The following is a 123,469-nucleotide window of genomic DNA, read 5'->3' as shown; positions in this document are numbered from 1 at the left end:
GCGCTGAAAAGCGTACGAGTGCGCGGCTTGAAAGATGGATGATCTAATGGACGGATGATTAATGTGACAAGACCAATGACGGATGCTGCCAGATTAAACAGGTGATTTGACAGATCGACGGAGGGCGAGGTGAATGGAGACGCAAAGTGTCAAAAAAAAAATAAGGGACGCTATTGGAAAGAAAAATGAAAGCAACCACCCTGCCCGCTCCCCCCCCCCCCCCCCCCCCCCCCATCTTCCCTACCTATCACCTCCTCGCTGAGACTTGCTGAGCCTGTAAAGTGGCTCAACCTGAAAGCCGAGGTGTTGACAGTCTCTCGGAGGTGATGAGAAAAAAACATCGAGACTTGCCCAAAAGCCTCTCTCTCCATCAGCGAAGGGGAGGACTTCCGATATTCTCCGCTTGACTGCATGGGCAGAAAAGAGCGACGGGTCGGACAAGGGAGGGCTGAAAATCACCCCCCCCCCCCCCCCCCACCACCCAAGGCTCTCTCAATAGAGCCGTCCGACTTTGAAAAGAGTAGATTCCCTCTCTCCTTGCCTCACCCCGTCACATCTATCAATGGCGCGAGTGAAAAGCCCGACGACGGAGCAATCCTCTCACGCACACACAAGGGAGGCGCTGACTAATACAGCTGTACTTCATAATTGCGTTGGATGGCTTCGGCCCTCAGAAGCCTTTTGTTCCGGGTCTTGCTGTGAGTGTTGACATGTTGCTATTTACGTCCCCGCTGTTGCCCGTTTTTTTTTTTTTTGCTGTCGCCGTAATTCACCGCCTTTTGTCACCCGAGGCAAACTTTCTTGTAAATTATGACAACAACAATCACTTGCGGGCGGTATTTGGAGCTTTGGACTCTGCAAATTGAAGCAAGCTGCAACTCATTTCATGACCCACAAAATGATCGAGCCGCAACCTCCTCTGTCATAAGGAAATGGCTTCTCGGAGCCAATAAAGAATCATCGTTTGCAAGTTAGGGGCCCAGACGTGTTTTGGAAATAAAAGCGTGACAGGATTGAAGCGCAGACTTAATTGAAGAGTTTTTTTTTTTACAATTGAGATGAAAAAGTGACATAATTGTAAACATGACGATCATTTGTAATAGTTTGAGGAAAATCCTTGTCAATGAATGCCGCAGCCGATGGATATCGCTTTCAATTTCCGCATTGGTCCCTGGAGATGTTTCACCAGACCTTTTCATTGCTGCTTGCCACCTTTAATCCTGTCTTGGGAAATCATCTCGGGGGGGGGGAACTCGCTCGCTCATGTGCTCGAATCCGATTCTAAAATAAATGGCTTGAAGGAGATGGGAGCAGCTCAGGAGCCAAAGCATACGCATATTCGGAAGTGTTTACTCAGAACTCAGAAAATTGATACAGAAAATTGATGGGTGAACAATTGCAAATTAATTTGGGTGTCTAAAACGTGATGATATATTTATATAAGTTGATTATTAGAACTACTAATTGCAGACAGGATTTTACATCAATTGTGATCTCTCTCAAAAACATCCAATAAAAAAAACTGAATGTCATGACACTCAACGAGGGAGAATTTATCACGCTGCTGTTTTTATTCGGCGATTACGTGCGAAAATGAGTGCATGTTATTGCATTATAAAATCCCTCCATATTTTACGAGTTGTTTGAGACATTAAAGCTGTCAAATGAACATTCGACAAGCCCTCAGGGTCCATCGCAGTTGTTTGCAACTTGCGAGTAGAAGAAAGAAAAATGACAATGTCTCACTTTAATGTGGCGTAGGTGAGCTAAAAAAAAAAACACTAAAGGAGACATCTGCTGGAAGCATAAACCGGTCGTCAATCAAATCTCAAAGAGTAACAACATAAACACGCTCAGCTCGCCGGTCTTGACACGGTTAAGCGGCATCTCACCATTCTCCCGTGATCTATGAAGCGATACAAACGCCGCTTCCGCACCAACAAATAAAAGTTTTACAACATGCTTGCGCTTTATGCTCCGTGTCTCTCCTCAGAAACCTTCGTTTCCCGTCAGAGCCGTTACCCTCGCTCACCTTTAACGTTTGTTTAGACAGACCGGAGATGACACGTCGTTTCGTATATCGAGCAAATCAAATGCTCGATATCCCTGCTGCTTTAGAGTGCCTCGATGTCTTGCATTAGAGTGCCCATTCACAGAGAGGAGACAGAATGAGGAGAGTGATTTTTATTTATTATTTTTTTAAGTCTGACTTGACAGCCAGCTTGTGCACCAGGGCTGCGTGCTTGCATGGTTGATTTGGAGTGCCTTGGTGTTGGCCATGAGTGCGTGCAGAGAAAGACAAGAGCGCAGAAGGGGTTTGGGGGGGTTTGCTTTTGTTTGTTGGTTTTAATTAAATCAAATTTGACGGTTTCAACGTGTGGACCAGCGTTAAGGGTTGGCATGGCCACTTTAGAGCGCCTCATCGTCAACTGTGGATGTGCAGGAGAAATGGGGAGCGGGGGAGGAAACTTCACTTTGCAGTTACTTTAACGTCCAAATGAGCACTCAACTAAACGGCAGCGCACACGCTCAGTGACGTGTCCAGCCGTGCGCTAACAGTGAAGCTTTGCGATCTGTCACTCGGCAGCTCGCAGCTGTGGGACTAAGAGTGATGAAAACCTAAAAAAGATACAGTGGATACTCTTGAACCAACAACCACAAATGGTGACGATACGCATCAGATCGGGTTTGTCCGTTCTTTGACACACCCGTCTGCTGACCCTTTAGTCATGCGCGCGCACACACACACACACCACGTTAAAGTCTCTTGTTCATTCATCTTCATTTCAACACACTCTGGCCGCCGTCAGCGCATATGCTCCCGACAATCACTTGGCACTGTGCACCCACCCGAGTCTACCATACACTTACGGACACACACCGACACCAACCAGCTCTCAGAGGGCGAGATCTGATTGCCGACACCGATATCAGGTCCCCTCCCGCTGTTTTTTTTTGCCGTCCATCTGGCTGCCTGATCTGAAGATAGAGTGAGGTCCTCGCAGTGGGAAACCTGTCTTTGTGCATTTCGGAAAGACTGAGGGCAGATCCAAAGTGACGTGGGAGGATAATATTAACCTCAAGTGAATCCTTTCGTGCTACTCGTTCGTTGGGATCACGGTGGTATTTGACAGATGAGGTGGTCATCTTTAGGCGGCTACCAGTTGAGGTTTGGACCACATTCAGGGAAGAAATCAGTGAGTGAGGTTGTTTTTTTTTCCCCCCTTCCACCAATTAATTTATGTGAAGCAAAGTATATTTATTTTCTTCGCCAAACGCTCTCATCTGTACGGGTTAAAAAAAAAAAAGTCAAACCGCTCTGATTTGACAGTGTTGACAACTTCCAAAGATCCTCGAAAAGTGATGACTGATGCTAGTCTACTAATTTCGCCCCTGATTCGCCACAACAGAGACAAATAAACCCCAAGCCTATGTTTGGCCAAGCAAATCAGCACTGTTGAGCGATTTAATCCCGTGGTTTATTGTGGTTCTTCCCTCCACGCATTCCGGTTTGAAGGCTCGAACATGAACAGGCACGTCAGGGAGGGAGCGGGGGGGGGGGGGGGACCCACAAACAAACACCCAGTTTCCACTGATCCTCTGTGTGTTTGTTTATCCCCATTTTTGTCTATATCCAAATCAACAAGACCTTTTTGCCTTTTTTTTTAAACCTCTAGAAAAGTCCAAATTGAACTACTGAACGTTCATTGAAAAGTTATATCGAACAGACGGGGGCTGTGTGAGCTGCCCAAGACCCCAGCTGTGACTTGGCTGTCAGTGAAACATTTGTACTGCTGGCTGAAGGGGGGGGGGGGGGGGGGGGGGATGCAGGGCAGGGTGCGGGGGGGGGTCGACAGGAAGGTTTAGGTGTTGTAATCAAACTCCCTCCCGTTCACCCCCCCACAGGCTCGTTACAGCAGTCAAATTCAGCCCTAATTGGCTTGACACATGGCAGCCAGGAACCCTGTCCGTCTGCTTAACCACAGGAGAGGGGATGACAGAGAGATACTTTGACTATTTAATTTGTACTAATATAAGACTAAATGCCGTTTTGTTTTTGAAACCTTCCTCAAATTCAGGCAACATGGCCGTGTCGTAAAGGAACACTCGCCAGCGACAACATTCGGAGTCGCCACTCATTCCAGCGTGTTGGAATGGAAAAGCTAGCGCATGAAGTTTCCGTTATGAAAGTACGACTTGGACATTGCGTCATTGCTCAAAGGTTTTTCTCCAATATTTAGTTTACCTCATTTAGACTCATGCACGGGACACATAAACGCCTCTCTGTTGGTGCATTTCAACACCATCGATCGTGTCATTGTTGTTTTTATTTTTCAGCAGAGTACGGTGCTCTCAAACCTTTATTGCAAAACGGACCGGTTTCATCGAAAGATAATTCTCGCTCTTCTCCACTACAACTCGCTTTTATTTGATGTTATTTTTTTTTGTACTCTCAGAGCAGAAGACAAATTTAAAGTGCAGACATCGTTTTTCAGTTCCATCTTGTGGCTTTCAAATCAATCTTTCAGACCATGCTCCAAAGTCAAGTTGCTGACTATTCTTTATTTCAATACCATATTTTTCGGACTACAAAATTTAATTAAAAAAAATAATTAAAATAAGTGCCTGGACTCGACACCTAAAATCCTCCTTCCATAATCAATTTTAAGCAAGGTAAGCTATTTTAATCGATAAAGAAAAAAACTTCTGTAGTTCGGGGGGGGGGGGGGGGGAGCATGTCCGTGCGCAAATAATTTTTTGTGTGTACACAGGAGCATGTTTGCAGAGAATCTGTGAATTTTGGTTTTGGATAATTTTGAAAGTGAACGGATAGGATTAGCACAGTACTAAAGACAATGAAGTGCAGCCAATAAACCTTGGTGATGCAATCATGTTTTTTTTTTCTATAATTGGAACTGTAAGTCTAAACATTCTCGTTTTTATCTCCTCCTCTATCTCTGCAAGCACTCTGCGGCTCCCCCGTAGCTCTCATTCGCTTGTTTCTGGATGAGGTTTATGGCTTGCAGTTCTTTGACCGGCGAACCGTTAACTGCCTCTCCTAATAGCAACAAGCTGATTCGGTGGGCACATATTCTAAACTGTCGTCTGAAGAGCATGCTCCTCCGCCGACAGGTGAGGAATGTTTCCACTCACCTCCCCGTCTCCCTGCTAGTGTCTCTCCACACACACACGTTTTCTCACCGAAGATGAAAATCTCGTGACAGCAGAAGACGGAAGATGAGAGGAGCAAGGAGAGCAGGAAATACCATCACTCATTGCTTGAGAGTTTCTTTTCGCCGCACGAGCCGCCTCAGGATTGAAAGCGCCTGGGAGCCCCGCAAGCCTCGGTGCCCTCAGCGGCTCTGCAGGGCCGCTCGCTTTTAATCACACCGGAGATGTATGACGCTTAAACGGGAGCTAATTGCATTTTCAGCTGTAATTTCTGCTAGCCTGACAAATAGTGAGAGCGCGTTGATCCATATTAACTTTTGAATTAGCCCGAGTCCTCGCGGTTGATTAGCCTACGTTTAGGTTTCTCGCCGTGACTCTCGCCCGCCCCCGCAGGGCATCGCGGGTAGCGAGCGGCTCGCGGAAGTGAAGGGATGGTGGGAAAACACGGAGGCCCCGGGGGGGGGGGTCAATGTGTCACCATCGCTCAGTGTCTTCTTCTGGTCATGCGGACAAACATGCGCACACATGAAAATGTCCCGGCCATCAGCTTGCGTATGACATCAGGTTTCTGACAAAAACAAGGTGGCTCAGTGGTCTCGGTGGAGCCGCAAGCTGAGAGTGTGTGCACGCGTGCGTGCATGTGTGTACGCAACCTCGTACCCCACAATGTAGCTTATCTCTCGCTTTGCCATTTATGCGAAGGCGACGTTCATGGCGGCTCGGCATCGGGGTGCCAAATGAACTCCTTGTGAGCGCGTCTGTGAAGGGGATCTGTGCGTGCTTCCACCGGTGGGAATGAAAAGCGGTGGTAACACAAAAGGAATCAATCACACTTGTTGCTGATTGAGGCTCAACTCTATACCCCCAACCCCCTCCCCCCCCCCCCCCCCCCCCCCCACTTTGCTCTCCATGAACAGCCTCCCCTCCATCTTCCCGCACTCCTCAGCTGGGAGTGATTAAGCTGAGCCGAGGGGGTGAGAGCGGGCGGAGGGGTTAGAGGAGGGGGGACAGGGGGCACTCACTCACGCGCTGAGTAATGGCTTCCAGAGACACCCCGCTGCACGGTTCTGTGCAGCACGAGGGCTAATCAGGAGTGACGGCTCGCCCCGTTTGGACAGTGTAAAGGTAGGACCGCTCCTGTCAGGCAAAGACACGGACAGCCCAAGTCGCCCCTTAACCCCCCCCCCCCCCACCCCCACCCCCACCCCTCTCCACAGGAACCCCACCAACAGGCCACCACTCAGACCCGCCACAACCATCTGACATAGATATGCTGGGTAAAAAGAAGAGGGAGGGGTGGGGGGGGGGAGCAAGGGTGAGTCAGAGGAAAGAGAATAATTCAAGCCGATTTGAGGCTGGGAAAGACAAAAGGGAGCCAAAAGAACCGGGCATGTTGCCACGGCCGTGTGCATATGGAAGACCCTATGAGCACGTTTATTGGTTACATGTCGGCGGTTCACTCAAAGCCTCCGCTTTTGTGTGACGTGACTTTGGCCGCGCGTCACTTTGGATTCCGATAATAAGGCCGATTGAAATGTTGGCTGTAAATGAACTCCACTGACCTCTGCTTCTGGGGGACATTTTCTTTTTCTTTTTATGAAGTTAGCATGCGTGCCAGTATCTATTCATATGATGAATATTGGAGTATAATATTTAAAGATATTTATGGAGCATCTTCCATACACAAGGCAACTCGACGTTCTTCACACAACCAATGACACAAACACAACAGCTCGAGACAATGCATTGAAAAACGTTGAAATGACCTCAATCAAAGTTAGTAGTCGGCCCCCCCTTTTGTCACTCTGCCTTTATTGGTGTTGTGCCTTTTGCAGAAATGAATTTTCTCTGGCTTGCAATGGGCTGAAATGGCCTCACATTTAGGCACCGCAGCGCTGCCTGTTGCTTTGGCATGTGCCCGTCAGTCATCCAATGTGATTTGAAACGGAACGACGCCACTAGCGTGGACTGAAATAATTGCTTTAAAAAAAAAAAACACGTATGATGTCGGCTTCGACATCATATGTGTGTTCCCTTAATGCCTCCTTCGTGCAGCCAGGGAGAAACCTATCATGTTCATTTTACGGTACACCTCTCAAGCCGCGCTGCTTGAGTTGACGCGTCGCCAGACTACTGTACGTTTGCGGCGCTCACAATGCAGTCTGCTGATTTGTGCTGTTTCCACGGCGATTGGTTTCCATCACCAGTGCGAAGGCTGAACCATCGACGGCGCTCCCTCCTTCCCACTTTTCATTTTTCAATTTCACTTTCATCAACCGCCGCCGCCTGTTTTTTTTTTTTTTCATTTTTGTGTTTCCAGACAGAAAGGGTGTGAAGTGTGAAATTAGAACGAGCGCGTGTGTAAATGATGGTCTTGAACGCAGAGCGCGCACGTACACGCGATTGAACACACAACATATAGACTCTTGCGTAAGCCATCAGACAAAAGTCATTACTTTCCAAGTGAGCGCGGGGTAAAATTAAATAGAAAGCGTTGTCGTGGCTGCAAATGACATAATTAAAATCCGAATGCGATTGTGTGGGTGTGTGTGGGGGGGGACCATTCATTCATTCATTTTGATGTGATTTCTGCACATAGGTAGCCACTATTATACATATCGTGCAAAAATGATGAAACGACATCACTCGAGTTGATTTAGTCCTTTTGGGGTTTATCCTCAAAGGTGCGCCTGTTCTATGTCACCCTTTGGCATACGCACATTAAAAACACACACAGATTATTCCCCCACCTGGGTTTCCCTGACAGACTGAGATGTTGGCACAGTGGAAGCCTGGAGAAGGAGGTCAGGGGCGCAAGGGCAGTCAGGTCCTTGAGACGTCCATCAAAATGACAAGTACCCCGGCCTTAAAAATCCCAGGCCCACCCCAAAACCTAGTTCCCCCCCCCTTTTTTTTTCTTTAAACACACACAGTCACACACACAGGCATCGAAATACCAGGCCTGAAAAGGAGCCCCGCAGCGTAGGAGAACAGCTCTCTGCAATTAGGACATTCTGCGGCCATGAAATCACTCCGAAAATTAGCTCCAGGAAGAGGGAGGTGGGAGCCCGGCTCCAAAAGACGGACACAAAGAAAAAAGAGGGCTGGGGTGGGGGGTGGGGGTGGGGGGTTGAGAGTGAAAGAAATGTTGAATTTTTAGGGAGGAAGAAAGTGTTCTGGATCTCCTCAGCAGTCAAACCGAGCGGCCGCGTGTGCCAGCGAGCTGAGAGGGAAAGAATTTAGCAACGGTCCCACATAATGACGGCTGTTAAGATTAACAATTAATCCTCTGGCCTCATGACATGTTAGATTTGGATCTGGGGAAATGGTGCTAAGAGATGAGAAACGCCTCCAACGAGGACTCACTTAGTTGAAATAAATTGGTCTTGTGTGTGTGTGTGTGGCTGGGCGTGCGTGTGTGCACCTCGGATGGCTGACGGTGTCCAGGCCCCCTCAGGTCCTGACAGGAGAAGGAACCAGGGTTCGATTCTCAGCTCGCGACCAAGGAGACCTGCTCTATGTTCTCCTTTTGAGTCGGGGGTATGGGGGGGGGGGGGGGGGCGCAGCTCTGTAGTGGCCCTGTCTCCTCCGGTTTACCCCGCCGTGAACTTCTGCCCACTGCAAAAAATATCATCTTCTTGCGATCAGCTGCTGGAAAACCCCGAGACAAAGAGCCCTGGATGAACATGAGTCAATGCCACCCGATTTTTTTTAGCACAAAGCTGGCCATTTGAGAAACTTTGAGAGACTTTTGGCTCACTCGCTCCTGGCAGTTGGTACTAAAGTGTGAATGAATGCAGACGTGGCTTGTTACGAGTAGGGAAGGTGCGGGAAGGAGCTCTTGAGAACTGGTGAATTAACCTCTAGCGGCTACTGCAGTGGACGGCTTATGATGTCATCGGGTTACAGGGTGGATGAAAGGGTTAAAGAAGTCTGGAACTAACAGTTCAAAAGTCCCATTTCGGAACACCCGCGTTTATCTTTTAGCGTCCGTCAGAGACATAACAAGACCCAGCTTCAGAAGATAAACACCCGGTTGCTAGGTAACCAGCGCAAAGCACCAGCTCCATAAACTAAATCGAAATACCGATCCCGATTTCTGTCCTGGTTCTTATCACGTCACAAGAAATCATCTCAAAGCGGCAGCCATGAGATTTTCCCCATGTTCCGTTTTTTTGGCCGTCTTGTTCCAAGGGCTTGGAAAGCTTGTCGTTTGTTGTGTCAACCGCATGTGTTTTTTGTTCAATCTTGACAGCAGAGCGAGGAATACAACGATCGGACGGGCCGCTGATCAAGCGGTTGCGGGAGCTCGCAAATTCTTTGGAAAGCAAACAACCCAAGCCGAGATGTGTTTTGGTGGTATCCACAACGGTAGACGATGGCAAATTGAGATCAGCTCAGCTCAACTCGCCGCTTCTTGAAACATAGTTGGCCGGAGAAGCGCCCGCCTTGATTAAAGGCTACTTGCCGGGGGTGATGGATGCGTTGGTGGACGACGTGTTTGCTTTTTTTCACGGCGCTGTTAGCCTGCGGGGACAGGTCAACTTTCGCTCGCCGTTAGCTTGATTGTGCGTGTTGTTTGTTCACGTCCACTGTCTAATTAGCCGCCGTTTCTTTCAGGTGTCCCTTCTCCTCTTTGCTCTTTAATCAGAGCTGAGCCCCCCTCCCCCCCAAAACATCCCCTCTCCCCCGTTCGGGGCGGAAGGAAACCACTGTTCTAAGAAGTTCCTGTCTGATATTGTGCAGCTGGCCTCGCTGCGGCCCCAGTGCCAATTGCTAATCTATTCATCGGAGGAAAAGGAAAAGTACCGTTCCCATTCTTGCTCTTTCTCAAACTGTAGGATCCTGTTTGAAATGGGAGGTGTGGACTTGTATGCGTTTGTGTTGAGCCTGGTGACTGACACCTCACTGATAGATGGGACAGAAATATATAAAGCCAAGTGAATTTTTGGGCGTACTTCGACTTCTCACATATCCTCTGACGCGGTGACGTCAGGATGAAGCGAACCGCTGCATGGCCAGCAAGAAGGGAACATGAGAATCTCAAAGGATTGGAGGGGGGGGGGGGAGCAGCTAAAGACGGCGACTTTGTGTTTTTAATAAACACAGTGTTGCAAAATGACCGGAAAAACTGCAATAAACCCCCGGAGAGAGGAAGCAGATGTCCCTCCCCAGCCTCATCTGCTTCACTCGGCTACACTGGTGTAGTCTTAAACACACCCCGGGGGGGGGGGGGTTCTTTGGGTCTTGTTCATCCAACAAATGCAATCGTTTCGGCGAAGGTCCATCCAATAGTTGAGATATGCAGGCACGTTGCTAAAAAAAAATCATGTGCTCTCATAAGATTTAGTAGCAAATTGTTGGAAAGTTGACGTATGATATCATTTCGTTCAGCAGGCTGCCGTGTCTCATTTCTTCGTCCAACATCGCAACGGGTGATTCATGAGATTGAGCTCGTTACATTCTGTGCAAGTTAAACGGCAGCTTTGTTCTATCCAAATTTTGGCTCCAACCTCACCCACACGTGGGAATTGTTTGCATCAGCGGTCATCTGGCGCGAGTGCGAGGTGCAATGAGTCGTTTAGCTAGGCGCGGCCGCTTTAGAGTGCCTCGTTGTAGGCCGTGAACAAGAAGGCGGACAAGCAAGGGGAAATAAAAAAAATATTCCCTGTCGTACATTGTTGGTTGACAGTCGAGCGGGGCGTGGCATTCAGTAGACACGCCCACAGCGTTGCCAAAGTGTATTTACGTCCCCAAGCAAACCAAAAATTTTGCTCAGAATGTTTTAAAGTATAAATAAGCGTTTGCTAGTTATGTTCATAACTACGCCTACATGCAATGTTTTGGAATAAACTCAAATTGGACATAAAAATCAATTCATGAAAAGAAAAAAAAAAGCCCAAAAACTTTTAGTATGATATGCGCGAGTGGATCAAATGAAATTCCACCAAATTCTCCAGAGGACAAGCTGGAAAACGAGTGCCGCCCAACAATGCCTTCAAGGGGAAATATGTCCCTTCACGGACAATTAATGTCTGTTCTGTTCACTGACAGCTCGCATTTTGTGCCATTTTTTGAACATGGCTGCAGGGAATCGCTTTAAATACTCCTGCATGCTTGAATGTCACATCATATTTACCAGTAGCGGCGTATTTCAAGCAGATTTTCTGGGAATGGCCTTTTAAGTGTTCTTGATGCAAATTTTTACCTCGCTCGTCTCGCTTGTTGGTCGTTCCTGCTTGACAAGCCGATTCTACATCCGTGACAATGAGACGGCAACAGTTGCCACATCTGGATTTCACGTTAGATGAATCGCCCAACCGGATTCCGTTATCATCTGAACAATTTGAATTCTCACATATGCCTTCAGCTGATGACATATGTTCCTCGTTTGCCAATTGCACCGAAATTGGGGGGGGGGGGGGGTATCCGTGCCACTATACAGCTGCCTCTATAGGGCATGTGTTCCATATGCGTATCTCAGCCATGTCAATCCGCCGCCCCCGTGCCGCATGCGGCAATGTGGAGGAGAGAGAAGAAGCCGATGTAAGCAGAAAGCGTCGTTGCCGTTGGGGTGACAGGGTGAGAGGTTAGAGAGTGAAGGTGGGGATGAGGCGGAGCCGGCCGGCCTTCGGATGACGGCTCCTTCCTTCATCCGCCGGCCAGCTGCCTCCGGCGGGGCTGGCGCGCGCATGCCAACATTCATGGCTAAACACACGCTCCGCATTAACCCACTCAACCTCTGTCCCCCCTCCACAAGCTCCAGTCACTTCTCCCTCTTTTCAACAGACTCGCCATTGTTTGATAACGGCATTATTCTCCCCTTTTTTCCAGATATGACCTGCGGGTATAGTTTGACATTTAACCAGCGTGGCGCTCTCAGCCCCCCTTTATTTCCCATCAGCCATTTTCTTCCCTCCCCTTGTGTTGCCAAGTGCCTCCAACGTGGAGGCACTTGAGTTTGAATTAATTCATGTAGTTTTTTTTTTTTTTTTTGCAGCGCGGCCATAAGGCCAATAGGATGGTGGGGCTTTCAGAAAGCTCCTTTGGGTACCGGGAAGAGGGAGTAAGTGGAACAGGGCCTGCGGGGCAGATGTTAAACACACGGTGGCTGGAGGAGAGGCCGCACAAGTCAGCGCTACTGTCAGAGTCTGGCGGGAGAACATGACCAAACATGGAAAAAAAAAAAAAGGAGGGAAAAGGAATTACACCAAAGTGCCATACCATATGGTGCTTTTCCATCGTCTAATGACGGCCAGTACAGAAAAATGGTGCCCCCCCCCCCCCAAACGGGCATCACAGCCGTCAGCAGTTTCGATAATCAACAGGGAGCACTCAGACGATACATTGCCACAGATATTTTTTTATATTGCCAAATCTCTCCTTCAAAAATACCCAATGACCCATTCAAACCAGGGGCGGCGCTGCGGGGTGACCAAGGGTGGCCAAGGCCCCTTTAGTCTGTGCAAGGCATATTCCGCAATGCTAGTTGCAGTTTCACTGCACTTCTTTCTGGATCCTACTCGTCACAACAACTGTGGTTTTACTCCGCTGTATATTTTCAAAAAAATTTTTTTTTTTTGCAGAATCACCAAACGGAATCGATCATTCTATTGCCAATGCACAAAAATGCTGCGCCGTAATCATTTGTCTCGAGCGCAGGGTTGCCGTTTCTCTGGCTGCCAGTGTGATGTAGGTCTCGGCCCTCAAGGTGATGTAAATGAGCGCGGGCGCTGATCCGCCAGCCTGATGGACACGTGTGCCGGCCCGTGAGCACTCGGCCGATCTGGCCTTCTCCTCCTCCTCCTCTGTCATCCCGCCGTCTACTCCCATGGTTTCCTCCCCACGGTTTATTATTGCGCTATAATCGCTTCCATCTGCCTCGCAAAGCAACCCTGTAGACCCAAATCAAGAACAAAAGATGAGTGAGTCAGGAAAGAAAGAAAAAAAAAAGGCAAGGGAGATTTTTCCCGCCAATACAAATAATTCCTCTTCCTTCTCGTCAGGGCCCTCGTCGGAGCGGAATCAAACTGCCAGCGGAGTCACTTTTCCCTTCCTGTCGGCGAAGTTATAATTTAGCATGACTTCGGCGCAGCCTCATGCACAATTAGGAATTCAGAAAGTCTGGGCAAGAAAGCGCGATTCACGTTGTATGACATTACTACCTACTTGCCGTCACTCTTCGGGACATCCTGCGCGTTTGAGCGCAGTCCGTGTGTTTTTTGGAAGGAACAGAACTCTTTTTAGAACTCTTTTTAGCCTTATTTTAATTCCTTCGCAACGCAAACAACCCCCATTTTTGTGCTCTAGTTTCAATCACACGGCAATGAGTGGCAGCGATCACGTGTTACGTTTGATGTTTACTTCTCGGCTCAGCAGCGGGTGGGGGCGGGTGGAGGGAATACCCACTTTGAAACCACACAGGACCGCTGCTCCTCTGATCTTGAATCAGATTAGTCCGCCGCCCCAATTACAGCCAATCAGAGCCAATTAAATCAAATTTGGCCCAATTATGGGTCATTAGAATGCCTCGGAGATCGATAGCTGGAGGGGAGATGGCGCAGCCGACTGTCACGTTTGAGAAAAACATGACAATTGGTCACTAAATCTCTGGTCGAGGCGTCGTCAAAAGCTTTCCTGCTGACATCAAGACAGCTAAACCTAAAAATAAACATCAGATGGTGCCTTTGCGGGATTCTTTTGTTGTTGTTGTTGGTTTTTTTTTTTGGTGGTGGGGGGATGGGGGGGCGTTGAACTAGTGGAAAAGCAAAATGACTGACCACAAATCTGCCGTATGTGCTCACCGCTGCCAGTCCAAGAGAACTTTTCTTGTTGCTTTTCTCTCTGACATGTTTGACGACTGTGATTGTTAGCCAGATAAGACAGGAGTGCATTGGGTAATGTTGTTTTCCCAATTGCGGATTAATTTCAACAGTAATGTTTTTTGAAATGTAAAATGCTGAGCTCACGTATATCCTTTTTTTTTTTTTTTGCCTGCATGCTGTATGTTTTCGCAATAGTTCAGGCACTCTCAACGAGTGCTACGGAATGTCTCTGGCTCGTGTTATTGTACGGCCTTGAGTTACTGACTGCCAGCGAGTTGATGTTTGACTTGGGTTGATGCGAGCTATTCACATACAAATTTCCCTCTTTTCTGACACTGCGCAGACGCGGCGAAATGTGCAAAACAAAGCAGGTTTTCAGTTTAAATTCAAGTCGACACCCTGGAGCCTCGCGGCCTCCCCGTCGCGTTTGTCCGTCAAATCGTGGGGTTTCTGTCAGTCAAAAGGTCATCCCCCTGACCGCGTCACGTCCCGCTTTCTTGTTGCCAATTCTCTTTTTCACTTGATGGTATCGCTGTGTGATTAAAATCCTCGCTCGGATTTTTGGCCGACAGAGAATGATTGGGTCTGTTTTGCCCTCCGTTAAAATATAACTCGAGTGCGGAGCACAGTCGGCTGTTTTTGTCCGTTGTGAAGATTGGAGTAATTACTTAGAGATGTTGGAATAAAAGCTTCCTTCTGCTCCAACCAGTCGGCGAGCGAACTCAAATTGCACGAGGAAACGCAACGGGCCTCATCGCTGCCTTATGTATCTGTTAGTGTCTGGGGGCGGGAGTGTTTCAAAGGAAACGCGGAGGATAAATAAATAGTCTGGCAGAATTGTAGAAGGCCTCGCGCTAATTGCCTAGCTAAGATTGACTCTGCCCGGGTTTATTTGTCCTTGTCACCGAGATAAACATCACGGTAACCCTTCAAGAAGAAAAATGACTGCTACACATGAGAGGACCCGCGCATGCGAGCAGAAAGCCAGTCGCACACATCACCGTGTACAAAACCGGCGCTCTCTCTGCCCGTGCCCACGGCTGGACAAATATTTTCGCCACATGCCATGAATATTTGAAGCGATATTTTCCCCAGAGCGTATTGACGACGTCATGGGATCCAATCTGAGACGTGTGCCAAGCAAAGCCGTTTGCAATGCTTTATTTAGATTTCAAATATTTTGGCAATGCTACTTAAGGCAAGAAAAATTGAATTGAAAATGAATTTTCTTCTTCAAAAGGTACAATTGATGTTTGACCTCTGACGAGAGCAGGGATAGGCAACCCAAAATATTGAAAGAGCCATATAGGACCCAAAAAACCAACAAAAAAACGAATGTCTGGAGCCGCAAAAAAAAAATTAAAGCCTTCTATAAAACTTACAATGAAGGAAACACATACTGTATGTATGTAGGCGACTGGACTGTCTCAGAATTGTTTATGTTGTTCATTCCTTTGTTGTGTGTTCACAAACGCCCCCATAGAATTTATTTTGTAATTTCCTCGCTTGATTTTTTTTTGTTTTGGTGCATTATTTTCACTTTTCTTAGTGTCAGTGAAGTGATCGTTAACTTCCGTTTTTCGGAGGCTGCCTTTAAACGCCTCTCGAGTCGAACGAGAAGAGAGAAGGCAACAACAAACAACACCACATCTCTCCTTTTTCAGAGCTGCAACATGTATCTATATCTATTTGAGCTATATTAGCCTACTATCAAAATCTTTTTCCATTTTTAAACATTTTTTTAAATAAAGCTCCAGGGAACCACTAGATGTTGCTAAAGAGCCGCATGCAGCTCTGGAGCCGCGTGTTGCCGACCCCCGGACTAGAGTGTGCAGGTGCACCAGATATTGTGGTCAGTGATATCTGTGCTTGACCAAGTTAACCCCCCCCCACCCCCCGGCCCCCATCCAATGCATGCAGACGCATTCCTTCATGCCTTCCCTGGCCCCTGCAATGAAGAGACCCCTTCAAGGGCTGTCAGTCAGCAATGGTCACCATGGAAAGGGACTCAAGCTCTTAACAAAGGCCCTTAAGAGTTTCTCACAAGGCAAAAAGGAAAGGCACACATAGCGACACAACAAAGGAGGAGACAGACAACAGACAGCGAGAGACTTGGACATCGGCGTTAGGCGAGCTGGAGATTGACTGACTGAGCGGGTGTGACGCCTCTTAGATGAAGACGGATTGAAAGGATGTGATGGACAAATGAGACAGAAACATAGTGAGATTCAAAAAAAATTTAAAAAGGGTTTGGTCGAAGTGTCGGGGGGGAAAAGGGACAACGGGATCCAGGTTTTCTTTCATTGTCACATTAAAGCTGCACCCACTCGAGCATCGAAATGCAGCAAAAAATGAAGAAGGGGGTTACCATGTTGGAGACTTACTCCAGTTTTGAAAAGCCAATTCAGGGAGTGACGGTGCTTGGCGGTTGCAATTGAAAAAAAAACAACCCCAGAAGGGATCGTGGGACAGTGGTTAGAGAGGTTAGGGGGTCAGTGGGTGCAAAGAGTTCCGGGGGTCTGTGGCTCCAGGGTCACATGGATGTGTGGGCCTCGGGGCAGTGTGCCAGGCTGAAAGGCGCTTGGGTGGGCCGTGTGACGGCAAACGGGGCACAGAGCGTTGGCGAGAGAACAGTTGCTTGATCCAACTGTCCCAATGAGTCTGTCAGTAATGCATTTGGCCTTCTGGGGCAAAGATACTTCTAGAAGTGTCCAGGAAAAAACAAAAAAGAGATCTGTCTCGATCTTCCAACTGAGCAGCCAAGTGACCTACCTAACTTCCTTACTGTCTATCCCATCTCATGACTTGTTCTACCGACCGACATGCCAATATAATGTATCTTTTTTTTTTTAACTATATTAACAATGGAACTGTTTCTTTCACAAATCAGATCTCAAATTTGTCTCAGAGAAGCAAACTCACTGGATCTTGAAGACGGCATTAGTTTTTTCTTTCTGTGATTGGTCGTTCGACTAGCAAAACCTGCCCCGTGTCGTTCTGCAATACTTTGAATCCTCTGACATATATCCTAGTTCAAATCGATGAGATTTGGTCATAGTTTTAGCTAAATATTGATTCTGCACTGCTCCTGGTGATGTACGTGGCTATGTTGGGTGCTGATGCAGTGTTTTTAACCACAAAATGTAATCCGGGTCATGGCACCAATTTTAAAAGTTCAGAGTAAATTTTTGGCGGTACTTTCATCTCTAATGCTCGCAATATTATACAGTATAAACAATACGGTCACTCCCGGAAGACTGTGTCTTCTCACTCAAACTATTTAATGGATGCCAGACAGATTGGAACGTGACACTTTGACAGATTGGAACACGCCACTTTCTGCCAAATTCGGAAGAATATTCTCCAAAACAATCAGACAAGTCCCCACTACCACATCACTGACACCCACCGCTAAAAACGAGTGACTATCTTGCATTCATACATTTACCCTGATCCTCCATGATTCATTCGTCTACTCTCGACAAAGCGCTGTAGTGATTGCTGAGGAACTAACAAGGTCCTACTTCCGCATTTGCACTAAAAAGCAAACTCAAGTTAAGAGACCCTTCAGAACCGAGACGAAAGCTGGAAAAGAGGGTGAGAAGACAAGCAAGAGCCAAAGAGAGACAGAAGAAGAAGAAAGGGGTTGACGAGAAGAGAATGCAGAGTGGGGGGGGGGGGGGACGGGGGGTTAAAAGAGATTACTTTCAGGTTGAGAGACGCCCTTTCTGGCTGCTGACTGGCTGTCACTCAGTGCCTGGCTCCAAGGCGGAGGGACGGCTGGCTCTCATTGGTGTCATTCAGCCGTCAGTCGGCGTGACAGGCAGACCATAGGGCCCCATGTCGTGGTGCGGAAACTGTCTGTCAGCCAGGCCAGCAGCTGCGCATGACATCATCCCGGATCAGGTTTGCAACACGCAAAGATAAACTGTACGCGTGACAAAGAACACACACGCTTTTGTGTTAAATTTGGACATTCGGATCTCGGGAACAACATGGCGCCGACACCTCCCGCGACGTGAGCATACGCACGATCTGCCATACTTGAGTCCCTGTCGATCGCAACGGTTGCCCAACGTCGGCGGCTGTCCTCCCCTCCACTTTGCTCTCCAAAAGACACCCCCCCTCACTGGCAGCACGACAACACTCGGACATCTGCGCGCCGGCGCACACGACACACCTGACAGCTGGACGGTTAGAGACGGGAGAAGACGGGAAAGCGGACTCTGACTCGTACCTTCGATGGAATTAATTAAGTACGCGACAAAATAGGGAGGAGATAAACACACAAATAAATCCTGACTGGCTTCGGAGCACACAAATTGTTCTCGTGGACGGCCGGGCAACCAGACAGCACCCATCTGTTCTGGGCTAATTTAACATGCTCACTAAGACAAAGGAGACAAAGCCCCGTCTTGTGAACGTTGATAAAGTGACTGTCAAGCGAGAAACATTCCGAGCTCTTCTTTGTACAGTTCGCTCATCTGTCAATATCGCTGCATGCATGAGTAGTGCCGGAATTTAATTGGAACTGCAATGATCTGTTGAGATCCTGCACGGGGAAATGCCTTTGAATGTGGTAACAACAAATTTATAATCAATCGCCACTACGTGGACTACAGTACGAAGTTCCTATCCGTTCATTTTACTAAAGCGCTTGTCCTCATTGGGGTGACGCACGCAAGACTATGTGAAAGTCCGCTTAAAAGTCTCCAGTGGCTGGAATTCTTTCATCCCCCCACCGGGTCTTTTACTTGTCGTGACAACGAGGCACTCGAAAGCGTGTGGCTCTTCTGGTTCCATTTTACCTCCATGCGTTATCACGATACGTTGCAGTGTTGTCGTCCAGATAGACGAATGCATGAGCGGCGCTTTGATTGTAACTTCGCGGTGGAACGAAGACGCACTCCGCAGCCTCCAGTTAAGGTCGAATAGTTGGTTAAGTATTGATGTCGAAGGTTTTATGACAATGCCGACTCAAGGTTGCAATACAAGATCGGAATCTTTTGACCGCGTGCAAAGTCTCCAAATGCCGACAGCTGTCTTCAGTCTTGCGTCAATCAAGGACAATGGAAATTCCTCTCTCAAGACTAATACCGGAAGGTTAATAATAGACGTGATAAGATCACACGCGGCGTTTGCGTGCATGCGAATCGGATCGGAAGATTGCGCTTGCGTGTAGGGTTGCAAATTCTCCCGAAGATGACGACTTGAAGGATTTCGAAGAGAGCATTGTACAACGTCTTTATCTTGGCTTCCACTTTTATGAGCCTTTCGTTCACGATTGATATGAGAGCCAAGAATTTTATTTCTTTATTTTGTGTGCGTCTGTTAGTCTTTTTTTAGGAAGAAGAAAAAAAAATAATAAAGCCCCTTGATGTTGCGTTATATTGTTTGGAACGCTCCCCCACCAAAAATCAGCAGTTTTGAACTCCGCCGAAGCATTCTGTCTAACGTCATGCTCAAGCCATACGCGAGTAGAATCAAGAGGTGATTTGTCCATCACCATCTGTGCGATATACGATCCAACAAGGCTGACAAAAATCGAAGGAGCCGCCATGAAATTTTGCATCAGCAACATGGACTTGTAAGCCCGTTCAAATTTTTAGCAGTCCCAAGGATCCGGTTCTTGAATCTTGCCTCGACGGCTTTGATGATGTTGTCCAGAAAGTCAAAGGCAGTCACTCGGAGCACTCCGTCCTGAATTTTAAAGCTCAGAGGATCACAAAGCGATGCTCAGGACAAGGTGTGACATGGTGTTGTTTGTTTGGTCCCACTCGTGGATCACAACGATAGAAACGCGAAAAGAATCGATTTTTATCGACAATGTCAGAAAAAGGGAGCTTATTTTTACACATTACACGAGAGTCGGCTTTTTGTATCTAGACATGCTGTCAGTCTGTGTTTGCGCGCTCAGTGACTCGACCAAGCAGATGGGAAATGGGAACCCTTGAACCATGTCGTCGTGACAACTATTAAGACATATGACGTCTCATATCGTCTCTTTCCCGCATGTGTCTTCTAAGCTCTGATGACTCTCCGTGTCCGCCTCGACCGGCCTGACTCGGATTCTCTGCGCTGGGGGTCAAAAGGCGACTTCAGAAGTCGCCGGGAAGATAACTTAAACAATTACGCTCGCAAGTAACACATCAAAACCTCAAATGCTCAACGCAGGTTGAGCTCATTTATTTTCAGCGGCTTTCCGAATCGGCCGGTTTGTCTTTTTTTTTGGGGGAGGGGGGTGGATCTGAACCAGAAAACGTCGTCCAGATTTAAACATTTGTCGAAACAACACAGCTTATCCGCATCTTTATTTACACAGGTGATGTTGGAAGGGAGGGGGGAAAAGAAATGTTTATTGTTCCCGGGTTACTCCGCGGATCACACAACTCAAAGTCAGGCATGCGGATACGCTTTGTAGAGAACACGCCGCTTTGCTTGATGCGTTGCCCGCTGACGTTTTTGTCCATTTGCAAAAGCCCGGCCGGGGTTCTGTTTGCCGCACCGTGACAATCCTCGGATTCCTCAAATGACTTGCGCGAATGTTCCGAGGATTCCGCGTGGGTTGCTCAGAGACCGGTCGGTGCGCCAACAGATGCATCTCTTTCAGACCACATGAGTTGCTAAGATTGATTGATTATTATTTCTTAATGCCGTGCTCTGATTTATTGGCTGAATCAGGTCACGGCTCGTTGGCCACTGATTGTGTTAATAAAAATGATATAGTGCATGGAGAACATGGGTAATTTCCCAAGAAATGTAAAGTATTACACCTGACAGATGCAAAGATTCTTCTGCATTTTTGGGCATCATTTGTGTGCTTTTTTTTTTTAACGGACCGTTTTTGATATTTTAGGAGGACTTGATACCAGGAATACCTGATTGAAAATATGCAAAGAAGCAGAAATCATTACAAAGGCGGTCATAGTTTCTGGCATGTGCATTGTGTGCGGTGAGGGCATGAAGTGGCAAAGCACCCAAAATGTAAAAAAAAAAATGTTTTAAAAACATGAAATTGTTTTCGATCATGTAATGCAGGGGTGCCCATTAGGTAGATCCTGATCTACCGGTAGATCCAAGACAGGTCCCAAGTAGATCCGAGGAGTGTCGAGAAGAAAAAAAACAAACAACCATTTGTGTGTCTTTGTACATGTTAGTAATATATTTTTTGTGTTAATATACACTGCACACTAATCAGTCTCATTTTCACAAAAAAAATTGACAAATAAAATAAAGCAGGTAAATCTTAAATTTGTGTGTGTGTGTGTGTGTGTGCGTGCGCGCGCCGGTAAGGGTAGATCCCGTGAGGTTAGTTGATCAAAAAGTAGATCTTCGATCCAAAAAGTTGGAATTAGTGGCCTTATTCCAAGATTTTTTTTCTTTTTCTTTTCTTTTCAAGATTGGTGGGGATCTCACACAAGGTACCTTTGGACCTGCCTCCAGGTCTATCTGCGGAAAAAAATAATAATAATTGTGCTTGCATGACAAATAACTATGAGCCCAAATGCACTCTCTTGCTCATCGGCTCTTCACCCAGCCAGGAACCAAAAAAAAAAAAGCTTACAAGAAAAGAAACGCAAGAAAAAAAACAAGAGACACCAAGAGGCGGTCTCTGAAGCAGACTGGCACATGGGAGTCCGTCTCCTCGCCTCGGCCTTAAATCTGCCTCGGGTGGGCCCTGAACGTCCCCCTTGTGCCAAATGAGCAACTTTTAAAGCATGCCCCCCAAGGCGTGGTCATCAACGACACCCAAACAGCAAAAGCTGTCAAGTCATGAGCCAACGCACTAAAACATGAGTGCAGCCGAACTGTTGGCTTTTATAGCCTACAACTCCCAGTCACAAGCCCCTCTAATGCCCCATTTAACAAGCTGAAAATCCTCCATTTATTCGCCCTCCGTCTCCTTTCAGGAGTTCCTCGATTACCATTTACAAGGGAGGAAATACACTTCGTGTTGGGCGTGAATGTTGCGAACGCACTGCTGCGGCGGTTGTTGGATTCACGGCGTTTTATAGGCGCGCGTAGGCCTCTTCTCACCAGACTTTTATTCTGCGCAGCAAGTTTGCTCATCAAGTGGCACTTAAAAGGCGACGCGGGATTGACAACGAGTACCTTACGGGAGCGATCGATCAAGCTATCCGGCCGGTACATTAGGTACACCTCTTCAATCTAACAAGTATGTTGCCTTTGTCTACAAATCACCTCAATTTTGGCGCCGTCGGCGGGAAATATTTACGATCGTCGTTTGCGGTAGACTCGGAAAAGGGTTTGGTGCCGGAACTGAGGTGGACATGACAACTCCCCGGAAAACAGATACAGCTGTTGGGGTGGAGAGGTCCTGGGAGGATAAGGGGTCAACCTCCCGTCATGAGCGCAGCGGAGTGGGATGAAGTCTTCATCGGCGTTACACTCTGCCGGTCACAGTTTGAGGAAAGCGGCGCCACGTTGCCCGGCATCAACGGTGTCACTCACGCGGCGCCGAAAAGAGACTAAGAGTGCTCCATCATGGGTATTAGCTACGGGGATCAAGTCACTTGAAATAACAACCAGGATGAGTGTCCTCTTGCAGCCGATCGTGTCTTAGAAAAAAAAAAAAATCAATTTCAAATTGGTTTATTTCACACCTTCCGGCGGTCGTATTAAAATGTAGACTTTTGAGGCCTCGTTTTTAATTTTTTGTTTTTTTAAACGCGTTTATTAAGCATCCCCGGGAGTCAAAGCATAAAACAGTAACTAATTTGTATGAGGTAGAGACACCGGACGCAAACTTGCTGCAATTGGAGAACAGGTTTCGTTTGCTTGCTTGATGGTGTTTGGAAAGTTTCCCACCTTGAGACATTTGGACTGGAAACATGCAGGCGGCATTCAGCGTCTCAGCAAACCAACTGTCTCTGAGCGAGGAACTCGCTCCGAGAGCCAAATTGACACCGCACCCCCATTTTTTTTCCCACATAACACCATCTGCTTTCTCCTACAGTCAAGCATAGCAAATCAGGGGTCATCGCCATTCATACGCATGCTTGCTAAATCCCGTCCCACAACATGCACGTAAAACTTGTTGCTTTGATTGTGACCTCCATCGATCAACCGCAAGACTTTTCAAACATTTAACTTCTGCAACCACCTTTTTTTTTTAATTGGCCAATATTAAAGTCATGTTTAACCCTTTCAGGGACATCGGTCACTAGACAGGACAGCTATTCATGCGTTATTTTCTCTTCTATGAAGTAATCTTCCTCTCACAGTTGTGCGTCGACCTCTACAATGGACACTTATGTGTGTTCCCATCCACTGCCATTATTATTATTTTTTTTTTCCGTGCCTAAAGACTAATAAAGACAACATGTACAACATGTTATTAACACTGTTTTAAATTGACTTTAGGTGTTGAATTTAGGGATGCTTCAGCACCTCCCCAAAATGGTTGCAATGTAGCAAGGAAATTCATAGATAAAGACAAAGCAGAGGAACTGGCTAACGTAAAGACAAATCCGTCACAGACGTAGGCTTGCAAAAACACTTCCTCTGGACCGTTATTCCAAAGTTTATAACTCTCTAAGATCACTACACTTGATGCTGTTGGTAACTTGAGAGCCGCTTCGAACGCGGTGGGCCTCTGTAATCCTGCCGCCAGAGGTGGTTGGGTAGCGATCACTGCCACTGGTTTCGAGCAACCCGAGCCATCTGGGTAGGTTAAGGGGCTAAGACCGTCTGTGCCTGTTCCAGTGGCAGCTGAGTGGACTGAGATGTGACCGCTGCTGGTGGCAACGCACAAAATCCCACCCGCTCCTTATGGTGGGCAGAATGCCTCTGTAAACATCTGTCAGCCATTGCCCTCCCCCCACCCCCTCACTCCCCACCTCCTCAGACCTCGGCAATTCAGCATGCCCTTTGACTTCCAGCTGAAAGAGCAACTGTGAATTTGGACTAAAAATGAGCAGAGTTCATTCCTGTGACAGCTACGGCTCTTTAGCTTACGGTTGAGACAACCAGACACTCACGTATTTATGCAGCACTTCTCACAGACACGGACTCACGTGCTTAAAATAGGGAAGTAGAAATGTTACACAGCAGTGGCGGTCCGTGTTTCTGGTACCTTCAGTTGGAACGATTTAATCTCAACAAACAAAACCCAGCGCATTTCAAGACAACAAACATCAATGAAACTGATGATGAGTTTAGTTTGAATTTGGTTTTCCACAGCCACTCTGCGTCTCCCCCCAGGATCCAGACTGTAGCGCCATATACCGGAGGACATAGAGCAGAGACCATCATCCCATTCCTGCCCCCCCCACGCCCCCCCCCCCCCCCCGGAGCCTCGGGTTTCCCCCTGCACCCTTCCCTCACCCCTCCCCCTGCTCGCAGCAAGCCTCCGCAGGCCTTCTCTCCACATCAATTACATAGCCTATCCCCCCGTAGCGCTCGCCCCCCTCCCTCCTTGACCCCGGGGGAGTGGGAGGGGGGTGAGGGAGTCAGTGAGGTTAGAGGTTGTTCTCCCCGCAGCTCGCCCAGGCATCTCTCAGAAGTCTGCGGCTCCCGAGCGCTGCGCTCCCTGCGTCGGGGGCTACGAGCCTCCAAAAAATCCTCCAAAGGACACATTTGGGCATTTGCATACAACACATGCTGTTATTTCCATCGTGCTTTGCCAGTGAAAGGAAGTAAATTATCACCCGACAGTCAGCCCACACTACTGTATCGTCCGCGGCGACGTGGTGATTCACGACGCCGCTAGCAAACGTAACAAGCCAAGTAAAGCACAAGTAACTCAAATTCACGACTTCAGTAAGTTTATACCTTCCATCACCGCCGTATTATTATCGAATGTAAATCTTGACATCAGTCTATCTTTGCCAGGAATCCCCTCAAGCATCTTGTATTTCGCAGCTCGGCTACAGCCAATAACTCTCCATTACAACTCCCAGAAGTGTTGAAACGTTTTTTTTTTTTTTTGATGATTTTGTTTCTGCTGCATTTATCGGATTTATGTCGGTCAGCAATTTTTGTTGTTGTTTTTTTAATCGTTACAAAGCAGAAAGCAACTCGCCCTGCTATCATTTGCACACAATCACGTCGCGTATTAAACTGGTGGAGAATGTTAACTGTGCAGGAGGCAGTTCCCCACCAGATGGTGTCATTTCTCATTCTGCATTTGATATTTAATACAGAGGACCGATTCAAATGGGACAATAATGTGTCTAAACAAATTCATTAATTCTTACCTCGTTGTCCATTCAAACATAGTGTGGCTGGCATACTCCATTTTTTTTAATTGGCCTCTCTGTAGTTTTGAGTGAGCCCTATGAACTCTGCCTAGCAACAACTGGCACAGTGGACATGACCGGGGTGGGGGATGGTAGGGGGGAATCAAACTGCTATGCCTGCTAAATAGTTACAATTTTATTTCAGCTGTGACGTTTTATAACCAATCAGATTATTTTTGCCGTCATAACGATTTGTTAGCCAGACACCGGTGTAATTAAAGAAGCAGATATTTGTAAATGCTGAAAGAATAGAACATGCTGTCAACCAGGTTAAGCAACCACTGTTTTTTATTTTTATTTTTATTTTTTTTTAATGACTCAGCGCTCGACCTCACAGTGGCTCAACTGTATTTCTGTCATGGTCCCGAGACCTAGCCGTGTCAATAGGAGACACATTATCTCTAATGGCATGAGGGAGACGAGGGGAAGAGAGGCCGAGAGACACCGACAGTGTAGGCGAACGCTATCTCTATTGATTAACTAAAGAGGACCTTCACTCCACCCTCTCATGTCCAGACATCCAGGGTAATAAGGACCACTCTTCTTCACTTGCTACTCATCTTCTCCCCCTCGCCCGAGGTAGAAAACCTTTTAATCAGCTCCCAGAGGGATGCATGGATATGATATGGGGGAATAAGGAGGGACAGGGCGAGGAAGTCCATTAGTAGCGGTCACAATAGCCACAGTTTGGACTGAAAAAGGTTTCCTCAAACAGCAGTGACATGCCTCCGCCTGATTAATACGCACGATGGCCACATGCAACCTACCGCGCTTATTTTGGGCCTCTCCCTTCCTCATTGAAGCACCATTTTCAAATAGACATTCATAAAAGCCCATCAGTATTTATGTGTGCACAGTCGTAACGTTCCAAATCACCAGCACGCATTGGTGCATAGCTTTTTTTTTTCAGTAACGGACATTTTCTTGTGTTTATGAAGGGCCTTTCTGTTTTCTTTTCCGAGAAGGGATGCCTGCCAGTTTCGGCAAGCCAGACCGACTTTATCAAGGCGGCCATCTCAGACGCTGACATCAAATCCAGTCCTGCCTCTTGAGCTCAAAGAAAAGGGGGGAGGATGGGGTGTGAAGGATCTTGTCAGCGCCTCTTTCACTTCGGCCTCGCTGTGGCCTCTTGTTTCTTCTGAAATGTGTGGAGGGTACATGGAGGAATACGAAAAAAATGTATAGAAGTTAAAAATGCAACATTTTATAGTTTCCAGTTATGCTTGGAGAAATTAAACAGCATCATCACGGAGCATCGTGAAGAAATCCACATCCAAGTCAAATGTCCTGCTGCAAAGCACGGTGATTCACTAACTGCTGAACAGTGGCGACACCTAGTGGTTGAGTCTTAATCTACAAAATTACAGCGACGATAAATTCTCTTTACTAAACGGTGGATAAATTATGGGAAAGTATGTGGTAGTAAAACAGATATGCTAGATCGGGGACTTATTAAATAATATAGCCGCATTTCCTCCGAGACTTTGCCGCCGGGAAGAAAAAATTGCTGGGTGTTATTATTATTAAAACACGCCACGATTGGAAAGGGAGATTTAGAAAAAGAAATTAATTTTGATTCACAGACGACAAGCCAACTGTCAAACCACATACCTCCACTGTGCGGCGCCAGAGAATACCCGAATAAGGAGCGTGACCGAGCCCTTTCTGATTGGCTGATGCAATGTGTGGGAGTTGATGTGATGAACCAATAGAGAGGCCGGGTGTCGATGCCCGCGGATGATTGGCTAAAGCTACCTGTCAATCAAACAGCGACTGGGTCTGGAGGGAGAGAGGCAACCAGTCTGATGTTTTCCTCTCTGGAGGGCAGAGCTCCTCTCTGTGAAAAAAAACACGCTCACACACACTCACACATACATTCTCTTTCTCTCTCACGCGCACACACGTATAAAAAATAAACAAACAAAAAAAAAACCATGCATATTTACTTCGATATTTAAAATATATTATAGATTTTATTTCTCTACTGATGCTGACTCCACAAAATTTTGAAAATACTCAACGGTGAATCAACCATTTAAAAATAATTGTGATCAAATTGAATGGCCCTCTTATTTTATTACCTTCATTTGTTTTTGTTGTTAAATGTGAGAAACAATAAACTCGTTCTAAAATATTGTTAATATTTTAGAATTCTTAAACACGACATGATACCCAATGACAATGTTTTTTTTCTTCGTGTTATTTGGAATTATGTCATAAGAAAGTAGTTTTAATTAAAAACCCTGGCTAAATGTTTGCATAAAATATACATATATGTAGGTTACCAGAACTAAATTCTAAATTTACAAAGCATCTGGAAGAGTGAAGTAATCGTTTAATCTAATTTAAGCAGACTCCAATCAATGCCAGTAGTGCCTGCTCAGACGTTTAGTGTGACTATTAAATCAAGTCGGCTACCAATCAATAGACTCGTCGTCAAATTGAATAGGTTTCATGCACTGTCTATTCAGCGTGGAAAACCGACTCATTCCAAAGACTGATAAATATGGATACAATTTTTTTAAAAGTACAAACTTCAAACACATTACTGGCGTAATCAAAGATCGGTTGATTTGAAATAAAACTTTAAATGTGCAAAAAAAAACCTTGGAAAAAAACAATTATTCAGCAAATATTCCCATTATTCAAGGTTGGGAAATAGTGCCGATGAAACTCGTTTGCGGTTCCCTCAGTTTCCCCGTGACCCTTCCATTATAATGCGCATGCGTGAAAATTATTCTACGTCACACGATATTCCGCCAATCAACTCGGAATTTTGAGCAACGTGTGGCCATGATTTAAGAGCCGCCTTGTCGCTGCAATAAATCTGTCAGAACTTCACAAAGACGATTTAACTGTATTTCACATCGTTATGAAAATGCTTGTGGATTAATTAGGTGACTGTTAAAATTGTGCCCGATCAACTGGAGTAGATCATTTTCCACGTGGTGTTTTCCCTTTTTTTAAGCAGTTATTTGGAGGATTACGAGACGATGATTTTCGTGGGACGGTGATTTCGACGATTACTTTTTAGGGACAAATACTTTCAAACTTTTTAAGGGACTGGTGACATGCATGAATAGGTTGCTACTTTTGTATCAGTCTGACATCTTTCAGTGTATGTTGACTTTTGCCATTATTGGTTAATGTGTTGGTGGTGGGTCAGTACACGTGGTTTATAAATAGGATTTCTGCAATCAAACATTGATTTAGTAATAAAGGACAAAGAAGCCAAAACTGAGAAAGACTGTTATTACTATGTGATCAGACTTGAAAAGTAATGTCAAATTAGTGCTGCCATGTTTGAACAGCAGGTGTCGCAGTTGAACGAAAGAAATACACATTTTGTAGCCTGCAACAGAGGCAGAAAGTTGTAGCTGGAAGCCAGCTTGTCCAAAGATGATCAAACAATAAAGTGCATACATTTTACTTTGTTGTTTATGAGTTCAGTTCGTTAGTTAATGTTTATGATGACATTTTGTCACAAATTAGAGTTTTATGATCGGCCAGTTTGCAAAACGCAATACAATACAATACATCCTGATATATATAGCACTTTCACAACAATTGCAGCTGTAAAAAAAAAACGCTTTACAAAATAGTTAACATAAAGTAAATCATAAACACAACACATAACATAAAATGCACAGTCGTGCAATCGTAACCACTTATGCTTTGTTGTTTAAAGCAATTCTCGATGAAAGAGGATAGAATCAAAGTGTCCTTTCACCAGTGGATCAGAGATGCAATGTAATATGGGGCAGTTAAATTATCAAGCCACATACTAAAAAGTGCTACAGTAGTGATAAAACTACTCATAGGCAATGTTCAGAATCACTCCCTCCATCAGTGGTACTCAAGCCGTTTTAACCAAATTCCACTGAAAAAACATTGAGCTCTCCAAGTAGAATCAAAATGATTATGACATTAAAATATCATGGCCAATACCAATAGCAGCATGGTAGGTTTAAGGTTCCATTAAAGAAGAGACATAGGTTTTATTCCTGAAATGTACGTGACACATTCATCTAATGAATTGGTAATGGGTTTAATGAGTAGTAAGGGTTATTCATCCACTCAAGAGTTTGAAAGGCAACACATGGAAATTGTGCCACTCACAACTTGGATGAAGCTTTTTACGTCTTTGCCGTTCTCCACTTATGTCTCCAACGTTGTGCAAGAAGTGTATTTCAGAGAGCCCCTGCCATTTGGCAGAGTTTCAGAGACCCCCTGCCGGTACTCGAGCTTCCTCCCATCTTCCAAAAACATTAGTTTTAGGTTTTGACTAATTGTCCGTAGGTGTGACTGTGTGACTGGATGTTGTCACACCTGTACCAGAATGTGGATGTAGAATGCAGACGGGGATTAGTGAATTTGTAGAGGAAAAAATAAAATTAGTTACATAAGTTGTTTTGATGCCGCCTGTAAATAAGTTTACCGAGTTCTTGCTGTAATTCTAACGTTTACCAGTAGGCTAAACATAGAACAAAAGCAGGTCAGTAGTGCGATCTGTCCCAGCCAGACACATGACTCCAGTTAGTGAAACCAAACTATACCGTTGCCAAACTGTCAGAGAAATGGGAGTAGCCCGCGAGACTTAGGAAATGAATCGTTAACTGAATTAGATATTTAGAGATATAGAATATTCGTCATTAAAATAAACCGCTGTACTTTTCTGAGGCGGCATAAATGTATTTTTTGTGATTTAATAAAATCTAAATATTTGTCGTTTTCGGTTGCAGGGGAGGGCGGATTAGTTGTCAAGGAGGAAATGTCATTGGGTAAATCTGTGACAGACGGCCACATTACCCAATCAGCTCTTGCTATAGTCAAGTCTATAACCCAATCTCCTTAGTTATGCAAATTTTGTCGAAGTTTTTTTTTCTGTGGAGCACTCTTTGGTTATCCGCATTGAGCTTAATCGACAGCGCACTTTATGTTAACATTAATGACGTCTTTGGGCTTTGAACATTAAAACGACAAGCGGTCTACTACAAGGGATTGAAAGGAAGCGTGTTTCGCTATGTTTGTTCCAAGGGGTTTACGGTAATTGGTCATAAAGCTGGTAGCTTAGTACCTAGCATAGCGTTTGCTAACCAACGAGTTCGCCGGTACAGGCGGACCTCTTTGTCTGACAGGGGAAGGCGTGCTCATTGTTCAGGCTTTTCCCTTTGTCCGCTCGGGGGGAAAAAAGAGGAACTGTTGAAGCCAGCATTACATATTTATTCGCAGCGCCAACGTATTTAGAAAATGCAAGTCGCGAAAAAATACTTCACAGAAGGCCTGATTCAGTTGACCATCCTGCTCAGTTTGATTGGAGTTCGCGTGGACATCGACAGCTACTTGAGCGGCTACTACTCGCCTCTGATTGAAATTAACTTGGGTCCCAGCTCAGCCTACACCCAGACGCCCTTCCATAACTTAAGAGACACTCTCGGGGGATACACCGTGCACCCCAAATGCCCCGAATTGGACTACTTTTTTGCAAGTCGCCGGCTTCTGGAGGAGGTTCGGACTCTGGGCTCTCCGCGGTTCCCCACGCAGCTGAACGCATGGCTGGTGCACCAAGTGTCGCCCGTTGACAAGTCTGACGGTGGACAGCCTTCAACTAGCAGCAGCGCAGACACCGAGCCGGACCCAGAAAGCTACCAAGCCAGCGATGACAGGAACCAAGAGCTTCAGCGATCATCCCCACCTGGGCCTTGTGTCAGCAGGGTTATAACAGAGGCAAGTATGTCGTGTGATGTTGCATAAAGCTCAGCAAAGTAAGAAAGTGATGAAGTAGATGAGACGAGAAGTAGAAATGGATACTTGTGTGAACTGAGTTAAAGCTGTTGTGTAAAAGCAGAAAATAGTCAACTAAAAGTACGGGCTGTGGAACGTACACGAGTAAAAAAATATACCTGTATACAGTATCATACAGTGAATACCTATCTTATCGATTTACTATAAAGCAATACAATTATTACTTTTGTCACTGACGAGTGCCATCTCTGAGCCAAAGAACTATGTTGAAGTGATTTGAGTTTCCTTCGTGGCAGAAGTTGTTGTTTTGCTCCCCATCTTGTGGCATCTACAGGCAAATATAACTTTCTGGGAAGCAATTACTTGTGAAATATCACAAAAATTTCCACCCAGGCCTTCTGATAGCAGGGTTTTATAAGAATTAAGTGTGAGTATTTAACTTGCATAAACCATGACAAAAAAAATTAAAGTACTGTACTCACTCTCTACTGAAATAGAAGGACAGAGTAAAAGTAGAACACAGCATACTCAGAAATTTATTGCGTAAAAAATGACGCACGGTATGTTATGCTTTTCGGAACCCCGACTTATTTGCGGTTCTCTATCGGCAGAGTCGCCTTTTTTGTACCTCTTAGATATAAAGCAATAAAAAGTATTACTTTTGCGCCAGCCAATGAACCTCTCCGGGGCGGGGGTGGGGGCGGGGGGACGGTGTCAATTGCGGATTTTCACAATTTGCAGAGCACCATCTGATCCCCATGTTTATAACTTTGTACCATGAAAAACAACTCGGAGATCATGCCCGCAGTTGACGTTACCCCTCTCGACTTACAGTACATATTTCGAACGCGTCAACATCCACAGCGATAACAAAAACAAACAAGCCCATTCTGACAAAGTAAGGAGTTGAAAGTACAGAATACTGTTTTCAGATGATGGGAGTAAAAGTTAACCAAACGGGGAGCGTGTGGAGGGGTGGGGGGATTCAGAAAAAAATATTCAAGTGCAGATACCTGAAACATCAAATTTTGTTGCACTTCCACCAATGAACCCCATGCCACCTTCACATCCCAAACTACATTTAAATCGGCGATCTTTGCGGTTAAACAAGCAGGGCATGCTATTCTGAGCATGTGAAGTCAGCAGAATGTTAAACAAGGACGTCCGTCCAAGTGTGTTGAAATGGGGACCCGGAACAATAGAGTTGAATGTTCGTAGCGTGAGGCTTGTCTGAGAAGTGGATTATTTTGAAGAGCTGACGGCACCTAACTGGTCGAGCTAGCTAGTGATGTCATCTTTTCTGCAAGTAAGCAAGTGCTTGCCATGCTCGATTGAACACAAGCCCTGCAACACTGTCATATACTCTAAAATGCGTCACCAAATGTCAGTAGCGGTGGTTCGACCCACTCATGTGCCCTCGTGTCATTTTTTCCAAAAATCATCTCTCGATGCCCGTGACAAGAAGAACAATGAAATCCTCTTCCACAGGATTGCAAAACTGGCCTGACTTGAACCCCACTGAAAAAATAGTGTGCTATTGTCAAGAGGAAGCTGAGCAAACAGAAACTCCGAAATGCACACGATCCCGATGGCCGGCGTCAACGCAACTTGGCCCGCAATAACACCCGACCTGTCCTAAAGGCTGAGCCCATTTCAAAGAAGGCCCAACAAAGGTCACAAGACTTCGATACGCTTTTCAGAAGGCAAACAGATTGAAAGGAATGGACTTTCCCTTTCCATTTCACTCCCAATTTGCTTGGAATATAACACGAGTGGATTCATTGACATCACCCGGACGGTTCTAGCGAGCTTGCCGGCAATTCTCCATCAAATAAGCAAGTTCTTGTCAAGCGCCAGAATTAAATGAACACAACCCGCTTAAATCTCAACGCTGCTCTCCCAGATGTCATTTTGCGTCACATGCCATGTCAGGAACATTTCCCGGGCTTTGATATGAACGGAAAACGCCTTGTGGGTTTGTTCCGTCTTGGGAGCACTTGATGCGTCCGCCAGTTGGGTAATCATATCTCCTTTCTCCAGACCTAAACGGCCAGCTGTGGCTCTTGAGAGGTGGAGAAAGTGGGGCGAAGACCTGCGCCCTGCCCATATATGAATATTGCCCCCTCCCCGCCCACACCTTTGATATTTGAAAGCATTAAAAGTGCTCAGACATAGCTTGGAGAGCGGTCAAATCATATTTTCACCCCTATAATTTACTGTACAGTCACATCAATTACAACAAACGAGACCTTATCTCGTCACAGCAGAAAATAATAGTCGGTGATAACAAGAATATTATGCGCTCTGCTGACTTGGATTGTTGAAACTGCTACATAGTTGTCCGAAAACTTTTAATCATCACTTTCATGCACACAAGCACTTGCTTACAGAATTCAAATTTGTCCCAAAGGGCCCTCGTGCAGTTTTTGTTTTTTTTCCTTGTAAAAGTTAAGTTCGGTTTCAGTTCCATCTGGTGTTTGAACAGCTGCTCATGAAAACAAACGTCTCGGTCTCATCTTTCCTTTAATTTGCAAGAATAAAAAAAAACAAAAATGACAGAACAAATTTTTCAACCAAAATGCAGAGCTTACAGCGCTTGTGTTTTGAATCATTTTAATCCTTTTTCGAAAACTTCATTCCTCACCATCTGTCTGCGTGTGTCCTGCCAGGAGGACGAGGACGAGGAGGAGGAGGAGGATGATGTCATTAAACAAGAGGCGGAATCTGCTCCTGTCACTCAGCTGGCACTCAGTTCCACTTTGGAACAAGAGGTATGGATGGGATGGCCCTTGTTGGTTCGGCCCCAATTATTTGTCAACAAACGCTGTTGGACTTAGGAACACCTTACGTTCCAGAATTGTTATTTTGACGTGATCTGTCAAATTTCCCTTGCCGCCTCCGCGATTATGTTCAAGAAGTGTGACCACTCCTTTTTTTTTTCCCCCTCAGTCCAATGAAAACTAAATTAGCATGCAAATCATTGACTGATTAATGCCGCATGAACACGTTTTTGTCACATTCTTATTTCCTAATTATGGAGGTAATATCACAATACTCAAAGGCGTATGTTCTTCTTTGGCTGTGAAATCAACTTATAGTGTCGTTCAGTTGCAACTTTTTTTTCCTTGCGGTGAACTGCGCCACAACGCACGCCACACATTTTTCAAATGATTGTTATCTATTCATTTGGTGTTGTAGCCGTAGAGTCAACTTTAACTTTATGGCTGACATTGCCTAGCAAATTAAAAACAAAAACAACAACAACAAAACAAAAAACTGGATTGGCCGAGACGAGATCCAAAAGACAAAACAAAAAGGCTCGCAGCAGCGACAGTGCAACTGTCAAAATCGAGCATGAAATCCTGCCAAGCATGTTTAACCTTGATTTGTGATCCGCCTGCAGTGTGCGCTCGATGGCATCGCTTCACTGTCTCAGTCACCGCGTGGCCCGCCGCCCACGACCGACTTTGACCAGCACTGGAGCCGTTTCCTCTCGATGCCCGTCGCTAACCTCGACGTAAGTTGTCATGTCACGGTCAGATCATGGGTTTTTTTGTTTTGTTTTTTTGCAAAAGCCTAAATTGGGCTGCCTTTGTAGGACTTGGACTCTCTCGTTACCGAGCGCCTGTCAGACCTGGACATAGACAGCAGCAGCGACATCAACCTGGACGCCGCTTTGCTGGACGCCATGGTAACCAGCGGCGGCGCATTTGACGGCAGGCAGCAGAGGCCGTTATTCCGACAGGAATCCAGCGGCTCCGCCTGCTCGGACGCTTCGGCGGGAATGGCCCTGGGGCTGGCCGCGCTCCCGTTCGCCTCGGTGTGTAGCTTAAGTGACGGCGCGTCGTTGCAAAGCGCGCCGGGCGACTGCTTGGATGAGGCCGTCTTTGACCAGATCAATCAATTGGGGTTGGAGGGCTTGGAAAACATGGACTCCTCGCCGCTGATGGATTCTTTGGGAAACATAAACCCAGACATCCTTGAGGATTTGGACTCCGACTCTGGTCTCTCCCTGGAGAGCAGCTCTGGAGGTGCGGTCTCCCCAGGTGGGTTCTTCTTTCATACCCTTTTGAGTGCATTCTCATTGCCTCATTTTAACCCATCGGTACTTTTCGAGAGATTTTTACCAGCTATCGAACCGTCTTGTTAGGTGCTTTTCGTACTCGTTTTTGTTAGTAGCACCAAAACTGAAGTGTCCCGCCCGAGATTTGTCCTTTGAGCTAATCAACCAAATCATCTTGGCTCGCTCAGGCTCATCCGAGATGTCATCGTCGTCCAGCTCGTGCGAAGATGAATGCGGAGCGACGGGTTACAGCAGCGAGGTGGATTCCCTCCCCTTCAAGGGTGTTTTGGACCGTGCCACCGCGTGGCCCCGGGTGGATCTCAGCGAGCGCGTGTGGCACGACCACAGCTACTCGTCTTCGGCCTTTTTGAACCTGCCACCGGTCACCCTCCCCCACAAAGGCATCAAGGAGGAGCCTTCGAGCGAAGACGAGGGGCCCACTTTCGAGCAGCGGGAGATGAGTCGCGACGAGCTACGCGCCCGCGCCATGTGCATCCCGTTTTCCGTCCTGGAGATCGTCAACATGCCCGTGGAGGAGTTCCTGGAGATCGTCGACGGGCACGGCTTCTCCCCCGAACAGGTGACGCTTCTCCGGGACATCCGGCGGCGGGGCAAGAACAAGCTGGCGGCGCAGAACTGCCGCAAGCGCAAACTGGATGCCATCACGGGGCTCCAGGAGGAGGTGGAGCGGCTCCACGCCCAGAGGGACCGGTTGCTGAGGGAGAAACAAATCACGGCCAAGACCATGGGGGCCGTGGGGCAGCAGATACAGCAGCTCACCAGAGACGTCCTGGCTCGCCTGACGGATGATTCGGGACGGCCCCTGAACCCGGACCGATTCACCCTGCAGTGCGGGGCCAACGGGAGGGTGGTGGTTCAGCCCGTGAGAAGGCCGGCCGTCTCCGCGTCGTCCAGCAATAAAACGGACAAGAGGAAGAAGGGGAAAAAGCAATGACGCGGTATTTCTTTGTTCAACCTCAAGCGGAACTTTCTTGCCTTTCTCCGGCTGCGGGATTGCCTTACCAAGGTCTGCGCGCGCGCGTGTCAAACCACTGCTGTTGGGGAGTGTTATCAAGCTGCCAAAAAAGGAGAAACTCATCATCAAAAAAAAAAAAAGATAAAAATGACTCCTGGGGGGGGGGGGTAAATGTAGCTTATACACTGGACATCCTAAGCTTATTTCAGATGAACACGTTGGAAGGAAAGTTTGTATGCGACTCCCAAGTGATGCAAACCACTCGCTTAGCGTGCCTGCAAATATCAAAATGGATCACAAATGAATGCTGGCCAGTCTCAGCTTACGTGTCAGCATGGCCGGCCAGCCGAGATTACGGGGACGTCTTGTTTGAAATGCATCCTCTCAGCGTCGCTGCGACTCCCAGCAGGTGTTTCAAGGCTGTATTTATTAAACCATTTTGAAGTGCGAGAAATGCTTTCACACGCATCAAAAGCTGACAAATGGCAGCAGGTTTTTTTTTTCTATAATTGCAACCATATCGTGGAAAGAGAAATGGCAAATGACATATCTGATGTTTACAGACTTCTTTCGGATTTTTGCAAGTGTGTGCTGTATTCGAGTTTGAAATAAGATGAGAGATTGTGTTGCTTATGTCTTGATGACATCAACGGAATACCAATGATTAAACTGACAAGGCCTTAAGTTGCATTGGATAGTTTGCGATGTGCATGATCCACAATTTGAAATCATCATTAATTGGTTTAAAGCACCATTTGTACTCATTTGAGAGATTTGCCAGCATTATTTTCTACCTTTCCACCTGAGTTCATTTTAAAACTTGAGGGGGGGGGGGGGGGGAAACGTTGAAAAATATATTAAGTGCGCTTAACTATCACTCCGGTCATTGGTAAAATGTCACTGATCCTAAACTATCCCCTTGAAGATACAATCACATTTTATGTTTGGGACCGTTTGAAAAGTATTTAGTGAAGGTTGCTGTGTTCAAAAAGAAGATCAATAGATTGGCATCCACAATTTAGTTGATTCTTTCTTTGGTTCTCACATTTTCCATTTTTATCTGCTTTAACCAAGTGTTTACTTTTTAATTTGACTTGGTATAAAAATGTTCTCCCCCTCTTCTCTCCATCATTGCTGGCCAGATGTCTTTGATTGCATGGTGTTGTTGGATGTGCTAGTCTGTTTTCTTCTTGGGGGGACTTCAAGATGGTTTCTGACATGATTCTGATTAAAAATATAAACAATGCATGTCTCTTTCTTGTTAACACTTTCCTACATTGTCAATGCTAAGTGTTTGAGTCACACCAAATCAAAATGAACTGCTTCAGGGACCTTAGTGGTTCTGTCACAATACAGCTGTTGAATTTTGAAGTTTTGTTTTTAGGTGATCTAACAATACTGTAATAATACAGCTTTTAATGTTAACAATGCTTCAACTATTGCCATAATCCAATAAATAGTATTACTAAATCTTCATTTAAAAAAAACCTACGTAATATATACGCTTTTGGACTGCGGAACGATTCAAGGACAGTTTGTTTATGAAAGTGGAACGATTCGATAAACTGTAATAGGGCTCAATTCCAGAGGGTATGAATGAATTCATGACGTCATCTCACATACATTGGACCTGTCACTTATGTAAATGTACCATTTCCTTCCTTAATAGAGAGCTCCAATAAAAGTGCAATTCCATATTTATCTCCACATATTTCAAAGTGAAACTATTCGGTTTTATCTGATAAGCTGGCATATTTTTTTTAAAAATGATATATATATATATATATATATATATATATATATAAACCTGTTTTTGTTAGACCCCTACCTAAAAAAATCAAGCATTCATATTCAGCACTATATACCATTTTGTCTACCTTTCTAACTTGCTTTGTGGTTCTCGCTGCGAGTTGATAAGTATTAAAAATCTATCAACAAATTCATGTCACAATCTTGTTCAGTGTGCCTCGTCTTCAACCCTTCAAATACCGTTAACCGTATTCCTTGGGCCACTATGTCATGAAATTACTGTACATGTACCTGTACACTAGAGCTTACTGATAAAATACAAACTGCTCTGGATGGATGGTTGAATATATAGTGGATAAACATGAAGGGGAATTACAACATTAATATTAGTTCAAGTGGTATTCATCGAATTCCGTCACTGGACCCACGTTTGTGGAGAAAAAAAACACTACCATTTGGTTCCCGGAAGTGAAAATAACGAAGAGCAACGCGCCTTTTCCGTCCAGGCTTCCGTAGGAGGCCAGAAGCTAGCTTGCTTGGCGCCTGTGCGAGTTGGAATAAAGAAGCTGACCGCGTGTTCACCGTCCATCGCCGAATTGTTTTTAGGTGAGTCGAAAACGTGCGTTTTCACGGAGGCAACGACTGCGCCGTAATTACTGCACCGCTCCTTTTTAAAACGCTCCTTTCTTTGAGCTAATAGGCTCACTCTCCGTGTGTCTCGCGCGCGCGTGTGTATGTTCTAACCGTCCAAGTTATCCCTTGCGTGGACGTTTCCAGTCGTTGGTTAACGGAACTTGAGGATTAATTCAGCCGCTTCAAAAGTCAAACTGGGCGTCCGTGGAGCCTTTTAACATCCGCACCAAGTTATTGTCGGCTTTATTCCGTTTCTACGACAAATCATAGGTCGAGTGCGCCACCGCATCCCCCAACGATAAACAGTAATCTGCGCCGACTTGGGGTCTTTAACCACGATCCAACAGTTACCTGGAGAACATCGTTCTTACAGAAACTTGCTCTATGTCGCGCAAAACGTGTCCCGTAGCTTAGTGTGATGCAGGCTTCCAGTATCTCAGGGTTCTGTAGGTTAAGCTGGTCTAGACCCAACAAAATTACTCTGGTGCGTCAGCTTGATTTTAAGTGTGTGAATACTTTTTATGAACACTTGAAATCTTACTGTTTATTATCTCTTTTTAATAGAGGACAGCATGGGCAAGAAGCAGAATACCAAGAGTAGGAGGGATTCTCAGGGGGGGCAGGGCACACAAGAGGAACCTGAGGAATTTGTGGTGGAAAAAGTTCTGGACCAGCGTATTGTGAATGGGAAGGTGGAGTTCTTCCTCAAGTGGAAAGGATTTACAGAGTGAGTTGCCTCGGGACAGATCCCCCGATACCCCCCTCCATGCTGTGTTCAAAGGGCTTCCCCGTTATGGGGTCTGTCCATTTAATTCTGTCGTTGCATGAGGACCCTGCACATTTGCATCCAATCCGGTGTGAAGTAGTCTTATGGGGTACCGGTCTGATCTTGCTTGTTATTTTTATTGTTTAAAAAAAAAACTTCAATTTTGCTCATTCAGAGCTGACAACACCTGGGAACCAGAGGAGAACTTGGATTGTCCGGAGCTCATCAACGCTTTTCTCGAAGCCCAGAAGAACATAAAGGAGAAGTCGGCTTCTCTGAAGAGAAAGGCGCCCGCGGACGAAACCGAGATGGATGCGAAGAAAAAAGATGCCGTAAGTAGTTCCGAATTCACGCTTTTGCGATTGTTTCGCCGCGCAACACGAAACGAACGACACTTTGCTACAATGTAATCATTTACTGTCGCACAGCCACTCATTCGTTTAGAAATCACCATGTACAAATTATGTCCAAATTAGCTTTCTTTTTTTCCCCCCACTCTAGTGTCATGTGACACATTAGCTTATTACAAGGTCTCAGGTGTGTTTGGGGAGCATGTCTATGTTGTGCTGTCACTCCCAAACGACTACCCGGTAATTGCATCTCCCCAAAGACGCCTCGTTTTGGGTGCCACTCCATAGCGGGAATTGCTATGATTCATAAGGCGTGACGCTTCGGTCTGCTCTGTGACATCGTAGCAACAGCCGCGGCATGAAGTCAACAAACAAGAAGCACAAATATCTTTGAAAGCTTGCCCCCCCCCCCCCCCACACACCCCACGTACATACGCGATAATAATAATAATATATTTTATTTATAAGCGCCTTTCAAGAAACCCAAGGACACTTTACAAAAACAATCTGCTAATACTATCCCCATTTTACAGCCCGAGAAGCCCAGAGGCTTTGCGAGGAAACTCGATCCAGAAAGAATCATCGGTGCGACGGACAGCAGCGGGGAGTTGATGTTCTTGATGAAATGGTAAGACGTTTATTAAGTACCCGCCCAAAAGACATGGAACAAGTTAACAGTAGCAATTTCTCATCACGTGTTTCTGCAAGAATAAAATAAATAAAGGGATGGGTACGGTTGCTCTAACCGGTCCGGGCAAAGAAATGCTACTAGTGATTTTAAAAAAAAAATCTTGAGGTAGTTCCATTCATTTTTCACTGCAGGAAAGACTCTGACGAAGCCGACCTCGTCCCGGCCCGCGAGGCCAACACCAAGTGCCCTCAAGTGGTCATCGCCTTCTACGAGGAGAGGCTAACATGGCACTCGTGTCCAGAGGATGAAGCTCAGTAGTCGCTGCCAGCGGGGGCCGCCTTGCACCTCCTTTAACCACCCACGCCCCCCTTTTTTCCTCAGGACTGACTCTCCTTCGTTGGCCCGGCCTTCTAGTTTTAGCTGTTGTAGGATTTTTTTGGGAAGAAGGGGTGAGGGTTGTTTAGTCCATCTTCAAAACGGACCGTCGGAGATGGCAATTGTTCCGCACGATCGATATGTCCGCAAAAGTGTTCCATTTTAAAGATGCGTTGTTGGCGGCAGTTGCCGCTTGTTCCCAGAATTGCTTTTGGTTGCGCGTAACGTATGGTGTCCGCATGCCGTTTGCTTTCGCCATCTCGCGGGCAAGTTTTGTCTGTCGTCATTTTCCTTCTGTTGTTTTGTCACCATAGTGTTGTTGTTTTTTTTGTGTAAATATTGCTTTGACTCCCAATAAAGTTTTTTTACCAAATTTCCACTCGAAATTTAATTCTGTCACAATTGGCCACCCCGTTTCAATATTGATCATATTCTAAAGTCTCTAAAATGATACTTCTTACTACACATTTGCCACTAATCATTCTTTGAGCCAACATCGAACATTAAGGACAAGGGTGGGGGAATATCTCGCTTCTCCCGCTCTGTTTCCAGGGTTGGTCATGGTCCTGTTTCAAATTCCTCTGTGCCCAACTTTTAAGGTCCGCTAATTATGGTTAGTCCCCCATAATTCATACGATGTGGTGACAAGATATATCATTTAATGAGATAAGTTCATGTCGAGGTTTGGACAAATCTAAAGGCAGCTCTGTCATCTCTTCCATGCACATTTCTTGGGGACATGAAGCTGTATGTGAACGCAGATATACCGAACCGTGATGGTCATTTATTGAATCATTCAGTTTTATGCTGCAATAATCAAGGTTGACTTCTAGTGACTTTTTTTTTCAGCAGCATGAAGCTTCACTCTTTGGAATATATGTGGTTTATCCAAATGCATGAAAGGATCCCAATACTGCACATACGTCAGTACCATCATGCAGTTGAGTAAACATTTTAGAAATTGCACCAATGACTGGAAAAGCCATGACTGCACCCACCACAAAGACCCTAGCTAGGACTGTCTGCACATTTTACAAGCTGGTGTTCGTGAATTACTTGACTTTACTGCTGAGCTTCCACCCAGTGTTGGTGTCCTTTACATTTTTTTAAAATTCATGTGGTATATGTGTGAATATGCAAGCGTTAATGACATATTGATTCAAGTCATATTGCTTATTTAAGGGTCTTCAGGGATTTTGAAGGACCATTTTCCCATCACTATCGTGCAAAATATTTAACTTAATTTGAGGCTCAGAGTGATGTTTCACTACCTGAAATGTACGCATTTTCACATTTTTTACCCCCCACTGGTATACTTTAATCTAGAACGTAAGGTTTGCTACCTCTTGGTTATGTAAACTTGATTCAATCAAACCATTATAGTAATACTGTTTATTCACATTAATTTGCTCCAACTTGTCGTATCGCATGACTTTAAATGTTTTTACTCGCATTGTTTATGTGCATGTTTGTGAGGCCACGGTCCCCGCCCCCCTGGGCTGACCAGGTGTTAATCATTTAACTATTAACTAATCCCCCTAGCCGTGTGCGGCATGAATAACAGGTGAGCCTTTTTTTTTGTTTTTACTAATATCAACACTATCGTAGTCATACTACTTTTTTAAAGCTCGTATCCAGCGTTGCTCATCTTTTTTTCCTTCTTGTTTTTATATCTTGTGCCAGGAGAAGGCGCGAGCGAGGAAGTTGGCGAGGTTGCCATGAGTGTTTGATTTAGTTCACCAGAGGCTGAACACGCACAGTGGAGCTCTGTCAAGCACAACAAGAGAAAGGTAAGGCACACAATGGAAACACTTGAGTAAATCTATCAACCTTTTATGTGTCGGTTTGTAAAAATGTCCATATTCAAACCAGATTTAATTCGACTTTTCTTTCTTTTGATGGCAAGTGTTCCCAGTATTTTCTCAGGAGTAAAAAAAAGACACATTTCACATTCAGTCTATTTGAAATGTTATTCCAAAAAAAAAGATGCAACCTAACAATGCAATTGTATACAATTGTTTGATAAAAGTATCCTTAAACACGATGTAGACGAGGTACTGAAACATGGTTGTAGCCCACCACAGTTTAATTGGCCAATGTAGCAAATCACGTACGTCGACATGTTTCTTGATCAAATCTGTGCCAAAATTGCAAGTTGTCTTCACTATTAAATAACTGGGACGTTGCTGGCATTTTTGTTTTGTTCCTTAACTAATTTTTAAAATGAGTTGAACCGACCGCTTTTATTGACTGCCGTTCTCCAAGCTAGTTAACCATCATTGTTGGGTTTAAGTAACACTATTATGAGGTGATGCCGTTTATCTATGGCTTCCCACTTGTAACGGCCTTCTGAGGGAAACCATAAGTACAATGTGGTCCGTTTGTCGATTGTGTCAAGTTGGAAGGTAAACGTTGAAGTATTGGGGAAATAATCAAGATTCCCGAAAGAGGCACAACAATTGTTTTGTCCGGCCTAGGAGCTCACGTGACGGTGAGCAGAATGCATTTTGGTCCACAGCCTTATCTGCACTCATTGATTGACCTTACCCCGGCTCAAGTCTCGAATGATTTTGCTCATTAGTGTCGGGAAAACAACAAAAACCGTCACATGAAATATATGCTAACGTATCACGTTTTGACGCCAATTAATGCGCACAGTATTAAAAAAAAAACAATCTTGGAGGGAATGAATTTTTCCTCCGAACTGTTGCACTTTAATAGATGCATTTATTCTGCTGGTTGGCCCGCATTCGTGCTGATTGCGTGCAAAAGAGGCTTTATTGTTTCTAATCCTGTTTTGGTGTTGTGTGCTAAAATCCACCTCCTGTGCTCTTTTATTCGCTTTTCTGCTTATATCAGCTGAACGGCGCGGCACTTCCTGAGTCTTTAAGTTGTGCAAGTACCTTAGCTGTACCAACACACCTGTCACACTTTGGAATTGTTGAATGCAAACGAGCAGCGTGACCGAAGCTGAAGTCAGATTGGGAAAACATATCTGGAAACATATCTTTGAATTCCAAAGGCGCATGCTCACGGAAGGATTCTTGAGATTCTTTGCAGCTCGGCCATCTTGATGTTGTTGACATCTTCAACACGGGTTGGAGTGTGGTGGGGGTGTGGGGGGGGGGATCTACATGTAAGCACATTGCTTCAACCAGGTGATGTCATTCTTGACCAGGAACTGTCGGATGCTCTTTCATGCAACAACTGTTAGAATTGGGTTTTGATTATATTTGATTATTTTTTAAGGCCAGCAAAGAAGGTGATTATGACGTTCGCCGGATGGTTGAGAAAAGCATTGTTGCTGCAGCTTACCCCCCGCTGTGTTGTTGCCTTGTAGGTTCCTACCATGGACAGTATGTTTGACCACCTCGCCAAAACCGTAAGCGCCCAAAATGTTAGCGTGCTACTATTCAATGATTCTCGTCACATCCCCTCCAAGCCTTTGTTTTGTCCCCCCCCACCTCCCCTTCCAGGAGTTTATCAGCGTCTTTGTTGGCAACCCGAGGCTCCACAAACAAGGCCCCTGGCGCGCGCACGTCGACTACGAAATCTGCCTTCACGTGAGTTGCGTGGCGTCCTCGCTCAACATCTCGTTGTCGGCTTCCCCCCCCCCCCCCCCTCTCATGTCGTTGGTCTCTCGCAGACGAACAGCATGTGTTTTCGCAAGAAGGCCTCGACGGTCAGGCGACGTTACAGAGAATTTGTTTGGCTGCGACGTTCCCTGGAGCAAAACGCTCTGATCATGTACGTCCTCGCGTCGCCCCGTTCGATTGAAATGCGGGAATAATGAAGCGCGCGCGCGTTCCCGTCGTCCTCCCAGAGAAATCCCCAAGTTGCCCCCGTGGAATCCTTTCTTCAGCTTGAGGAACGTCGAGCAGGTCCGACAAAGGATGAAGGGCCTGCAGGAGTTTTTAGCGACGTGAGTTTCTCTAAACCGAATGAAGCCCCTCGAACCCCCCCTCCGGGCGACGTATTGACGGCATCCGATTTCCTCCTCTAGCGTTCTCCACACGCCGCTGCTGTTGTCGGACAGTCGACTCCATCTGTTCCTCCAGTCTGACCTAAGCGTGAAAAAGATGCAGAGGTGCGCCCTGGGCAAGACCAGGTACACGGTGGCGGAGGCCATCCAGAGGTTCGACGGCGTCCGCGTGACCCCGTCGGAGGACGACAAGGCCTCGTGCGACTCGGACTGTGAGAGGTAATGACTTTTAAATCGTCCGTCGGGGGGAAGAAAAACGAGGCCGCCGCCGCGTTGACCCGATGCGTCTCCCGGCAGCACCTCCTCGTCGGGCTTGGGCCGAAGCGTGGACAGCACCATCCACGGGAGCTCCCTCCACTTGTTCGAACCTTCCGACGGAGATGCGGAATCGTGCGGTTGTCCGCAAAACGACTCGGTCCAACGCCGAGCGAGCTTCAACGGCGACGGACAAGAGAGTGAATTCTTTCGTTAACCGCCAAAAACTGTTCCCTTCCACCCCCCCCCCCCGTTTCTATTTAAAAAAAAAATAATAATAATAATCCTTCGTGTTTGTTTAATGCCGTTAATTTCATTGTGTGTACTAAAAGAATATTTTGTTTTAAAAAGAAAATGACAGTAAATCTACATTTCAGAATTCTTAATTGTATCCCCATGTTTAGCGTTTTAGCTCCGAGGTCGGTCGGTCGGGCGCGTTTTGGGAAGGGCGGAGTTTTTAGAGAAAAATTTGACGCTACTTTTTTTTTTTTATTATGGTCTGTTTAAAGGATGAATAAACTGTTTTTTGAAGAAAATGTGTTCCAGTACTGTGCTGATTGTTTGTCAAAGTCTGCTGACAATGAGCTGTGCACGAGGCAGCCCAGTAGAGGGAGTAGAGGCATCAGAAGACGCGTCAAGAAGGTAAGCGCCTGCAATCCCGCCCCCCCCACACCCCCCTTCTATCAATTCAATATCTCTGTTAAAATTTTTAGATTGACTTCCTAAGTGACTATATATATATATTTTTTTTTTTTGCAGTTTGCGGTGGTCATGTCTGACCGCACCGTCAACAAAATCATGTAAGTAACTCTGCGCTGACCTTTTTTACACAACAGATCTTGGAAGTTGTACTTCCAGGGGTGTTGATTGACTTTTTTTTTTTTTCTCTCTGTCACTCGACACGACGTTGCAATATTCGTCAGTTTTTCCTCTTGTATGCTTCAGCAGGTTCAGATGCACCCCATCAACTGCCAATGCGGCTCCAGCGTGCCCCCCACCCTCGCTCCCCCAAAAGAAAAATGTCCGCCATGTGACGGCTTTCCAGGTAAAACTAGACGGCAAATTAATGACTCTGACACACACACACGCTTGTGAGGAATCGCGCGACAGCCTGAAAGTGTGTGTGTGTGAATAAATGAGGGGGGCCAGAGGTAGTGGACAGCTCTGTAAATTGAAAGCTGATGACATAAGCAAAGGCTCATTAAAGGAGACAGCAGTTGCCCCCCTCCCATCCCACCTCGAGCCTCCCATCAACAGCTGGACTGACGCGAGCCGGCCCCCGTTGCACATCTCTCTCTGGATGTGCACAAGTCATAATGAAGCTGTCGGTGACTTCACGCGGGAGCCCGAAAATAACGTTTACCGCTTGGCCATGATGGGATGGCGGCGCTCGGCGAAACGTCGATTTGCTTTCTTGTTCGTTTGCTCCCTTTTGCGGTTGGAGGCGCCATCTCAACCGTATCAACGTTATCGCCGTGGAAAACAAAACGCGGTCGGAAACAAAAGGGGGTTTGCTGCAGGGGGGGGGGGGGTTCTAACATTTCGATATTATTTGGCGTACATATCTCTTTCAGCTCTGTAATTTATAACTCAATTTCCAGCGTGCAGTGGAGCGCGCATCATAGCTGAAAACACCCAACAAAGGCCCGGCCCCAAATTGTATTTCAAAGCAATTAGGGTGGCCACTGAGTTGTGAAGGCGGCGCCCATGCGCGGGCTTCCGCGCAGCCTGGGCCGCGCTTTTTAATTGTTCATTTTTTTTAGTCGCCTTCGGCGCCTCCCGACGGGTGAGCTCCAACCGTCTTGCCGTGTAACCGCCGGCGATCTTGCGCCCGCCCGCCCGTCGACGAGACGAGCGTCGGGCTTAGGAAGTGAGGAATTCAAGTCGCGTCGTGGATTTAAATTGACTGTTCCGAATAGCAACATATCCATGGTTAGATTGACAAAGTAACTTCGAGACTTGATTTTAAATGTAGCTTAGTTGCTAAGGCCCGAAAGTTTTTTTTTTTTTTTGCTTGTGTTTGACAGAATAAAATTCTGATTCAAGAATAATCAGATGATTCATTAAAATTAAATGTTTTGTTTTTATAATACATTTTATTTATAAGCGCCTTTCAAGACACCCAAGGACACTATACAATAACAAAAACACAAAACAATAATAATTTTGCACCCCATTCTTGACTGCTAAGAACAAATGAATGACAGGAAAACGGCTTGACTGCTTTTTCTTTTGACCTTTAGGATTTGGACTTTGGAGAGGAAAAAATCTTCAAAAATTTAGTTTATTTTTTTACTTTTGCTGTGTGTGTGTGTGTATTGTTTGAATGTCATTCTTTGTCATATATCGTATCGTGTAAATGTATTTTACCCCTTTCATGCACCTGATGACATGATAAACTGTCCACTGCAGTAACCGCTGTCCCTGAAAGGGTTCAAAACAAACATCTGCCAATTAAAATAGCCAATATAGGTCGATGAAATCTGCACGCCCCTTGTATGTTGTCCTTTGTACCATCTAGCAGGAGAGCGTTTGAGTGAGCGGCCTGTCGCGACCACTTCGGCAACGTTATTTTCGGTAAATTGTTGGACCAGTTGTGTGAAATTACAGTCGCCCCGTAAGCTGATAACACCATAAGCTGTCCCTGGAAGGGACTTCAAATTTGCCCATAAAAGCAGCTTGACCCCGAAACGCAGTCATTCAGCTCCTTTCATTGTTTTCTATCGGAAAATCGATTCCGAATCCAAACGAAGCAAAGGGCGATTAGTGGCCCGGAACAGATTGCGTTAGTTATGAGTCTTGGTGATGACACGCCGGCAACGGCTTCCACTCTCCGACCCTTTCAAAAGTCAACAGTGGCAAAATCCATCGAGGCAATTCAGCGCCGCAACTGCCGCTTCCGCACTCTCAATCGCTCTGAACTTGTCGACACCCCCCCCCCCCCCCATCAAGTCTCTGCTTCGGTCCCTGACCGGCTTTGTTAATTAGCTGCCCACTCATCGCGGTTCTGCTTTCTGCCGGCTCGCCACGCCTGAGCCACTTGTCTCTCCACCTTGCGTCCGGCTCCGCTTCCTCCCGTCGTCACTCCCTTTTCAACAGGGAAGGGCCTGTGGGGGGGTCAAAGGTGGCATCGCGCATTGTATTTGGGATTATTACCTCTAAAGTGCTATTGCGTGGCGTATCATTAAAAGTCAATGCTCTCGCTCACCCTCACCCTGGCGCTCCCTAAACACACACACACTCATTTTGCACGCCAGCCTGCACATCGCCAGCCATTTAATGACTAAAATACGACCCGCGTTCAGATAAATGTCACGGGGCCATCTATCTGTGAGTGTTAAAACCTCGCCTAATGGAAATGACATATTACCGGTCCAAATGACTGCAATAAAAGCCGCCGCCGTAGCTCGCAGCGGCGGCCGCGGCGCTGTCGTCGTCGTCGTCGTCGCCGCCGCCGCCGCTATCGGTTCGACAGAAGGCGACGAGGAACCATGCGTGTGAGGTCATGCCGGCCAGAAGTCTTCTAATTGAATGGGATAAAAGTAATAAGGAGATATTTCAAAAGACACTCAAGGCGACACGCGACCTTTGACCTCGCCCGTGAGAAGCCGGCCGTAAGTTAGGAGTCGGGTCGATTTGCGGTGCGTGTCAATACAGCTGGGGGGGCGCGATCGATTTTTAGAGCCGCTTGCCGAACACCCCCCCCCCCCCCCACACACACTCCATCTCCTTATTAATTACCCTCCTCTAGCCATGCGTGTCTTTCTCTCGGAGCGAACGGAGCCCGTTTTGTAATTTGCTTCTCTGCGGAGCAGTTCCGAGCGTCATGGCGGCGCCGGATGGAAATCACATTTGCATTCCAGATGAGCAGAGATGAAGAGCGCGAGCCGCCGATGCCCTCCTGCCCCGTACTGAGCAGCTTCACTTACTCTTTTTCTCCACGCTTCCCTCCTCCCACCTCATGCCTCCCTACTTCTTATCCACCCGCCACCCCCCACACCCCTCCTTTTCACAGCATGGCTCCCCTCCCATTGCCTTGTCTTCTGACAGAGTTCCAAGGTCGACGGGGAGCTTGCTCATCAGAGCGGGCTTTATTGCGCTTAATGCAGGTGGGGATGAGCCAATCTGCGTGTGCGGATGCGTTGGCGTGCATATCCAGAGGCCCGCTAATGTGAACATAAATACTCACCCACTTACACACACGCGCACCCCCCCCCCCCCCCCAAGGGTGTGGGGCGAACGGGGGAGGGGCTACTTGCCGTCTATTTCCCAGCCTGAGCTGCTTTTCTTTTGCATTTTTGTGATCGATAGCGTTCATGCGGCAAATCACCCCGAAGCATTGCCACTGTTTGGTTGACATGATCCAATCCCCCCCCCCCCCCCCCCACACCCGTCCTCTTCATTAGCGTTACTTACGATGAGTGTGTGTTCCTACCGCACCAGGCGTGATCGCATAGAAATGACAAAGTGCATGCGGGGAGGGGGGGGGGGGGGGCTTGAAGGAGTGCTGAGCCGGAGGTTGGTTTGCGCAAGTGATGGCCTCTTCGCTTTACCCCCCCCCCCTCTAAATTCCCTCTTCCCCATCGCCATTTACCTAAACAACAGCAGGCTCGCAATCCATAACAGTCCACCCTAAAGCTCTTTTTATTGGTTTAGAGAAAAACACCAGATCATAAATTGATCGCTGTACGCATTTTGTTTGATAATCTGCTGAGGGGGGTGGGGGGGGGGTGGTTTTAAGGAGCGAAGAGAAGTTAGCATTTTCCCTGACGGGCAAGATTTATACATCATGAACACACCGAAGCTGCTTTGATATACTTCCTTGCGGTACTTGTAACAGATTTTTGTTTGGGGGGGGGGCATTATTTTAATAAGGTCATTCTATGCGACTCGCCTCATGTTTTCAAAAGTCGACACCGGGACTCATCGGCACTCCAATGGACGTTTTTTTGTCGTTCCCTGGATAAGAAATGTCTTGGACAAAAGCGCAATTAAAGCATTTGCGTCGTTGTATAATTTACGCCATGGCCTTAAATTGGATGATGTAGCACTTTAAAGCGATAATTAGGCGCTTTCGTAAGTCGTGAATCCTCTTGTTTTCTTGCCCAACGCCGCCGGCGATGATGCATTGTTGTGATTAGCATAACCGCAGCGCGTGTGGGTGCTCGATGTTGAATGTGCGTGCCGTTGACTTGGGCAGGACCCGCTTTGCAAAAAAAAAAAGATTCAGAATTTTAATGGGATGTTGCTGGTGACATAAAACTGAACCCCCCCCCCCTCCATACTGTAAATAATCCAGCTGACCATGTCGTCAATCGTCGCTTTGTGCCAACGACAAGTCCACACGAGGTGAGCCGAGTCGTTGCGGTGCAATTTTTGTCAAATGACTGTCAAAAAGGGCAGATGAGATCACTTTTTTTTTTTAAGTTGACCTGGCCCCCCCTTCAAAAGCGGTGACGACATGATGATGTCTTTTATTCACTGGCTCCGGACAAAGAATGTGTTGTGTGGCATAGTGTTTGTGTTCCAAGTAAGATGTGGACGGAAAGCCCGGCGAGTTGCTTGGGGGGTGGGGGGGGGGGGGCACATATTGTGCATGTGGATGCGCCACACAAGTAATCATCGCGTGTGTGTGCGTGTGTGTGTGTGTGTGTGTGTGTGTGTGTGTAAGAGAGGATTTAGACCTATCATAAAGGAATTCTTCCCCGCCCCCTCCCCACTCCGAGCCAGTAGCTCATCCTGACACTTTTATACCTTTTTATTTTCAGGCCCATTGCAGCCAAGCCCAGAGATGTGATTTATACTGCCTGGCAGCATGGGCACTGCAGCGAGCGAGACAGATGGAAGGAGAGGAGGAGGAGGAGGGAGGGGGTGCGGGGGTGTAGGGAAGAAGATGGTATGTGAGTGAGTGGGGGGGTGGCTAATAAAATAGGAGATGTGAAGAGGAGAGGGTCAGAAGAAAGAGAGTAGACAGGAAGAATAAGAAGCGGGTGGGGGTGACGGTTGAAGAAATTAAAGAAAAATGTCCTTTTGCTCCTTTCTGCCACATCTGAACCCCCCCATCCCTCCCCCCTCTAATGACTTATCGGCTATGTCTGACTCGGGAAGAGGGGCTCCCATCTCCTCACCATACAGGCGCCCCGACGGCCTAAATCCCCCCCCCCCCACCCCCCGCTTCTCGACAGTCAACGGGACACGCCTCCTCCCCCTCCCCAGGTGTGTGAAATATTCATGCCGGCCGCCGCCATTGATTGGAAATGGGTGGCATTATGAAGTGTGGGGGCTGTGAAGGGGGGGGGCAGCTCATGCTGTGGGGAAGACAAGGAGACGGCTCACTTTCGGGGAACATGGAGGGGGATGGTGATTTGGGAGGGTGGGGGGGGGCGTGGAGACAGGTAGACAGAAGAGGTGGACAGAGGTGAGGCTAAAAGGGTGTGTGTGTGAAATATTCCTTTCTTCCGGGGTAGTGGTTGTGCTGTCTCTCCGCTGTAACATCTCGCTTTGTCACCCTGTCGCCTAGGAGAAGATGAGCTGCCATGCCCACTGTCATTCATCCATCACTTAAGATGCACACACACACACACACACACACACACACACACACACACACACACACACCGGGAGTTATTCTGACTGCAATCTGTGATGATTTCACCGGCATTTCCGTCTCTCTCCGTTTGATTCAGAGGGAGCAGTGGGTCATTGGATGCGGGCTTCTCCACAGCGAAGGTCACCTGTAACAACGGCCGGGGTTAATCGTAACAATCATAAAAAGCGCCAGTTTGCTAATTATGCCTTAATTTCTCCCGTCATTAACGTAATGGGGTCGTTTGTTACCGCCCAATCTTTATCACATGGTGTACTTTTTTTTTTTTTTGCAAACGTGAAAACGGAGACGAGAAACACACACGCACGCACGCATGGACGGACCGGCCCCAACGTGGGGTGAACACGGGTCATGACAACTCGAACGGGGTGTTTTGGCTTTACAAAGGCAGCGCTCGGTATCGACTGGCATCTAATGACATGGCCTGCAACTGATATTAATTTAAAAAAAAACATTAGCGTTCCAATGCGCCACCTTTCGCTTGCTACTTTTATTTGTGTGTTAATGTATTACAGCTTGCACAGTCTTGAGACAGAGACGGTCATGTGACTCTCTTTGAACAATGCAGTGCAACATTTGACTCCCATTTTTTAAAAAAAATTTTGCATCCATTACATCCAATTTAGGAGGAAACCGGAGTACCCGAAGAAAACCCGCGCAGGAACGGGAAGGCCGGAGCCGGAATCGAACCCCGCACCTCTGCACTGTGAGGCCAACATGCTCGCCAGTTGCCCGCTGTGCCGCGCCTTCTGACGACTTGTTCGGAAATTCTGAATCCAATCTCCGTTTCAAGTAGGTCACATTCAAGTCTTTCCAATCGCCGCCATACGCACGCCTCCCTCTAAATTTTGTCATCTCAAGTACAACCTTTTTGATTGATGCCCTTTTTTTTTTCCTCTCGACTGTAAAGCTCAAACTGTGATTTTTATGTCTTGGAAATGACTGACATCTTATACGACGGGGGGGGGGGGGCTCTAACTATTTTGATGACCTTACCGGCATCTTGTCTGCCTCGTTGTGCAACCGGGAGACAGAACATCAGAAGGCTCTATTTTGGGGAAGGCGGTGCTCGCCGATGCATGAAAGACAGGAGGATGCTACGCTAGGCTATGCTAGGCTATTCCGTTGGAACGGTGTCGTGTCGCGCAGTTCTGACTGTCGCCTCGTAGCGCTGTCATCAAAGTTTGACTAAGGCTGCCGCCAGTTGATGAGAACGACCTCGATTGAAGGATGCATTAGTCAGTTGCAACCGCCTTCCGTTCGGCTCAGTCGAGTGATTTGCGCTATGCTATACGCTATGAGCTTTGCTCTATGCTATGCTACACCATGCAGTGCTACGTTATGGCTCTAAAGCTTCACTGAGAAGATGACATTTTATCGCGACTTCAATATCATCCAGAACAACCAAACTATTCATATGTTCATTTATATCATTTTATCCGTACGACTAAAGCAGCCCGAGGTGAAATTGTCCCGCCATCTTTGAACCTCGAGATGGATTAGCCTAGTCGCTATCGTTCTTATAATTCAAAAAGGTGGCTCCTGATTATTATTTTTTTTTTTTTTATCTCACAAAGTGTTTACGGTGGCCTCGTGGAGCACCAGGTGAATAATTACCCCGGCGACAGAGAGCACGACTTCAACTAAAGCGTCCATCTTCATTATCACGTCTATAGAACACGTCAGCCGGCGCTAGCGAGTGGCTCATTAAAGGCTTTTTAATTGTTTCTGGATGACATTGGGGCTCGTTGGCACAGAGGTATAATGTTGTTTTTGTCTCGCGCTTAACAGATGATGATTTGCTCGGATCAAATAAATGCGCAACAAAAAACAAGATACGGAAGACGAGCAAACGCAGATGCAGAAAAGTACAATCAAAGAATATCGTTGGGTCATTCCCATTGGGATCCGAAACCACTTTAATTGGATTGAAATGATTTTAACCGTTGGAAATTAATCCCTGAATATTTTTTTTTAATGCCACAGTGCGCCGTTTCCTTTGGGGTTTGTTGATGGCTCACCCTTGACGGAGGTCTGTGCTCACCCCCCCCCCTCCCCCCCGCGCCCCCCTTTCTCAAGGCGGGAAGCTTTGAACCACCCAACACGTGCCCGGCGGCTTCGTCTCATCCACAAGCGGGCCTCGGCAGCATGATGAATTTGATAACCCCCCCCCCCTCCCTTTATCGCCCTGGGAGACAATTAAAACGCATGTGACAGGGGTCCCTATCTCCGCTCTCCTCCTGTAGCGCTTCATTTAGAAGCCATTTGTCTCCGCTATGGATTTCCTATTTTTAATGGCGCGCGGACGCAGGCATCGGGCCACGCTGAATAATAGATGCCTTTTTTTTGCTCCCGCTCTTCCTTTTCATTCCCGTTCTTGCTCATTTCCTCATTGTCAGCCCCCCCCCACTCCCCACAGGGAAGGCGTCACTCCTCTCTCATGCTCTCCTCGCCCCTGCGTCGGCCACATTCTGGCAGCAGGCTATTTAATGTGTAAAAGCGACTCTTGGCGCAACCCCGTGGCAGACGCTGGGCTGATATCAATGGTGAGCCCCTTCGTGAGCCCCCCCCCCCCCCCCCCCCCACTCCACCACCTTTAAAGGACGTTTATCACAGCAAAGCAAGGCCGCTGCACGCCGACGTGATGTATCGCCCCGGCTCGGCGCGAATGAATAGACTAGTAATTATCCCGTTAAAAGGGTAGCCAGACAAAGAGGGAGCCTCGCTGTAATTTAAATTGTTTTGTTTCCCCCCCGAGCAGTCCAAGCCTGAACGCTGACTGACATCACGCAATGGGGTGGGGGTGGGGGGGGGGGGCGGAGTGAACCTATTTATAGCCCGAGACATTCAGCTAATTGTAGAATTTAATAAGGTTTCTGGAAGAGTGGATTTTCGAGGAGCCAGAGGCGTGCACGTCCTCTTCCTTGCCCTCAACATCTTTTTCTTCAGCCCTGTAGTGGCGCATGTCCCCGTATTCCTTCCTCCACGCTTGACTTCCTCCTATCTTCCATCTCATCACCCCACCTCCCCACCTCCCTTTTTTTTACTCCTTCCCCCTATCACATAAAATCTACCTGGCACTAATACTGCTCTCACTTTGCTAGCGTGACTCTGATTGTGTGATCCTCTGCATGTCACAGCAGCTTAAGGTGTGTGTGTGTGTGTGTGTGTGTGATTACCAAAAAAGGATGCGTCCAAGTGTGTGTGCGCGCCCGCGGTCTCGTCTGCTGTGAGACGGGGGGTAATTGAGCTCAGAGGGTTTTCTGTCTTGGGTGGCAGAGGGGAAATTGGAATCTTCAGAATCCATTAGCGAGGCCCTCCGACGGCCGCTCGGCGTGTTTGTGCGCGCTCGTTTGTTTGGTGACAAGAGGACGAGAGAGTAGGCGGAACGTGTGTCCAAACCCCGGCGGAGTCGGGCGAGGAGTGTAAAAATAACGCGTCAAGTCACAAATCAACTGCAAACTTTCTTGCTTGCTTTTGCAGCGCACGCGGCGAGAGACGTCCCCCCCCGGCGTGTTGGAAGAGAAGGAAGATGAGCGAACAGCAGGTAATCAATGGCAGATGGTTGCACGCGACCTCCCTGCAGCGCTATCGTTCACCTTCTCTTTCACTCCTCACGTTGGCAGCTGCCTTGCGCCTCGACCGCAGTTGACTCATTTGAGAGTCGGTTTAGTACAATATGTACGCCCAAGCACAAGGTAACGGGTTGGAGCGATGCTCTGGGGGGTGGGGGGGGGGGAGGGGGAGAGGGTGCACGAGTGCACTGCAAATGATTGCCGTTTTGGATTGGTTGTTTTTCCTTGGGCCCGGTGGTTTCTTCAAAATTTAAGTTTACAATTTGAGAGCAGAGAGCGCTGCATTTTGCACTGATCCTAGTTGTCATGTTCTAGTATCAGGACATAATGACAATATGATGGCATAAAACTATTTTGAACATTTCAAATAAATTACTGGACTGATTTCCAGTCATAGAATTATTGTATTTGTTTATTAAAAAAAGTTTTTTTTTTGTAGTACTAAATGCAAATTTTCATTCCAAAAAGCAGCCCGGCATGTGTTTTGGTGAGGAAAGTGGCCCCAAATCAATAGTCCCACTGTTGCGACTGAGCAACTTCTTTAGCAGGCATCACCATGTGGATAAAACTCTGATAAGCAGTACATTTGAGGCGATGCGTGTATACATAACATATACGTGTGTGTGTGTGCGTGTGTGTGTATTTCAGTGTATATGTGTGTGTCTATGATTAGCCTTCTCTTAATGGGAAAATAACGTCAGAGCCACTGAGACGTTTAATCCATCTGAGCTGAATCTGTTTCCATCACAGCTATAGATCAACTCCAGTGACAAATCAACAAAAGTTGGGTGTTGGACGGCTTGCAATACCAATGCGTGTGTGTGTGTGCGCGTGTGCGTGTTTATGTGGCGTTGCGAGGACCACCCTCAAGCAGCCTTTCACGTTGTGGCAAACGGCGCAACAGCAGATTCCAATAAGTGACTCGCTGTTGATTTTTCTTGGCCCTCGTTCCTTCATTTGTTTTCCGTCTTTATCTCGGCTTGTTTCCCCATACCGCGCTTAAACCCCCCCCCCCTCCCCCATCGCTCCACTGCATCTCTCCTCCTCCCTATCTCCTTTCCTTAAGTGGTATTGGCTTGAAAGGGGCAGCAAATCAGTAGCTGATTAATACTGAATTTTGGGGGCCATTTGTCTGCACTGTTGGCCCTGTCGGTGACTCTCAACCCCTCCTTCCCCCTCCCTTTCTTTCCTTCCCTCAGCAGTGATGAATGAGCGGCCGATTGCCGAGGGATTAGAGTCGTCACGGTTACCTGTGCTTTGGCAAAGTGCTCCTGATTGGTGACATAGGCGGCGCTGGGGGGGAGCCAGGGGGGTCGTTGAATCGTGACTTCAAATGGACCGGCCTGCAAAAGGGGGTCAGTTTCAGTTGAAGTTGTGCACTCGTGCCAACTGTATCAGCTTTTGTTCAAGACCGGGGTCTGTTTCCCCCACCACCTCCACCCCCAGGGCGCTTATTCCACCTGACAGAGATTGGCGAGGTCCCGGCAGCGATGTGACCACGCTGACACCCGAGAAGGCCGTCAAACGGCTGCCGGTGGACACTGATGAATCGGTGCTGGGAGGGATCGAACGCTGGCCTAATCAGCGCATGGATTCCCCCCCGCAGCAACATTTTTCAGTTTTGTCCCGCCCTATCGGGCGCGGCCCATCAGCCGTGTCAGAACCCACTGGACCACCCTTTTGTCACTCGCGCCTATTTGGCCCTTCGCTGCATTATTGAGGAGCTTGTCTTGTTCTGTTCTCGACCTTTGCGGGAAACTTGTATCTGTGTATCTGAGATTAGAACCCACCCCCCACCAAGAGTTTTTTTTCAGTATTTGTTTGGCCGAATGTAATGTTGGAGTGAAGCAGCTTCTTTGGCACGCTTTGACAATTTGATGGACGCTTTGTTGGAGCGTAACATGCAAGTGGAAGCCAAACGGAGCGCACGTGGCTCTCCTCTTGGAAATAAAACGGACTTTAAATTTCAGACTTGACACCGTAAGGATGTTTCTCGCAGAACATGGCGGTACATTATGTAACACGTCAGGTCGCTTTAAGGCTTCATCGCTAAGCTTTTGCTAAGTGCGCTAATGGATGTTCGCGTTTGCTGCCACCGTTTTATGCTCGTCACCAATTTTTTTGCTCACAATCAGACTTTAATTTATTTTTTTTAATGGATGCCCCCCCGAAAACTCATCACTCACGAGCACCACTGTAATAAAGTACACATCTGTCAAACCACCTAATTTTCCAAATGAGATGCCCAAAACTTAGGCAAGAGACAAATAATGGATAAAAAGGAGGATCCTTTTGTCTGGTTGGGTTTTTCCAAAAAGGGGGGGGGGGATCGGGGGATCCTTGGAGGAGAGAGAGAATCCCTCCTGTCCCTCCAGGCCACAGAGAGATGAAGTATGGCGATGAGATGTGGTTTGCTTTCAGAAGATGATTATGTCAGGGCGGCAGAGGCTGAGGAAGAGCCTTGACTAATTAGAGTCATTTATTACAGACGCAATTAAAAGCGGGCTAATTCACCGCAGCCAGACCTTCGCACAACCAGCTGATTTATACCGCACCTCAATGACACCCGGAGGACATACATACATATAGATATTACTACTCTCTTCTGTATGTTACCACTGATTATGCCGGACAGCTGCGTTAGGAGCCAGCAAAGGGGGGGGGGGGGGATAACAATAAAAATCGCCCCCCGGTGTTCAACTCTGCTCACCTTTGACACACACGTGACGGAAGTAACGTGGAATTTGGGGATGAGTTGTAGAAATGAGGTAATTGTGCAGCTGTTGTGAGAAAGCGCAATATAAATAGATGGATTGGGTTGTATAGCTATAGGTAACCAACCCTGTGTTAAACACACTCCTGCAGGGTGTGTGTGTGCGCGCGTGTGCGTGCGTGCATGCGCAAGCGCCACAGGGTGAGTCCAAAGGGAGAGAGAATGGTGAGGCAAAGCTATCTGTCAGCAATTTCTCCCCATCCAACCAATAGCTGAGCAAGGTATTGAGTTTCTACGGCAACGAGGCCACACCTCCCGCCAAGATAGCTCATGCATGTATGCACTTGGCCCCTCCCTTTCACCCTTGTCACAAGCCCCACCCATCTGGATGGTTCCACCAATAGAAATGTCTCTCTCTCTCTCTCTCTCTCTCTCTCTCTCTCTCTCCCTCTCTCTCAGGTGATGCGGCACTTGAATGGTTAAGTCAGCTGCATGCTGGATCTCTGCAGAGGTGACAGATGCTTCCTATCCCACCCAGCACCACAGGGGAACAGGATTCACTCAGCATACCAATGAGTATACCCCCCCCCCACACACACACACACACTCCCACCTCCAGTGTGACACACAAACGCATAAATATGCATATGCGGCTACACGCACATATACATCCCAATGCATCCAAACACCTCACGCTTTAATGCCTGCGCCATGTACCTGCTGGGCAACATAAAAGACGCCATATTTACGAGAAGGGTGTTGGTGCACATTATTGCAACGGCTTCCCGCTCCGGACAACGAGCAGATGTGCACGGGCTCCCCTTCCAGCCAGAGTCAGGCAAGATGTGAGCCTTTTTGTCTGCACATATGACCTGCAGAAGAAGGCCACTGCACATGTACTGGCACACATATAAATACACACATACACAGCGAGTGCACACACAAGGCAACGGGCGCTCTAAAAGTGACAGCTGTCGCTATGATGGAGCACAGGGAGAAGGGGAAGTGAAGGCTAAGCCACGGCGCAACATGGTGTCGAGGAGACCCGCTATTCATTTTCAGCTTAATATGTTCCAGCCCATTGGAAAAACATTGCGGCATTTAATGTGAGCAATTTCATATGCGCGCACGCCACAACCCTCGCACTTCTCTCTGAAGGGCCCTGGAAAAAATAAAAAATGAAGAGACCGGATTTACCCAACGGTTGAATGACTTCAAAAATAACACACGGCCAAGGGTGCGTATGCGTGCGCGCATCGACATGCATGTGTGTGTATATGTATATATGTGTGTGTGTATATCGGTGTGAGCTTGTCGAATGTTAATTATTGAGTTCCATCTGTGTTTCCGTTCCGCCTCTCTGCACATGTAATCTCCATCGTGGCATCACTCCGCCGGGCCGAGATGATCACACTGTGATGCCGTGTCATGGATGCATATGCAAATATATGTTAGAGACAAACGGACACATTTAGTGGAATTGTTTTGCAGGCTGGCCCTGCTGTTGCATTCGAAACAAAGCCTGAACGTGCAATGCACATCCAATATTACGATTGTGGTCTTTTCCAGTTTTGCTCGTTGAACCAATTTTGATGGCCTGTCAAATAATATGAAATGGATTCATTCAACCGCCCCAATATTAGGTCCACCCGCACTATCTAATGAAACCCAATCAGAGAGCTTCACCGCAATTTCTTTGCCGCAAAAGTGTTCATGTTCATTTCTTTGATTGATACTGTCGATAATGTTTACAGTTGTCATGCTGAGCGGCTCGGGTGGAGTTCTAATCTTTCAATATCTTATACAGGGCCATGAAGGCGTATGCCGTTCTTCACAGAGGATAAATAATCTACGCCTTCAGTAGTCAAGGTTTCTACATTTTAAGGTAAATTCCATTCAAGACATTTGAACACCATTTGAAATAGAATTTAAAAACAACTTCCCAGTTCCGTTATCATGATTGCGCAGTCCCCGCGAGTCACTAACCAGTTTTGTTTTAATTATTTTGTTTGAGATTGAAGGCTCTTTTGATTTGAAAATCATAAAATCCAATTTATTGTGGGAATTTTTGGAAAGCTCAATTTTAGACATTTTAATGCCAATAAATTACATTTCCTAACGTTGACAGCATGTCCCATCATTTGTCACCTGGCAGACAAGGCAAAGTTCTGCGTTTTGCTTTTAATGACATGTCATTTCCCTTGTTTTATGTTTACTTTGACTGCAAGCTCCAACGGGGAGTGGCAATAAAACACCTTGAAGTCCCTTTCGGAGTCGTTTACAATCTGCCAAACTGCTGCTTGTTGTGAAGGGAGTCAAGTTGCGTTCAGACGGAACCACGGTCTCAAAGAGTCAAATCCGTCAGTCGTTGGATTGGAGCCAACGTGGGGCTGAAGAATGTGTTCAAATCGGATGCGTTCCATCAACACAGTCTTCATATTGCTTCCGAAGCAATCATTTACTTACTTTGTGTCCCAAAATTTTTAAAAATGCAAATCCTCCATTTAAAGTCCCACACGTCGCCGAGCCCAGCCGCTTCCCTGCTATCATCATATGCATGAATAAATTGTGTGCTTTGACGCCAGCAAAATGAACGTGCATTTCGCTGGCGGGCCCAGATGGCAGCCCAGTCGTTTGCTTTACCTTGTTTTGTTTAATTACTCCAATCAACTCTCTATTTCGTCAATTAATCACCACCAACCTGTTCCATTCGTCCCCCGCCCTCTTCCTTCTCTCCAGTGTGCGCCTATCTATCTATACAGCAGCACTCACATGTCAAATATGGAAATCTGCACTATTATTTACATATTGATGCTCCATTTTAAAGGACGCCGTCCCATTTAGGGTTCCCACTCTTCCACTTATTTTTTATTTATGGACCTTTTAAGGACATTTGAGGGCTAATTTAGCCATTTTTGAAGGATTTTTTTCTTCATTCAGCAGGGGGATTCACAAGTGGATTTAAAGAACAGAAAGCCGTATATCACTGAGCTGGTGTTCAAATCATTGCTGCCAAAGAAGAGCACATCTTTATTTTTGGGGGGCAATCAGTTAACCCTTTTTTTGACTTGTCAAATTGACCCGAAATGAACCAAAGCGATCACGTGATCATCATCGGAACTGATCGCAGACGGCGGGAAAAGCAGAGCCGCAACCAGAAAGGAATGTAGCACGACAGCGGGGTTTGAGGGGAAGGGCGCCAGGTGCATTTTACGGCAAAACTATTGATTGGAAGGGTGCGGAAAATTAATTGAACACCACAGGTTAATTTTAAAGAATTTTTTTATTGATTTTAGAAGCTTTCCCTGAAAATTAAGGACGGAAAAAACTATGTATAGTGAGGATTTTTTTCCGAAAAAAAACGACCATGTATAGTAAGTCTTTTTGAGCCGAAAAAAAGGACCATGTATAGTAAGGCATTTTTACCAAAAAAAAGGACCATGTCTAGTAAGGCGTTTTTTGCCGAAAAAAATGACCATGTATAGTAAGGCGTTTTTTGACGAAAAAAACGACCATGTGTAGGAAGGCGTTTTTAGACGAAAAAAACGACCATATATAGTAAGGCGTTTTTTGCCGAAAAAAAGGACCATGTGTATAGTAAGGCGTTTTGAGCCGAAAAAAATGACCATGTATAGTAAGGCATTTTGAGCCAAAAAAAAAGACCATGCATAGTAAGGCGTTTTTAGCCGAAATAAACGACCATGTATAGTAAGTCTTTTTGAGCCGAAAAAAACGACCATGTATAGTAAGGCATTTGAGCCGAAAAAAACGTCCATGCATAGTAAGGCGTTTTTAACCGAAGAAAACGACCGTGTATAGTAAGGCGTTTTTAGACGAAAAAAACGACCATGTATAGTAAGGCGTTTTTACCAAAAAAAGACCATGTCTAGTAAGGTGTTTTTTGCCGAAAAAAGGACCATGTATAGTAAGGCGTTTTTTGACGAAAAAAACGACCATGTGTAGGAAGGCGTTTTTAGACGAAAAAAACGACCATATATAGTAAGGCGTTTTTTGCCGAAAAAAACGACCATGTATAGTAAGGCGTTTTTTGCCGAAAAAAACGACCATGTATAGAAAGGCGTTTTTTGCCGAAAAAAATGACCATGTATAGTAAGGCGTTTTTTGCCGAAAAAAATGACCATGTATAGCAAGGCATTTTTAGCCGAAAAAAACGGCCATGTATAGTAAGGCGTTTTTTGCCGAAAAAAACGACCATGTATAGTAAGGCGTTTTTACCAAAAAAAGGACCATGTCTAGTAAGGCGTTTTTTGCCGAAAAAAACGACCGTGTAGGAAGGCGTTTTTAGACGAAAAAAACGACCATATATAAAGGCGTTTTTTGCCGAAAAAAACGACCATGTATTGTAGGGCGTTTTTAGCCGAAATAAACGACCATGTATAGTAAGTCTTTTTGAGCCGAAAAGGACCATGTATAGTAAGGCATTTTTACCAAAAAAAAGGACCATGTCTAGTAAGGCGTTTTTTGCCGAAAAAAATGACCATGTATAGTAAGGCGTTTTTTGACGAAAAAAACGACCATGTGTAGGAAGGCGTTTTTAGACGAAAAAAACGACCATATATAGTAAGGCGTTTTTTGCCGAAAAAAAGGACCATGTGTATAGTAAGGCGTTTTGAGCCGAAGAAAATGACCATGTATAGTAAGGCATTTTGAGCCAAAAAAAAAGACCATGCATAGTAAGGCGTTTTTAGCCGAAATAAACGACCATGTATAGTAAGTCTTTTTGAGCCGAAAAAAAACGACCAGGTATAGTAAGGCGTTTTTAGCCGAAAAAACGACCATGTATAGTAAGGCATTTGAGCCGAAAAAAACGTCCATGCATAGTAAGGCGTTTTTAACCGAAGAAAACGACCGTGTATAGTAAGGCGTTTTTAGCCGAAAAAAACGACCATGTATAGTAAGGCGTTTTTACCAAAAAAAGACCATGTCTAGTAAGGTGTTTTTTGCCGAAAAAAGGACCATGTATAGTAAGGCGTTTTTTGCCGAAAAAAATGACCATGTATAGTAAGGCGTTTTTTGCCGAAAAAAATGACCATGTATAGCAAGGCGTTTTAGCCGAAAAAACGACCATGTGTAGTAAAGCGTTTTTAGCCGAAAAAAACGGCCATGTATAGTAAGGCGTTTTTTGCCGAAAAAAACGACCATGTATAGTAAGGCGTTTTTACCAAAAAAAGGACCATGTCTAGTAAGGCGTTTTTTGCCGAAAAAAACGACCGTGTAGGAAGGCGTTTTTAGACGAAAAAAACGACCATATATAGTAAGGCGTTTTTTGCCGAAAAAAACGACCATGTATTGTAGGGCGTTTTTAGCCGAAAAAAACCGAACATGTATAGTAAGGCGTTTTGAGCCGAAAAAAACAACCATGTATAGTAAGGGTTTTTTTGCCGAAAAAAATGACCATGTATAGTAAGGCGTTTTTTGCCGAAAAAAATGACCATGTATAGCAAGGCGTTTTGAGCCGGAAAAAAAACGACCATGTATAGTAAGGAGGGGCGGCCCGGTAGCCGAGTGGTTAGCACGTCGGCTTCACAGTGCAGAGGTACCGGGTTCGATTCCAGCTCCGGCGTCCCTGTGTGGAGTTTGCATGTTCTCCCCGGGCCTGCGTGCGTTTTCTCCGGGTGCTCCTGTTTCCTCCCACATTCCAAAAATATGCATGGCAGGCTGATTGAACACTCTAAATTGTCCCTAGGTGTGAGTGTGAGTGCGAGTGTGAATGGTTGTTCGTTTCTGTGTGCCCTGCGATTGGCTGGCAACCGATTCAGGGTGTCCCCCGCCTACTGCCCGGAGACGGCTGGGATGGGCTCCAGCACCCCCCGCGACCCTAGTGAAGATCAAGCGGTACGGAAGATGAATGAATGAATGAATGTATAGTAAGGCGTTTTGAGCCGAAAAAAATGACCATGTATAGTAAGGCGTTTTTTTCCGAAAAAAATGACCATGTATAGCAAGGCGTTTTTAGCAAAAAAAAATGACCATGTATAGTAAGGCGTTTTTAGCCGAAAAAAAAGACCATGTATAGTAAGGCGTTTTGAGCCGAAAAAAATGACCATGTATAGTAAGGCGTTTTTAGCCCCCAAAAAATGACCATGTATAGTAAGGCGTTTTTAGCCGAAAAAAACACAATTTATAGGAAGGCGTTTTTTGCCGAAAAAAACGACCATGTATAGTAAGGCATTTGAGCCGAAAAAAACAACCATGTATAGTAAGGCGTTTTGAGCCGAAAAAAATGACCATGTATAGTAAGGCGTTTTTAGCAAAAAAAATGACCATGTATAGTAAGGCGTTTTTAGCACAAAAAAAAGACCATGTATAGTAAGGCGTTTTGAGCCGAAAAAAACGACCATGTATAGTAAGGTGTTTTGAGCCGAAAAAAATGACCATGTATAGCAAGGCGTTTTTAGCAGAAAAAAAAAACAACCATGTATAGTAAGGCGTGTTGAGCCGAAAAAAATGACCATGTATAGTAAGGCGTTTTGAGCCGAAAAAAATGACCATGTATAGCAAGGCGTTTTTAGCTGAAAAAAAACCAACCATGTATAGTAAGGTGTTTTGAGCCGAAAAAAACGACCATGTATATAGTAAGGTGTTTTGAGCCGAAAAAAAACACCATGTATAGTAAAGCGTTTTGAGGCAAAAAAAAACGACCATGTATAGTAAGGCGTTTCGAGCCGAAAAAAAGGACCATGTATAGTAAGGCGTTTTTAGCCGAAAAAAACGACCATGTATGTAAGGCGTTTTTAGCCGAAAAAAACCAACCATGTATAGTAAGGCGTTTTTAGCAAAAAAAAGGACCATGTGTATAGTAAGGCGTTTTTAGCCGAAAAAAAACAACCATGTATAGTAAGGCGTTTTTAGCAAAAAAAAAGGACCATGTGTATAGTAAGGCGTTTTGAGCCGAAAAAAATGACCATGTATAGCAAGGCGTTTTTAGCTGAAAAAAAAACAACCATGTATAGTAAGGTGTTTTGAGCCGAAAAAAACGACCATGTATATAGTAAGGTGTTTTGAGCCGAAAAAAACCACCATGTATAGTAAAGCGTTTTGAGGCAAAAAAAACGACCATGTATAGTAAGGCGTTTCGAGCCGAAAAAAAGGACCATGTATAGTAAGATGTTTTTAGACGGAAAAAAACAACCATGTAAAGTAAGGTGTTTTTAGCCGAAAAAAACGACCATGTATAGTAAGGCGTTTTTAGCCGAAAAAAAACAACCATGTATATATAGTAAGGCGTTTTTAGCAAAAAAAAGGACCATGTGTATAGTAAGACGTTTTGAGCCCCCAAAAAATGACCATGTATAGTAAGGCGTTTTTAGCCGAAAAAAAACACAATTTATAGGAAGGCGTTTTTTGCCGAAAAAAACGACCATGTATATAGTAAGGCATTTGAGCCGAAAAAAACAACCATGTATAGTAAGGCGTTTTGAGGCGAAAAAAATGACCATGTATAGCAAGGCGTTTTTAGCTGAAAAAAAAAACAACCATGTATAGTGAGATGTTTTTAGCCGAAAAAACGACCATGTATAGTAAGGCGTTTTTAGCCCCCAAAAAATGACCATGTATAGTAAGGCGTTTTAGCTGAAAAAAACACAATTTATAGGAAGGCGTTTTTTGCCGAAAAAAACGACCATATAGTAAGGCATTTGAGCCGAAAAAAACAACCATGCATATTAAGGCGTTTTGAGCCGAAAAAAAAGACCATGTATAGTAAGGCGTTTCTAGCCCCCAAAAAAAGACCATGTATAGTAAGGCGTTTTGAGCCGAAAAAAACGACCATGTAGTAAGGCGTTTTTTTGCCGAAAAAAACGACCATATATAGTAAGGCGATTTTAGCCGAAAAAAACGACCATGTATAGTAAGGCGTTTTGAGCCGAAAAAAATGACCATGTATAGTAAGGCATTTTTAGTCGAAAAAAACCACCATGTATAGTAAGGCGTTTAGAGCCGAAAAAAAATGACCATGTACAGTAAGGCGTTTTGAGGCAAAAAAAGGACCATGTATAGTGTTTTTACCATATAGGTGTTTCTAGCACACTGGACGGGGTTTGAACCTGCGCTGCCTGGATGGAAAGCCAGCGTTTATACCTCTGCACCACCAGTGACTGTGTGTATTTGACATGCATTCTGGAGGGTTTGCAGGAAAAAGTAACTGTTTGATGGTGTTTTCCACACATTACTGAGCTGGGTTTGAACTGGAGTTGCCTGGATGGAACGCAGGCATCTAATCCACTATACCACCAGTGACTTCGATTTGTTCTACACAGTAGACATATTTGACATGCACTTTGGAGGGTTTGCAGAAAAAAATGTTTGCTGTTGTTTTTCTCACGTCACTGAGCTGGGTTCGAACTGGAGTTGCCTGGACGGAGCCCCGGCGTCTATTCCACTACACCACCAGTGACTGTGATTTGGTCTGCACGATAGGCACATTTGACATGCACTTGGGAGGGTCTGCAGGAAAATGATTACTATACTATGTCGTTTTTTCGGCTCAAAACGCCTTACTATACATGGTCATTTTTTTCGGCTAAAAACGCCTTCCTATACATGGTCGTTTTTTTCGGCTAAAAACGCCTTACTATACATGGTAGTTTTTTTCCAGCTAAAAACGCTTTACTTTACATGGTCGTTTTTTTCGGCTCAATACGCCTTACTATGCATGGTCATTTTTTTTTTTTTGCTAAAAACGCCTTACTATACATGGTCGTTTTTTTCGGCTCAAAACGCCTTACTATACATGGTCGTTTTTTTCGGCCAAAAACGCCTTACTATACATGGTCATTTTTTGGGGGGCGAAAAACGCCTTACTATATATACACTGTCGTTTTTTTCCGGCTAAAAACGCCTTACTATACATGGTTGTTTTTTTCGTCTAAAAACGCCTTACATACATGGTCGTTTTTTTCGGCTCAAAACGCTTTACTTTACATGGTCGTTTTTTTCGGCTCAATACGCCTTACTATGCATGGTCATTTTTTTTTTGCTAAAAACGCCTTACTATACATGGTCGTTTTTTTCGGCTCAAAACACCTTACTATACATGGTCGTTTTTTTCGGCCAAAAACGCCTTACTATACATGGTCTTTTTTGTCGGCCAAAAACGCCTTACTATACATGGTCATTTTTTGGGGGGCGAAAAACGCCTTACTATATATACACTGTCGTTTTTTTCCGGCTAAAAACGCCTTACTATACATGGTTGTTTTTTTCGTCTAAAAACGCCTTACATACATGGTCGTTTTTTTCGGCTCAAAACGCTTTACTTTACATGGTCGTTTTTTTCGGCTCAATACGCCTTACTATGCATGGTCATTTTTTTTTTGTTGCTAAAAACGCCTTACTATACATGGTCGTTTTTTTCGGCTCAAAACGCCTTACTATACATGGTCGTTTTTTTCGGCTCAAATGCCTTACTATACATGGTCGTTTTTTCTGCTAAAAACATCTCACTATACATGGTTGTTTTTTTTCGGCTAAAAACGCCTTGCTATACATGGTCATTTTTTTCCTGCTCAAAATGCCTTATTATACATGGTCGGTTTTTTTTGGCTAAAAACGGCTTACTATACATGGTAGTTTTTAGCTATCAAGGCTGCACGGATGTGGCTGACTGAGAATATCAGGGCGGAAAGCACTTCATTATGTCCTTTTTATTCTGTTATAATTACACACCAGCATCACTCATCGACGACACCAGGTCCCGGCCGCCAACACCGGGATTCATGCGGCGGAATTGCCTGGAACACAATAAACAATGCCATTAACCAACGGGGGCCCCCCCGACGACGGGGTAAACACTTCATATTAATTATAGTCTGGCCCAAGCTGCCTGCATGTTGCATTTAATTCCCTTTTATAGGATGACGGTGCAGAGGATTGAGAGGTAAAATGTTTATGTCCAGATGATACAGATGGAGTTTGGATTGGAATCCATCTGACCAGCGGTGAGAGCGTTGATTGGATGATCAACAAAGCAGGTAAAGTTTCTCCACACACATTTTTGTTGTCTTTTTTTTTTTTTTTTTTAGGGCGGGGTGGCATTTCAGTGTCTACTATACCCCAACAGACGAAGACTGTTTAACTCGCTTGTCCAGAATAACCTCTGACAAAATCCAGCGGGACCGCTTGTGTTGCACTCCACTATTAAGGTTCTACTGCTATCTAGCGGCCAAAGAGAAGTACTGTAGTCACGAAAGCCTTGGCAAGTGCCGCCGGAAAAATTGGCTCATTTCTTTGAACGATCGTCGACTATCCTCTCTGACCTTTTCACCGTGTTTCTTTGTTCTGTCATATTTAAAGAGATTTTGGTCGCTGCATATTAATCATTAGCACACGTTCACATGGACTCCCAAATTTAGCTTTATGTTAATACTTGTAATATACTGATTATTTCTGTTTTGGAGCTGCACCCGGAAGTTCTTATCTCTGGTAATTCTAAGCAAAAGTAGATGTCAAGATGAGTAGTTTTGATCGCCTAGCTTTTTGCATTGATATTGAAGATAAAATACTGTGTGTTTATATATATATATATACTGTATATACAGTATATATATATATATATATATATATATATATATATATATATATATATATGTATATATATATACTGTATATACAGTATATAAAATCAACAAGCATTCGTGCAAGTGTGTTTTCCTGTATTCTTTGTGTATTTTAACTTCGTTGAAGCAGTTGAAGGCAAATGACTTACTCGGTGCATTATGGGGTACATTAAGAAATACTCATTAGCGTGAGTGTTCAGTATTGTGATTGTGATATAAACTACAAATGAAGACCACGTGAAGAACAATGTTGAGCCCGACTCATAACTGTTGGGTGACAAAACGACAATAAGATGTATTGATTTTGTTGTTGTTTTGTTTTAGACATTTACGGTGTGTTGGAACTATTCAAAAATAACATGTCCATCAATTATATGGCTAAATTGGGACTGAAATGAGAGCTTCCCACTTTGTTTCCCGTTGCTTGGCAACTTTCTATCGGTGTATTTCAGATAAAATCATGACACTAAACATACAAAGCGACCTGAATAACCCAGAAAAAACTGCGTCGTTGGGTTTTTCGGCCTGTAGATGGCGCACTTGATTGACTTATTCTTCCAGGAAAGCTTGCGCGCGCCTGTGGCTTCCGGGATCGCGCCCGCCTCTGTTTTCCGACGAGCGAACCGTCTCGCCCGGGTTAGAGTTCACGGCACGGCCGCGTCGGCGGATGATGTGGGGCCAGTGTCAGAGCCTAATCTCATTTCGCAGCCCCTTTTTTTATTGTTTTGGTATGAGTGTAAGCATCGAGGGGGCCGAATGACGTCAGCCACGAAACAAACGGAACTGGGCCGCCCTCATTCGTAACTATTACAACACTTAACCTGATTGGCAGGCTAAACCAACTAGCCATATACGACGATGTTTTATTGGGATGTCCTTAGACTGAATCGCTGAGATTAAATTTGAGAAATAATCGCTTATTTTTATCGGTTATATTTGCATACTTTACTGCCCGTCGCGTCTTGTGTTTTAAGTGGTTGGTGTCAAGTCACGCCCACAAACACTTTCGTAGCCATTTAAAGGTCAAACGAAAATAGCACAACACACTGGCGTCTTCATGTTGGTAAGTGTTGCTCAAACAAATGCAACCCATGCGATCTAAAAACTGGAATTTCGTTTCTTGTATGTCAGGCCAACAACGTGCTGCGGCACAAATTATACCGACATTTTGTATGGCCAGTTTCTGCCTTTCCGGCAGAGGCCAAAAATAAAGGCGGTATTGGCAGAAATTATCCTTTAAGTTTGAAAGCGCAATACAAATGACAGATTAATTTCCGTGAGAGTTGCTCAATTCGAATCGATTTGAGTTTGACCTTAAACTTCAACTACATTCTGTTGTCGCGCTTCGAGGCACACACACATACAGACACACGCTTCTATCCAGATTTCCTTTGACCTTGCACTGCAAAGATGCGCTTGACTGATAATGGCCGACAAGGGGCACTCTCTATAATTATTATGACCTATTTGGAATGACTTATTTTGTGGGTTTGTCCATATGAATCGACTTTTTGAGCGTTTCAGCCATGGTATTTTGGGGGCAAACGGTTGTTTCAATGCTGGGAATGTGCATGGAATTACATCGCATGGGCTGTAAATGTGCGTTAGTACATCGCTGGAAAAACAATTGCTATTATGGCCTTTGGATATCTCTCATGCGATACATTTTGGAGGGAGCGGAGGAAGCAAAAGCACATGGAGACTCGGAGAAACGAATGCCATTTGAACGATAGCAGTGAGCTCATTTTGAGCATTTCGAGAGAGCCACGACTGGACTTTATGGAGTACAAATGATTGCTTTGCCCTGGACGTCGTGGTGATCCATCACGACACTGAATGATAACGTATAACGAGCGCACTTTTTTTGTGAGCAAGTCAAATGAATTTTTCCACTGCCGACATCATTATGGGTTATTTTCCTTCTAATATAGCAAGATAATGCGAGCAGCAAATTAGAAACATATCTCAGTAAATTCGGTTCTACGCCACTGCCAATCATAAACAGAAGTGCCTGGATGACGGTGCTAATTGAAGGGCACACAGAGACGAACAACCATCTACACTCACACCCACACCTAGGGACAATTTCGAGTGTTCAATATATACACAATGTGTGTGTACAGTATATGCACGCACGCACATACACACCCACTGCATTGGGTTGAGGATTTGGGTCAAGATTCTGAACTACACATACTGACGCCAAGAAATGTGACCAGCTTCTCAGTATAGCTGTGGCTATCGTCAATATAGATTTTTACTCCCAACATTTGCCAAGAAGTCACTTGCATGATATTATTGGCACGGGTTTTCAACCAGATGCCCTTCCTGATGGAATCAGCTGTCTGGTTTGTTGGGACCCAACTGGATGTTGCTAATCACCCTGGCCACCATTTAACCCCACCCCCCAAACAAAGTTAGCAGGGTTACACACTGTACTATGCAGCCACCACCAACACTTGCTAAGGAGAACAATCTTGATCTTAATTAAATATACTCCAACTTCACGACATGCCTCAAATGGCAACCACTTTCAAACGGGTCAAATCCAGTCTTCATCCCAATCCTCAAGTCAAAACAATTCACCCACCATGAGCTAAAAGTCACACAATCTGCTCCAAATGCTGCAGATACGCAGCAAGTGGGTTCGGAAAAGAGCCGGGCATTTTTTGTGTGCGAAAATCAGCAAAGCCTGAAACACGATCCACTCAGAAGACGTGACACCCATTTCCTCCGTGTGGCCGAATTCAGGCATTCTCTTCAATTGCACTGCTAATTATTCCAATGGTATTTAAATATGCGAAGGGCACAGGTGTCAAAGTCAAGGCCCAGGGGCCAGATCTGGCCAGCCACATCATTTTATGTGGCCCGCGTAAGCAAATCAAGCATGTCAAGTTCCACGATGATTGCTAAAGTCTGAAGCAAAATTTCAAATTGTCATATGTAATCCATAACAGTCATTATTCTTGACTTCTGATTTTAAAACTAGTTATCAATTTTCTGCGCGCTGTATATGTAAGATGTGGAGGGGATTTAACATTGATATGGTTTCCCAAAATTCATGACGGCCCTCCAAGGGAAAATGGAACTACAATGTGGCCTGTGACAAAAATGAGTTTGACACCCCTGGCATGGCGGGGGGGGGGGGGGGGGGGGGGCATTGATTGAGAGAGAGCTTCACATAAATTCAAGTTGTACTAACATTTCGCCAGTAGTTGGCAGCAGAGGACTGAAGCTGTGCGTGGCGGGCATGGTGACACCAAAACACCCTTAATTGAGCAAAACATGCGGGAGCATGCGAGACGCGCACCCACCCACCCACACACACACACACACACACACACACACACACGCGCGCGCGCGCACACACCATGGCTGGCCAGAGAGCTAACAACAGATGGAGGTGCTGACATAGACAGAGCAGATAACTGTGCTACTCCCTCCAAATCATTCCTGCACACACACACTGCAGATGGGCCTCACATGCGCACACACAAACACATTTATGTATTCACACAATCACACGCACACACCTCATGTTATCAGCGGTCATCGGTCCAATCTCGTGTCACATTCCTGTCACTTTATCAGCACCTCCTTGCCTCGAGCTTTAACACTCCTCCTCCTGAGAGAAACACACAGATGAAGAGAGTGTGTAAGTGTTTGTGTGGGATTGATTTTAAAAAAAAAGTGTGGAAAGATGGTGTGGGTCCAGAGGGCAGCAGACAGGCACCCAGCATGTCGAGAGTCCAATTCATTGGCTGGCCTGACTTCACGTTGGCCATCCAAGCCAACCTTCTTCTGCTGCTTGTTCAACGGCGCTTTGCACACTTGCGCCACTCGGCGACTGCTTTGTCTTCACCACAGAAATTGCTTGACCTTCATCCACAAAAAAATGAAAGTGAATCACATGCCATAAACTGCGATAAACCCGCTCATTCCACAACCGTTCTTCGTCTTCAGCCATCTCGCCGTTTAATTGCCCGTCCACCCTCCCGTCTTGAACGCCGCATGATTGGAATTTGCTTGCGCGTAATCATATGCGCAGGCGAGGAGGAGGAGGTCCTCGGACAACATTTGCCTAAGGCTGCGCTGCGCCGATCGATACGTGGTCTTAAGTTTATCTGATTTTTATCAGCGGGGCCGACAGGGGGGCAGGTCGATGTTTCGTGCCCGCGTCAAGTTGACCTTTTCAGGGACGGCGGCGAGGGAGCTCCCCCCGGGGGCCCCCGCAGTCCCCTGTCACTCTGTGACTGGCACAAGTCTGTTGTGCTCAACGACAAAGTCTGCGGCGACGTCTATATCAGCGGCCGGCCTGGCTGACAGGGCCCGGCTGTTGTATTTATAAACTGTCCTTTGGCCGTGACACTTTGCCGATGATTGCGGCCTAATTTATGCAGGCAAATCTCCTCGGCGCAAAAATGAAAGCTAATAGAGTCATTAGCTGCTAATTCAAGATGGGATACCTTGGATAAACTGGTTTACTTTCTAAAGCCGTCCCCAGACACAACCCAGGGCAACACACACAGTGAGCACGCACATTGCTTTTGGTGCTCGAATGGTTGAAAGGGTGTTTTTGTTTAACTGCGTGACAAACAAACTACGCGTGTTCTCGTGCCTGCCCGTCTCCATTTTGCATCAAACACATCCAAAGCGCCACAGATGCCACACCAAGGACTCATGCGCGTCGTGTAGACATATGTCGCCATCCCGGCCCAGGAAAGGTATTCGCGGCACGCTATTGTGCCGATTGATGGCTGATTATGACGCGAAATGTTTATACGCATTGATCAGCGACAGCGCCCTCAAAGCGAGAGCCATTTCATATCCTCAGCGGGCTCTGCTTAACGGCATGCTGATGGATGCACAATGATCTCCGATACGAGGCAATGGGGAGACCTGCGCCGGCGACGTATCTAAGACGTGCTCACACAAGCACAAATTTTAAGCACGCGCGCCCCCCCACCTCTCTTGAGATGCATCCACGTCCTTATTTCACAGAGTGCATTTGCTTTTACTTGCGTAAAGACATCATGACACACACACTAAATTTGGTCAAATCAATATCAAGAGTACAACAGTCAAACTCGAGGCCCGGGGGCCAGATCCTTGTCAAAATATGCACCGAAACGACATGTGTCATAAATAACGTTGAGGTGCCACAATAATTTTGTTTCCTTCCACGCTCACTTAAACAAGAAAAAAAAAACAATAACAATTGTGGTTGACTGATTTCAAAACTAGTCGTCCATTAATTTGTCATGTCCAAGTAATAACGCACTGAGACGATTCACATTTGGGTCCAAATTTTTTTCGTTCGCTTCCTCTGGTCCATGTTAAGTGTGTTCAACATTTCATCAAACAGCAGCCACTTGCGACCCTTGAAATATTGCGGTCAAGTGAAACGTCATCTACTCCCGGGACTGGTTGCCAGCCAGTCACATGACAAGGAGACAGACTGCCATTCACATTGTCACGGAGTTGGACACTATCCAGGCTGACCCCACAAAAGTCGGGCGAATCAACCTAATCAGGCACTTAAAAGATTAATTCACGCATGAAATAAAAAATAAATATGAAATCTTGAAACTAAAGATGGCAAATGGAAGACGACTTAGACATGTTGGCATGTCGCCGATATAGATGTTGAGATGGATTGGGTTTTGCAGATTGTTGATATGAGCCCGGAGCCACAATATGATACCAGCCAATTTATGATGTGAGATTTTCCATGCGGTTCCGAATGTCAAGTCTCAGTTGCGCCGGCAGTTATGACAAATGCCGATGCTCATGGAGGAAGACCGTGCGAGTGCTTGAGGGTGAAGATCCCCAAAAGTGTTGCTTGTTTTCCCTGGAAAGGCTCAAGGTGCTGACAGGGTGTCCAGGAAAGGTTCCACACGGTGGGCAGCAGATGGAAAAAGGCAAAATCCATTTTCTCACACTCGGCGCAAGCCATCTATGGGAAGAGGATCAGAGACTTAGAACTCCCCCACGAAGATAGTAAATCTTTCATATTATTAACGATGTGCGTGAGCCAAGCTGAAAAAAAAAACCGCTCAGTTTTTAAAAAAATATATATTCTCCAAGACTAAATTATTACATAGAGAAGTCCAGAGTTGAAGGACTTCAGTCAAGTACCATGTTGGAATCAATTCCTCTCCCTCCAAGTAGACTCTGTCAGTCTTTAAAAAAATAAATAAAATAACTGGGTCCAAAGTATCCCAAGGTGGGCAAAACCGCAAACCTAGTGCAGTGGATTGAGGAGATGACCCAATACATTCGGTCACCATTTTGATCCAACAAGCAGTTAAAAAAAAAAAAAAAAAAGGTTTCATGCACAACCCAATCTCCTCCAAGTACCCGGCGAATGGGTTCGGAAAAAAAGCGTGCATGAACCTGCTTTCTCATTGGAAACCCGAGTAACTGATTCAACCTTTTCCAAGAGCAAAGTATGTGACTTTATGTTTCGTGTCAAGGCAGTAAAACTTTGAGAAGGAAAAGCTCAAAAGGTCCAAGGAGTTTATTTTCCTGAGAGAGCCTTGGAAGGGAAGGAAAAATGATTTCAAACAGATATCTGGAATGGATTTCAGGCTGTCTGCCAATTAAAATGTCTATGTGGCGGTGTGTGTGATGTCACTGAGTGCGGACAAACACCCAGGACAGGAATCCACACTCGTACACATTCATTTTTATTTTTTATTTTTTTTGCGACGGAGTGCCGTAACCTCGTTCTGTCACGCTCCTCCTTCACGGGTTTATTTTAGCAAGGTGGTGAGTGGCCCCATAATGTCACTGTAATACTGGGTCAGCCCCCCCGAATCCAACAGTGAGAAAAGCAGCCCGGGAGGAAGGATGAGTGTGTGCGAGATGGGACGGAAACGTCCCTCGTTCATCTTCTGGAACTTAGTGGTCAAATAAGACGCACACAAACGACACGCGCTGAAAGGATGTCTTACGGTAGCGACGATGCAGGCTAATTTGGACTTTGATTCGAGATTCTGAGACTGAAGGCGCTTCAACAACTCAGCCAATCGTAGCACAAAAAACTGTCGTCGTACATCTCATCGCGAGACAGGTGCAGCGATGAAGCGTTTGGAGACCAAAAACGGTCAGTGACAGAAATTAAGCATACTTGGTTGGAGAGATCATCTCACAGTGCGTCTGCCTTTTGCTGAAGCTTTGAGTACTCCAAGTGACACAAGTAGCAAGAGCATGAAATGACTATTAACTCATTCAGTACCAAGTCTGAAAAGACGTTTAAAAACGTCTTTGGTAGTGAATGAGTTTTAAAAAAACATTCTTAAGATGTGCGGTCAGGAAATAGAATTTTCAAAAATGTCTTTCCTTTGTTCGACTTTCTTTCTGGAAAAAGACTGCGAATTTAGTTGGTCAGATCAGGGAATGCGGGATATTTGCCAAATGTGGGCCCGTCAAGCCTTTTGAGACTTTCTGATGAGGGGCCATCCAATTAATTTGACTTGACTGACACCATAGTCCCCAAATCAGCAGTCAATAGAAAATCTGACATGCAAGACCCAAAGTTGTAGACTGGAAAACAAGGCTTACATAGTTTCCCATTGTCCCCTCAAAATGAGTACACGCACACAGTCTAATTAACTAAGATGAAACGTTAGGTCATTATAAGTAATGCAGAGCAGATTTTGCCTGCGTCTATAAACAAACTATCATCCGTTGTAGTCCTGCGAGTGTGTCATGATTGAGGCCTACAAATCCCGCCGAGCAATAAGCGGTCGGCGAAACGTGACGTTGCAGCAATTTGGATCGAGTTTCCTGCAAGGCAAACGTCTTGCTTTTATGGGTCAATTATGAAGTTGTAAAAGAAGTACCTCGGAAAGTCAAGAGCCGTCAGTTTCCCTGCCTAAGTGGTGGCTCTCGGTGTCCCATCCAATCACGGCGCGAGACCGAGAAGAGAAGAGAAAGCCTGAAAAGTCGCAAGTAGAAAGCAGCCGCCTGAGCCTGTGCCGTCTCACCTGTCACCATCCTCTGATGTCCCGGATGCAAAATGGAGACTTCCACAGCTCCGTGTGTGTTCCTATAATTGTACGCGCACGTCTGAGGACCGGAGGAAAAGACGCGTTGAATATTCACCGCTCTGTCGCCTGGCTGTCAAAACGGCGAGAAGAAAAGGGAGCTATTCAAATTACCGTGCGTCCTCGATGCCGTCTCCTGCGCTGACACAGCTGTCAGAGATGGGAACAGACCTCAGCTCTGGATAGTATTTTTTTTTTTTGGTCTTCCCATCATGCCCTCCTCTTCCTCTCTCCAATATCTTCCAAAGGCATCAGGCCGTGACGCCGCATCACACACATCCTCCTGCAGAGACAAACGGATAGATTCAAATCTCTCTCTCACGCTCGCTCAGCGTCTCTAATGCAAGCCGTCTCACTCTTCCAGGACAGATAAGAGGATCTTATTTAGTGGGCAAAGCCCTGCGGAAATGAATGGGAATCAGATTCAGTCAGAGGTGGAGCTACCGGTGATATGAGAGAAAGCTGTGATAAAAGTTAGTCTGAGATGCTTTGCGATTGTCTCCGAATGGAGGTTGTGGGTTCAAATCCCGCTTCTGACTCAACTGGAGTTGTAGGTTCCTCCATAATGTCAACATAAACGTGTACTGAGGGCGTCGGTGTCACCCTGTCACCCGCCTCTCCTGTTTGTGTAACAATCATAAGATGGGTGATTCATGCTTGAGGAAATGAGAGCGTTGCCACGATAACTTCCCGTGTTCCGCAGAGGCTGGAACGCTTTGGTGCCCAATGTTGAGCCTTGTGCTAATTGGCTAACTCAGCTCACTGGGGCTTAATTAGACGCAACTCACATACACGCCTGGTTCCAGAGGCTCTTTAATTACCCACAATTTTGTTAAGATGGGGGAAGGGTCCTGGGGGCTTTGAGCTCGAATTAACCTGCCGTGGTGCAAAAAAATGTAGGCAGAGCTTTTGTCACCCATATAAAGACATGAACGCACACTCACAAGGGATATCCGCCTTGTGAAACTGCACAGACGCGTTCATACAAAGAAAAACCAGGGGGGGGGGGGGCCAAGAGAACTGTTTAAGAGAATGCGATAAAGATTTGTGGAGTAGCTAAAAATTGACAGACAGCTACGAAAGACAGGGGGAATGGGGCCCAAGAGGTACAGTGAAGGAGTGTAACAAAGTGTGTGAGAGGGAGTGATGAAGATGGAAGGGTAACGGAAAAGGACCACCGGGTTATCTGTCCTCTCACTTCGTTTGCCCGCCGTAGAGGCGACAACCGTTTGAGGCGTCTCACCGTTTACTCTGATGCGGTGCGGTTCTACCTCAAAGCAAACGAGGACCATTAGAAAATTCATCGTTGAATTTAAACGCTGACTGACAGTCAATCCGAATGCACGTCTGATGTCATGATGTGCAATCCTTAATCACATTGCCGTGTATCATTTTCATTCATCCGAGGTTCAATTGGTCCGCGGATTCGATTTGCTGCAGGAAAGCGTCGAGAATGCCAGCGTGGGTGGGTTAGCGGGCTCTTCAAAAAGTGCTGCGCCACACTGTGTCCGGTGTGGGACGAGCCACGTATGGATTCGGTATCGACAAGGTGACTCGCGAGCTTCGGGGCTTGAGGCATCGAGTTGGCTCGTTCGGCGTGTCCTTGTCTTCTGAAGGGCGGTGATGAGCGCGCTATCAAAACGCTTTCCCTGTAATCACCTGCAGATGGATGCTGCATTTAATCAGTCCGAAAGTGTTAAGAGTGGAATTCTGCTGTCTGAGCACTGGTTAACAGAGGTGGCCAAAACTACCCGGACACTTTCCAATACTTGCGTGAATACAAGACTGTTAAAAGTAGAACTACCGGCGAGACGCCTTTAGTAAAGTACAGTGACACACAAGCACTCAAATGTACTTGCGCATAACATTAAAAAGGAGCTACACCTGTTTGCCAAAGTACCAAACGGTGGTTTAGTCATGACCGGATTATCCCTTAACCTCCTACTAGAGTAACAGGATTATGCACAATTTTCTTGAACAGAACTGATTACAAACATAAGGGTGAATATTGTCTTTTTTTTAACCTTAATACAATAACAATAATTACATTTGTATATATACCTTATGGGATGCGAACACATGCATACACACAGCAGGCTGACAGTTGTCTCTCTCCTGCCCGACTGCAGTGAGCGCACCTTCAGCCATTCATCAGTGTCACCTCGTCGCCGCCGGGTACAGCCCGGAGCCCATCGAGTCTTCATTACAGTCCAAATAAATCTGAGGGAAAAAAAAAAGAGAGAAAAAAAAAAAGCCAACAGATGATTTATTAGCTTCCGATGGCATCATGCTGGTTCACATGGTCCGACGCCATTCGGGCCCAAAGAGACGCTTCTCAGATATGAGCAGCGGAAATGTGAGGTGACAGGAGAGACGTTAGTAAGATGATATCAGTGGGCGACGCCTCATAAAATCCAGTGAAATGCCTTTTCGTGTCCCTCGGACCAATTTTGTGCAAGATAGGTTTTCATTTGTGCAACCAGGTGTGTACAACGTAGTGCGATTCAAGCCAAGGGCCGTGCCAGTTTTCACCTTTGTGCTTGTGGCGACGAGACGCATACCATCACACTAAGATGTCTGCTCTCGTGATGTAATGTTACAGTGAAACTCCTCTACAACAAAATCACATTTGCAACAAGAAATTTATCACAACAGGGGACTTTTTTTCACTATAGCAAATTTATCTCAGATGTAAACACACACACACACACACACAAATGCATGTGCACTCGATTTTATTATAATAGTGCATAAGTTTGAGCTTACACTCGTTTGACACTTCATATAGCCAGCGTAGAAAGAAAGCAAAGGGAAAGAAATGGCAAAATTTACAATCAGCATTCACATCAATTTCTTGCATTATGTCTTTTACTAAGACTTCGTATTACGCAACAGGGAGATTTATTTCTCCCATGTAGTTTCGTTGTAGAGGAGTTTCACTGTAATACAAAGAATATCGTTTGAGAAAATGTTTTCCCCGTTGTCACATATTTCGATGACTTAAGAGAAATAATCAAATGGCTTGCGATTCTAATGATACCTACTGGCCATAGAATCAGGCACAGGCCCGCCTTGCGCAGTCTGAAGCTTTCATGCAAAATGTGCCTTGACAAATATGATGCGTTTTGATTGTTAGTCTCAGAGAGGAAATTTGATAAAACGCGAACAGTATGGCAATTATACTGCGCATTATCCAGTGGGTTTCACCCATCACAACACGAGGACAGACTTGACGGGCATTAAGGTAAGATAAGACGACGACTGTAGTGCGATAAAAGAGACGTGGGCGGGGACGAGAGTCAGTCAGAAACGGAGGGAGCGAAATCGGTGAGGAAAGCAAGCAGAGAGGCTGGACGCTCCCATGGCTCTCAGTTCCATGTGGTATCAGGATGAGCGATTGCCTGCCGGCACGTCCACTCCACACAAGGATTCCCGACTGAAACAATGAGTGCGGGCATTAAACGCGATTACAACACACACACACTCACACACACTTGGAGTAGCAAGGAGAAGAAAAAGAAGAGTTGCTATGAGGAGCGACTCTGTGTGCGTATGTTTATTTTTTGCTGCCCTTCAGTGCTTTTTTTTACTCATATCGTGTGTGTGTGTGTGCACACTCACGCTGTTTACGGCGTTGAGGGCGTGTCCCCTGCGATCCAAGTGCAATTGGGTTAGTCACAACCACGACAACGTGACACCTGCACTTCTTAGCTTGCTCCGCTGAGTTGGCCGGGAGTCAGCTGGAGCTCATCTGTCCAGTCTGACCAATCTGGGCGTTCCCTGAGGATTGAGAGCACTTAGTGAGGTACACCTGGACGTTGAAATGAGATCCAAGACAAGAGCTGTATCAAAATACTTGCCAAAAAACACATTTCATTGGGTGTAGTACCACGTTGAGCCACAACCGCCTGTGTTGCTGCTCCGTGTTTGTTGCAGCGGCTGTGGTTTGGAAGTTTTGGATTATTGGAACGGAAGCTAATTGATGCTAGCTCTTCATTGGTGTTTTCCATTAGATTTTAGCATTAAGCTTGTGGACTCTTTGGCTTGGTCGAACATTTGTGTTTGGATGTACAATGTTGATTTTTTTTTTTCTTTTTCATTGTATGCGTCAGTTTTATGCTGGAGTAAACATCAAGTGGCAGTGATAAATAATTTAAAGCAAGCACACCGCGCTGCTTCTTTGAAGAATTGTGCCAGTGAGAGACTGAGAAAGGGCGCCAAGGAACACTGAACAAAGAATGTTTTAATCAGCGTAAACACGTTTCCTGTGTGAGAGGGGTACCAATGATACATATTTTTTTTTCTCGCATATCGCGCGTGGCTCGATAACACATCCCCAGTTTAGTTGGCGTTTTCACTCGAAATAGATACCCACACTAAATTCTTCTTTAATGGGCTTCATAAAGTTGATTGATTTTAGTGGCTGCAACCATGTTATGGCTATAATGAAAAGTACGGTACTGTAATTTATATCTTTACTGTTGGGTCCTCATTTGTCTCAAAGGATTGGACAATGTCGACTGGCACAGTCACTCAATGCCCTCTTCTCACACTGCGCTGTGATTCGATTTGCCGGTGATCAGTCCAGGGTAGAGTCGGCTGTGAAGGGCTTCACTTCCTACTGTGACTCTCAAGTGCACAGTGCAGAAAGAATGGATGGACGGGCTGGACAATTAGCCGTGAGGTTGTACAAGCGCAACGGAACGGGCTGTGTTGCCTCGCTGGGAAGTAAAAGCTAAAAGGTGAGAAGGTCAAATCCGTGTGGAGCGTTTTATAAGAAGCTGGGGATTGCCTGAAAAGGAAAGCATTGGAGAGGATGAGCGACTGGGGGGCTGCAAAGGTGAAGGTAACTTTTACAATGGGTGGAGGGGCTTCATTTGCGATGGCAGGTAAACGTGAGGTAACAAAGGGAAAGGCAGGAGAGGAGAGAAGGTGCTGGGGTGGATTTGAGGAGGAAGGCAGGGGGTATTGTGTGTGTGTGTGTGTGTGTGTGCAGTATGTAAGGTTGCGCACGGGGGTGTCAGTACAGATGCTCTGTGACCGAGTGTCACAACTCGGGCGAGGAAGCTGAATCCAACAATTAATCACCGGGCCCCTGTGCTTGTAATCAAACCGGCTCTAGCCATGATGTATGAGGCATGTCACAATTACCAAATCTCTCTCTCACGCACGCACGCACACACACACACACCTCTCAGAGTTGATCATGAGCATGCATGCATACACATAAGTATGAGGATGAATAGACACGCTCAGCCTCTGGGAGATCACCGTGGCTGTCTTCCGAGGCCTCCCAGCCGCAAACACAAACGTCAAACAAAAGCCGGTGCGTTATAATCTTAGTCAGCAGCACCCCGGCGGGCAGTGATTTGGCAAGTCGAGATGAAGGGGAAGAATTAGAAAGCGAATCTGTGGGAGTTCGCGGTCTAATGAAGACGGTGAATAATGGGAGCGGAAGACGGATGAAAAGCCCGGGACACGTACGGGAGATACGCAAGGAGTGAGGTCGTAAATGAGCGAATCACGGTGGAGATAACGAGGGAGAGGGAGAGAGCAGGAAGTGATGGCTGAGGAGGAGGAGGGATGAAGAGGGGGATCCGTAGGGATGCTTGGGGTTGTGAGGATGAAGCTCTTGGTCAGCGCTTTCCAGGGAAGATGGCGAGCGGGCCAGCTGACAGGATGAATAATTTAGGACGAGGTGTGGACATTGATCCCGCAATGCACTTGTGCCTGACCGCAATGTGCCAAACACATTTCCTCACACGTGCAATCATGTCCTTCAGACTGCCATTGAGCATTCATTCACCTGTTCTGCATGTTACATCTTATTTTTTCCATTTCATTTTCTCTCCCCCCCCATTGTAATGCATTAGCAGTATTTTTTTAAAAATATACCAGCCCAAATGTTGTTGTATTGTTTGAAATGACAAAAAATAAAGTTGGCATTGTTCATGAAAACTAAAGGAATAACTAGATGAAAAATAGAATGAACTTTTATTTTGTTAAGATAAAATCAACAGTGCTTAAAACATGTTAAAATATGCTTGTTTTTTTTAATTAAATTATATAATTTCCTCCATTTTCATCTTAATTATTTTGGTGTTACTGTGCAGAAAACTTGACCTAACCAGTGACGTCAGGATCTGAGGTTAGTTGGCCAATTTGTCAGCGTGTGACCTTCTGGGTGTGAGCTGTGGTCAACAGCAGCTCCTTGCGAGTTTTCTCATTTTGGGTTTGACTGTGCGTCATGTTCAATTAACGGCATCGGCGAGCGTGGCTCTCTATGCCCACCATGAGGGCATCACGGGGCCTGAATTGCTCCATTTTATTTTCACTTGCGCAACAGCGACTCCTAAACCTAAGAGTAACCTAAAGAGGGTATTTTTCAACCCTCTCGCTGACACCGCTGGCCGTGAATGTGGCTGGCTCCCAGTAGCCTGCTCCTTCCTGTTTGGTCCACTCACTTCCTGTCTATGCGGCCTGATACTTCCTGGTTGAGTCACATGCCTTTGACCCCAGCGGTTTGGTCTGCCAAGGAAAACAACTGCTTCCACTCCACTTCTGTAAAACAAAGAAATAGAATTTAGATCTTGGCCCCAAAAAAAAGGGCGAGGTTGGCATCATAACAACCACCAGGGTGCTAATTTTAATATTCTGTTAGTTTATAAATCAGCTTGTTTTGACATTGACTTTTTGGGGTGGTTCCTTCAGGCTGTGGCACAACATAAACCTCGTTTTTTTTTCCCTAAACCGTGAAGAACAATGTTTCTCCCGAATCTCTCGCTTTTCAGACACCTCTCCTCTTCATTCATCACACAGCCTGAACAAGTGACCGAAGAATGACCTCGCTCGCTCAGGCACACATACACACACACACACACACACACGCACTCACACAAGCACGCACTGCAAATGCACAAACACGGCATCAACTCACACAAAAGCGTGATTTATTCATCACAAACGACGGATACCTTGGAACACATGCTCAAACACACATGTGAGGGTACACACACACACACACACACACACACACACACACACACACACACACTTATTCCCATCACATCCGTTACAGATGGCTTCGCCTCCTCCTCCATCCTAAATGAATATAAATATGTCTGCTTGACATCATTCATCTGCCGGGGGAACTTTGTGCAATACCTCTTTCAGCCAGCAGAGGCAGTGCTACCCCTCCTGTGCCAGCGGAGAGGGAGGATCAGAAAATGACAGACCCACCGATACCAGGCTCCCGAGATGATCGAAGGCTGATCCAAAGCAGTCAGCTTTCCTCAAATATAAAATAAATTCTCCTTTCTGCCACTCTCATCAAATATCTTGCAGGACTTCCTCTCGATCCGAATGTTGCATTCGGTAGCCATCTTACGTAATCAACGGTGATCCCATCTCCCCTTTCTGACAGGCAGTGTTAACCATAAAGCATTTGAAAGCCCATTAACGGCACTTTTCCAACACCGCGGTGCCAGCAGCAACCCGATATCATCGGCGAGAGTCCCGATGAAGATGATGGCCAGATGACAAGAGAGTGAAGGAGGTGAGAAAGGGAATGGATAATGCCGATGAGAACAAAATGAATCCAACGCGTGAGTGAGAGACACTGGAGACGTTTTAAGTGCCAGAATGAGGAAATTGGAGTGAATGGCCAGAAAAAAAAATCTTTAAAGAGTGATTATTTTCTGTCAAGGTCATATTTTTTTTGTTCTTATTTAAATAAACCGTGACATAATCCTGCTAAACATTTATAGATGGGTAGGGCAGAACCCAAAGGAGCTTGCATTATATTTGGGTGCAGGCGCCAAAAAAAGTGTAAAATGTATTTTTGTTTTACATTTGTTTGAAAAAGGGCATTTGCCTTAATTCCCCTGAGAGCACTGCCCATTTTGAACGGTAAAATATGGCCATATGGTGGGTATCAATGGCGTGTCATTTGGTTTGCTTCCAAATTAGAATTGGACGGCTTTGACAAAAGGTCGATGTGCTGCTCGACGCCATTCTGCAGCCGTGAAGGTTGAATGCAGTCATTTAGCGCAAGCTGCTTGAAATCTATTTGGCCAAAGGAAATCGAAAGACAAAATCAGTTTTAATCAGCGTAAAAAAAAAAAAACAATTCAGTATAGTGTACATGTAATATTGTTGAAGTCAACCACTGTTAATTTAAAACCTAAAACATCCAGTCTTAATTTAAAAACATACATCATGCAAAGGACGTCCTTTGCATGATGTATGTTTTTTTTCTTTCCTTCAACTTTTTTCTTTCCTTCAACTTGCCTAAGTGTCTCACAAGTTGTAAAATGCGCTACAACCTCAACTGTAATAAGTACTGACACGCAAACATGGCACCGCTAACCAAAATGGCTGCCATAAATGTCAACACCTTCTATTTTAAAGCTGGTTCAACTGGAGAACAAAAAAAAAACTGCGTTATGAGTGGGGCAAAACTGTGCACGACAAGTACTGCCAGTGAAATGCTGTCAACTCGTAGAAATGCATAAGGTCATCAGTAGCATGCAATTCTCAACCGGTGCACAGGTTTGCCTCAAAGGTATCATGAAGTTGTTCACCAAGGTCACCCTTGTCGTTCGTAGAGTGGAAAGCAGTAGTGGAAAAAGCATGACGAGCAGTCGTCTTTCGACTTGTGTGCTGAATTGTCTTCCGGGTGCGGATGGAAAGGGTCCTCGTCCAACAAATGATCAAACAGCTTACCATACCCCATCTCCTTGTTTCACCTTCGTTGTCTGCACAAGTCACCACTAGGGGCAGTAGAGGGACATAATGGATGTCCATCTATTGGACCCGCTCCGTTGTGTCTGTATGCTTTGTGACCAAAACATTGTTCGCGTTCATTACGGCTTGTCCACATCAAATCAAAATATAATGGTTGGGAAGGGAATTTTTCAGCTCAGGTAGAGAAACAAGCCATCATAATCATAACGCACCCTCCAGTAAAGCAGAAAGCAATATGTCTGCATAGAGGTCAGGTGGAGGTCAGCCTGGAGTGTCTGTCCTCCTCCTCCTCCTCCTCCCCTCATTCCCGTGACAAAAGAGAGCCAGTTCGGTTGCCAGGGAAACAGGCTTTTTCCACGGCGATGAGCGAACACGTGGGACGGGCAAGGGCGGCTTTGTTTCTGGGGTGATGAAACACCCGCCGCGTGCATTCTTTAATCGGACGACTCGTGGTCCCGAATCCAAAGGCTCATCTAGTACAGTCTGATTATGTTCAGTGGAGCTTGTGACACTGATGATTTTGCCTGCGTTATCACGCCGGGCAGCGCCTCGTTGTTACGTATCCTGGCGCATCGGTGCAGCTGAGAGCACAGATAGTCGCCGCGCGCGCCTTCGGCGACCCCTCTGCAAGTCGAGCAGATGCACCTGGCCAAATAAACACTTTCCGCGGACAGAGCGCGCATTGGGTCAGAGCACACAATTCGGTTTTGTCCTTTGTCGTATCGGAGCGAACACTAGTGTTTGGCTTTGCACGGCAGGGGAGGGGGGGGGGGGGCAAAAAAAATGGCTGATCACTATGGCAACGGTATGTGCCGTTCTGCTACAGCTGTGATGTATATGGTGACACTTTTGACCCTCTGGTGAACTCTAGAACGCAAGCTAACGCAGCTAGATGGTTGTTTCGTCTGCACTGTCGCTAACTGATGCTATTCAAAATGCATTCTGTTAAACACGATTTTTTTTTCATTTGTAGAAAAAAAAAATTGGTTTGATTTTATTGTAGTGCTAAAGTGCCCTCCGGTACCACAGTTGCCTTCAAAATTGTTGGGAAGTCAACAAGTGTAGCTTGAGCTTTCTCTTTTTTTTTTTACACAGATGAATTGTTTTAGTTCACGAAAGAATTATTTAATTGAGATTGTCTTGAAGGGGAAATTTGCAATTTTCCAAAATGATCCATTTAAAAAAAAAATATATATATATATATTTGCTTAAACATTCAATATGGCTGGGCAGTACATGACACATATAATCTGCGAAAAACTCCGCCGTCTGTCATCTCGTCAATTTGGTCTACAAGAACCCAGCACGCCTGTGGAAAAAACAACCAAGCAGAGACAGACGGCGTGACTTATGAGGCGTCAATTATTTGGCGCACGCTTACGGGCGCACCTCCACAGCTCTCACGATGACCACCAAATGTTAGAGGTTTCAAGTTTTATTTTCATTCCACAGTTGTGGTGGCTTCTTGTATATCAAATAAGAGCCACAAGATAGGGGCCTGAAACAGCTGATTCGTCATTTCCCCCACCCCAAAGATCGTACATGTGATGTACGTGTGAGAAGTCCGATTTTTTTTTTCCAACTCTGCCATTTAGCAGTTCAGCTTTTTGTTAAATATGTTTTTCTGTAGACCTTTTATAATAGAAGGATCCCAATTTAACCAAAAATTAGGTTAAAATGCATTTTCCACACCTCGCTACGATGCGATTTCTCCCAGTCGAGGAGTAATTCAGCAAATTGCACCACATAGGATTTAAACGACGTCACGTTCCTTGAACGGCAGAGCACGTCCGATGACATCGCCACCTTTTGCGTGCTGATTTTAAACATAGTTTAAGAATGTCTACCATAAGTTACATCTTGGCGACTCGCTTTAGGAATGCCGTGGTTGGTTCCGATTGGCTAAATCGCACACGACAGCTGGTGAACGCAATTTCGTGCGCAACTTTCTCATTGATCACGATATGCCACGCTGATTATTTTGGAAGGAAAATGTGTGTCTTTTGACTAATAGCCTGCCAGAAAGATGATTCCTGAAAGCAAATGATTTTTAGTAGACTGTATAATTTTGGACCTCACTACATGAACCGAACACACACATACACCCACCTTTCACTTGAGTTTATTTAGCCCTCATTTGTTTCCAGCTCCTCCCTCCGCTATTGTCACACAACACTTGCTCAAGAGCTCTGCTGGCACGCCATTTTCGCTGGCATTTCAAGTCACGCAAGCGCGCTGCATGTCGGAAGGGACAAATCCAAAACACATGTAAACACAGTGCAAGAGAGTGTTCCCTCCAGTGGCGTTCGTCTACACACACACACACACACACACACGCACGAGGGAACATGACGTGACCCAAAAGGACGTGGAAAGGTCACGAAAATTTGCGGGCCCTCCCTTGCACACAAACACTTGCGTCACGGGGCCACACAAAAAGCAATGCAAAGCAAAGCAGCACTTGCATATGAGCCCCTTCAATCAGCGCTTGTCTCCTCATGTCTGGTTTATTTTTGCAGACGCGCAAGGGCGTCTTCTGCATGTCTGCCACTTGGAGTGCTGCAGCTCAGCATTTGGCCAGCGTCCGAATGTTCCGCAGCTGCTGCTGCCGCCGCCTCACTCTGATCCTCTGCAGAGGAGCCGACACTCCATAAATGCACACGAGTAGACACCTTCTTAATCATCCGCATTGTTGCTTTTTATTGGGAAACAATTGGTGCCACATGGTGTGAACACATTTTATGTGGGACAGGGCGAGAGCCACGCTTACCCAGTACATGTTCTAAATTGATAAAAGTATATCAAAGACAATGAAGAGGACACTGGCTGACTTGTAAATATTTCCATTTCAGTAAACGCTGTCTTTGTTGATGGTGGGCACCACTGCAGACCCACAAAATCAGCAACAAAAAAAAAAGCAAAAACGATATTTTTTGAATGCACTTTAATATATTTAAACTCATGAAAACAGACTTTTTAAAACACCCTAAAAGTATTCCTGAATTAGATTATTGCATAACTGACACATAACCAAAAGGTATTTGAAACACCAAATTTTTCTAATGAAACATACAATAACCAGTTTAATGCCACAATATGATCCAAAACACCATAAAGGAGCTAACAAATTGCCATCCGTGTTACAGTAACAAGGACGCCCCCCCCCCCACCCCACACACACACACACAACATAAGTCGCAGCCACGTATTCTCTTTGCTCTGTGGGAACACTGAACATTCCTGGATCTGCATCATGCTGCAGCACGACGTCCTCCTAAACTGAAGCAACTCTAAATTCAGACTTGCTTGTATACCATAAAAGCCCATAAGAGAAGAAACGTGATCACGCCGAGGTTCCCCCCCCCCCCCAAAAAAAAAAATCAATCCTTTCTGACTGAGAAATTCAGTTTCTTCGTTTTGACAAAGGCGTGCAAGAAAACAAACGAAAGCTAGCGTACGTCCTGCGGCAGCTCCTCTGTCCTGTTTGTCGAGATTACAGCCCAAGAGGGTCGTGACCTCCCAAAATACACTCAGACCTGCAAGCTGTAAGAGTGCAAGCCTCGTGAGAGGAAAGTTGTAGAGTCATGATATGGTGTCAGTGTGACAACAAGGTTAAGATGACATTTTAAAAATCATTCAAGACCACACCTTGAGGATTAACTGTACCCCTTCAGTGGGGAGCACATCGAATCCACCAACATCATCATCATCATGTCGCAATTATAGAAACTAATACAATATAATAGCATTTGAATGAGTTGAGATTTTTTTTTAAAGCAAAGGAGGCCTTGCTGGCTGATGTAATGCCAATCATGACACCAGATTATACTTCCCCTTATATGTGATACACACACACATTCACACACGCGCATCCCCGCTCCCTCCCTGCGCTGTCACTGCCAGCGGTCCTGCCACCAATGTTTAGCAGGTGACCTTTTCTTTCAGCTAATCCACACCAAAAAGCCCTAATTACTGCTGCCGCTCCACCAACCTCTGCTGTCCCAATAATCAATATAGCCGATTGACCGGCAGATCACCCCCCCCACCCCACCCCCGTCAAGACGCCGGCGCCTAACACGTGGCTCAACGTGTGCGTTAGACAGTTATGGCATTTCCACAGTATGCGAACATCTAAAAAAAAATTTTTTTAAAGAGGAAAAACTGAAATGGAAGTAATAGATGAAGAATAAGAGGCTGGATCTCACTCTCTCTCTCTAACACGCTGCCAATGTCGAGTCGTGGCTAGCTGTTTGTTTTACAATGCTAATGCTAGCGTAGTGTTGCTAGCGCAAAAATGGATATGCATCCGCTGTGGCTATTTATCACAACGTGCACTTTCAAAATCAATTCAAGAATCTTGCTAGTGGTTTTACGGCTACAAACTCCCCAGTTCAGTACATTTTTGAATTTATCCTTTACTTGTATTCACATAGAGGTGCTGAATTAATTGATCGACTGTTTGCGTTTGGCTTTCTTTTTTTTTTTTTTAACATGCAGGTGTGTGGACAGTAACTATGTTGAGTTGACAGCAAAGAATGCACATCAACCAAAGCACTGTAACATTTTCTCATCTGTATTTGTGTGTTGTTGAAGTGCTGGCCGTGTAAGGCCTCAAGACACAACAACAACAACAACAACAAAAAGTCAGAAACAATGTTATCAGACAAGAGAAGGAAGTTCCATTTTCGATGCAGCAACGACAACACAGACATATCTGCGAAAACTATTTCCTCCCATGTCCTTTCTCCCCCCATGTCACTCTCGCTGACAGACTCTGATTGTGCGAGACAAGTTAATGAAAAGCTACAGCGCAGAAAGAAGGCTGCACCTGCCAATGTGTGAGCGTGCATACCTGCAGGCGCATTGGTATGCTTGTCTTCAGGTCCTCGGGCAGCATCGCAGCCATGACGAGGGAGTTTGAGAGTGATGAGATGCATCGGATGCGGTTGCTTTAATGTGGCAAAGAAAGAAAATGACACTTTAGTTACAAATATGAGGACATATTAGCATAATTGCCCAAGTCATTCAGAACTTACTGTCACAAGATCATTAAAAATATAAACGCGCTTGGGGTGGAAAAAAATTGTCCTTTCTTTCAGTCGTTACAATCTCAGTCACCCAAGTCACAATAATCTCCAAAATTTGAATTAAGACAATTGGATACTTCTTGCTGCTTAATTTACCACAGTACATAAATCAATTTTCCATCCTCTTGTACTATACTGCACTCCTCAGCATTGTTGCAACAGTGACCAAAAAAAAAGCTTTTTTTTCCATCTTACTGACCTTATGACCAGTGATCAGCTGTGGTTAAATTTACAAGCTGTGGCCACAGACTGGGTCAAAAGGGGGCAATAACTTGCAAACGGCCCATTGCTATGACATAAGGATGTTAACCTTACAGGGCTCACGTGTTTTAATTCCTGGGTTTCATAATTAGAAAACAGTGGCGGATGATGAAGTGGACAGCTGAAGCATTCTCTAAAGTAGCAATATGTAAGATTAACGCTATCTAATGACATAAATAGCAACATCACGTTGATATACTGGCTGCACGGGTAGACTTGAAAGTGTCCTATCGGCGCTAAAGCAGCAATAAATAAAGCGTGCAGTGTCTCATGTAGCACAAAATGGCCGCAATATATCTGTGGATGTTAACAGATTCAATAACAGTGACTCAACAATTGCCCTCTAGTCAGTAACAATCCATGTATGTTGTTGCTCCATGGGTGCTCATAGAGTTTAATCAAAAAGGTCTTTTTCTTATTTCTAGTGGACCGACACATGGGAAGGGCCATGTTTGTACAAATTATCTCCCTCTCTCTCCTCGATACACACACATATAGTCTGTTTTTAATTGACCCAACGTACAGAAGATTATCTGGATAAAATGTCATTTCAAATATACAATGAAAGAATACAATGTTCGACTCCACAAAATAACCACGTGCTGTGATTTCTGGCTAGCTCACTCACCTGTGTTAAGTGTCAATTGAAGGCAGTCAAGACTGCCCCGGATGCGTCGCCTCTCTAAAGAGAGGCTGTAAACACGGGCGCGCGTCCAATTAAACCACCGAAAGCGATTAAGTATTAAATGTATCCGTGTGTTTGAGGACACAAACTTTAAACCCTTGCACACGAACGTTCAACACTGTGGTGAAAGTGCTGTTAATGAACTTTTTGAGATTCATGTCCTAGCGACCACGACATGATCCTCTTCACCGTGTACGACACGCTCTTCTTCGCCGTGTAAGCGTCGGGCGTTGGAGGCGCTGGTGAGCGATGGATGCCGTCCTCTGGTTAACGCTGGTATTACATGTTACAAAAACAGCACCAGTGAACGTCTGTTTGACGAAATTCATCGAGTACCGCTCCGAGAGCCGCCAGTTAGACAGACTTGGCATTGGTCATTTCTATGGATCGCAGAAATATTTTTGTTACCATTACATGCTAAGCTTCCTATAACCAGCATGGGAGTGTGTGAGACCGTTGACACTAAAAACACCTGCTTTCCATTCAGATCCAAGAACACTTTCTAATGGCTCCAAGACACCAGACAAATGGTAATTGGGCCCAGTTTGTACATTTTCACTTAGGCGTGTACTCACTTTTGTTGCCATCAGTTTAGAGATAATGGCTGTACGTTCATGTATTTTTTTAGGGGGAATACAACCCTATTACAATTAATGTAATTTGTAGCAAAGTATAATTTCTTCAGTGGTGTCCCCTGAAAAGATGTCATGAAACATTTACAAATGTGTGTGTGTTTGCCTGCGTGTGCAACCCCACAGAGAGCTGCCCCAGTCAGGCTGACCCGCTGAGTGAAAGCCTGTGGTAATGTTTAGTTTTCAGGGTGAAGAAGAAGGTGAGTCGGGGGAGGAAGGAGGCAAGGATGAGCGGATGACAAGGTTGAAGTTGTGTGGTTCGACCGAGAGTAAAGAGAAGTCTGAAGGGAGGGCGGGCCGGGTCACAGAGGAGCGAGAAGGAGGCAAGGAAGGATGAAAGGTCCAAGCGGGACAGCGTTTTCGGGGAGAAGTCCCACTTGGTCTCGTCAGTCAGCTGTCGTTCGCTGACACCTGAACCTCCGCTGACCCGGTCGTGACTGCCCCTGCGGTACTGGAGACATCGCGAGAGGGGCTCACCTTTGGCCTTTTCAATCGCCACCATAGCCATCTTCCAAGAGCTTCGCCTCACTCCTTCCTCGCTCTCTTCCACACCTTCATTCCTTTGCAGCTCAGACCCGAATCGGCCAAAGTCCAGCATCATCAACAAAAACTGATTCATGGCCTCGGCTCAGCTGGGATTCTCCACAAAGCTGCTGAATGGATGTGCTTTAGTGAATCACATGATTAGCCTTTGAACTTTATTATATGGCCATGATGCTAAATTGGAATGCCAATGTATATTTTCTTCTCCGCTGTACATCCATGCGTGCTGAAATAATGCTACTTTAGTCTTTCTCTTGAAGAGACTCTTTCTGCAGCAACACACAGACACACTCACCCACCCACACGCACACACTTGCATCCCTGGAGAGTGGGGCCTAATCCTGGGTTTACATTGTTAGGACAACAGGGATAATCCTTCTAACAGGGTGTTTATCTAGACAGTACAACCACTGAATCCTCAACACATGTCGTATTGACCCAAAGACAGGGAGCAGGAAAGACTGCGCAAAAAAGGACTGGAAAAAGAGAATGAAGAGAGACAAACATGCATGGGAAGCAATGGAAGGTGACACGAAGGGAGGCTGGGGGGTGGGGGGGGGGTCTGCAGGCGAACGGAAGCGGATTGAGAGAGACGAAGATGATAAAGGAAGGGAGATTGCGGGCGGATGAAAGAAGGTCTGCGCTGTCAAGCATGCAGATGAGAGCGTGATGGCATCAATGCAGGACGGGACACAGGCGCTCCCTGCGGACCGCTGAGAACACAGACGCCAAAGAGCGTTTAAGCCTTCATTAGCGATAAAAAACACGGAGCGCTGAAGAATGCTAATATGATAATACAACGAGCCACACTGGGACTTGAGAGTCACATCAGGATGAATCTGCTCTCAGTATTCCGTCTGTGCAAACTACATGCGTACTAAAACACACTGGGGGGTGTCAAACTCATTTTTGGAGTGACGTCTTCCTTGGGGGGGGGGGGGGCTGATATGACAGTGAAACCACAAAACAAAAATAAGTTTCTGAATACAGTGCACTCCGCTTAATAGAACACCGGTTAATAGAGTAATCCGCTTAATAGAGCAAAAGGCTCCGGAACGGATTTGCCTAATGCAATTTCCTATAAAGATACTCCGCTTAGTAGAACAGATCTTCGCTTAATAGAACAGGCCGTAAGCAATGAACATTGTAAACTAGTGGTTTTCGAAGTGTAGCTATCGCGAGAAGTGTAGCTATCGCGATACTGTACCACTATCGCGAGAAAACGCGGTAGTTCTAGCCGTATACAGCAACAGGTAGCACGCGTCACTCCACACATAGACACACGCACGTCACAATGGCTTCAATTTCATTCAAGAGACGAGAGAGAGACGAAGTGCAGCTATTGCGATACTGTACCACTATCGCCAGAAAACGCGGTAGTTCTAGCCGTATACAGCAACAGGTAGCACGCGTCACTCCACACATAGACACACGCACGTCACAATGGCTTCAACTTCATTCAAGAGACGAGGGCTATCACCTGCGGATAAGAAGGTCATACTCAGACGATACGATGCATTGCGGGATTCTCAGAAGGTACGCCCGCGGTTTCCAGGACTTCCCTCTTATCCAGCGCATTGAGAGGGAAGTCAACCGCAAAATTACGGACTCCTGTTTCCAGACAAAAGTAACGAAATTGTTCTCGTGATTTGAGATGTTTGACTGAAGTTGATTAAAGTTGTTGTTTTGTTGTTTGATTAAAGATATGGACGTCCACAGTCGAAATATCTCTTCTAACTCGTCAGCAGGGGGTTTTCTGCGTGCATAACTTGGTCGTCGACGTGTCTGAAGGTGTACCTAATAAAGTGTCTCCGGTTAATAGAAACTCCGCTTAGTAGAACAGAAGCGCTTCGGCCCAATGGTGTTCTATTAAGCGGAGTGCACTGTATAAAAAGTCAAAAAGGGAGACTTGGATCATTTTAAAACATTTTCCGACATTAATGTGACCCATAATGTGTACAGCTCCATTGAAAAAAAAATATTTTCAATAAAACAGAAGTAAAAAAAAATAAAGAACTGCAATATTTTGTCAATTGTAAGTGGGGATGCGTCCGAGTTTAGAAATTAACATCCGGTCACATTTAAATCATCCTGAATGAGATCAGGCTCCACGCAGAGGTCACACTTTCCTCCAGAGAGACGTGGACTTCAGTGGCGAGCTGCCACTTTGGTATCTAATTCTGCATGTCACAATATTGCTGCGTCTGGCGTTAACTTCCTCTTGGAGGAGGCGGCCGATGTGAGGGTGGGGGGGGGGGGGTATAGGGAAGTGGGGGTAATATCGGCAGAAGTTTAGCATGCATGTCAGAGCCTGGGGACACTCCCTGAGCCTAAATGCCAGTCTATAGATCACGGAGGGGGGGGGGGGGGGGGGGCTAAAGATCACATCATCGTCCACCCGGACATTGGTGACACCGGACAGCGGATGTGGGAGAGAAGGTGGACCGAATGATCCCTGCCAGGACGAGCCATTATAGACAGCCGCTGTCATTACAGGGCAAACATGTGCACAGTCGCGTCGCCCCCCCCCCCACCCACCCTCTGCCCCACCCTTCACCACACACACACACACACACACACACACACACACACACGAGGCGTGATGGCGACGTTATAGACAAGTGCTGTCAGAGGAGTCTCTACGGAGCTGAAACAATAACGACCACTGGGGAGGAAGAGGAGGGGCTGAAGATGAAGGCGACTGGTCCAGCAGCAGGCAGGTGAACACGTGTAAGTGCACGGGAGAGGTCAGCACCCGGTTGAGACGCCATCGACGGGATGCTGCATTTCCCCCATCATCATATCATTTCGATGCTTTTTGTTCTTCTACTTCTCCCTTTCGCAATGTTGCTGCTGAAAATTGGGAATTTCTCCATTGTGAGACAAATAAAGGTTTTGTTTATCTTATCAAAATCATGTCAGGTCTGTCAAAGTTCTCCTGTGTTTTATTCGATTTTATTCCGCGCTTAATTCCACCCGACCTGGAATGACCAGGGCGGTGCCGTGACGTTACCGTGTCTCGTTACCGAGCAATTGCCAAACCACCATCAGAAAAGAGCTAAACCGAGCCAACAAGCTCCCGCAATAATTTTGATGTAAACCGCAGAGATAAAACGCATTGTATCCATCTTATCATTCGGCCTTTATCAGAGAGCAAGCATGCACTGTTCCAAAGAGTTTAACACTATTTGCAGAAGATGGAGGAAAGAAAAGGAAAAAAAAAGTGTGCCACGTTTACACTTTTATCAGTGCTCAATGATATCAGCCTCTCATTAATATTTTTTTTATATTACTTGCAGAATAAGGAAGCGGTTGTCGACACAGATTAAAGGTTTGAAAGGCTCCACTTCACATCAATTTGTCTGCATTTGTGCAGATCGCTTCGGTAAGATGCAAATCTAAACCGGTCCGTGCCCGAAGGGGACAAGCAGTCAGTGTATCTATCAGTGCATAGTTTCAGAGTGCTTCTCAGTCTCCCGCGGTGGGATGCGCTTCAGGGCGTGTCCCAACGACAGGCTTAGAGTTACGAGTGAGCCTCTCACCTGTCACTGAAACATCTCTTTCAATCTCAACACGGCTCGCTTTAAGAAGACACACCGGCGTGACCGTTGTTGCGTCGCGAGCCGTATCGGATCTCCGATTGTTAGACAAAATATTGGAAACGGCTCGCGTGAGCGTCCATCAAAAGCGATCATGACGATGCAGGCGTACCGAATTATTTGGCAAGATTGTGAGTTGAGGAGAGTACATTTTTTTTTTTTTTTTTTTTTTAAGTGGGTCGAGTAGCTGAAAATTATCCTGACATTAGGACACTGTTACTTCGGAATAATTTGACTTCAACCAAACCAAAAGGAAGCCCACCATATAATTACTCAAGTATTTGGGCAAAAAAGTATAAAAACAAGTATACTTGAGTATTTGGGCAAAAAATATATAATTAATTATTATTATTATTATTATTTTATTATTTATTATTTTATTTATATTATAAATTATATATTATTATTAATATATAATATATAAAATATAAATAAAATATAATGAGCAACTGTACTGAAAAAAAAATAGTGTGCCCGTTCTATATAAAACAAAAGCATCATAATCACATTTAACCAACATGAATAGTTTACTAAACAATCATATTCGTGTAACATTTAAATCCAGCAGACCGATGATAAGTGAGCGAGCGCCTTTGTCACTTCTTGTAAATGACCGTCATAGGTCGAGCGCTGCCATTTTGGGTCTGTGGGTGCACAAATGGCTGGCAAATCCCTCCCAGGTTGTGTTTCTAGTGCTCGCGTCAGCGCCGTTGCTCTTCCTGTGGGTCGCAGGTGAGCTAAAGCATCCGGACTAACACGCCAAGATCTAAACACTCACCGACATGAAGACATTTCATCTTCTTTTTTGCCTTTGGGCCTTGTGCGTTTGGGATCTGTGCGTGGAGTAAGGCACTGTAGTTTTTGTTTAGTTTTTTTTTTTCCTCTCATGCGATATGTTAGCAATTATGGGCTCCAGGCTATGTGGCAACACGTGCTACTTCAGCCGTCAGGAGAACAAAGCCCCAGGTCCTCCATATCAAAGTCTTGGCTCAGGCTGCAGAGTGTTATTGACAAGAGCGCTGCTGGCGTTGCAGTTTAAGAAGTTAGAGGCCATGGTTCAGCTGGGTGTGTGTGTGTGTTTGTGTGTGTGTGTGTGTGTGTGTGCGTGTGTTTAACAGCCTTGCAGAGTAACCAATGGCACAAATGTACGGAATTAAGCAGAATGTCGTTGGGTCGCTGCCAAAGAGAAAGATTTGATCCTATTTGATGTGTTGCATAAGATAAATCATTAACGCTATCATTTGTGTTGCACACACACTTGCAAAAAATAAAAAATAAAAATCACACACATGCAGGGAGAGACGTCAGATCGTACTGCCCCCCTCTTTGCTCAAGGGCACGTCAACAGCAGCCAGGCTGCAGAATCGCATTTCTGCCATAACTTGAACCGTGACCCTTTGACTCCAAAGCCTTTTCAGATGAAGCAAGGCACAATCTCTGGCTAACAAAACGGAGACTTAAACTCCCAAGATTGTTTGAGAGATTGTCATAGCAACAACAACACCGCCCGTCGGTTTGTTTGCAGTGGTTAAACTGCAAGGCCATGCTTGAATGACACAGCAGAGTTGCTGGGGGTGGTGATGGGTGTGTTCAAAACAGCCGCATTGAAGTGACTTTTTTTTTTTTTTTTTGGTGCTCGGTTTGATTACAGGTGAAATGTTAAAAATGAATACTATATGGGGGCGGCCCGGTAGTCCAGTGGTTAGCACGTCGGCTTCACAGTGCAGAGGTACCGGGTTCGATTCCAGCTCCGGCCTCCCTGTGTGGAGTTTGCATGTTCTCCCCGGGCCTGCCTGGGTTTTCTCCGGGTGCTCCGGTTTCCTCCCACATTCCAAAAATATGCGTGGCAGGCTGATTGAACACTCTAAATTGTCCCTAGGTGTGAGTGTGGTGCGAATGGTTGTTCGTTTCTGTGTGCCCTGCGATTGGCTGGCAACCGATTCAGGGTGTCCCCCGCCTACTGCCCGAAGACAGCTGGGATAGGCTCCAGCACCCCCCGCGTCCTAGTGAGGATCAAGCGGCTTGGAAGATGAATGAATGAATACTATATGGTGTAAATATGAAGCTAAGGAGAACGCATCCATTTTTTTGTATCCGATAAAGGGCCCCTATAGTAGCCCTGAGAAAGCATGTGCTTCATTTCTCAGCATTAGCATGTAGCATTTTGCCGGCGAAATGACACGTCGTCTCCTCACAATAGGAATCTATGGAGATGGATGGAGGACCGTGCTACTGTTTTCCTATTGTGACCAACAAAGCTTTTCCTCGCAGGGTGTTGGGGATGGTGGAAGGGGGGAGGGGGGGCACAAGCCTGAGAGAGGAGACTGGGATCAACAGCCTGTTTGTCAGGTGTTGTTACTCACATTAGTCACGTAAAAAAAAAACAAAGACACGAAGGAGCGACACAAAGAGCATCCAGCCTCCACTCGGTGTCACCCGATCCCTTCGATGCGAACATGGGGCTAGATAAGTGCGTGTGAGGGTTTGGAGGGAGAAGAGGGCGCCTCATTGGCTGCCACGCTCGGGGGTCAAGCCAAGGTCAGGACGTGTGTGATGGATGGAGCTGGAGGCCACAGCCCTTCTACCCATCCTCTTGCCTCTCTAGGCCTCCGACCTGATAATAAAGCGGCCTCCCCTCTTCACATGTCTTTGTGTGGTCAGGTCGGGCCAAGCGGGACTGCCTCATGGAGAAGCCAGTTTGGGCAGAAGCGCGGGATGATCTACAAGGTGAGTGGCGGACCAGACAGTCATCCTCTCACACCTAACACTCTGCTCGTTTGCCTCTCATACCTTGCCGCTATTTTCTAACAACCTAGGTGCATTTGAAGGTCAAAACATTAGCAATCATATACCGTGTGTGTGTGTGTGTATATAGATATATATATATGGGCGTGTGTCATTCGATGGCGGGGATGTACTTTATGAGGCGTCCGGCAGATGCAGCAGGGCTTGACATCATGTGACAAGCCATTGGTCACATGATGTCATCTCCGTCATCACCTTCTCCTCGTCTCTCCCTCCATCATCCTGTCAATGGCTCTATAGGCTGGCCGCCTTTATCGGCGCACGGAGACGCACGTCTGTCGATGGAGGAATTCATTTTGTCTGCCAATCACAATAGGGGAGTGGTCAATGAGCGCACATGTGCCAATACGTCGACGGGCCTGATGACTGACTTCTGTCTGGTCTATTTTTCATTTTTTATTTTTTTGTCTGCTGCTGCTACTTGACTGAGGGACTTGTTATGTTGTTATGAATTACTAGTTGGTGTGTGTAAGGAATGGTAAAGTGGGTGACTGCAGGTGGACGGTAACGCTGAGGTTGTGAAGTTGAACATGTAGCGTGAATGACTGCAGAGACCTTGACTCGTAATGTGTGATAATGCAAATGGAACGTGCAAGAAAATATTTTAGTTTATTGCATTTCTCATCAGACAATGATCAGATTGGATTTGTTTTCCTTTCAAATTAAGCATGTGGAGCAAAGTTGTCAATTTTTTTTTATTCTGAGCCACATCATGCTCATCGTTTCCCCTCATGAATAGTATGACCACGTAAAATTATACCAATCGATGGATATTAAAAGTCTACACACCCCTGTTCAAATGACAGGCGATGGTGAAATAAAATTTTACCAAGATGAATCATTTTTAAAAATCTGATTTAATGTGGCATATAATTAGTCAGTCGGTCAATTTAAAAATATGATTTTTTTTCAAGAAGGGAAGTAAAAAATAGCTGCAATAAAGTGGCTGCACAAGTCTGCACACCCCCGTTTTCACTAGAGTGGGTCTGTGTTCAGGATGAACCAATCACATTCAAACTCATAGCACAGTCATCAGGATGTACACTTGCCTCCATTTAAAGTGCATCTGATGAATCCCAGATACATTTCAAATGTACTCGTAGGCTGTTCACAACATTTTTGTAACAAGTGGATTTAGCAGGACGCTACACGTAAACATGACTTACTGGCTTTGAGAGACCAACTGAGCACAATTTGAGTTTGAATATAAATTGTTGCTCAATGTGAACATTAGAAGAGACAGCTGCGCATACAGCAGATTTTTCATCATGCAATTTTAAGTACACCGCTGGATAAAACAATGATCTGTTGAATTTACTCAATTTTATGTCATCAGGTGGTTGGCAAAAACTGTTTAACTATGAACTACAACCATTTATATATAGCTTGTCTAACCACAACCTGAATGACTGAGATGCTACACAGACAAATATGTATCGACGCTTTTTACTTACCGAGCTGGTGGTGTATCGAGTCGCTTGACCTTGATACTGCAATGAGCAAAAATATATATATTTTTAAATACTAGATAGACAGAATAAAGAATAAAATATACAATTTCAGTTTGTAATATTCCACGTGAATAAGACATGAATAAAAAAATATATAGGGATCTTAACAGTACTGTACTGACAGAGATAATGTTTGACAATATCGGAGACCTATTAATTTAACAACGTTTGCATTATTGTGTTCACTGCAGTGGCCTTTGTCTTTGTCAAGGCTTTTTTTCAGGTGACATTGTGCAGGTGTACCTAATCAAGTGGCCAGCGACAAAATGGCAAATGAAGATTCAATGAAAAAAAAAAGAATAATAATATAGACCCCAAAAGGTTTGTTCATATTTTAAAAGACATAAATGGATCGGTTTTCTAAGAACTTTGAGGACCTTTGTAAAGAGATGTTTTTGAGGAGAATCATTTTGCGTGATCTACAACAACAAAAAAATGGAATGGCTGTGAGACTCATCGAACAAGTCTTTATTTTTAACTTGAGTGGAATGAATAATTCAACATATTTTAAATTCAACTGAATTTAATCCCAGAATAAATCAGAATGTTCACCGGGCGCAGAAATCTAATGTGCGTGGTAAATGGTTTTTTAAAAAAATAATTTTCCGATTTCATATGCTCCCAAAAGTCTTCTTGGGTTTCAAACCACATCAATGCTGCCTCTTAAAGACATTTCTATCAAAAACACGGCAAGTCAACCTTTAATCAGTCCTCCGCTTAGGCTTTAATGATTCATCTGTCATCGTCCACGTGTTTATTCGTGGACCCTAATGGGAACCATCGGACGCATCAGTCATGTTTGTGGAAGTGCAACCAAAAGAATGTTCCTGTCGGACAACTAGCATCCATGTCTGCTGGGGCGTTTTGGTCAAACAGGTCCTCGGAGGTGGACTGTGACTTGTTGTTCAGGTGCTTGTTTGAACAGCGTGATCTGTTGTTTGGGCTTTCGTGTGTGTGTGTGCGTGTGTGTGTGTGTGCGTGTGCTGTGACAACAAACTCGGGGTGTGACCGTGGGATGACCCGAGGCTTTCTTTTTCGGGGGGTTGGGGGGGGCGGTGTCAGCTGGTTTTCCAATTCACTCACCAAGGCTCCACGGGGCCTCGGAGAGAGCTCAAAGAGGCCTAAATTTCCTCCAAGCACTTTCAGCACTAAATGGTATCGTCATTTTTTTCAGCTTGTCTTTAAAAGCCATTTCAAATACCTCGTGGCCTTTATTTGTAAAACGTTGTTGTGGTAGATATAGTGTGATATTTTTTAAAGAAAACTTTTCAGAGCAATTTCATTGTTTGACATCCTTCAAAGACGGATGTTACGAGATAGAGCTAAAGTGTACAATATAAACGAGGCAGCTGCGATAAAGTTGAGTCACTAGGGTTTAAAATATATTTAAATAAAGAAAGGAACTACATATTTCGAACTGCGTTTTGACTTTTGCAAAAAGCGTGGCGGAATTTCATAAACGACGTCACAAATTCTTTCGGAGCTAAAACAAACAAACCAATCTACGAGACACTTTAGCTTAATCCTGTACGGAGAAACGTACGCTTAAAATATACAGATAGAACGTAAGACGTTACGTTTTCAAATTTCTTATTTCAAAACATACATCCAGATAAATATGAATGTAAATATAAAACGAACAACTTTATCATATTATCATCCCTGGAAACTCGTGGCTCGGTTTTGTCGTTCCGTTTAAAATAAATAAAAAATAATCTCTAAGCTGCAACAACTTGTCATGATTTGTTCAAATCGTGATTCGAATCAAATAAAACTGTAAAATAAGACGTTCACGACACCACGGCGTGGTGGTTTTAAGAGAATCCATTGTTTTTTTCGCAGCATTTCGTTTTCACAAACAATCACACACACACGTACACGTGAAAAGAATTACCTCGCGATGACGCCAACCCCGTTCAATAAAACACGTATATGCAATGTTTCAAAAGCGCTTTTAAATGATAACAATGAAACGCGGCAGAACTTACAGCCTTGCGTATTTTTTTGCTGCAGTCCCAGCAGGTTTCCACAGCTCCAAGAGAGCAGATCCTGCAGGTGCAAGGATCCAGCTTCAGGTGGATCCTTTCCCCTTTTATGGGAGGAAGGAGTCGCATACTGCACGCCAGGAATTAAAACAATTAGGGGAAAAACTGGGGACTGATAAATGCCACGTGAGAAAAGAAAGAAAGAGACTAAAAATTATACCAGAAGACGACATGTCACTTTTCATACATGAAATCGGAGTTAAACAAAATGACGTGAGCACTTCTGTAACTTTTCACCCTTCCTATTGGCGCGGATGATGACACTTCCTCGTAAGTTTGGGCGCTGGGGAGCAAACGCTGACAGGGCCGGTGGGGCTGCATCCTTGTCGATATCCTAACCTCCGTGTTTGGATCGATACTCTTTATTTTTCCATCAGCCACCCTTTCTCCAATAATTTTGTCGTCGCAAATGACAGCAAAATCATGTTATTACCTCTCGCGGGACCGCGTACGGCTGGGTGCATCCTGGCGTAAACGTTTTTTTTTAAATGACGTAATACGTTCAGCAACAAATAACACCACGTGAAATTTAAGAGGTAATCTCACTTTAATAATCCGTATGACTGACCCGTAAACGTTTGAGGTATGTGCTCGGTTAATATACAAATAGAAGCCGGCAACACGTGACAGGCGAAACTGATAAAACTCAGCATACCGATAACACGTGAACGCACCATGCGGCTCTTACACAAGACATTCACATAATAGGCGCAGAGATGTGGATTATGATGATTGTTGTGACTTTGGCAGATTGGAGGTAAGGTCCAAAGAAGTAAATACTGCACATTTTCTGGATAATTACGTGGACGCACAATAAAAAAGACGTCGACATCCCACGGTTCGCTTTGCCTGCATTTCCAAAAAGTGCACGAGTTCCTCCAACATGTCCATTTGGTAACGCAGGAGTTTGGCTGCTTTGGGAAGGAGGCGAGTGGCTTTTAATTGGAGCAGTAAGGGTCCGCCCCAGCGGAGGAAGGAGGGGAGGGGGTCGAAGGAGCCGAAACCGACTTATCCGAGGCAGCGTCGTCCATTTTCTTTTGAAGGCGCTCGCCGGGGTCAGAGGGCACGGCCTTGACCGGGAGGAGCCCTTCTTTCTCCCGCTTCTTCTGCTTCATCCTACGGTTCTGGAACCAGATTTTCACTTGAGTCTCATTCAGTTGCAGCGTGGCGGCGATCTCCACGCGCCGCGCTCGGGTCAGGTACTTGTTAAAGTGGAACTCCTTCTCCAGCTCAGTCAGCTGCTTGGTGGTGAAGTTGGTCCGCACCGTGTTGGGCTGACTTCCGTAGCCGTACTCACCTGACCTCCCTTAAAAGAAAAGAAGAAAATAAAAACAAGACATGAATAATAGTGTTGAATATGAGTTCACACTGACACGGCATCATACTGTAAATTTCTCCTGTGAATGAATATCTCTCTATTTAGGGTTCACGTGCCACCACCAAAGTATTGGAAACACCACAGAATGATGCAGCGCAAATAATCCGAGAATAAACGTGAGCTCAGTTTTGCCGTTTGATTCGATGTTTTTTAATGACATGATTCTCTCTTGTGCAATGAAACGTTTCCTTTGCAGTGCACATGAATGTCAACAACGTTCGACTTGCTCGCCATAAACTTTAGGTAAATGGGTTGAAACCGCGTTACGCTATATTGGCAATCACAGCAAGAATTTCATTTCACATGATGACAACACTTTGAGTCTTTAAAAATCATGTTACCCTGCTCAACTCGGTCTGACACATGCCACGCGAGGACATCATTGCTACACTTGCACAATGTCACGAAACTGCAAAAAAATAATAATAATACAGCAGTTTATTTAAATTAACATTTATAGATTCATAAGATATACAGTAAGAAAAAAACGAACTAAATAAAGGTTCTGCTGTTCTTTGGCTTGCACATATAAGCGAACCAGTCCGACACGACCGTTATCCAGCACTCCACGTTGCTATTTTGAATATCACGTTTCTAAAGAACCTCCGGTTGTGCACGTCAATACAACCAAATACAAATACAGCCGCTCAAGTGCGCGCCCGGATACGAGACCCACCTATTTTGGGGGGATTCCTCTTGACTTTCATCCAATCGAAGGTCTGAGCGATGGAGGCTCCCTCCGACAGAGGGGAACAGCATCCCTCCAGGTGAGCCGCGTGCAGAGGGGAGAGAGAGTTTGAGCAGCCTGGGAACGGGGTGGCTTGCTCGTGCCCCCCTCCGTATGCCGGGTGGGCATACTGCAATTGACCCAAAGGGGCTGCACTGTAACCCTGGCGATGCTGCGCCACCACTGACGTAGAAAGGTTACCCGAGTACACGAGCGGGCCGCACTGTGGGAACGCCGCGGTGGAATCGACTTCCTGGTTGAGCGCGTAATGGTTGTAGGACGCGCAGAAACTTTGCGCGCCGTAGCCCGAGCCGCAGGGCGGGTAAGGGAGCCCCAAATTCCCCGCGGGGGGCTGGTACGAGCCCGGCTGCTGGTGCTGGTGGTGGTGGTGGGGGGAGTCGTCCGGGGAAGCCCTGCTAGCCATGAAGTGCTCATCCGCGCCGCAATTGTTCACTGTCACGGAGCACGACTGGAAAGTTGTAATCCCGTGATCCGGGTGGAACGCTCTGACGGAACACGAGCCACCCTCACCGCTCATGAGCGAATAATCTAAGAAAGTGCTCATTGTGGCATATTGGAGCCAGGGAGCGCCCGGAGCACCTCTGATCTCTCCTCTCTTACCCCGAGTGACCGTGCCAACATTTACCTATACTCTGATAACAGGAGAAGGGTGAGGGGGTGGGGGGTTTGGGGGGGTTAAAGGAGGGCGCTGACCGACATCAATGAACGGGAGTGGTCACGTGGGTCCGGGTCAGCCAGTGAGACACTTGAGCTGATCCTCTCAGCCGCTGACAGATTGCCGTTTGAGTGGCTATTTAAATTCCAGCCGCTCGTCGATCAAGGTGACGCGCCAGGCACTCGCGCAGTGGCCGAGCAAACAATAAAAGCCGGGCGGCAGACGTCGGCGGACGGCGGTTCGCCTCGCACGCACGGGACGGTCGGGTATGCTCTGTGGAACCCAAGGCGGATGCGTGAACTCTGACCTCAGGTACAAGCGTCCTTTTTTTTTTAGGGGAGCCAATCGTGCATGTTGTCATTAAATCGTGTCATCCTAGGGGAGGGGGGGCTTTTTTTTCTCTCGGGATGGATGAATGTGTGTCACTGCCAGAGGCTATCAGTGTCCCATTCCGATGCCAAATGTTTCACGCTTTAACACTGCGAGGGATTTACTCAGCAAATATTGTCACAGCGGGGCAGAGAGGGCAAATGTTTCACTCCATTGACACCCAAAAGAAGCCAGCGCAAGATAATAGCCATGTTACTATGACTTTGTTTCCTCATTAGGGTCACATTTATCTGCCTATCAAGAGTTGCTGGGAGGTGAAAGAAACGCCAAGATGTCCTAATAGAATGTGCTATTAATTCAGTTGGCTCTCTGGGTCAACTCTGACTTAACTTACACGGTGTATGTATTCATTATGCCGTGATCAAATGATGTGCTAATGCCTGGCCAGCGGTGGTGCTCGCGCATAGCCCCTGGGTTGATTACCCCGTTAGAAAGTTCATCAAATAAAGCTGCTGGGGGAAATAAATTAATGGTCGTGAAGATTCTGCGCCGGGAAGAGAGAGTGGGAGTTGAGTGGGAGTGGGAGCAGACCGCAGGGCAACCTCTTGACTGAGGAGGAAGGAGGGAGGGGGGAAAAAAAGAAGAGAAGGAAACGAAGGGGGAGGGTGCACGATCATTGAGGAGGATGAGCGCCCTTAGTGGTCAAAATATGGCATGGCACCTAAAATTGAAAGGAAATGGTTATGAACGTGAATTGCAACATCGAACACAAATCGCCACATAGATGAAGACATGTAATAAAACGGAATTTGGTGACATTTAATAAATTATCTATCTCAACTGTGTAGAACTGATTAGTATTCAAGTGGCCAAAATATCCAGCAGAGGCGCACTTACCCAGCCTGTTTTCGACGTCTCCCTTCTCCAACACACCTGATTCAATTCATCTGGATCGTTATCAAGCTTCTGCAGAACTTGCTGATCAGCCGCTCATTTGAATCAGGTGTTTTGGCGAAGGCGGACCTCCAAAACAGGTTGAAGACTTGCTCTTGAGGACCGGGCTTCGGCATCCCTGTTCTAAACTATATTTATAAATTATTGTCTCAGGGGCCCCCCTATGCATCCGTCAAGCCCCCTTCAATCCCGAGAGGAAGAAAAAAAAATCCTGGATATATTTTAGTATACGTACATATGCGTATACATGTGTATAGCTATATACATCTGTATACACGGACATACACACACACATGTATCGCGATCAGGCGATACATGTGTACAGCAGTACAGGATTGGCATATATTGAGCAACGCCTTTCATTGCCACTTGCAAAAACCGATCACCCACAGCTCATACTTTGCAGCCTGCAGCCAACTACAGACGAATCTGATGTGTGCTTTGTAGCATCCCCTCCCCCCGTTCCTCAACAGTGCACGTTACATCAAACCAGTAGCTGAATGTTTGTGCATTTTCTGCACGGCCAATTTGAAACGATGTCTTGTTTTTTTTGTAAAGTAAGGTGATGAACGTTTGAATAGATTCAAGTAACTGTTAATTGATTCTTATCATTATTGTTACTGAACATCTCTCAAATTGAAAATTGTGCACGTGATCCATATCAAAATCAGTATCGGCTGATATCATTCACGGAGGATCGATATTGGAATCAGGAGTATAAAACCGTGATGAGAACATGCCCGGTATATATACAGTATGTGCTGTCAACATATGTATGTATACACATATGTATACAGTACATATATTGCATACGCGCGTGTGTTTTTTTTTCAAGAGGACATAAAATGCATGATGCAAACTTGTAAGCAAAGCTAAGTAGCAGTCAATACTCTTTCATTCCCTTCCCCCTCCCACCTCCCTTCTGACATCCCATCTGCAGCAGAGAGCATGCGTGGGCGCGCAGAATGCTGCATGTCAGTGGAGCCAGCCAACAGCAGGCCACGCAGCTCTCTGTGCTCTTTGTGTGAGCACATGTGTGCACAGAAAAGACGCGTTGTCTCGGAATGATTTGGTTATGGACACCAATACTGCAGGGTTCCCCCACCACTAAGCCGCCCCCCCCACACACACTCTCTACATCTGTTTTAAAAACACAAAGAGACCACATAGGTATATACACTCACTCGGTTGATTTTTTTTGGGGGGGGGGGTGCGCTACAGATGAGCTGTTTTTGGTTCGTGTATTATTCAATCGATCGGTGCAACTGGTGGTTGTTGATTCGACACACAAAGTTACATCCCGATATTGAACCAAAGTGGGCTATTAAACGATTCCCATAAGTCAACTCAAGTGCAAAGCCAGAGAGCAAAGCTATTTATAATCATCATATCGAATCTCAATATTTCACCGTGACGGCTTCAGCAAATGATCCTGGAAAATCATTGTGACAATAAGAAAATAATGCCAATGACACATATATGTTTGGGCAAAAGAAAAAAAAAAGAAAATATTATACTCCCGGTCTGTTTTGAATTTGAGCTCCATACGGGAAGTGAGCAGCCTGCACAGACATGCAACTCATGCGAGCCGCTGCAGGAGAGCAAGCCTGTTTAAACAGGCCATAAAAATGAATCATTACCCAACGCGTGGAGGGACTCGGCCCCCCCTTTAAGCTAAGATATCGAGGAAACCCGTACGAAAATGTAAGTGGGCTTGTATTTGTGACACGATTGGACTCCTTAATGTTCGTCCCATTCATGCCGCGGTGATTTATGAGGTCCTGGAAGCAAACATGGCTCGGCTCTTTTTGCGTGCAGAAAGCACCATGTCAAGTACTTGGCCATGCAAAATCCAAACGTACTGATTCATTAAATTTGGTCACGTTTTTGAATGTAAAAAAAAAATTATATATATATATATATATATATATATATGCACAAACACACACACACACACCACTTTGTAAATGTATTTCTCCGAATTTTAACTCGTGTGTGCGTCACACATCAGCCCCCCATATCTTATTTATATTCATTGCCAACCTGTTGTTTCTATTTGCATACCCTCCACTATTTTATTATCCCGCGCGTTTTCCACTATAAATTAACACAACAGTCGATCATCGCAGCGCAAGTAGAATAAGACTCCAAAAACACGAAACAAAAGATTGTAGCAAGTTAATTGTATTCTAACAAAAATAGTCAAGACATTGGAAGCTATACAAAAATAAAAACGACCACGCTTCATCCAGGCGGGATATTGTAGAATTTCCACACACACCCATAATAATTTTCACCCCTCCCCCCCCAAAAAAATCGTTACGATAGTTACTGTCCTCTTAACCTCTTACCGTGCCGAATATACACCGACGTGAGTTAAGCCCGAAAAGAACAAGAACCAGTCGTGATTGATTTGCGTTAATAGTTGAGATTCTGCAGGTCGATTGTAGTCAGAGATTCCGAGAAAAAATAGAAAGTATCTGCAGAAATGTCCACGGGACTGTCCAGGGATTCCGACAAGCTCGGCGAGGCAGCGTCGGAAAGCTGCAGGCAGGAATCCGACGAGAAAGCTTGGAAATCGTGTATAGAAACCTCGAGGCTTGGGGGACTGTCGCCATTGTCCGGCACGGATGCCGAGCCGGGGCCCATTGTTGACACGCAGCCCGGAACAGTGGGTGACGGGTTGGGAAAATGTTTCAGATTTTTCTCATTGCTGTTCAGCGACGCAGCAGCAAAGCTCACCGAGTTGCTATTGTGGACTTGCTGCGCGGATTCCAGATTGTTGTTGTGAAAGGAGAAAGTGTCTCTCTCCAGCAGGGCCCCGCTTTGCTCGTACGGGGGCCCCTCGTCGTCATCGTCGCTGTGCATTCCGTCTTCCCCGCCGCCGGGACCCTTGCCCGACTCGCCGTTGTGGTTCTCCTTGCTTTGCGTCTGACGCTTGTGCTTCATGCGCCGGTTCTGGAACCACACTTTGACCTGCCGCTCGGTCAGGTCGAGCAGGGCCGCGATTTCCACCCTCCTGGGTCGGCACAGATACTTGTTGAAGTGGAATTCCTTTTCCAGCTCCAGCAGCTGGGTGTTGGTGTAGGCCGTCCTGAGCCGGCGGGAGCCGCCGCTTATCCCTCCGCCTTCCGCGACCTCGGGCGAGCCTGCGGCATCGAGACGGAACCGTTACACGAGGCGGTCTTGCGTGGTTGAAAATGGCTCGAACAAAACCAATACACCCGAAGATATTTGCTAAAAAAAGCGACTCGTCCGTTTTTATCTCGTCCAAGTGGGGAGGCAAACACACACACACACACAAAAAAAGCTCCACACAGGGAGCGAGAGACTAATGAATTCTGCAACTGCCCTCCACGGCAACGGAACTCCATCACTCTTCATTACTGTCACACATCAAAAGTGTGACTGGGGGAATAAATCAGACAATATCAGCAAACTTTCACCAAACTTTTCTTTGCGCTTCCCACCTAAATTGCTCATATCGCATTTTTTAAGCAAGCGGCTTAAAATTCAAAACTGAAAAAAAACCCGACAAGAGTAATAATAAAAATGACCCACCTTTTGGAGAGAAGCACACGGGCCCATTAGTGGATAAAGCGGTAGCGGTGGACGTGGGCAGGTGGTTCCGCTTGGAGGCTTTCTTCTCCCGCATCCACGGGTACTCCGGGGGCAGAGAGGCGGTGGGCAGCGGGCTGCATCCGTCGGGGCTGTGTCTCGGACGGCCGTGGCGCGGATGGCTGCCCGGATTGAGGCTGGGGATGGTCTGCTCGAAGGGAGGAGGAATCAGTGTCGAGCTCTTGATTGATGAACTTTGAAATGAATCAGCGACAGGGGGGAAAGATGTCAGGCACTCAGCAAGCGACGGCTGACTATTGATAAATCCGCTCTCTCGCTCGAATTCGTAATTCATCTCCTCTCCCTGCGAGCCCAGGAAAGTTTGCACGCGTTACTGTCGACAAACTCAATGGCCAAAGCGCAGACGAAAATCATTCAAAAAAAAAATGTACCGTGATGGCTTCCTCTTCCTATTTCTGTGATTACGGCCGTGTGGGGACCGAGCTACTAGCAAACTATTGAATTCATGGAGACAAGGTTGAAATTGGACCGAGTTGCCTGTCACATGATTACCTCTGCCCAATGACAATTTGGGCTTTAATCAAAAGAAGCCCCTGACTGCCTGATTGATCCCCCCCCCACCCCAAAAAAAGTCTTCTGCTGCTGCCGCTCAGCTGTGCCACGTTTATTTACATCTTAATCCTCCCGACTGCGCACCACTAAGAGAAAAAAACCCCACCCGGGGTGGTGGGGGGGGGGGTGGAGGAAAAAAAAACTGTGTTTTTTAAGAATGGCCGACTCACTATTACAGGGAAGAACCGCAAGCTTAGGGCGCGCGGATTCGTGCACTCCTCTTTCTCGTATTGTTTGAGGATGTCAGGCGAGAACGCCCCCCACGACGCACGCGCCCAAGCGCGCGCGCACGCACACACAACATACCCTAAAAGTGCTATTAAGACTTTTTCATTGAATCCTTCATTTTTTTCCTATACACTACGCATAAAATATACGAGGATGAGCAGCACTAAAAAAAATAAAAGCACCGATTTAATCATTCGTGACACTTTGAGGCCGTGAACGCACCACGACAGCAGTTTTGACGTACGTGTGCACTCATATTCGGACACAAAAATCAACATATTAACCTGCAATATGTGACTTGTTTACGCACGCGAGGATGAACGCTGCGACGGTTCCAATCGCAGCCAACCCGCTTTCCCGTTAGCCCCCTTTAAACGCCTTCCAACACAATAAAGGCGTCTACGGTGAGCTTTCAAACTAAGCAATGACCATAATGGTTGTCATAAACATTAAAAACGAATCATTTGAAGCGTTATTACGGAACAGCCCCCCCGCCCCCTCCTCCGACTCTGCTTTATTGTCCTTCCAAAGTCATCTGTGAACGTCACATTTATGGGAATGTCCCCCCCCCCCTTTTTTTTAAACACACCGTGGTATATTTCCATCCATAGAAAAAAAATAGGACTTGGTGAGGAAGAGGGAGGATGAAGTGGTATAGGTCTCTCTCAGTTTGTTGCTTATATACCAAACAAAGAGTGCTGGAAAGCTGCGCGCGATCAATCTTACTCGCCAAAAGGTCTGACAGCTCGGTGCCCTCACAACACATTTAAGGCTTCTAACTCTCCCCCGGATCAAATGCAGGCAGGAAGCGACGAGAAACACTGGTCACTCAGATTAGAACCATTTTCTGCTCCTTCCAGCTCGAGCTGTCGCTGGAGGGATGGTTTCAAAGATAAATAGGAATGGTAACAAGGCGGCCGCGTATATTTCCGTGCAGGGGGAGGCAGTGAACACAACGCGCGGGTGAGTATCGAAAAAAAAAACGTATCCACCTGGATTCGATGTTGCTTATCTCGTACGGGAACGCGATTTTACACACTTCGATTGGGATATTTTTGCAGACATCGAAGCGGTTTAGTGTGGTAAGGGTTGCCATGGGGGGGATTTTGGAATTACGCACAGGCTTTGTGTAAAAGGAAAGGAGTGGGTGGAGGATTTTTTTTTGGAGGGGTGTGGGGGGGTGAGCCTACACACATTGCAAGAGCGATTTAACAAATTTCCCACGGATGTAAATATATTGAAAAAAAAACAGACTGATCGTATTGGTTTAAATGCAGCCGTGGGGGCACATATGGGTCAGATCAGCGCCTTGTGCGAATGCATGTGGATGCACAAGTCCAGCTTTGACACACCATGGTTCAATTGTTCCAGGTTTCCCTGCTAACCATATGTCATGGATACTAATGCCCCCTTATATCACTCACATCCAGATTGGAAATGACTTTTTTTTGGAGGGGGTACATTATCGAGGGTTTAAAAAAATACATTTGCACATGAAGAAAAAATTTTGTTTAGAGCATTGGGAGAACGCAGCCCATGTTGGAACGAGGAGAAAAAAACATGCTTGTATTTTGTAGTTGGGAACGAACTTTTTAGAGAGAACATTCAAGATGATATTTGTTTTGTTTTATTGTCCCCCCCCACCCCCGAATCATATTCGTTTTAGTGCACTTTAAAATGTTTCGACGTTGAAAACCAATTCCGAGGATAATTTAATTTTCTTCAGCCATCATCCTTAACGATGCATTTAAGCATATTTGGACTTTTACGTGCATTTTGCTGCATAATGAGACAAACAGGCCAGTACGAATTCACTTGGAGCTCGTATCCTCTCTGGCCACATTTGACCGACTCGAAATACATTCAGGGACATTAGTTTTCAAACGATTTCTCATTTAGATTGTTGTCTGCTTCCAGGGGCCGCTGAAAAGTCCGGCGCTTGACATTTTTATTATTATGGATGTGCCCACGCAGATGAAATGAGAGGAGGGAAGAAGGCCACCCGAGAGTTTTCTTCACGTCTCATCAGGAAGAGAGAGAAATAAATTATGCAACTTTTTTTTTTTGCTTGCATGTAACCACCAGTTCCAGATATCTTGCCGAAGGATGTTAATGGCATATTTTTTTATACCAGAATAATTTATGACAAGATTATTTGTGCGTTGAGGTTTTTTTTGCGCACTACTTTTCAAGTCGACTGCAGGTAATGATTATTCCAGTCTCATTTTTCAATCAAAAATAAATGATGTGCATTCTGATAGTTTGTCTGAATTAAAAGAGATATGCTTTGATTGTATTTCAATTGTTTTATTTACTTCTTCGAACTGGAGCAGCATGGAATGTATGAAAGGGTTTGTCGTGTGTTTGAATATTTTTCAATAAAGAAACGACGAAAGTGTATCCTCATTTCCACCCATATTGTGTCGACCGATTGGTTTTATATTCTGTAAGAAAATTACGATAAAAACGAATTGTTTAATCGAAGACGAAGGGTGGAAATGCAGCTTGCGTGGTCAGGACGTGGGTTGAAAATGGGGAGGGGGGGGGGGTCTTGAACCCACTGAGCTTCTCGCAAGGGTGTCAAATAATAATAGGACTACTTTTTAACACTAAACAAAAAAAAATAAATAACATCAGAAAGTCCAAATAGAACAAAATAAGCAAAAGGGTTGCAGCCGATTCGCTCGTGACCCTTAATTTGACAAATGCATTTCTGTCACGTATGCCCTGGATCCTTTCACAAGTGCAACAAAATGCATTAAAAAAACTTCAAATGCGGATAAATAAGTTCACATAAAAAACGAATAACATGTTTTCATAATACCCTGTTTGAAATTGAAAATACACTTAAAATAGATTAAATAGGCCTTGGCTCGCTCGACATCCTCCTCGAGACCTCAGAAATGTCTTTCAGAAGAAGAAAAAATATAGACATTTATCCTATACGCTACTTCACACATCGTCGAACTAAAAGAAACCGAAAGGGGGGACGGGGGGGGGGGGGCGAGAGCGCGAGAAAGAGAGAAGGTCGGCGCTGTGTGGAGGCACACAAACAAAAGATGGTGATGCGGTCCCGAGGTGGCTACAAGACAATGGGCGGAGTGATACGGACTGCGCCGTGAGCCGCTACAGATGAGTCAGCTTGGGCGCCTCCTGGATTCTTCCCTGAGAGTATTGCGGTGTAAGGTCTGTGTACGTGGGCGTTGGATCACACACGCCGTGATGCTGACTGTTGCCCATCGTGATTGCTCCGTTGTAGTCCATGTTGGAGGACGGCGGGTGCGGGAGGTGCGTCAGGCCGAATACGGAAGCCCCGGAGTTGGCCATGGGTTCCACGTAACCTCCGCCGACATAAACGGGGCTGCCTTGCATGTGTGTGCCGTAGTTGCCCCCCTGTAGGGGGTGCGCGTCATACTCGGGCGTGGCCGAGTCTGGATACCTTTTGTGGGAGCTGTTCAAACCAGCGGGAGGGTATGACGTAGGCATGCCGTAGGCGTTCGGGTGAGTCTTACTGTAAGACGTCGGCGACTGGGACTCATAAGGAACACTGTTTACGAGAGAATGCATAGAGCTGAGGTATCCTCCACCGGAAGGGGGGCCCACCGGACTCCGAGGGGACTGCCCCCCAGGGGAAGGCATCATCCCTACGCCCTTCTGATCCTTCTTGTATTTCATCCTGCGGTTCTGGAACCAGATTTTGATCTGTCTCTCCGTCAGATTGAGCAAGTTGGCCATCTCCACCCTCCGAGGCCGGCAAAGGTAGCGGTTGAAGTGGAACTCCTTCTCCAGCTCCACGAGCTGGGCGCTGGTGTAAGCCGTCCTGGCCCTCTTGGAGGCGGCCGACCCAGGAGGACTCTTGTCTCCCGGGCAACTCTCCGCTGTGAAGGGGATGGAGGAGGAGGAGGAGGAGGGTGTCAATCAGTAATCCATTACAGGCAGGACAGTGAGAGTGAAAGCAGAACACAGCTGATAAGAAAACTACAGGAGTGTTTGCTTACTGGTTAAATACACTCACGGGCCACAACATTAGGTACACACGGACGCTATCATATCAGCATTTTACCCCCCCCCCCCCCCCCCATTCACAACACTCTTAAAACTGCGAGGTCAAAAAATAAACCAATTGTGGACCAACCTGCTACTTGGGGCAAGTTGACCCAACTTTGGGTTGTTGGCATTTTTGGACCAAAATTGGGTTATTTTCCACCCAGCAATTTTAAAGGTGAAATACAAGTACTATTTAAAAAAAAATACAACATTATTGTTGAATAATTTTGGAGTGCACGATCAAAACATATAATAATAATAATAATACATTTTATTTATAAGCACCTTTCAAGACACCCAGGGACACTTTACAATAACAAAAAATATGTATATGTTTCTTTGTTGTGAAATGTCAGTTTTCACAACAGCAAATCTTAAAATATTGAGTTGAATTGCCCAACTTAAAAGGCGATTCGAGATCGTCGCCTTGAAATTTGACGCTCACCCTACAAGCATTGTTCCCACAGGAATGGAGGCAACATTAGCTACTTCAGCGTAGGAATACAAACAATGACACATGTCAAACTCATTTTCACGGTAGGCCACGTTGTGGTTTCTTTCAGGCGGCCGTGATGACTGTAAAAATCCTATCAATGTAGAATCACCTCATCAGATGTACTTTTAGACTTGCGCGATGTCGCTCGCGTTGATCGTTATCATATTTGACCATTTGAATATCAAGTCGTGGAAAACACGGGCAACCATCAAACGCTTGTAGAATCTGTTTTCAGCTCAAACAAAAACAATGAATATGTTTCATCAGAAACATGATGCATAATATTTGCACTTTAAAATAATGCTGATTTGTGACCTCATAGTGTACAGTGCCAGGATAAAGTTGCCTGTGTTTCTCTCTCTACCTGATATGATCGCAAAGGCGTATGTCTGACCTCGCCCCGGGCCACGTAAAATGATTTGGTGAGCCGGATCTGACCCCCCCCCCCCCCCAGCCTCAGGTTCAACTCCCATGACTTCGTGGTCTTTTACAAAATGAGACGGAATACGAAAGGAACATGTCTCATTACGGTGTAATGCAGTTCTACATGTCACCCGCAACCACAATGACGAACACCTGCCTGCCAGTGGCAATCAGAACGTGGAAAGGCAGACGGACCCCGCATGTGACTTCAGGTCCCCGTATTTGATGAAAGTGTGAGCCCCACACACACCCTGAAAAAGCCTCGTGTAGAACCATGAAAATACAAATCAAGGAAAATAGGCCAGTGTCTTGTCTATGGAGTCCCCCCCCCCCACACCCCACCCACCTGTCTTCCAACCACATCGTCACACAGTAGCACACGCCTCAGGCACATTTCTCATTGTGTGCGCAACTTCACAGATATAAGCCCGCCCCCCTTCTTGTAGTCTCGACTTCGGCAAAGCAAGGCACACTTGGAGTTTTTGTGGCAGGCGGCCAAGAGCGCATAGTAAATTTTACTACCTGTCGAGCCAAACATGGAGCAGAGGGACTCTAAGGATGACATAACCTCCAACCGAGGAACTACTAGCTTGTAAATTTATGTCGGCGGTGGGGGGGGGACAGAGTCATACATGACACCAAACTATAATAATTGTCAAGGAAAAGGGTTGAGTGATTGAGTTGGGCGTCACGTGGCCTCCTAAGGTTTAGCCGCTGAGACAACTGGCCGACGTTGGTGCGTTTGTTGACTCTGTGGGGACGCTACGTGATCAGTGTGTGTGTATGTTTACAGTAGGCAAAGGTCATCTCCAGGCCAAGGGGGGGGGCAGCAGGCAAACGACGGGATCTCTCTCGTCCCAAAGCGTGGCCTTATTTAGTCCGACCCGCTGAGGTGGGGGGCGGGGGGGTGCGTGGCCCTTTCCATCCCACATATGTCCTTTCCAGAGCGAATTTGGACGCCGTTAACAGAACTACTCAGAGGTGTTGATTATTCCCCTCCGTGCTTTCCTGAAGTGGCATGTAAAAATTCTCTCTATGTGTCACATGAAGCACGGGGAAGAAGTGGGAACATTCCCTTGCACTTGCTGAGGCCTTCACAGTGGGAGTATTATGTTATGCGTGTTTAGACACCCCCCCCTCCTCTCTACCCCCCTAGCATGAATCTCATGGTGCAGGTTGCATGTGTTGTACCTGAACTGGCGCTATTTGCTGGTTTCTGCTTGGTGTTCTGGCGGGACTCCTTCATCCAAGGGAAGATCTGCTTGCCGCGGGGGCCCGAAGACGGCGAACCGCTCTTGGCACTCGGTTGCCCGCCGCCGTTGTTGGCGTTCTGGCCGCTATCGGAGGGCGAGCGGGAGGGAGGCGGGCTGCCCTCGGGATGCCGCGCCCTGGACGGCGCCGCCGTGCCGTCGCAGCTCTCCATCGCCTGCATCTCCGGCGGCTTGCGCAGAGGAGCCGCCGAGCCGTCGGGAGACTGCAGGGAGCAGGCGGGTCGATTGTAGTCACTTTCCACATGAGAGGCGCGGGGATATTGGACCTGATTGGCATCATAACCGAAGCCATTTGCGCTTTGATACGGGTAGCCACTGTAAATTGCCGAGCTGTCGTAGTAGGTTGCCTTTTGCATCTCGCCGTTTCCCAATATTTATTTCACAAAGTGACAGGGTCTTGACACCCTTGTAGAAGAACATTGGCACCCCGTGGTCACGTGACGCCTCTCCGCCAATGGCCTCCTCGGGTGAACCTGGGGTTACAACAAGCACTGTGAGGAGACGAAATGGTGGCGATCCATCTTACTTTTCAATGCAGGTCTGACACCGCGCGCCATAGGCGAGATAGGGCGCCGCCGCTTGCGCGGAGCTATTACCGTTTACCTTCTGCCTTGCACCGGCCAACCTTCTATTGCCATCTGTGCTAACAAACGACGTGCGCGCAAAAAAAAAAAAAAACAGCTCGCATTGCCAAATCAATTGCGGGACCTAACGAGAAAGGAAAAGTCGCTCTCATTAGCGAAGCAATGGAATAAAAATAAAAGGACATTTGTAATTGTTGAGTTCAAGCCATTTTTGTTGTTCTTGATGTTGTCTGTGACGTTTCGCAGCCACTTGCCTGCGAGGCGTAAACGAGCACGTTCCCTTCTGTGTCTTTTTTTTTTTTACCAAGATAAAAGCTGCGGAAAACCTGAAAAACCGGGTCGGACATTCGTGCATCTTCGGGATCAAAATGTGAACTTTTGCTGTGCTGAGCCATAATAATGGCGCCTGATGGTGTCGACGACGCGGCTGATCGTCCTGCTAGCACGCGAGGGTTACCGGACCCAGCTCGGAACAAGCGGCCAGAATCAGGCCTGACGAGAAACGCTACTGAGGTACCCTAAACATTTTTGATTTAATTTAAATATTTTTTTTTGGGGGGGGGGGGCAAATGGATACTCATCAAACTTAAGAAATCAAATCAGTAAATAAAAAGTACAAATCAACTATTGCACCCTGACTTTAAAATTAATCTATCCGTTAAAACGTCTTACGTTAAGTTGGCCGCTACTTGCATACCCCGAATATTAGACGAATTAAATTTACAGACGATAATAATAATAATAATCATATAATAATAATAATAATATATAATAAGATAAGAAACCTTTATTAGTCTCGCAATGGAGAAATTTCCAGTTATGATTGATATTATAATATCAATAATGACAATAATAATAAATTCAATGTGTGTATTTATAGGCTGCAGCGACCCTCGCGAAGATAAACTGTTCAAATAATGGAAGGATCGATTTTTTAAAAATGATTATGACTTTTAGTCTATATGAAGTATAACCTTACAATTGTTTCCTTCGTTCAAGCATTGGAGCGCAATCATTTAATAAATCTAATTATTTAAAGGTGAAACTTTAAAAAAAAAAAGAGAAAAACGACCCAAAAAGTTTTTTTGTTTTTTTGGGGCAAATTTGAATGAAAACTGCCTTGGCGTAGCGGTAAGTGACACGCCGTTGAACGAGCTCCGATGAACGAATAATTAAAGCCAAAGTAATCGTCTTGACTGCAGCCGGAGAAGACTTGGTCCGATTTCCCCCTCCAACAGATTGCGTGGCACAAAGTGCGCATTAATCCCCAAAAAGAGCGACTGGAGGCAGGCTCGATTTTGCGCGCAGCCGCGGTGCTCCGCGTGAAGAGAAATCTGCGAGTGTGTGTGAACTCTTCCTGAACCGAGATCCAAGTCATACGGTGATAAATCACCGCCCGCGACAACACAAACTCGGCCATTTAGAACCGAGGCAGAGCCTATTCCTGGCCTGCTTACCTTAACCTCTGACGACCAATGCAGAGCACCGAGCGATATTTTCTCATTCAGCGACGAAATCGATCAAAGTAGTAAATCCGGAGGAAAGTTGAGGGAGGCAGGGTTGGGCTGCAGCAGCGAGCGCCATGCGTGCAGGCGGCAACCACAACAAGAAGAGTCGAGAAAGAGAGAGAGAGAGAAGCCCCCTTTGCTTCCCCCACCACCCACCCCCCACCCCACCTTCCTCCTTCCACCCTTCTCGTGTCTTCCCCACTCGACGTGGATGTGTACATGGAGATTACGAAAGCAGGCGGGTCAACCGAGATAAGTCTTATCTCGGCTTCAAGGGTTGAATTTATCGTCACGCCATTGGAAGCGATGCTTCTTCCAGAGCAATAATAATAGAGCCATGCATGCAAACGCAGCCTAGACGAGGCTGGGCCGGGACACCCTCTCGCGCGATCGTGCGGACCCGCCAGTCAACTGGCCCGAACCGCGGCGTCACACCATAGACAAGAAAAATTATGCAAATGATGTAGCGCCTTGGAAAGGCAGTTCAAATCAAGTGGCTGCCTCTTCTCCTCCCCCTCCTCCTCCTCCCCCATCCAAATGAGAGGGAGAGAGAGAGAGAAGAGGGAGAGAATTGGAATATAATCACAAATAGTATGCGAGAAGTCCATCCTTATTTTTGATTATTTGATTACAATGCGCAAGTCGTACAACGCCAAAGGAAACGAAGATTTGAATTTTGTGGGAGATCATATTTGAAAATCGCGCAACTTCGCTTGGAAGTGGATGTGTGTGATGATCAAGTGAGGACACGCGGCGTGGAGCAGAAGAGGGGAAGCATGGGGGGGGAATCCCTCTACGTGGTAATGTTATCTTCTTTTTTGTCTTAAGAGAAAGGAAAACGTCTTGTCAGCTTTTTTATGCATGCACGGAGAGGGGAAAAAGAAAATACGGCACGTGTGGGATGGTGAGTGGGCCCAAAAAATTCACGCGTGAGGATTTTTTTCTTTTTTTTTTTTTAGCTACTTCGGCTTAATTATTGACCTCTTTGTGCTGCGCTCAAACTGCTGATTCCTCTCCTCTCTTTTTGATGCGCCTAAAGGAGGTTAAAAGTCATCGAGGTGGGGGGAGAAGAAGAAGAAAAAAAAGGGCTATGAGGAAGAAGCCGAAGGGAGAAGGCCGGTAAACAGATGTAGAAAAAAAAAGATCTAAATATGGATTGCACGTGCAACATGGCTGCGAGTAGAAATGCGTTTTTGAAAAGGGAGCGGGGTGGGGGGGGGGTTCAGCGCTCCAAGAGCCTTCCTCGTCACGTTTATAGTGACAAATTACACCTCGCAGACAAGTGGAAGAGAAGGAATTATTGCTCCCGGCCTGCTCGTGTTGCACGTTCAAAGAAAAGTCACACACGGATTCTTGTCAGGCCTTTTGGTGTGGGCGTGCTACTTATTATTTCCCCCCCCCCCCCCCCGCCAAAAAATAAATAAATGGAATAAGGAGCCTTCACATGATAAATCAATAAAGACGAATATAGACTTACCGGGGGAGTTGTGCGTGTGAGGTGACTTTATGGGCGCGGGATTCTGCAACGGAGAAGGGGAAATGTGATTTGCAATATGTCTGCAAGGGTCTTTCGGTTAATTATTGCAGGAAATCACATTTAGTGGAAGATGGTGTAGATGAGGGAGGCGCTAGGAGGGGGGAAAACGTGAATATTTTGATGGCATTCAAAAAGCTGCATGTAGGTTCAAATATTGGTTCCAAAAAATATCCAAATTGGCGTTTAAAAATTGCCTCCGATTAAAACGAAACCAACATGGGTTCAAAATTCGTGCAAGTGCGCGTCGTCGATTCCTTTCAAAATAAATTCACTTTTACACCTCAGGAATCAAATCTGTTTAGTAATCCAAGCAAGAAGATGAAAATAGCTTTATGCAAAAGATGTTGTTTGTTGTTAAGCATGATTTCCCCCCCCCCCCCCCGGTCTCTCTCACAAACGGATCGAATAGTCATTAGCTGCCGAGCACCATCTTCCCCAAGTCCCCGCGCCCATAAATCACAGCGGAGCGCCGTTGACCTCAGCGCGGCCGAGCCGTCCTGATGCGTGGCACTCCGTCTTCCATTATAGCCTCGTTTCCCCCCTCACAACCACACAGCGTTCACCTACTTTTTATTTTTTTTGGGGGGGGGGGGTTAGATTGGATCCCTTGCGGGAATCACCTTGACGAAGCGGGTTTATTGGGGCGCCAATATTGTTTGGATTTCGAAAGCTGAATTTAGATAATTAAATACATAAATAAGGTACGGTTGTATTATTGCCTTGAATTGTTTCTTTTTTTTTTTACTCCACAATAAAATAAAAAAAATCCAAATTCCTGATTGATGGATTACATTGGTCACGATTTACACGAGACGTAACACAAAGTGTATTCGTTTCTCACTTGACCTACATTTGCAAATAGGATTTTCTAAATATCGATAATCGGGCCCTCAACTAACTCGCTTTATACTGACCTGCGCCTCCCGCTGCAATAACTCACCACAGCAACGAACAATCGGCGGAAATGCCTCAAAATAAAATCCATCCTCCCTAAGCTCGGGCTCTCTCCGCGTGGAAAAACATATCCGTCCGTGACAGCCGTGTAATACATCCACCACACGCGCACACGCCAAAAAAAAATAAAGGGGGCGCTTTTCTCCTATTTGATTTTCCTTTTTTTTCCCTGCGTCTCCTCCCAAGCTACCGAGCCAAGGCTCCCCTCGTGGAAAGCTGGGGGGGCTGTAATGAGCATCCTACAGCCGCATCGGGGCTCCGGTTTGCTCGCGGCAACCATAACAGGGAGACGCGTCACGTGACGCGAGGTCCAACTAAATGTCTTTTATTTGAGCTTGTGAATCATTAATAGGGACAATGAGACGATATTTAAATATTTTTTTAAAAAAGGAGGATTCTGTGTACGCACGCGTTTGGGGGGGTTTCCACTCAGGGTGGAATCCTATTAGGCGTTATTGCAAGTGCTGCTCTTGAATTCGAAAGGACTCATGACGTGGATCTTTCATGAGTCCCCCTCGTGTGGATTTATACCATTTGAGGAAACTCGATGTCGCCCCCATTTTATGCGGTGGCCTTTCGGAGTAGCGTTCGATTTTTGGAGGCAGCTCACAACAATGCTCAAAAGTTTTGGAGGGGAATTTGTTTGGCTTCCTGCACCCACGGAGTGTGGCAATCCTGCGCCATGGGAACAATCTGGCTCCCGGAACGGTCCAAAACGTTGCCAACATGGCCGGAAGAGCTTCTTTCTCTTTCTCTCTCTCTCTCTCTCTCTCTCTCTTTTTCATCGGCACCGTTTGGCGCTTGTTTTCAGTCAACACCGAGAAGCGGGCGTGGAAAAATCCCACCAAAACAATTAATCACTCGCGGACAACGTCCCCTGAATACTCCCACCCCACCCAGAGTCCAGCCTTTTGTGTTCCCAAACTTGAGCGGTAAACTTTTAAAAGGCAGGAACGGGAGCGGCGGAATGCACATTGCGTAAAAGTTAGAGAGTTGACTTTTACGCACGGGAGAAACGGGAAAAGCTGTTAACCAGGGAATGAGTCCCTTAATGTTTTTTTCTTCTTTTCTGTGTTTACAGATGGAATTCTTTCACGAGGATTACTTGGCGTGGACAGGATGAGATTTTTTTCTTTTTTTTTTTTGGTCTCGCCTTTCGTCACTCCACGTGAACTTTTCGGTGACCCGGCCCGAAGAGATTCAAGTGCAGAGTTATTTGGAGGACGAAAAGCAAACGTAGCCTGCTGTTTAGCATTTCTGACACATTTTAGCCGTTAGCATGGAGTGAACATGACCGTACGTTTCATTGGGGGTGGGGGTAAGGGGGGGTTATTTTTCGAGGCGTTTACAACGAAGCAAAGCTTCTTTATCATGTCACCGAGGATGAGTTCAAAGACCCTTTTGGACGACGGCCAAAACAAGAAGCGTATCTTTGAACAATGTTGACGTGTAAGCTCTTCACATCTAGCTAAAGTTAAGATAGTCCTTTCGGCAAGCACTCCGGGACGTTCCTATCTCATAATAAAGTTGATTTTGAACGCTGGATTCCTTGTCTTTATTTAAACAAGTATTATTTGGGCTGAAGGTTTAACTTTTTTGGGGGGGGGGGCAAATTTCTGCAGCAACAACAGTTCAACAAGCTAACTTGAGCCCCGAGGACTCTGTGGATAATTAACAAGGCACTATATGGTCCATTGTGTGTTTTTTTTTACGAATGGACCTTTCATTCCAAGTTCTGCTGACAGCTTTAAAATGCCCGATACGTTCCATTTTACGCATATCGCTAATGTCAAACAGACACGAGTCTCCATAACGCATCGAAATTCCAATATAATCGCCTTCTTATGCTAGCATGACTCTGCATCTAAATATCGCATGCAATGTGCATTATTACTCACTGACTGTATCTCGTCACACTGTTCCCTGAAATTAAATTGTTAAATAAT

At 45.8% G+C, this 123,469-nt stretch overlaps 6 protein-coding genes and 5 long non-coding RNA genes across 16 annotated transcripts; 6 read left to right on the top strand and 5 right to left on the bottom strand.

Annotated features, from left to right (window-relative positions):
- Positions 1 to 29,962: 29,962 nt before the first annotated feature.
- On the bottom strand, positions 29,963 to 32,342 carry LOC127604848 (uncharacterized). The gene is made up of 2 exons (XR_007963428.1): positions 32,017 to 32,342; positions 29,963 to 30,959 (listed from the first exon to the last, which is right to left on the bottom strand). It is a non-coding gene; the product is annotated as an uncharacterized LOC127604848 (long non-coding RNA).
- On the top strand, positions 30,509 to 37,288 carry nfe2l3 (nfe2 like bZIP transcription factor 3). Its single transcript, XM_052072170.1, has 5 exons — positions 30,509 to 30,985; positions 33,673 to 33,774; positions 34,407 to 34,520; positions 34,602 to 35,049; positions 35,255 to 37,288. Exons 1-5 carry the CDS (start codon positions 30,509 to 30,511, stop codon positions 36,019 to 36,021), a joined length of 1,908 nt encoding a protein of 635 aa, XP_051928130.1. The 3' UTR covers positions 36,022 to 37,288.
- A 947-nt stretch (positions 37,289 to 38,235) lies between these two features.
- On the top strand, positions 38,236 to 40,919 carry cbx3a (chromobox homolog 3a (HP1 gamma homolog, Drosophila)). Its single transcript, XM_052072179.1, has 5 exons — positions 38,236 to 38,397; positions 38,989 to 39,151; positions 39,366 to 39,522; positions 40,074 to 40,168; positions 40,363 to 40,919. The coding sequence occupies exons 2-5, from the start codon at positions 38,997 to 38,999 to the stop codon at positions 40,487 to 40,489; spliced, it is 534 nt and encodes a 177-aa protein (XP_051928139.1). The 5' UTR covers positions 38,236 to 38,397; positions 38,989 to 38,996; the 3' UTR covers positions 40,490 to 40,919.
- A 393-nt stretch (positions 40,920 to 41,312) lies between these two features.
- Positions 41,313 to 45,319, top strand: snx10a (sorting nexin 10a). 2 transcript variants are annotated; one of them, XM_052072177.1, is made up of 8 exons: positions 41,313 to 42,110; positions 42,230 to 42,336; positions 43,887 to 43,928; positions 44,023 to 44,109; positions 44,193 to 44,293; positions 44,370 to 44,468; positions 44,550 to 44,747; positions 44,826 to 45,319. In XM_052072177.1, exons 3-8 carry the CDS (start codon positions 43,896 to 43,898, stop codon positions 44,998 to 45,000), a joined length of 693 nt encoding a protein of 230 aa, XP_051928137.1. In that variant the 5' UTR covers positions 41,313 to 42,110; positions 42,230 to 42,336; positions 43,887 to 43,895; the 3' UTR covers positions 45,001 to 45,319. The 2 variants fall into 2 exon arrangements, with proteins under 2 accessions (XP_051928137.1, XP_051928136.1); XM_052072176.1 differs by having other exon boundaries at positions 41,313 to 42,336.
- A 5,748-nt stretch (positions 45,320 to 51,067) lies between these two features.
- Positions 51,068 to 93,102, bottom strand: LOC127603563 (uncharacterized). 3 transcript variants are annotated; one of them, XR_007963096.1, is made up of 11 exons: positions 91,028 to 93,098; positions 89,904 to 90,000; positions 82,771 to 82,867; positions 79,928 to 80,086; positions 78,368 to 78,526; positions 76,421 to 77,965; positions 76,247 to 76,328; positions 76,103 to 76,197; positions 71,989 to 74,211; positions 71,789 to 71,880; positions 51,068 to 51,343 (listed from the first exon to the last, which is right to left on the bottom strand). It is a non-coding gene; the product is annotated as an uncharacterized LOC127603563 (long non-coding RNA). The 3 variants fall into 3 exon arrangements; XR_007963097.1 differs by lacking the exon at positions 51,068 to 51,343 and adding an exon at positions 67,260 to 67,430; XR_007963098.1 differs by lacking the exons at positions 51,068 to 51,343; positions 71,789 to 71,880 and having other exon boundaries at positions 73,474 to 74,211; positions 91,028 to 93,102.
- Positions 53,974 to 60,018, top strand: LOC127603564 (uncharacterized). Its single transcript, XR_007963099.1, has 2 exons — positions 53,974 to 54,937; positions 58,138 to 60,018. It is a non-coding gene; the product is annotated as an uncharacterized LOC127603564 (long non-coding RNA).
- A 9,663-nt stretch (positions 93,103 to 102,765) lies between the features above and the next one.
- hoxa1a (homeobox A1a) lies at positions 102,766 to 105,312 on the bottom strand. 2 transcript variants are annotated; one of them, XM_052070396.1, is made up of 3 exons: positions 104,274 to 105,312; positions 103,423 to 103,525; positions 103,194 to 103,343 (listed from the first exon to the last, which is right to left on the bottom strand). In XM_052070396.1, exons 1-3 carry the CDS (start codon positions 104,887 to 104,889, stop codon positions 103,331 to 103,333), a joined length of 732 nt encoding a protein of 243 aa, XP_051926356.1. In that variant the 5' UTR covers positions 104,890 to 105,312; the 3' UTR covers positions 103,194 to 103,330. The 2 variants fall into 2 exon arrangements, with proteins under 2 accessions (XP_051926355.1, XP_051926356.1); XM_052070395.1 differs by having other exon boundaries at positions 102,766 to 103,525.
- A 3,140-nt stretch (positions 105,313 to 108,452) lies between these two features.
- LOC127603783 (homeobox protein Hox-A2a-like) lies at positions 108,453 to 111,352 on the bottom strand. The gene is made up of 2 exons (XM_052070391.1): positions 109,846 to 111,352; positions 108,453 to 109,433 (listed from the first exon to the last, which is right to left on the bottom strand). Exons 1-2 carry the CDS (start codon positions 110,195 to 110,197, stop codon positions 108,703 to 108,705), a joined length of 1,083 nt encoding a protein of 360 aa, XP_051926351.1. The 5' UTR covers positions 110,198 to 111,352; the 3' UTR covers positions 108,453 to 108,702.
- Position 111,353: 1 nt separating this feature from the next.
- On the top strand, positions 111,354 to 112,999 carry LOC127603811 (uncharacterized). The gene is made up of 2 exons (XR_007963133.1): positions 111,354 to 111,666; positions 112,621 to 112,999. It is a non-coding gene; the product is annotated as an uncharacterized LOC127603811 (long non-coding RNA).
- hoxa3a (homeobox A3a) lies at positions 112,340 to 121,633 on the bottom strand. Of its 2 annotated transcripts, XM_052070385.1 has the most exons (4): positions 121,484 to 121,633; positions 120,510 to 120,552; positions 116,861 to 117,413; positions 112,340 to 114,581 (listed from the first exon to the last, which is right to left on the bottom strand). In XM_052070385.1, the coding sequence occupies exons 3-4, from the start codon at positions 117,294 to 117,296 to the stop codon at positions 113,830 to 113,832; spliced, it is 1,188 nt and encodes a 395-aa protein (XP_051926345.1). In that variant the 5' UTR covers positions 117,297 to 117,413; positions 120,510 to 120,552; positions 121,484 to 121,633; the 3' UTR covers positions 112,340 to 113,829. The 2 variants fall into 2 exon arrangements, with proteins under 2 accessions (XP_051926345.1, XP_051926346.1); XM_052070386.1 differs by lacking the exons at positions 120,510 to 120,552; positions 121,484 to 121,633 and adding an exon at positions 118,982 to 119,182.
- LOC127603814 (uncharacterized) lies at positions 119,253 to 123,066 on the top strand. The gene is made up of 2 exons (XR_007963136.1): positions 119,253 to 119,832; positions 122,605 to 123,066. It is a non-coding gene; the product is annotated as an uncharacterized LOC127603814 (long non-coding RNA).
- Positions 123,067 to 123,469: the final 403 nt, after the last annotated feature.

Source organism: Hippocampus zosterae, chromosome 7, assembly GCF_025434085.1.
Source record: "Hippocampus zosterae strain Florida chromosome 7, ASM2543408v3, whole genome shotgun sequence".
NCBI lineage: Eukaryota > Metazoa > Chordata > Actinopteri > Syngnathiformes > Syngnathidae > Hippocampus > Hippocampus zosterae.
The sequence above is the reverse complement of the archived record's forward strand: the minus strand, read 5'-3'. Positions and strand labels throughout refer to the sequence as shown.

Excerpts from the sequence above, each read along its gene's own strand:
- snx10a (XM_052072177.1), top strand. The coding sequence starts at position 43,896 with ATGGACAGTATGTTTGACCACCTCGCCAAAACC. Across the intron at positions 44,469-44,549 it reads CTGCAGGAGTTTTTAGCGAC|CGTTCTCCACACGCCGCTGC; the intron begins GTGAGTTTCTCT and ends TTCCTCCTCTAG. Across the intron at positions 44,748-44,825 it reads TGCGACTCGGACTGTGAGAG|CACCTCCTCGTCGGGCTTGG; the intron begins GTAATGACTTTT and ends GTCTCCCGGCAG.
- LOC127603783 (XM_052070391.1), bottom strand. The coding sequence starts at position 110,197 with ATGAATTACGAATTCGAGCGAGAGAGCGGATTTATCAATAGTCAGCCG. Across the intron at positions 109,434-109,845 it reads CGTGTGCTTCTCTCCAAAAG|GCTCGCCCGAGGTCGCGGAA; the intron begins GTGGGTCATTTT and ends TCGATGCCGCAG.
- hoxa1a (XM_052070395.1), bottom strand. The coding sequence starts at position 104,889 with ATGAGCACTTTCTTAGATTATTCGCTCATGAGCGGTGAGGGTGGCTCG. Across the intron at positions 103,526-104,273 it reads GAGGAATCCCCCCAAAATAG|GGAGGTCAGGTGAGTACGGC; the intron begins GTGGGTCTCGTA and ends TTTTCTTTTAAG.
- nfe2l3 (XM_052072170.1), top strand. The coding sequence starts at position 30,509 with ATGCAAGTCGCGAAAAAATACTTCACAGAAGGCCTGATTCAGTTGACC. Across the intron at positions 30,986-33,672 it reads TCAGCAGGGTTATAACAGAG|GAGGACGAGGACGAGGAGGA; the intron begins GCAAGTATGTCG and ends GTGTCCTGCCAG. Across the intron at positions 35,050-35,254 it reads TGGAGGTGCGGTCTCCCCAG|GCTCATCCGAGATGTCATCG; the intron begins GTGGGTTCTTCT and ends TGGCTCGCTCAG.
- cbx3a (XM_052072179.1), top strand. The coding sequence starts at position 38,997 with ATGGGCAAGAAGCAGAATACCAAGAGTAGGAGGGATTCTCAGGGGGGG. Across the intron at positions 39,152-39,365 it reads AAGTGGAAAGGATTTACAGA|AGCTGACAACACCTGGGAAC; the intron begins GTGAGTTGCCTC and ends TTGCTCATTCAG. Across the intron at positions 40,169-40,362 it reads TTGATGTTCTTGATGAAATG|GAAAGACTCTGACGAAGCCG; the intron begins GTAAGACGTTTA and ends TTTTCACTGCAG.
- hoxa3a (XM_052070385.1), bottom strand. The coding sequence starts at position 117,296 with ATGCAAAAGGCAACCTACTACGACAGCTCGGCAATTTACAGTGGCTAC. Across the intron at positions 114,582-116,860 it reads AGCAAATAGCGCCAGTTCAG|CGGAGAGTTGCCCGGGAGAC; the intron begins GTACAACACATG and ends TCCCCTTCACAG.